Source organism: Nyctereutes procyonoides, unplaced genomic scaffold (genome assembly GCF_905146905.1).
Source record: "Nyctereutes procyonoides isolate TBG_1078 unplaced genomic scaffold, NYPRO_anot_genome, whole genome shotgun sequence".
NCBI lineage: Eukaryota > Metazoa > Chordata > Mammalia > Carnivora > Canidae > Nyctereutes > Nyctereutes procyonoides.
In genome coordinates, this window is record NW_026575131.1 from 57,105,163 (window position 1) to 57,240,239 (window position 135,077).

A 135,077-nucleotide genomic window follows, 5' to 3' on the forward strand; every position below is an offset into this window, starting at 1 on the left:
CGGAGCCCCGCGCGCCTCACGGCGCAGGCGCGTGGCCACCCCGCACGGCCCGAGCGCGCAGCCGCACTCGGCCCCTCCGGCCCTCCGGCCCCGCCCCCGCCGTGCGCGTGTGGGCGGGGCGGGCGGGGGCGGGGCATGCGTTCGGGGCGGGGCTAAGGCCGCCTATAAAGGCGGCGGCGGGGCGGCGCGCCCGGCTCCTCTCGGCGGCGGCGGCGGCCCAGGCGGAGGAGTCCGCGGTGGTGGCGGCGGCGGCGGCGCTGTTCCCCGCGCGGTCCGCGCAGCGGGGTCCGGGCTGCGTGTGTCGGGCGGCGGCGGCGGCGGCACTGCGGCCCCGGCCCGAGCCCGACCCCGGTGAGTGCGGCCCGGCGACCCTGGCCCGGCCCCGACCCGGTCTCGGGGATCGGGCCCCGCGGCGCCTCGGCGGCCCGGGCTCCCGGCGCGTTGGCCGCAGCCGCTCACGCTCTCCTTTGTCTGCTCCCGCCTGCAGGGTCCCCTCCCCGGCCGCCCCCCGCCCACGGGCCGCCCCCCCGGGCCCGCCGTCCCCTCCCCCGCTGGCGGGGCCGGGACAGAAGATGGTGCAGAAGAAAACAGCCGAACTTCAGGGCTTCCACCGTTCGTTCAAGGTGAGGGCCTGGTGGGCTTGGGGCCGCTGGGAGGGGCCGCTCGAGTGGCCGGTGGGGGGCGTGTGGCCCACCCCCAGGACCCTCCCCGGGGCTCGTGCCTGCCCCCGCCCGGCGTCGGGGCCGGCCCCGGCGGGTGTGCGCTGGGGGGGTGGCCAGCGGGCCCTGGGGACTGTGGGGTCTTTCCTCCAAGAGCCCCAAGTGGGCCCGGGGCCCCCAGCTCGTGGGGGCACCTGGCTGTGTGTCCCTTGCTAACCCCAGCCGGGTGTGCACTGGTAGGGAGCTGGGCAGGCCACAGTCCAGTCCTTGTCAGCTTGGGCCTGTGGGTCCGTGGGGGTCTCTCCTCCAGGGCTCCGAGGTAGGGCTGCAGGTCCCCAAAAGCCCTCCCAGGTGGTCTGCGGAACAGGGGAGTGGATTGGACGCCCCCCAGCCCTGCACCTCCTAGACACTCCAGGCCTGAGTGCTATTTCCTGTGGGAGCGGGAAGTTTCTGCGGTGGCCCCACGGCTGCAGCCGAGTGTTGGTCTCAGATGAGCGAGTCTGGGGGGGCGGGCAGGTGCTGGGCTGGGGCCCCACAGGGCTGGCTCAGGGGACGCAGTGATGTCAACGGCCGCCCCACCCCGCCAGCCGAGTTATGTAATGGCTTCCCTGGGCCTCCTTGGGCAGGGACCTGTTGCCCTGCACAGAAGGCAGGACCTGGGTGTGTGTGCAGGCGCGCGCACGCGTGTGTGTGTGTGTGTGTGTGTGTGTGTGTGTGTGTACATGTGTACACAGGCGTGCTCCGCACCGGGGTGGGAGGAGCCAGCTGAGATTGTTTGGGTTAGAATTCCCAGGCCCGTCCAGCCAGCATCTGGGGCCAGCGCGCCCCACCCCTGCCCACACGCCTGTCATCCACACCCCCTCCCTTCTGGGCAGCAACAGCCTTGGCAGGTCCAGGCCTCCAGGGCTGGGCTGGAGGGGGTGGACCCAAGACGTCACTGGCAGTGGTCTGTCTGCTCCTGGGGCTGGGCATGAGCTGAGACGGGGTCAGTGTGAGGGGCCAGCACGGCGGCCAAAGCAAACTCGAACTTTCTGGATGGTTCCAGCCGCCTCCTGCCAAGGCCTGCTGAGTGGAGGCCAGAGGCCAGCCCCAGGCCCAGCCCGCCCACATTGATTGGGACCAGAGGCTGCGCCCAGGTGGGACTGGGGCAGTGCAGGGGGTGGGGGGGACACATGGGCCGGGAGCCTCCGCGCTGACCTGGCCTCCCAGCTGCCCTACCCCTTTCCTCCTCCACGCCGAGCCTGCTCCCTTGGGCCCCGGGCCAGCTCCCTCCTCCCGCCCGGCCGCAGCAGGGACATGCTTCTGCCAGGCGTCTCCCAACATACTTTCCCCATTTTCCGCTGGCAAGTCGGAGGCTCGGAAAGAGCAGGTGTTTGTCCTGGGTCCCCCCTGCACGTGGGGGTGAGGACACTGGAGCTGGCTTTCCCCCGGGGGTGGCGCGGCCACCCTTTCTGTCCCCGAGTCGGAGACTGGGACAGGCGCGTGGGGCGGTGAGGGAACCCAGCAGGCCCGCGGGGGTCCTTGCGCCCTTCCTGGTTGGGACGAGCTGTGGGCAGCTTCCTCCCATCTCACGTGGGGCTGGAGGCCCGGGGCTCAGGTCACTGGACCGAGGCGAGGTAGCCGGTGGGTGGGTGACGGTGCTGGCTGCTGTCAGCGAGCCTCCCTCTACCCGCCCTCCTAATCGCCTCTCCCCTGGGTGCCCTGGAGCCCCTCCTCCCGGGTGGAAGTGGTAACCTGGCACCTGTGGAGGAGCCTTATCGGACGGCTGGTGGGCGGCCCTCCCGAGAGCTGTGTGCCTGAGTCCCCAGGGGGCCGGGACCCCCAGCAGGCAGGGCCAGGGTGAGTCGCGGGCTGGCTGGAGTACTCCCTTCTCCCCGCTCCCCTGCCCCGCCGGCCTCCTAGCAACTATCTGCAGGGTGGGTGGAGAGGCGGGGAGGGCCTGTGCGTGTTTTTCAGCCGCTCCCTGTGACCTCTGCCTGCCCCCCCTGGGCTGCCGGCCTGGCTTCCGGGCCTCCTGTCTGTAGGAATCGGGCCCAGCTCCTTCTGCAGCGGGTCCCTCGGGGTCTCCACGGCGCTCCTGGAGCTCCTCTGGACGGCCCTCCAGCCACAGCCCGGCCCCCGGTGTCCTGCGACCCAGGGAGGGGCGGTGACCCCGGTCGCCCAGCATCAGCAGCACCGCTGTGCCCACGGGTCCCCCACACCCACCCGCGGCCCTGGCCCCCTAGTCTACGAGGGTTCAGGGAGCGAAATTAGAGCTGCCTCCCGAAGGAGCCTGGCTGGCCTCGGCATCCCCACCTCCGAGGCCTCCCACCTCAAGCCCAGGCCCTCGGTCCTCACCCTGGACCGTCTGCCCTGCAGAGAGCGCAGCAGTGCGGTGGGGGGCAAGGAACGGTTTCTCCGCCCCCCCAGCCTCTTCCTTTCCCAGTCGGGGTCTAGTCCCCAGTCCCGGGGGCCGGCGGGCAGCCTCCAATGGGTCCCCGGGTCCACGAGGGACTCCGTCCTGGGGGTGAAACAGGACTGGGCAGGGCCGGGCACAGGGCGGCCCGTGTTCACACCCTCACGCGGAAGGGCCCGGAGGCCCGTCTCCGGAGCCTCTAGAGTCCGGGGGAGACGGCCGGTAACAGTGGGAGCACAGTATGTGGCCAGGAGCGCCGTGGCTTCCCCACTGACAGAGGGACACTGAGGCCAGAAAGGCAGGGGCCCTCCCAGGAGGCCGTGGGAAAGCAGGCAGGGAACCCGCCTGGAAGCCCGTGACTCACCTCCTCCCACTGACCGGCCTGCCGTCCTGCTGCCTTTGATCCCCGGCAGCCCCGGGGACCAGTTGGGCTGCGGCCTCGGCCCCATTCTGCAGGGGTGAGCAGGCGAGGTGTGAGGCATGGCCGGGGCACCGGGGTGAGTCCTGCCCTCCCCTCGCTGCATCCCTTCCTGGCCGCCAGGGGCCCTGGGCTGGGCGGCGGGGGCCCATTTCCTCACAGCCCGCCAAAGCCAGGCTTTGTTCCCCTTGACTTGCCCGGTGTCCGGGCGGGGCCTGAGTGCTCTCCTCTCCTCCCCCTGCAGGGGCAGAACCCTTTCGAGCTGGCCTTCTCCTTAGACCAGACCCCCCGCGGGGACACCGGGGAGACCGGCTTCAGCCTGGAGTGCCCTGCCCGCCCTGGTGAGGGCCTGAGAGGGAGGGGCTCTGGCCCCGAGGGGTGAGGGCTGGGCTGGGCCGAGCAGGACGGGCCTCACCCCCGGTCTCCCAGTGCAGATATGCCCGCGAGCCAGCCCATCGACATCCCAGACGCCAAGAAGAGGGTCAAGAAGAAGAAGCGGTGCCGGGCCACTGACAGCTTCTCGGGCAGGTTCGAAGGTGAGTGAGACCGCGGGGTGGGGGAGCCGGGGAGCTGGGGCTGGCCCGGGGCAGCTCTCACCGCCCCCCCTGCTCCTCAGACGTCTACCAGCTGCAGGAGGATGTGCTCGGGGAGGGCGCCCACGCCCGAGTGCAGACCTGTGTCAACCTCATCACTAACCAGGAGTATGCCGTCAAGGTGAGCGCCGGCGCCCGCGTGGCTCCCCTCACCGCTTCCCGCGGCGCCTGGGATCCGGCCCTGGCCAAGGGTGGCGGGAGGAGGGGAGCTGGCATTCGAGCCCCTGGACCAGCAGCTGGGGAAAACTAGTGTCTAAAAATGGCCCCAGGGCCAGTGACTCAGGCCACCCCTGGGAATCTGGGTCAGGCTGGTCTGAGCCCCTGAGGCTGGGCAGGAGGTGACCGCAAGGACCAGCGCGGCTGAGAACTGGGGCTTCAGTCAGAGTTGGCCCTTATCTCTGCGTCACCTGGTGCCATTTCTCAGGAGTGACCAGCGGTTCTCCATCTTGGTTACAAGCATTTGAAGGCAGTGCCATACCCGGGGCCCGAGGAAGCTTGGCATTTTGGGGAGAGCAGGGCAGGCCCAAAAGAACCTCTGCTTGAGTGTTCCCCTGCGGACCCTGATCCACAGTATAGCCAGGTGGCCTGGCAGCTGTGGCCTCGAAACCTGTTTGTTGGCCAGGCCACGTGGCCCTGTGTTCTTCCCCGGTGACCCTGCGTCCAGGTGGGGTGGGGTCTCAGGAGGCTGGCTGCACCAGAAGGAAGCCCAGGTGCTCCCGGGTGAGAGGGCTGGCCAGGGCCTCGGCCTCGGGGGCAGTCTGAGGATAAAGGAAGCCATGGTCCCTGCCCCGGGGAGTCCCAGGTAGGGTGGGGACACTGTGAGAGAACTGGATGCAGGGCCTCCAGCACTTTTTTGTTCTGGGTGCTTCCCTCCTCAGGACCCTGCTGGGTAGCCTGGCTTCCTGTCACTGTTGGACAGTTAGGAACGAGGCTCAGAGAAGTTAAATAGTCTGAATCAGATGCCATGTGACCCCCCCGTAAGGGCATCCCTCTTCCTGGAGGGACCACATTTTTCTTCATAAAGTGGGGGTCCTAGCCAGATTCCCAAGAGAGAGGACGAGGCTCAGTTTACTCCATCAGAGGGGAGCTCCTGGCATTGTGGCAGAGGCCCTGAAGCCTGGCTGCCCTGCCCCTCTGTGGCACAGGTGTGTTTGTCACCAGACAGGTGGCACAGGGCATAGGCTGGACCGGGCAGCAAAAGGACGCCATGTCTGCCTGCTGCTGGAACAAGCTGGGGGACACACCACGTTCCCCTCTTCCAGGCCATCGCACTGGACAGGGAACCCCCGGGCCAGGGGGTGACCTAGCCTGCCTCATCTCCCAGTTAGAGGGGACCCAAAGATCCAGCATGGGAAGAGGTCCCCAGTGGGTGGCTGGGGCCAGGGCTGCCTTGGGGGAACCACAGGCACCTTCTACCCCCACTTCTGTGAGCAAAGGTGGCTGGGGGGAGGTCTGGACGGGCATGGGCCTAGAGTCCCTGGGTGCCAGAGGGGTTTGGAGGCAGAAGCTGGCTTCCTGAGGCTCTGGAGTCCCAGGAGACTGTGCCTGCTGGTTGGCAGGAGGGCCAACCTGAAACAGGCCTGGGCTGAGGGACCCACGCAACTGCCCAGACTGTCACGAAACTAGAGAGGTGGGACTTGGCACGGAGGCCGGTAGGGACGGCTTGGCTGGCAGCCAGGTGCCCTGAGGCTCCTCCATTCCCTGGGTGGTATGGGGGTCCACGCAGTGGCTGGCAGTCTCCTGGTTGGGGAGGAGAAGCTGTGCAGTCCCTGGGTCCCTGACACCCCCCTGCCCATGGGGTCGGGAGTGGAGAAGGCCTAGCCCCTCTGTTTCTGCCTTTCCTGTCCAGCTGGTCTCTCCCCTGCTGCCACTTGGGAAACATGTTGCACATTCCTCCTGCCCCCTCCCCCCAAGCTTGTGCTGACTCCATAGTTCTAACTTCTGGCAAATTCTGGGCCCAGGAAGGGAGCTCTGCTTCCTAGAACTTAAGATCGTAGGCACGGCACAGGGCAAATTTCTGGGAGGGGCGCCTTGGGCTTTGGAGGGTCTGGCTGACCCAGCTGCTCTGTCTCTTGCCCCACCTCCTTCTAGATCATCGAGAAGCAGCCGGGCCACATTCGGAGTAGGGTTTTCCGGGAGGTGGAGATGCTGTATCAGTGCCAGGGACACAGGTAATGTGACACACCTCGCCACACAACAGCCCTGCTCGGCTTTCCGTGGATGAATGGGCCTGAATCTCGCGTCATCCCCAGCAAGCACTTAGGGAGCACCCCTTGCGAATCCGCCTCTGCGCGGGATACACTGGGTCAGACCTAGAGTCGGGTGGTCCCGAGTGGGCAGGGTGGAAGCACGCCCACGGTGCCCCTCCCAGCCTTTGCCTTCCTGTGGCAGGTGGGGGTGGAAAGGGTGTGCACCTGCTGGGCCGGGGGTGCACAGGGGCCTCAGGAAGCCTCTCTCCTCTTCTGCCTCTCCCAACACCCCCCACCTGTGCCCCAGGAATGTTCTAGAGCTGATAGAGTTCTTTGAGGAGGAGGACCGCTTCTACTTGGTGTTTGAGAAGATGCGGGGCGGTACGTGGGGCCTGGTGTCCAGCTGGGTGTCCATGGGTGGTGGGCTGGGCCACCAGGGAGAGCCTTTCCGTCGTGCAGGAGCACGTGCAGGGTGGGGGCCTCGTGGGGTCTGAGCTGCTGTCCCCGCGGCAGCTCAGGGTTGCAGATTTCAAGGCCCAGGTGGCCAGAGTGGGTGCTTCCCTGTTGGGGGGACGTTGGTGGGGGGCTGGGGACACAGGTGACCCGTCCGTGTTCTCCCTCCACCACCGCCTGCCCCAGGCTCCATCCTGAGCCACATCCACAAGCGGCGGCACTTCAACGAGCTGGAGGCCAGCGTGGTCGTGCAGGACGTGGCCAGCGCCCTGGACTTCCTGCACAACAAAGGTGGGTGGCGGGCGTGGCCCCAGCGGTGCCCAGCCCTGCGCTGGCCGCCTGCCCAGGGCGCCCCCCCACCCCGCGCCCCCGCTGACTGTCCCCCGCTTCCCACGCAGGCATCGCCCACAGGGACCTCAAGCCAGAAAACATCCTCTGTGAGCACCCCAACCAGGTAGGGCGCCGGGGAGCCGCCTTCCCTGGGCCGGCGGGCGCGACCCCGCCTCACCGCCCCTTCCCACCCCTCCCAGGTCTCCCCCGTGAAGATCTGCGACTTCGACCTGGGCAGCGGCATCAAGCTCAACGGGGACTGCTCGCCCATCTCCACGCCGGAGCTGCTCACCCCGGTGAGGCGCGCGGGCGGCGGGCACACCCCGACCCGCTCGGCCCGACCCGCTCCGCTCCGCCCCGCTCCGCCCCGCCGCGGTTGCGTAACCTCGAGGTGCCGCGGCCGCGCGCCGCCGAGCTGGGGCGTTTAGCTTAGCAACAGCCGCTGATTGGCCCCGCGGAGAGGGGCGGGCGGGGCCGCAGGGGGCGGGGCGGGGCCGGCTCCCGGCCGCTGATTGGGCGGCGGGGCGGGGCGGGCACCTGCCACCTGTTGATTGGGCGGGGAGGCGGGGCTGGGCCTTGGCCCGCCTCTGATTGGCCGGGCGGGGCGTCGGGCGAAGCGGGGCCGGTGACCCTGCGATCCGCCCTCACCGGACGCCGGGAAGTCCCGGCCGCGCTGCCCTCCGCCCTCGGGCCCTGACGCCCGGCCCCGCCCGCAGTGCGGCTCGGCGGAGTACATGGCCCCCGAGGTGGTGGAGGCCTTCAGCGAGGAGGCCAGCATCTACGACAAGCGCTGCGACCTTTGGAGCCTGGGCGTCATCCTCTACATCCTGCTCAGCGGCTACCCGCCCTTCGTGGGCCACTGCGGCAGCGACTGCGGCTGGGACCGCGGCGAGGCCTGCCCGGCCTGCCAGGTGCGGGGCGCCCCGCCCCCCCCGCCCCTCCGACCCCCGACCCCCACCCCCGACTCCCCACCCCCGACCGCTGACGCCGACCGGGGGCCTCCGCCCCTGCTGCACAAGGAACCCACACCGCGCCCTGCGGGCCCTTCCACCCTGCACCCCTGGGGCCCCGCACCCCAGAGGCTCCTGCCCCTACATCCCGGGGCCCCTGCGCCCTGCCACACACACAGCCCCCACACCCGCACCCACACCCTGCGGGCCCTTCCGCCCCAGCATCCCAGAGGTCCTGCACCCCTTGGGACCCTGCACCCCAAAGGTCCCCCCACCCCTCATCCCATAGGGCCCCGCATCCCCCAGGCCCCCTGCACCCCGCCCTTCCCCCATCTGGGATGTCCACAAGGCAGTGCTGGCCGGGCTCTTCTCGGGTTACAGGCATTTTGGTTCCAGGGCCCCTGGGAGAAGGCAGTTGGGAGTCAGGGAGCTGCCCTGGGGAGAAGCACGGCTTGTGATGAGCAGCTTCCAGCCTCACGGGCTCTGCCCATCAGCCTGGCTGCGGGGCAGGGCGTCCCGGGCCGGGTCCACTGAGCGCTTGCCTGATGCTCTCCTGTCCAGCCTGCGTCAGTCCCAGTCACCTGGCCCCCCGGAGCCCCCCGTCCTGCCAGAGGTCTCAGGCCCCCTGCCCACCCTGCTGCCGGTGGGGAGGGTTGTGTGCTTTGTCCCGGTTGTGGATCCTGTCGCATGGTTGGGCTTGGGGACCCGGCAGAGCTAGTTATGAAGCGGTGTCCTGAGGTGCCCGGCTCCAGTCCCGGCCAGTGCGGGTACGTCTTGGGTGCACTTGCCTGCAGCTGACCCTTTGCTCCCTTGTGCTCTTGTCCCATAGAACATGCTGTTTGAGAGCATCCAGGAGGGCAAGTATGAGTTTCCCGAGAAGGACTGGGCCCACATCTCCTTTGCTGCCAAAGACCTCATCTCAAAGCTTCTCGTCCGCGACGCCAAGCAGAGGCTGAGCGCCGCACAAGTTCTGCAGCACCCATGGGTGCAGGGGGTGAGTGAGCCCTGCTAAGTCCTGCCTCCATGCAGCCTCCGGTGGGCTAGGGGGCAACTTGGAGCGCGTGTACAAGAAGGGCCAGCATCAACACCTGCAGCGTGGCTCTGGGGCTCCGTCTCGGCCACCTGTGGGGGCACAAGTGCAGCAGGAGTGTCCACCTCCTGTTGCCAGGTAGGGGCTGGGCCTGCAGGAATTGGTTTGCAGTGAACTGTTTGGCCTTGTGCCCTGCAGCCTTCAGGGCCTCATCCTGCTCGGCACACCTGGCTCAGCACACCTGGTTCAGCACAGCAGGCTGAGGTCATCCAGGTGTTGGGTGGGGCCTGCCGAGATGGGTGGATTCACAGCTGCTGGCCCTGTCTGGCTCTCTGTCCCCATCCATCCGGGAAGAGCCTGGCGTTTCTTTGGCCAGCGGTCACCCGAGCCAAGCTCCCGCCCAGGACGAGGCCATAAGGGCAAGGGTCTCAACCAGAATAGAAGTGGCCCCAGGGCTCCGTGGGGAGTTACAACTGGGGCCCTGGTCTGGAAGCAGAGCTGGTGGGGGCTGCCCAATTCCTCTGGGAGCATCAGGAGACGGGCGGGTGGAAATTCTCTTGAGCCCCTGCTGGGCTCCTGCCCTTCAGCCCCGCCCCTCCTTTCTCCTTGCAGTGCGCTCCCGAGAACACGCTGCCCACACCCATGGTCCTGCAGAGGTGAGGCCCGCGTGGGGTCTTGGGCTCAGGGCGCAGGGGGACCCCGAGTCGGGGGATTCACATTAAGATGCTTCAAAAAAAGACTACTCTCTTTAAATTGTTAAACTGGGAGGCCATCTGAGTGTTTGGGCTGTCTTGTGCCAGTGGTGGTGAGGGATTGGGCCTGAGCAGGGGTCCTGGCCCTGCAGGGACGTTTGGGGGGCCTGGGGCCTGCCGCTCCTCCCCCAGGGTACTGCACAGCCCCCGGGGTCCTGGGAGGATCGGGGCCTGCCCGGCAGCCACCCTCCAGCTCCTCGGGGACTGCCCCCTCCCCAGGAACAGCTGTGCCAAAGAGCTCACATCGTTTGCGGCTGAGGCCATCGCCATGAACCGGCAGCTGGCCCAGCGCGAGGAGGACGCAGCCGAGGAGGCGGAGCAGGGCCCGCCCGTGGTCATCCGAGCTACCTCACGCTGCCTGCGGCTGTCCCCGCCCTCTCAGAGCAAGCTGGCCCAGAGGCGGCAGCGAGCCAGCCTGTCTGCGGCCCCCGTGGTCCTGGTGGGAGACCACGCATGACCCCTCCCTCTGTCTGTACATAGGTCACTCCCTCCCCTCCCCCTGCCCCCCACCTCGATCAAATCTAAAGATTTTTTTAAGCTGTTGCCTGCTGGTACCCAGCAGGCTGCCCTCCCCTGGCTGGGCTCCCAGGCGCTAAGCTCAGCTGGGGGGGCTCTTTTTATATGAGGTTTTTGCTGTTGGGTTTTTCTTTTTTCTTCCCCACCCTCATTTCCCCCCTTTAAAGGTGTTAAAAGCAAAGCAGGTGCCCGGGGAGGAGAGTGGAGGGTGTGTGTCGCGGGGCTTGCCCGTCCCGCCGCCCCAGCCCCAGATGCTCACCTGTACTGTGAAAGGTCCCCCTGCCCGCCCCGCCCAGATGTGACTCAGGAGAGGAGGGCGTTTGTCGTCTTCCAGAGCTGGGGGCCAGGAATGCGCCCCCTCCCCAGCCCTCGCAGTATTTTTCAGGGACGGGCCAACCCCCATCTCCCCTCGGTGACACAGCAGCTCCTCATCCCTCACCCCAAAGACACCCTGGTCGCCTGGTGGGGCAGGGGCTTCTCAGGTCTCCCTTGTGGCGGGGGGGTGGGGGGGTGGCCTGCAGCTGCCCGCTGGACTACCCTCTCTGCCTGACAATCGGGGCTCTCTCCAACCTTGAGCTTGGGACCTGGGGTGCAGGGGGTACACCTTCTGCTCCCCGCCCTCTCCAAGGGGGACCCTGCCCACCCAGGAGGGTGGGGCCAGAGGAAGTGGGAGGGGCTGGACCTGCGCCCGTCAGCCAACGTGGGGGTCCCACAGGGCCCCCCCCGCCGGGCACCCAAGTGCCCCTTCTCAGGGCTCAGTCTGACGACCACGGACACGTCCCGCCCCTTGTGGTCACCCCTGGGGTCTGGTGTGGAAGCTCTGTTGGCACCACCACCACCCCCCCCCCCCGCAGAGCCAGGGCCCACCCAGCGGTTCTGCTGAAGCCCCTCACCCCGAGGGCAGCGTCTCTGCCCGCCTTCAGGAAAACCGCCGCAGCTGCCACGGCCTCCCTCCGGGCACCCAGGAATCGCCGTGCCCCGCCTCCGCCAGGCTCGGGGACTCTGACGCCCCCTCGTCCTCGGGTGGGAAACACTATGCAATACGGGCCCCCTTGCTCGCGCACTGGCTTCTGCGGCCGGAGGGCGAGGGCGGGGGCCCGCCAGGGCAGCGTGCCTGGGGTCAGGCCAGGGCCTGGAAAGCCCTCTGGCTTCTAGTTGTTCGTCCTGTTTTGTTAATTTTTTAAAGACATCAGTTGACTTCCCTTCCCTGTTCTTGAATACTTGAATGTTGGGGGGCCTCGTGGGTCGGAGGGCCCAGACGCCGTTTCTGCGGCAGTCCTGCGGCTGGTGGGGACTGGAACCCCCGCCTGTCCCCCCTGCCCGCCTGGATCTGTGGACTGGCCTTTCCAAAGACCCCGGGGGGTGGGGAGGCCACCCTCACCCCCCACCCCCTGCTTCTTGCCCATCGGTGATTCTTCTATGTTTTGCAACTGGGGCTTCTGCCTTTTTGTAAAAAAGAAACCAGTGGACCCCCGCCTGCCCCGGGCGCCTTGGCCGTTCTATTCTGGAAAGCAGAGCTGTGAGGAGCTTTTCTTTTTCCCAAAGGTGGGACAGCCACTGCCTCCCCCGTCACGCGGGCAGTGTGACCCCGTGTGACCCGGAGGACTGTCAGAACCGTTACTGTGAATGAGCGCCCGGCTCCCAGGCTGCCCGGCGCCGGGGGAGGGGAACGGCCACGTTTCAACGTTGAGAAATGTAAAAAAGACAAAAAAAAAAGTTTTTTAAAAGTGGGGGGAGAACACCCGAGCACTTTAACTACCGTACCAGGTGAATCGATACAGCTCATTTCCTTACACCAACTGTCATGCCGGACTTTTGTATTGTTTTGTAAGGATTTAATAAAAGTCAAAAACCCGTGTGTCCTCGTCCTGGTTTTCTGTTCTGTAACAAGCGGCCCCAAAGCAGCTCTCCTCCCCGGTGACGCCCCGAGTCCACGGGTGGGCGGGTGCAGCGGGTGGACTCGCACCCCAAGGCCACGGGCTGGGCCAGGGGCGCTGGGCAGGCCCGCCGGACGCCGGTGGCAAATGTTCCCCGGAACCAAAGCCGGAGCCAGGAGGCTGAGCTGGCCTTGGAAGCCGACGTCCCCTCCCGACCCCCTCCCTGGCCCGAGGCCTCTGGGCTGCCCCAGATCTTGGAGGCGGAAGAGGGCAGCTTGTGCCACTGAAGCCTGCAACCTGGTCACAGGAGCCGCCCACGTGGCCTGCCTCGTGGGGAGGGAGCAGATCCGGGTCGGCTTCCTGGAGGCGGGAGCCATGGGAAGGGGGAGGGGGTCAGCCTGGGCTGCGGGGCTTCAGCTTCCTCTTCTGACCAGCAGGGATCCCAGAGCACCGCAGAGGCTACAGCTGGCAGGTGGCCTGGCAGGTGGCCCTGGCTCTGGGTCAGGTGGGCAGCCCCCGGGCTCACCAGTGCAGGCTCGGCTCCCGCCCCAAGTGTCGTGGGCTCGGGGTCCGTCCCCGGGAGCAGTGTGTGCCGGCGCCTCACTCCTGCTGGCGGCCGGGGGCCGTGTGCGTGCGTGGGGGACACGGCGTGTCTGTCCATCCGTCCGCGGACACTCAGGTTGTTCCCACTTTGTTGGCCACGGGAGTTGTGCTGCTGTGCGTGTAGTGGACACCTGCGGGGATGCGATCGGGCGTCGACCTGGTCAGATGTCATTTCATTTTTGGAAGGACCGCCTTGTCACCGTGTCACCTTGCAGCCAGCCTAGCGAGGGGTGACAGACCCGGTGACAGGGCGGTGGCCGGGAGGCCGCAGAGCCTACGAAGGCCTGGCCGTGTCAGGAGGTCAGCCGGGAGCACCCGCGTCAGCCTGGCCCCAGGACTGGGGAGAGCGAGGCGCCTGGGGGGCCGTGAAGGGCTACCTGCATGGGCAGGGGCGCTGGGCTGTCCTGGGCACCAGGGGCCGCGGGCCACCCCCCGCCCCCGCTCTCCTGAGCCCCCCCGCCCCGCCCTTGTTAAGCGCCCTCCTAGAGCTCTCCTCCGAGACCCCCGAGACCCCGCAGCCACGTGCCCCGGGCGGGGCCCCACCAGCCCCTCCAGGACCGCGCTGCCAAGGCCCCCCGTCAATGCCTCGGGCCACTCCCCTGTCCCTTGCCCAGCCTGGCGCACATGTGGGTGCCCCATGCCAAGCTCCCGCCCTCCCAGGTGGCGCCGAGCCCTGCCGGGCCGTGCCAGGCCTCGCGCTGACCCCTCCCTGCCTCCTCCGCCCTGGGGCACAGCTTGTTGTCACTGCTGCGGTCTCTTCTGGGTGACCCCGCCCCTTCCACAGCTCCCGAGGAGCTGCAGGAAATCCCGGGCAGAGGCACTGGGAGCCGCTCCCAGGCGATGACTGGCGGGAGTCCTGGCCCTGTCTCCACCTGGGCCCAGGGGGATGCGGGCGTGGGGTCCCCAGCCTCCCGGCCGGTGCAGCTACACGGGTGGGACCTGCGCCCCAGGCGCCCTGGAATCACGTCTGTGATGTGGGCTTGCACCCCGCGCGGCCCTGGACATGGCACTGCCCGTGCTGGGGCTGTTGGGTGCTACTGACGGGGAAATGGGCGGGCGTCTGGAAACCGGGTTGTCTTCATGGTTTCTTTCTGTAAAGCTAAAACTTTTTTAGAAATACATTTTTTTAAAGATATTATTTATTTATTTATTTATTCATGAGACACAGAGAGGCAGAGACCCAGGCAGAGGGAGAAGCAGGGTCCCTGCAGGGGGCCCGATGCGGGACTCAATCCCGGGACCCCGGGGTCACACCCTGAGCCGAAGGCAGGTGCCACTAGGGCGTCCCCTAGAAATAACTTTTATTAAAAAAAATTATAGGGATCCCTGAGTGGCGCAGCGGTTTGGCGCCTGCCTTTGGCTCAGGGCGCGATCCTGGAGACCCGGGATCGAATCCCATGTCGGGCTCCCGGTGCATGGAGCCTGCTTCTCCCTCTGCCTGTGTCTCTGCCTCTCTCTCTCTCTGTGTGACTATCATAAATAAATAAATTTAAAAAAAAAAAAAAGAAAATCCTTTAAAAAAAAAAAATTATAAAGTAGGTTGGGGCGCCCGGGTGGCTCAGCTGGTAGAGCATCCGACTCTTGATTTCATTCAGCTCAGGTCACAGTCTGGAGGTCATGGGATTGAGCCCCACACCTTGGGAAGATGCTTCGGGGTTCCTGTCCCATCCAGCATTTCCCCCACAGAGACTCAGTTTCCACACGTGGAATGTGACAGTAATAGCTCCAGCTGTCCCCTGACTCAATTTCCCTTTTGTGACCCCTGCGAGGCAGCAGAAGGCGGGGACGCCGACGAGGACTGGGGGCCGGATGCTTGCCCAGCACTGCGCCCTCGGCTCGGGGAGGGGGGCGCCTTGGAACGCCTGTGCCCAGGCCCCTGGGGATGCAGCAAGTCCCCGGAGCCCTCGCAGGCCCGCGGCAGGAGCGGCAGTGGGTCGGTCAGCACCTTCCAGGTGGCACCTGAAGGCCCGGGGGCCACGTAAAGTGGCAGGTCCAAGCTCCGGTCACTCCGGTCACTCCCGACCCAAGCTCATGGGCTCGGGGACTCAGCCCTGCCCCGGCTCCGGTCTCAGCGTCCCTTCCCTTGAGCCTGGCGCCAGGCACGCGGTGACCGCTGCCAGTGACCGCTGCCGACAGGAGCCAAGCTCCGTTACACTGTGACGTCGTCGCTGCAGCCCAGCCCGGGAGGGGACGCTCCACCCGCCAGCCCCGCCTCCGTGCCCCTTCCCTCTCTTCTGCTTGGCAAGAGAAGTGCATCAGGCTGGACCGGAGACCTGCTGCCCTCTGACAGAACCTTCTGGAACGAGGGACACACAGGCACCGCCACATGTGGCTTCGAGCTGAAATGCGGCCAGTGGAAACGCGGACCAAATTCTTCATGTATTTCTCTCTATTTGATGTAAATGCATCGAGCCTGGGGGACTGGTGGGTCCCCCGTGGAAACACAGGCTCGGGCGGCCGCGTGGTCTGGGGTCGGTCCCCGGGTCCCTCCGTCCTGAGCCTGGGTGCACACTGGGCACCGGACCAAGGCTCCTGGGGGGAGGGGTGGGGGGAGCAGAGCCCCAACCCGCTGACTCCGCGAGGGACGCTCCAGCTCGGCCCGCCCTGTCCCGGTCCACAGGGGGCCGTGGGGGTGTCGGTCATGGGGCGGGCTCCCGGTCCTCCACACCGCCTCCCTTTGCTGGCGCGGCCCCCACCCAGGCCCCCCGCCTGGGGTGAGGGCTGGAGGTGGGGGCCGGTGCGAAAGGAGAGCTCGGAGCCCTGTGCGTGGGCAGGTGGGGCCCCGCAGGCACTGGGGGGGGGCGGTGTCAGTGGGAAGGGGGGCTGCAGGCTCCGAGGGCTCTGCCCCCCTCCCCTCTGCTCCGCCCCCCTCCCCTCTGCGTATCTCCGTGGGAGCAGCGAAGAGCCACCCTCCGACCCGAACTGTTCCCAGAATGCAAACACGTAAGATACACGCGGGGAAACGCTCACGAGAGAACTACATGTTTCCTGGAGCCCGTCTGGGGGGGGAGCTCACGGCCACACTGGGTCCCACAGAGGCGGCGAGGGGGGCACGACGCCCCAGTCCATGCCGCTGCCCGGAGCCGCCCCCCAAGCCCAGGCGGGAAGCGCTCCGGTTCGTGGCTGCGGGTCGGGTGATCCCCAGACTCACTGGCGTAGAACAACCGGCTTGTTTTGTTTTGTTTCAAAAGATTTTATGTATTTGTTTGACAGATGGAGAGAGCACAGCAGGCCGAGGCCGAGGCCGAGGGGGCAGAGGCGGCTTGCTGAGAGTGGGGCTCCCTCCCAGGACCCCGAGCCCCCGACGCTCAGGGAGGGGACCAGACACAGGAGGCCCCGCGGGTGTGGGTCCACGTGTGACACGTCCAGGAGGGGAGGGGACAGGGGGCTGGTGAAGGGGGCAGGGATCATCGATGGCTCTCTGGGGGACAGGGAGGGGTCGGGGGGTCCGTGCTTCCTGGGGACAGGGTCTCCATGTGGGGGGATGGAAGGTTCTGGAGACGGTGGGGTCACTGGGTGCACGGCGGGGTGAGTGCTTCGCGCCCCAAGCTGTCAGCTTCAAAGATATTAACGTGGCCAATTTCGTGTTTTATTTATTTTATCATAATAATTTTTAAAAGGTAAAGCAAAACCCAAACAACAACAGGACACACTTAGATTTGTCTCTGGCTCCGCTTCTGGGCGGCGGGCCTCGGCTCTCTCCGCTGTCCCCGGCAGGCGGCCACCCTGCCCAGTGGGACGGGGGACGGGATCGCAGTGTGTCCCTCTGTCGAGTCTCGGCCCTGATGCTCTGCACCCCGGGCTCCCTGGTCTGGGGCTGGGGGGTGACCCAGGCCACGGGCCCCCAGCACGGGGAGGGACACGGGGGCCCACCCTGCTGTCTCCTTTGTGCCCCCTTGGGTCCCCTTGACCAGGGATTGACAACCGGGTCCCGGGTTTCCTGCTGGGCCGCCCACAGCTGCTCCTCTGGGCCTCGGGGCAGACAGCACGGGGACATGCACCTCTGATGAGCCCGGGACATGCCTGCGGGTCCCCCGAGGTGGCTTCCTGCTTGTCCCCGGAACCCAGGCCGCGGTGACCCCTCACAGATGCCGCCTCCAGAAGAGAGGTCTTACGGCTCTCAGGCCTCGGCCGCCGCCTCCGTGACCCACGGGGAGGGACACAGACTGGACCCCGGGTGTCCGCGATCAGCAGTCCCCTGGTGCAGGCGACTTTGGACTTGCCGGGTCCTGGGAGGGAGATCAGCCTGAGGAGGGGCCGGGGGGATCCCAGTCGCTGTGGTTCCTGAGAGCTGCTCACTGCTTCCGGAGAAGGGCACACGGTGCTCCCGGAACATTCCAGAATATTCCTGCCTTGTGCTGTCCTCGTCCCTGCTCAACATTCACAGGGCCCGGCCGTCGCCTGGAAGCCCGTCAAGCGTTTGGGGGGGGGCCTCGGGAGCACCTCGAGGTGGGAACAGACCCGTCCACGCATCCCCGAACCACAGGGGCTTCTGCTTCTGGGGCCAGTCACCCCGAGGTGAGCTCTCCCCCTGCCAACCGTCCTGGGCCCGGGGCTCCGGCTGCGGGGGGACACCCTGCGGGGCAGCCACCACACCCAGGCACGGGCCACATCCGGGTTGTGACCCTGGGCACCCGCGGCAGGGACTGGGGGCCCAGGGGTGCTGCTCGGCCCCCCACCCCGCGCCCGGGATGCCCCCAGCCTCCAATGCCAGCTGGGCCGAGGCCAGAAGCCCTGTGGGGGGGGGCGCGGAGCCCAAGGGAAGGGCGAGGAGCAAGGCGGGTGGGGGCCCCAGAGGCACGTAAGGCTGGGGGCGCCCCTCCGCTGTCCTACCCGGGCCAGGGGAGCCGGTGGCCACAGGGGCCAAACGCCTGGGAGTGGGAATGTCCATCACGGGGGCCCCCCCTCCATCCCCCAAAGCCGGGCACTCACCCAGACAGTGACCCGGGGGCCCCGTCTCCCCGTGCTCGGCCTGACTGGGAGGAGACCTCGGCCGGAGACCGAATCCGGGTCCGCGTGGGGCCTCCGGGGCCGGGCCTCGAGGGGAAGCCGGGCCGTTTCCACCGTCAGCACCCCCCGCGGATGTCACCGGCAGGCTTCCGGGGCGTGGGGGCCGGAAAGCTTTTCCTCTACCCTCTTAGGTTCCATGCCAGGGACCTGCCGATTAAACTAACGAAAGACATTTTCCTAGGAGCCAGTACACTTTCATTTATTTTTGATTTTACGCGCTCGGGCCTCAGAGGGAAGCGAATGGGCAGAGGGAACCGCGATCTGGGAGCTCGATCAGCGCCGCGGGGGGCAGGCCACAGACGGGAGAGCAGGTGACTCAGGAGCCATCAGTGGGCCCTCAGGAGAACGGACGGGCCATACGACAGTTGGTGACAAAGTCTATCTGGCAGTGGGGCCAGCTCTTCTCCGAGAGGAGACATTGGTCCCCGGAAGGGATCTATGACCACCGAGGTCTTTGGGGCAGATGAGGGATTTCAGGAGCTCAGACGCTCTCGGCTCAAAGGGATTCTCACACCAAAGTGGCTTATGTTGGGGGTAGCGTGCCTCGATCCCCCTCAGCGGCTCCCCCCACATTTTTTGCTGACCTTTGTCCCCCACCCCTGCCCCATGTCAGGCATCTTTGGTGTGAATGGTATCCCAGCTCCCAGAGTCGGGGCGGGGGTGGGGGTGCGATGACACCCCAAGCTGCCCTCTGCCGGCAGGGGAGTCTCCGGAACCAAGCGGAGATCCTGGGATGGGCTGTGTGCGCAGCGCCCTCTAGGGAGCGGTTCAAGGCCCCCCACCCCGGGCCGGAAGATCCAGCGCCTTCCCGGGGACTGGCTGCGATGGACCCCACAGGTGCTGCAGGAAGAGTCCAAGGAGGACGCAACCGGCTGTGGTCACCCCCTGTCACCCCCGGGCCGGGTGTCCTCAACTTTCTGCTTTCACAGCTAATCTCTGCGTCTTCTAAAGGACACCAGACCACCCACGGAAAATGTCGCATTTTAATGTCTGCTGAACTTTTTTTCTTTTTTGAATTTTATTTATTTATTCATGAGAGACACAGACAGAGGCAGAGACCCAGGCAGAGGGAGCAGCAGGCTCCATGTCGGGAGCCCGACGTGGGACTCGATCCAGGGAATCCAGGATCATACTCTGGGCCAAAGGCAGGCGCCGAACCGCTGAGCCACCCAGGGATCCCCGAATAAATAAAATCTTAAAAAAAACAAAAACAAAACAACAACAACAACAAACAAGTTCTCTCATCATGCCAACACAGGATCCCTGTCCTGACTGCGAAGCTCCTCCACCCCCTGGCGACCCTTCCTCCACCACGGTCAGTAACTTGAAATTTATGATTATTATTTTCTCACTTTGTTTATAGTTTGACCACATGAGTATGCAGCCTAAATAAATGTAGTCTTACCTCTTTATTTTATTTTATTTATTTATTTGAGGGAGAGAGAGAGGTGCAGACTCTCCGCTGAGCAGGGAGCCCAATGGGGGGCTCAATCTCAGGACCCCGGGATCATGACCTGAGCCGAAGGCAGATGCTCAACCAACAGAGACACCCAGGCGCCCCGGGAGATGTATATTTAGATGTACAGTATGATGCACACAGTTGTGCCGCACAAAGCTTTTCTGCAGGTACATGTGCTAAGAGGGGCCCTGTGGACAGTGCCCAACACGGTGCAAGGAATAGATGACACATCCCACTGGGACTCACAGGAGGCCTCAGGGTTTAATTGGTTTTCCCCCAGCAATGGGAAAAGAAAATATTTAGGGGATCCCTGGGTGGCTCAGCGGTTTGGTGCCTGCCTTGGGCCCAGGGCGCGATCCTGGAGTCCCGGGATGGAGTCCCACGTCGGGCTCCCAGCATGGAGCCTGCTTCTCATTCCTCCTGTGTCTCTGTCTCTCTCTCTCTCTCTGTCTATTATAAATAAATAAATCAATCTTTTAAAAAAAAGAAAAAAAAGAAAATATCTAGAGAACCATGAGAGTGCAAAATGTGATTCCACATATAAGTCCCTTGTGTGACTTTTCAGCTACTGCTTCCTTACACAGGTTAGGTTAGCTGAGCATTGAGAAGGTGAACAAGATCAGAACATGAAAAATGTCCCTTGTTTTCTCATCAAGGGGATGCCCAAGGATTAGCAGGAGGAGCTTTCTGGTTCCTGTGTCCGCAGAACAGCCAAAGCCCCAGGATCGCTAATGCTGGGGAGGAGGCCAGCGCCGCCTGCAAATCTGCGACCCTCTCTGGAGCCGTCGTTCCTATTACCGGAGGCCGTGGTGAGCGCCGGTGGCTGCTTTTGACAAAACTGGCCAGACAGGTGTCATTTGGGTTAAAAACATCAAAACCTGCAGCAGTTTATATTTCTCTGCATGTCATTTTGAGCACTTGCTCTATTGTTCCAGACAACTTCCAGAAGCTGACCCTGTAGTTCCTGGTTCAGGGCTGAGCAACGACACACAGAACACAGAACAATAAACACGAGTAAGAGAATAATCGTGTTTAAAAAAAAAAATGCACTGCACTGCAGTGACCAGGCCAAGCACCCAGCGGCTGGAAATCAGCCCGGAAAACAAAGGCCCGGCCGCCCATCCAGTCAGCAGCAGCCGGAGCGACGTGTGCAGCAGGTGCAGCGCGCAGGCAGTCCTTGGAGCCCGCGAGGCCCCCGCGCACCATCGTGGGGCCTGTGGTTCCCGCAGACTCAGGTCAACCCGACTCCGGCGGAGGCTTGGGGACAGCCTCCTTGTCCTTGCCTTTGGGGCCTGGGGTGGGCCCCAGCCGTGCACCCTGCGCCCTGCGTGGCTCCAACTGCCCTGGGCCCTGTGGCCACCGCTGCTGGAGCGCGAGCCCAAGCCCCAAAACATGGAAAACGATTAGATTTTTTTCCCTCGTGGGGCAGCCTGGGTGGCTCAGCAGTTTAGCACTGCCTTCGGCCCAGGGTGTGATCCTGGAGACCCTGGATCAAGTCCCACATCGGGCTTCCTGCATGGAGCCTGCTTCTCCCTCTGCCTGTGACTCTGCCTCTCTCTCTCTCTCTGTGTGTGTGTCTCTCATGAATAAATAAATAAAATATTTTTTAAAAAAAGATTTTTTTCCCTCGTCAGCATTTGATTTAGGAGATTTCCAAACATACAGCCAAGTTTAAGTAATTTTGCAGCGAACACCATCCCTAGAACCTGTGCGTCTGTCACTTCACACGGCAGAAGGGACCTTGCAGATGGATTAGGTCAAGGACCCTGAATGAGGGTGACCCTGGATTCCCCAGAGGGCCCAGTCACCTGACAAGGGTCCTTATAAAAGCGTCAGGAGGGTCAGAGTTGGAGGAGATGCTGCAAGGGAAGCAGAGGCCAGGATGCGGCGACCGCAAAGGGCAGGAACAGGATGGCCCTGGGGCCAGCGAGGGGCAGGCGGTGCTGGGACCACCACGGTGTGTGCGCCAAGCCAGTCGTGGGGGGGGCAGCGAGCCGCCAAGCCTGGAGAGGAATTGTCCCCCCCGCAGTCGTCGCCCCGTCCTTCACTGTCTCCTGGCCCGGCCTGTACAGGGGCCCCCCCAACTGGCACGGCGCCTCGATTTCAGCCCCAGGACCCCGCCAGCCCCCGGCCCCCCACACCCGTCGGGGACTAGTGTTTAAAGCCACCGCGCTTGTGATTGTTCTCACACCTCCATTTGCAACCGCGGCCACCGTGGATGCTGTGGGCATCACTGCCAGGGTCCGGGCTGGAGGCTTAGGTTGGCAGGTGAGACGAATATGAAGTTACACGAGTTACAATCGGGATCTTCAGAAACGTACAGGTTCACCAAGCAGTAAAAGAAAATATAAAATTAGGGATCCCTGGGTGGCGCAGCGGTTTGGCGCCTGCCTTTGGCCCAGGGCGCGATCCTGGAGACCCGGGATCGAATCCCATGTGGGGCTCCCGGTGCATGGAGCCTGCTTCTCCCTCTGCCTGTGTCTCTGCCTCTCTCTCTCTTTCTCTCTCTGTGACTATCATAAATAAATAAAAATTAAAAAAAGAAAATATAAAATTATATTTTGGGCGAAGGACTGAACACTCAGCCAGGTGTCTTTGTTTTTTTTTTTTTTAATTTATTTTATTTTATTAAGATTTTATTCATTTATGGGCAGCCCTGGTGGCTCAGCGGTTTGGCGCTACCTTTAGTCCAGGGCGTGATCCTGGAGGCCCGGGATCGAGTCCCACGTCGGGCTCCCTGCATGGGGCCTGCTTCTCCCTCTGCCTGTGTCTCTGCCTCTCTCTCTCTGTGTGTGTGTGTCTGTCATGAATAAATAAATAAATAAATATATAATCTTTAAAAAAATAATTAAAAAATATTCTATTCATTTATTCATGAGAGACGCAGATGCAGAGAGAGACACACCCAGAGAGAGGCAGAGACACAGGCAGACGGAGAAGCAGGCTCCATGCAGGGAGCCTGATGCAGGCCTCGATCCCGGGACTCCAAGACCATGCCCTGGGCTGAAGGCAGGCGCTAAACCGCTGAGCCACCCCGGGATCCCCAGCCAGGTGTCTTTGGAGGAGGTTCTGCACGTGTTTCCGGCCCTTTGGTCTCCACAACAATTACTCAAATCTGCCCCGGAACCTGGGAAGCGGGCATGGACGACATGCAAACGAATGGGCCTGGCTGTGTGCCAATAAAACCTTATTTACAACAACAAGTGAGGGGCTGGGTGTAGCACACAGGCAGGTCATGTTTGCTGAGGACATCCTTTTTTTTTTTTTCTTTTTTTAAAATACTTTATTTATTTATCCATGAGAAACACAGGCAGGGGCAGAAGCTGGTTCCCTGTGGGGAGCCCGACCTGTGACTCGATCCGATGACCCTGGGGTCATGCCCTGAGCCGAAGCCAGACGCTCAACCGCTGAGCCCCCCGGGAGTCCTGGGACACCTGTTGTAGAGTATTGTTAGAGACAAATCGGAAATAGCAATATGAACTCACACTCTTCAGAATTGATCATGTCCAACTGATCACTTAAGTAGCTGTTAAGCAGTTTTGCACCAAATATCAGTGCACAGGAACTGAAGAGGTGTCCCCAGTACCCAGTATCCACAGTCACGGATGCTCCTCTCTGCCCCAGGGAACGTGGGCTCTCTGGAAAATAGTTGGTTTTGCATCTTGAGGCCAGGAGGGCGCACTGCGGGCGTGGACCATCATTGCCAGGAGGCAGGGGTGCTTCTCCACATCCTGGGGGATGGTGAAGGCCCACACGGGAGCCCGCACAGAGGTATCCTTCATCAATAATGATTATAACTAATTATTATTTTTTAATTTTTATTTATTTATGATAGTCACACAGAGAGAGAGAGAGAGAGAGAGAGAGAGAGAGAGGCAGAGACACAGGCAGAGGGAGAAGCAGGCTCCATGCACCGGGAGCCTGACGTGGGATTCGATCCCAGGTCTCCAGGATCGTGCCCTGGGCCAAAGGCAGGCGCCAAACAGCTGCACCACCAGGGATCCCGATTATAACTAATTAAAACTACCTGAGTCTGAATGCCATGAATCCAAAATTATCTTTAAAAGGCAAGAACAAAGTTTATACTGTATCCAGGCCTGATTCATTCAGATGAACCAGTTTTTAGCATCCCCACATAAAAAGTCTGGGATCTTTTTATACCATGAGATAGATTCAGGGTGATCCCAACTATATAAAAAGATTCTATGGGGGTCCCCGGGTGCCTCACTGGCTTAGTGCCTGCCTTCAGCCCAGGGAGTAACCCTGGGGTCCCGGGATCGAGTTCCGCATCGGGCTCCCTGCAAGGAGCCTTCTTCTCCCTCTGCCTGTGTCTCTGCCTCTCTCTGTGTCTCTCATGAATAAATAAATAAAATATTTTTAAAAAAGATTCTACTGTTTGTAAAAAAACAAATGAGGAACAAAAGGCCAATAAAGAAATACACTAAAGCATTAACACTAGTTATTTTCGGAGAGTTAGACCACAGGTGATCGTCATATTCTTTTTTGCATTTTTCTGGTATTTCCATGATTCCTTCCTTTATTTTTCGTACTTTATTTATTTATTTATTTATTTATTTATTTATTTATGAGAGACACAGAGAGGGCAGCCTCGGGGGCGCAGTGGTTTAGTGCCGCCTGCAGCCCAGGGTGTGATCCTGGAGACCCGGGATCGAGTCCTGCGTCGGGCTCCCTACATGGAGCCTGCTGCTCCCTCTGCCTGTGTCTCTGCCCCTCTCTCTCTCTGTATTTCTCATGAATAAGTAAATTAAAAAAAATCCTTAAAAAAAAAAAGAGAGACACACAGAGAGAGAGAGACTCAGGGTTGTCATGAGAAGTGAGGGACAGTGCAAAATTAAACCGTGGAGCCCTTTGTTCCAAAATTATTACCCATGTCAAGATTGTGACAGCAGAGCCTGAAGTCTAGTGCTGGGCCCTGGATGAGCCCTTGGACGGCGCCCAGTGACGCTGGCTGCAGGTGGGATCCACAACAGGGGGGCCCATTCCAGGTCTGCTTTGGGGGTGAAGAGCTGATCAGGGGGTTTGAACTGAGACTGGACACCGAGGTGGGATGCCTGGCCTGGGGCTGCCCTGGGTGTCATTGGGCCGTGCACCCCTGCCCCCAACAAAAATCCCTTCTCCGTGGCAGTGAGCAGGCCTGAGCCCGCGGGTGTGTGTGTGTGTGTGTGTGTGTGTGTGTCTCCCAGACACTTATCAGGTGCTAAGTCGTCGCAGATGTTGTGGGAGCGTGTCCTGGAGTCCTGTGTGCAGGTAAGGGCCCCGGAGAGCCTCAGCCCACCTGCGGGGATGACCCGTCTACCCAGGGGTCGCCTGCCTGTGGCTCCAGACCCCAAGACGCTCTTCCTGACTCCGGCTCGGGTCGCAGCCCCTCCTGCAGGAACCCCTCCGCCTGGCTGCCGCCCTCCCCCCGCCCCCGGGTTTCTGCTCCCCCGCCTCCCGAGTCCCCTGCTGCTGGGGCACCCGGCACCTCGCCCCTGCGCGGGCCCGCGGGCTGCCACCGGCCGCTCCGCCCGGCTGCACCTGCCCCAGGGCTCGCTGGCTCCGCTCCTCCCCCGCCCCCGCGCCTTGGCCACGCCCCCGCGCTCTAGCCCCGCCCCCGCGCAGCTGGCCCCGCCCATCCGCTCCCCCGGCCCCGCCCCGGCCCCGCCCCGGCCCCGCCCGCCCCGCCCACCGCCCCGCCCCGCGGCCGCCGCACCGACAAGATGGCGGCGGGTGGGAGCGGCGGGCGCGCGTCGTGCCCGCCGGGGGTCGGCCCGGGCGCGGGGGGCGGCCCGGGGCCCAGCGCCAACGCCGCCGCGGCCCCCGGCAACGCGGCCGCCGCCGCCGCCCCGGCCCCCGCCGCCCCCGGGCCGCCCCCCGCGCCTGCGCCTGCGCCGGGGCCGGGGCCGGGGCCGGGGCCGGGGCCGGGGTCGGGGCCGGGCGCGCAGGCCGCGGCGGGCGGGGAGCGGGCGGCCGAGGAGCCGGGGGCGGCGGCGCTGCTGCGCGAGCCCGTGTACAACTGGCAGGCCACCAAGCCCACGCTGAAGGAGCGCTTCGCCTTCCTCTTCAACAACGAGGTGCTCTGCGACGTGCACTTCCTGGTGGGCAAGGGGCTCGGCGCGCAGCGCATCCCGGCGCACAGGTGGGCCCCCGCCCCGCAGGCCCCCGCCCCCGCCGCCCGCCCGCTGACCCCCGGGACCCCCCGCCCGCTGACCCCCGGGACCCCCCGCAGGCCCCCGCCCGCTGACCCCCGGGACCCCCCGCCCGCTGACCCCCGGGACCCCCCGCAGGCCCCCGACTGGCGACGCCCCCCCTGCCGCCCCGTCCATGCTCTCCAGGCACCGCCACCCACCCGCTGCCCCGTGACCCGCACCAGGGGCCCATCCTCTCCTCCGCGGGGTGACGCTCAGTGCCCCGAGCCCTGACCCCCCAGCCCCCAGGCCTCTCCGGCTGGCCCAGGCCCCGTCCCCAGGCCGCGGGGCGGGGGGGGGGGGGCTGCTGTCAGACCTGGTCACTCGGGTGTCCCCACTGTCCTCCAGGGAGCTGGGGGTGGGGCCGGCTGCGGGGGCTGCCCCTGGCCTGGAGGTCCGCAGCCTCCCTGCCCCCCCCCCCCACATGTGGCCTTTCTTTCACCTGCGCCGTTTGAGATTTTTCTTTCTGGCTTTTTCTTGGTTATTTATGTGTAACTGGATCTAGATTCCTGTCCGCAGAAGGTTCCAGGCCTGTGGCTGGGTCCCCAGGACCTCCCGTGGCCCCTCCCTCCCTGTGTGTGTGTCCCTGCCGCTCGCCCTCCCGCAATGCCCACGCGGGCCTCACCCGCACCCAAGCCTGCAGTAGGGGGGCTGGTCCGTGTGCCACCTCACCCCCCACTTCCTCCCTCATGCCCGCCCGGCTCCTAAATACTGCTCAGCCTGGCCTTAAAGGCTGTTCCCCTTCTCCACCAGTCTTGAGGGGACACATGGAAACATGAGATGCGTCCGGCGAGGCTGCATGAGCTCAGGTGCCTGTGACCCGAGCCCCTGGGGGATGGGGCCAGGTGGGCGCAGCCGGAAACCCCACAGGGAGCTGGAGAGGGGACCTCAGGGTTCCTTCTTCAGGGGAGCAAGCCCCCCCCCCGCACCTCTAACCTCAGGACCTGTACTCGACTGTGTGCCTATTGGTGAAGTAGGATGAGGGAGGTGGGCCTGGGGACCCCAGGGAAGGGGGGGCGGGTGTGGAGTGGCTGGGAGCAAGCGCTCTGCCGATAAGGTCAGCGGGCATATTTGGTGAGATTTTCTGGGAGCAGGAGGGGGATACAGGCCCCAGCAGGGGATGATGGGGATCCATATCCTGAGCAGGGTGGGGGGCAGGGGCTGGAGACCGGAGGAGCTGGGCCCGCAGGAGCCAGGCAGGGGCAAGGGGCAGGAGCGCCAGAGGGACAGCGTCCGCCCTGAAGGGGGGAGCGGCCACAGGTGGAGCCCACAGGCACCTGGGGGGCGGTAGGAGCAGCAGCGGGGGGCTCAGGCTCCCCTGAGGGGGGTGGCAGCGGCGGACCCCGACCCAGGCTTCAGCATCCTGGGGTGGCCGGCAGTGGCAGGGACACCTGGAGGGCGGAGCCCCCTGGCCGCAAGCAGGCCTTGGCCCTGTGTCCTGGTCTGTGGCAGGCGGGACCCAGCGGTGGGACGGGGGTGGGGCTTAAGAATGAGCCTCCCCGCAGGTGGGGTCTGGGATGAGGCTCCCCTGGGCGCGGGGTGGGGGCTCCACCTGACATTCGCCTGCAGACTGGCCCACCCGCGGACCCGTGCTTCTCAGGCCCCCGCGGCTCCGTGCCGGAGCCTGGCTCCCCGGGAGCACCTTGCGGGTCCCTGCAGCGCCGATCGTCCCCCGGGCCCTTGCTGCCTGCGTGTGCGTGACGTCAGCGGGTCCAGGTCCGGCGGATGGCCCGCTCCTGTCCCGTTGCCCCGGCATGATGCCGCACTCCAGACTCGACTGACAGAAGGTTCTAGTTCTTTTTGTTTTCAGCCTTTGGGATGTTATTTTGTACCCAGTGGTGAAATGTTACCTGTGGGGATGAGGCAGTGACCCTGGGCTTCCCGTGCCTCAGTTTCCCTGCCTGTGAGCCAGGGCTGACCACTCAGATGCCTCCACCCCAGGACCTCTGTGAGGATGGACTTGGTGACCCAGCCAGTGGTTATCAGCTGGGCTGGGGTGAGCTTGAATACAGGGGGGCACCTGCTCCAGGGCTGACGTCAGCGGCCCGGAGGCCGTGGTGGGAGCAGCAGTGGCTGCATCCGGGCGGGGGATGGGGGCTCGGAGCCCCGCTGGTGCAGGGGTGCTCCCCGCCCGGCCCCCGCCCCCCCCTGCTCCTTAGGGCTGGATCTGGGGACTTGCTGGTAGAGAAGTGAGCGGAAAGCGGCGGACGGTAACGCAATGGTGGGGAAGGCAGATGTACCCCCTTAGCCGGGGCTCGAGGTCAACCTGAGAGTCATGTCGGGTGGCTTCAGGGGCCCCTGGTGGGATGGGACCTCAGGGCACCTGGCCTCCGTGTGTTCTTGCCCCAACCCATAACCCCAGGGTAGTGGGTTCAGGGTTCACTGTTGGCCCCACAGATGTGTGTCCCCGTCCGCGTCCCTTAAACCGCGAGTGTGACCTGATTTGGAGAAAGGATCTTGCAGAGGTGATTAAGGGAAGGGTCTGGAGACGAGCTCATCCGGGTTATCCGGTGGGCTCTAAACCCAGTGACACGTGTCCTCCTAAGAGGCACAGGGGACAAGCCCCGTGGTGAGCATGGGGCAGGCACTGGGGTGCTGTGGCCGCTCACCAGGAGCCCCAGACCCGGAGCTGGAAGGGGCAGGGAGGACCCTCGGCGGGGCCCTGCCCACCTCCGTCTGGGACTTGTGCTCCGGGACTGGGAGGGGGTGAAATGCTGTTGTCTCGGGCCGCTCAGCCGTCCCGGGAAACCGAAATACCCAGACCGAAGAGCACCCGACAAACCCACATCGGGGACTTGCAGCGGGACACCTGGCCAGGTGGCTGTCAAGGTCACGAGAAGCCCGGAAAGGTGACTCACGCTAGAGGCACCTGAGGAGGTGACCGGATGTCACGTGGGACCCCAGGTGGTATCCCAGGGTGGAGGGAGGTGACGGGCACCCCCGCTGAGGCTGACCCCAGAAAGCAGAGTGGGGGAGGGGCTGGGGGAACTGCAGGGCAGGCCCTCCCGTCGGGGCCCAGGGCCCGGGTTGGGTGGGCGTGGGCCGGGCTCACAGTGGCTTGGGCGCTGGGTGCAGGCTGGTGGGGGGACAGGGCGCTGGGCCCTCCTAGAGGCTGTGCTTGGCCTCCGCCTTGTACTTGGTCCCCCCTTTGGCTCTGAGCCCGTGATGACGGGCACCCCCGTCGTGGCGCGCAGGGCCGGGAGGAGGCCCCGCGTGTGGCTGGTGCCCCGGGAGGAGCTCTCGGCCTGACCCGGCTGCGCCGAATCGGCGTGTGTGCACGTGTGGGCGGCTCCGAGGACGTCCTGAGCGCCCCGGGGGGGCAGCACTCCTGGGTGAGGGGTCGCAGGGCCGGAGCCGCCCACGGACGGTTCACTCGCGGGCGCTCCACCCAGGTCTTGTTTCACTGATTGCTCCCGCAGGATCGGAGCCTGCTCCGGTGTTGTCAGGACCGCTGAGGCCCGTCCCCAGTTGTGCTTTGTCCCGACTTCGGGCTGGTCCCGGTCGCCCATGGGCATCGTCGCCCCCGCCCCACCTGCGCCACACACGCCGGCCGCCCGGTGGGCGCACACCGCCTCCGGCCGCTTACTTCGTGGTGCCCAGCGGGCCGCAGGGGCGGTGTGTGCGGCAGGGACCCAGCACAGCCGCGTGTGCAAATAAACCTTTATTTGCAGAAACAGTGTCGGGGTCGTCCGGCCCCCAGGCAGGCGGGGCCCCGAGGCCTCTGGAGTCAGCGCGTCAAGTGCTGAAGGAATTTCCTGGGGCGATGGCCCTGGCGTACCAGGCTGGGGAGAGTGGGGCGCGGGGTGGGAGTGGGAGCGCTCTCCGTTTGTTCAGGGCATTTTCTCGTGTTCCTAGGATGGTTTTGCACGTTTATAGCTGAGTTTTGCTCACTTCTTTTTTTTCCTTTTTGTGAATGACGTTCATCGCATATCCAGGTTCTTGCGGGGAAGCTGAGTGGTCCCGACCTGTTTACGTCTACCTGATGTGAATGATTTCTGTGTGAACCCTTGTTCGTGTTCACGGCCGTTCAGTGGGTTCTGTGGTCTGGCGCCGTCCGGTAGACTTTTCTATGATCCTGGGAAGGTTCTAGGTTTATGTCATCCTGCGCTAGCTGCACGTGGCGACTTGAAATATAGCTGTCGGAACTGAGGAGTTGTACTTTTAAATTAATTAATTTTGAAAGATATTATTTATTTATTCATGAGAGACCCAGAGAGAGGCGGAGACAGAGGCAGAGAGAGAAGCAGGCTCCACGCGGGGAGCCTGATGCGGGACTCGATCCCGGGACCCGATCCCAGGACCCGGGGTCACGCCCTGGGCTGAAGGCAGGCTCTCCACCGTGGAGCCCCCTGGGCGTCCACTCCCCTAACCTAATTTAATCTTAATTTGGATTTATTTATTTTTTAATTTTTTTAAAAAATTTTTATTTATGTATGATAGTCACAGAGAGAGAGAGAGAGGCAGAGACACAGGCAGAGGGAGAAGCAGGCTCCATGCACCGGGAGCCCGACGCGGGACTCGATCCCGGGTCTCCAGGATCACACCCTGGGCCAAAGGCAGGCGCCAAACCACTGTGCCACCCAGGGATCCCTTAATTTGGATTTAAATGGCCTGTGTGTCCAGGAGCAACCACGTTGGACGGCGCAGCCCTAGAATTTCAACATTGGGAAACCAGGTCCCGTGCAGCTGGTTCCCCTTCCTCCCTCCTGTTTCTGCCTCCCGGGCTCCTCCTCCGGCGCGGGTGGCTCTGCTCCCCGGGGGGCAGGAGCCCCTGTGCTTTCCCAGACAGGTGTGGCCCGGGTGCTGGTGTGCTCCCTGCTGGCTCAGTGTCCGTGGGGCAGGGTGCAGGGAGCCACCAGGCCCCTTCCGCGGAGTGGCCTGTTGGCCTGACCGTGTCCACACAGAAGGCGGCGAGGGCAGTGTGAGCGGGGCCGCCGCCCCCAGAGCTCGCCTCCTGCGTGCTCGCCGTCCCGACCCGCCGGCCGTTCTCCAGTTCTGCTGACTTAGGAATTCCATGTAATCAGAGTGCGTCATCTTCGGTCTGGCTTCTTTATGGTTTTGGAGATCCATCCACGCGGTGTGCGTATCCCTACGTTCGGCCCTTGAGCGACGCGGGTGGGTGGAGGCGCCTCCCCCGCAGCCAGAAGTCCGGGTGTCGCGTTCCAGGCCTCAGAGCTCACCTGCCGCCGCCTGGGGTGGACGGGGAGCCTGGGGCAACGCGGACCGTGGATTAACACGGGTCCATCTGCGTCCCGGATCGTGTGCTGTGTCCGTGGATTGGAGGGCATCGTCAGGACGAGCGGGACGGTGCTGCCCTCGCCGAGGAGCAGCCGCGCCCTGAAGCCCACGCGGCTCAAGGGCCAGCCAAGCGCGGCTCCTTTTCCTTTATGTTTTAATTTAGTTCCGTCTCCGTGGGGGGAGGGGATCCCAGGCAGGCTCCCCGCTGGGCTGCTCCGCCCTCCCGTCTCGGGGCGAGTCTGCCCAGGTCGCTGTGACTTCTGAAATGGGGGCTTCCCTTTGGGGAGAGGTTTCCCGGGCTGCTGTGTGTCCCCGCCCCTCCGTGCGGCGCGTTGGCGCCCGCGGCCCCGAGGATGTCATCCGGGCGTCCGAGCCGTGTGTCTTCGCCACGGCAGACCGCCTTGCAGACCCTTCACGTCCGTGGGCTCCCCGCGCCCCGGGGCCCTGGCTCGCGGCTTCCTTCTGCCCGGTGGTTGGGCCTGCCCCCCGTTGTCCGGGCCCCTGGGCCGGGAGCCCCCTTCGCCGTCTGCCTTGGGCGTCTGGGGACGCGGCCGGGCGGGCCCGTGACCATCCCTGATGCTGGCGCCCTCGGACTGCCTCGTCCTGCCCTCGGGCCTGTTGGGCTCACCTGTGGCCCTCCCCAGGGCTCAGCTGGGGGAGGACAGTCCCGGTCACGGTGGCTTTCTGTGTCGTCGCTGCCTCCGCGTCTGGTCGCCGAATTCTAGAGGGAGGCGCCGTCCCTTCTCCCTTGTCCCCACTCGCTAATGACATGCTGGTCCATCCTCACGGCCTCCGGGCTCTGCCTCACCATCTGTCTTACCGCGTGGCGCCCCGGATGTGGCCGCCGGGAGCGCTCGGCCTTGGCGCCGCGTCCTCCAGCGCGGGTCCCGCGGCCCTGCGGTCCTGCCCCCGGGCCTTGGCCTCCCCGGTGCGTTGCTGTGGGTCGCGGGTGCGGGGCTTCCCTGGCCCCCAGCCACACAGACCGGCCCGGCCGCCGCCCCTCGGGGCCCCTGTCCCCGCCTCGTTCAGGTGGCTCGTCATTGCTCTGCTCTTAAAGTTTTTAAATCCGGGTGAAATATTCGTAACATGAGATTCACCGCCGTAACCGTCTGCGTGCACAGCCCGGGGCCGGAGCGCGCTCACCCCGCCGCGCACCACCCCCACTGTCTCCAGAACCTTCCATCTCCCTACATGGAGCCCCCGCCCCCCCCCCGCCCCCGGCTCCCACCACGTCCTGTCTCTGTGGATGGGCCTCCTCTGGGGACCTCCTGGGAGTGGGGTCCTGCGGGAGGAGTCCTTCTGGGTCTGGGTCCCCTCCCTGAGCCCGGTGTCCTCGGGGTCCGTCCACGTGGGGGCAGGTGTGGGGCCCCTTCCTGCCCGGGGCTGGGTCACATCCCGGGTGTGGACGGACCGCTCTGCTCCCATGGATGGACACCCGGTGCTGCCTGTTTTGGCCACGGGGACGCCAGCTCTGAACACAGACGTGCCCTGGGTGTGAAACCTCTGAGTCACGTGGTGCTGGTATGTGGCCATCAGAGGAGCCGCAGCCACACCAGGGTCCTGCTGTCTCTGCATCCGTGTCACCTTGTCATGGTCTCTGAGTGTCCTCTGGGCCGCCGTTGGCAGGCTGAGCTGGCGTCTCCCCGGGGCACCTGCACCTGGGAGGAGGGACCGTGACCCGGGGGCCAGCAGGCGGGGGGGCTGAGGTAGGGGTGAGGAGAGGGCCGGGGGGCGGGGGGGTAGTGGTATGGGGCCGATCTGCGGCCCGTGCGGTGGCCTGTCCAGGGCCCTGTGACAGCGTCAGGCGGGGGTTGCACCCCCCCAGGTGCGGGCAGCGGCCTCTCCTGCAGGCGATCAAGGTGCTTGTTTAAATCTGGAAAGAAAGGAACAGGAAGGCACCTGTTTAGGATGGATGGCGGGATGGATGGCCTGTGGGAGAGCAGAGGGGCCGGCCGCCCGCCCCAGTGAGCGCGGGGGGGCGGGGGGAGGCCAGGGTGGAGAGCAAGGAGGCCCGGGTCGCAGGCCGCACTGCCTCCCGGGCTCCGGGGGGGCCCTTCCTGGCCCCGCTCCTGGGGCCTGCGTGTCCCCGGGTGGTGGGCTCGTCCCCCGGTGTCTGCGCCTGTGTCCCGAGGCCCCTCTTACGAGGACGCGGGCATGGGGTCGGCCCCCGTAGGACGGAGACTGTTTCCAAGTGAGACCCTCCTGCGGCTCTCCGGGTGGACGTGACTTTGACTTTGGGGGAGGCCGTTCGCCCCGGTGTCCTCGGTTCCCATCGGGCCGTCTCGGGTCTGGTCCTCGGGCCCGGTCAAGCCCCGCGCGCCCTGCGGCCCCCTTGGGGCTGGGAGATGCGCCCGGGGGGAGGAGATGGTGGGGGCTGGGGCAGGGCGGGGGCCTCCAGCCGGGGTCGCGGGAGCCTTGGGCAGGCTGCTCTGAGCCCTGCGTGTGTCGGGGTGGGGACCCCGGGGTGGGTGTGACGCGGGGCCCGTGGACCTGGGTCCGGCCCTCATGGGCGTCCAAGGTGGGGGGGGGGCAGCGCCAGCCTGGGCTGGGTCAGGAGGCCCCCGACCCCCCAGCCCCGGGCAGGGGTCCAGCGGGGTGCCTCACGGCTTGTCCTCACCCACGGGGTGCCTGTCCTCGAGTGGAGAGGACACGGCCGGTGGGGCCCACATGGTCACCTCGCGGCCACCACCTCGTAACGCTGCCTGGGCTCCTGCCCTTCCCTGGGCCCCCGCCTGCCCGGGGCCCTGCCAAGCCTTCCCCGACTCCCCCCCAGGCCGTGCCCTTGACCGGGTCTGCCCCCTGGGCGAAGGCGGGATGGGCGCTGCGGGGGCGGGGGGTGCGGGGCGGGGATTGCACGTGTCCGCCCGCCCCTCGCCACCTTCCTTCTGGAATCATCTGCCAGCAGTGCTCGCGGCCGGTGTCTGCTCTGTGCTGGGCCCCGGCGCCCCAGACTCGGGGCCGGGAACCGGCGGGCGCGTGGAGGGTCACCGGGCTCCTCTCTGACGCCAGGTTCGTGCTGGCCGTGGGCAGTGCCGTGTTCGACGCCATGTTCAACGGGGGAATGGCCACCACGTCCACGGAGATCGAGCTGCCCGACGTGGAGCCGGCCGCCTTCCTGGCGCTGCTCAAGTAAGACTTTCTAGATCTTTCACCGTGGGGTGGGGCGGGGCAGCCTGTCGCTGTCAGAAAGTAGCCGGAGGTAAGGAGACTCCCAGGGACAGCGCCTGAGCCCCGGCCCCGCGGGATCTCCAGAACCGCCTGTGCAGCGGGGGGGGGGGGGGGGGGGGGGGGGTGCCCTGGAGGCCCCGCCCCACTGTCACGTGTGTGTATCTCGACGTGTGCTGCACACGCGTACGGCTCACCCATTCCCGGTGTGCTCCGCGCTGGTCTCCACTGCGTCCCCAGGGTTGGCGTCTCTCTGCACCTGCTAACGCCACCTCCCGTCACCCCCCAGCCCCCGGCCCCCCAGCGCCCCTCCCCGTCCTGGATGGGTCATACCCGTGGACTCACACCCCGTGGGGCCTCCTGTGTCTGGTCCCTCCAAGAGCGTCGGGGGCGCGGGCGCGTCCCGGGCGAGTCCCCGTTCTCACCCTGTCGTCAGCAGGGGCTTTGGAAGAAGTGAGGTCACCTCCACCTCCAGGTTTTCCTTCTTGAGCCTCAGCAACATTCCCTCCCGGGGCTAGTGGAAGAGCAGCGGCGCGTGGGGCGGGGGCGGGGCGGGGCGGGCTGCGGCGGAGCAGGGCTGAGGGGCCCCGGGGCGGCTGTCCCCAGGGGCTGTCCCCACTCCGCGGGGCGCGGGCTCCAGCTTCCAGAAATGCCGAGGGTAAAGGGCGTGGGGACTGACAGTCTGCCCCACGCAGGTAAAACATCTTTTGAAACGCAGAGTTTTTTTCTCTTATGATTATAAAGATGACGTAGGCTCGCAGAGGGAGAGGAAGGAAGAAGGAAGGAAAAGATAGAGAGGGGAGCTGCCCCCATCCGCCGTGCCCACGCGGGAGGCCTGCCTGTGCGTCTGGGGCGGCCGCCCTCTGCCCTGTGCCCTCCTCCCTCCCCCCTCCCGCCGGCACAGCTCACTGATGGGCAGCAGTTTGGGGAACAGTCTCATGGGTTTGTCGTCCCGTAGCTCCTCAGGTTGCCTACACCTGGGGCACGTGGACTCCGTCTCCACCACTCACCCTGCCGCTGCCATCGTGAAAGCAGCCACGAGGATTTGTAAACGGTGGGGGAGGCCATGTGCCAATAAAACTTCATTTACAAAACAGGTGACAAAACCATGACGAGCTATCGAGCTATCACTTCGTACCCACCAGGGCAACTGTGATGAAAAACAAAAGGAAGGAACAAGGATCAGTGAGGGGTGGGGGTTGGGGCCCTTGTGCACGCGGCCGGGGGGGACGTGAGACGGGCCGCCTCTGCGGGAGTCAGGAGGGCCCTCAGGAGGCTTGCACGCAGGTCACGTGGGACCCAGCAATCCCACTCCTGGATATCTTTTTTTTTTTTTTAAGATTTTATTGGACACCTGGGGGGCTCAGCAGTTGAGTGTCTGCCTTCGGCCCAGGGCGTGACCCCGGGGTCCCGGGACCGAGTCCCACATCCGGTTCCTCGCAGGGACCTGCTTCTCCCTCTGCCTGTGTCTCTGCCTCTCTCTGTGTCTCTCAGGAATAAATACATGAAATCTCCGAGGCGGGACTCAATCCCAGGACCCCGGGGTCACATCCTGAGGCCAAGGCAGACGCTTAACCACTGAGCCACCCAAGTGTCCCCACTCCTGCAGCTCTAGGAGAGTCCTAAAAGCAGGGGCTTGCACACCCGTGTGCACAGTAGCATGATCCACACAGGGGGACACAATTCAAATGTCCATGCACAGATGAAGGCTAAGCACCACGTGTCTGTCCACACGCTAGAATGTTAACGTGGACGGACCTCAAGGACACCGGGCTCAGGGAGGGGACCCAGACCCAGAAGGACGCCTCCTGCAGGACCCCACTCCCAGGAGGTCCCCAGAGGAGGCCTGTGCACAGAGACAGGACGTGGTGGTGGGAGCCGGGGGGGTAGGGGGGTTAGTGCTTCCTGGGGACGGGGTCTCCGTGTGGGGAGATGGAAGGTTCTGGAGACGGTGGTGGGGGTGGGTGCAGGGTGGGGTGAGTGTGCTTCGTGCCCTGAGCTGTGCCCCTACAGGGGGCTACGGTGGTATAATTCACGCTGTGTACATTTTTTTAAGGTTTTAAGTGATTTGTGTCCCCGATGTGGGGCTTGCACTTGTGACCCCGAGATGACACGCTGCATGCTCTTCTGACTGAGCCAGCCAGACGCCCCCACGTTGTGTGTATTTTATTGCTATTTTAAAAATAAATAAAAGAGACGTTCACTAAAAAACACAGACAGGTGACAGGTTACAATTTGCCAAAACCCTGGCTTCCACTGAACTGCAGCGGGCTGCCTGTCTCCGGCCACAGCCTCCCTCTGGCTCCCCGGGGTTCAGGTCCCTACTGCTGAGCTGCCCCCCCAGGGTCGATGCTGTCCTAGCTGGTGTGTGAGGGGCTCCGTCCTGGCACCCGTGCTGGCCGTCCTGGTCACAGGTGTCCCCTGCTGCACTGCTGACCTCGGGGTTGGGGCCTGGGCGCTGTGGGGTGTCGAGCAGCCTCCCCGGTCACCTCGGGTCTGGGGTCTCCCTGACCCCACAGGATTATAGCTGCTGACGTGTGGGGCTGTGTTTGGCTTCTGGCACATTCTCCGGGGGACGGGGGACCCCGGACATGGGCCCACCCTTCCAGGCTTTGCTCCTGCGGCTCCTTCATTCTGCATTCCCGCTGGCTTCGTACGAGGGACCTGATTCCTCCACCACCTTGTTTTTAAAAAATTTACCCCACTGTCCTGCTTCAAGTCCGGAGGTGGCGCTGGTCATGTGTCCAGGACCTGACTCAGGCTGGCGTTTCTGGTCCTGTAACGTCCAGGCCCGGGGATGAGGAGAGCTCCGGGCATCCCGGGGCAGAGGCCTCCGGAGGGGCCGGTGGCCTTGGGCACTGGGGTCCTGGCCTGGGGGGGTCCCGCCGGGAAGGAAGCGGGCCTGCTGGATAGACCCGTGTCCTGGTGGCCGGTGGGTGGGGTCGCCGCCGGCTAGTCTGGCAGATAAGGGTCTTTGCCAGGTCCTATCTGCGGGGCACAGCGACGGGTGCCGGTTCTGGAAGGCTCTCCGGCTGGGCCGGGGGGCGGGGGCTGGAGCGGCGCCTGCCAGCTGCGTCCGCTGGTCCTAGTGTCCTGTCCCCTTAGGTTTCTCTACTCGGATGAGGTTCAGATCGGACCCGAGACCGTCATGACCACGCTGTACACCGCCAAGAAGTACGCGGTGCCCGCGCTCGAGGCCCACTGCGTGGAGTTCCTGAAGAAGAACCTCCGGGCTGACAACGCGTTCATGCTGCTCACGCAGGTGCGGGGGGGGGGGCATGCGGGGGTCCTGGGGGAGGCAGGAGTTCGGGAGGTTGTGGGGCGCAGGTGCACGGGGGTGGGGGACGCGAGGCCGGGTGAGGATGTGCTTGTGCAGGGCAAGGACATAGGTGCGTGGGCTCCGGCGAGGGGGGGATGAGGGGGCGCAGGGCAGGGGCGGAGGGGGCAGGTAGGGACACGGTGCGCAGGACTAGGGGAGGAGGTGGGTGTGCGGGCGCTTCAGGGCGCGATGCTGTGAGAACGCAGGTGCGCGGGGTGGGGGGGCGAGGAGGGACCCAGAGACTGGAGGCAGGTGAGGGCAGGTGAGGACGCTGGGACGGTGCAAGATGTGGGGGGCGGGGACGGGAGCCAGGGAGGCCCCCGAGGGGGGTGGGGGGGCTGGCGAGGAGGCAGGTGGGGGGTTCGGGGAGTGGGTCTCCGTTTAATATCCCTTAGATTCTGCAGCCGAGCGCCTGCCCCCGCGCCGCGCGCTGACCTGGGCCTTCCAGCTGGGCGCCGGGTTTCCCGCAGGCGTTTGGAGGCCCCTCTTCAGGGTCACGGGTGGGGGAAAGGGTTTTCTCATTTCATTATTCGGTTCCTTTGAGAAGGTCGCTTTCAGGCCCCGTGGCGCCGGGTGTTGGGGTGGGGTTGGCGAGGCCTCGGGGGCACAGGCGGGCAGGGGACAGGCCTGCCGGGGCAGGGGGGCTGTCCCGGGGCGGCCCCCGCACTGTCTCCAGACGCGTGGGTCGTCGGGCGTCCAGGTTGCTCTGCGGGCCCTGAGCCAGGCCTGTCGGGAGGCCCGGAGCTGCCCCGGCAGCCAGGCCGAGGGTGACGTGAGCGGCCGTACGGTTGTGCTGGGCAGGAGCTGGAATCTTCGCCGCCGCCCCGCCCGGCCCCCCATCCTGTGCGCAGGTTCCCGACGGAGCCGTCTCCGGCGGTCAGGGCTGCACTGCGTCCTGTCCCCGGGCTTCCTGCCCCCCCGGGGCCTGTCCTGTCGGCCTCGGCCGGTCCCGGGGCTGCTCAGTCTGGGCACCGTGGCCCCCGCGGGACTTGAACTCCACGGAAGGTTTGAGCCAGAGGGCGTCTGGGGCCCCCGCCCGGGCAGCGTGTTGACGTGCTCCCCCTCGCCAGGCACGACTGTTCGACGAACCGCAGCTGGCCAGCCTGTGCCTGGAAAACATCGACAAGAACACCGCCGACGCCATCACTGCCGAGGGCTTCACGGACATCGACCTGGGTGAGGCCCCGGGGCGGGCCCGGGGTGGGGGATGGCGCCCGCCGAGGGCACGCGGGGCGCTGAGGTGTCCCCTCCCTGCAGACACGCTGGTGGCCGTGCTGGAGCGGGACACCCTGGGCATTCGCGAGGTGCGCCTGTTCAGCGCCGTCGTGCGCTGGTCCGAGGCCGAGTGCCAGCGGCAGCAGCTGCCCGTGACGCCCGAGAACAAGCGCAAGGTGCTGGGCAAGGCGCTCGCCCTCATCCGCTTCCCGCTCATGACCATCGAGGAGTTTGCCGCAGGTAACGGTGAGGGAGTGGGGGCCGCTCGGCAGGAGCACGGCCCCCGGGGGCCCCAGGTGTGACTCGGTCGTGGCGCTCCGGCGGCCGTCCCGAGCCAGCTGCGGGACACCGGTGTGCCCGTTTGCCGAGGACGCGCCCGCTGCGCTCGCGTGGACGGCTGGCAGCCCGTCGGTGTGAACACAGAACAGCCCACCGCCGCCCCCGATGGGCGTCTGGGTTTCCTTCCCTCCACGTCTCGAGTGTCCCTGTGTGTGCGCCCACTGAGGGCCCCATCTCGGGTTCGCGTCCTGGGGATGGGCCTGCGAGGGGTGGGAGGGGGCTGGCGAGGGGGCTGCCCGGCCGGGCTTCCTGCCCCGTGTGGACGCAGTGCTGGCAGCGGTGCCTGACTTGGGGCCGTCCCCCACCCGGGGCTGGAGGGTCCCTGACGAGGCCCCGTGTCAGCCTGGTAGCCGGCGCAGACCTAGGGTCTCGTGTCTCCATGCGCCCCGCTTCCCTGCTCGGCGTTGCCAGATTTAGCAACGACGGTAACTAGCTGTTTAGCGTGAGGATCTGCCGTGTGGGACGCACTGACCCTGCAGACGAGTCCTCTGACCTGAAGCTCAGGCTTCCGGGTCCCGCGTCGTAGCTGGCCTCCGCACGTCTCGTCAGCGTGGGGGCAGAGCTGCGTCCGTTCCGGGATCGCCCGTGCACCTAACGCTTAGCGAGGCCGTGTGTGGGCCAGGCCCTGGCTGTACGCGGTGACCTCGGTGGCCTCGGTGGCCTGGTTGTTGGGGGCAGGGCGCTGTCCTGGGCTGGGAGCACCGTTGTGAGGAGGTGGCCCCAGATACGGCTCAGAGGGCCCGAGGGCACCAGGGTGCCGGAGACAGCTGCCCTGTCCCATCCCAACACCCCTGGGAGCCCTGCGGGGCCCCCATCTCCAGCCTGGCTTGCACCCCAAAACCGCTCTCTCGGGGGTCCACCTGCCTACCTGGCTGCTGAGCCCCCGGGGCCCCAAGCGCTGCAGGTGCCATCTGCTCGCCTTTGGCGTGGGCCCGTCCTGTAAGGCCCCCAGGCCGCGGTGGCCCCCTGCTCTGCCCGGGTCCCCGGGAATGGCACTGCGTGTGTCCTCGGGGCCGGGCTGGGCCTTCTGGGCCTGTGCTCCGTGGAGGGCGCCCACGGGGCCTCGGCCCTCGTCACTCGGCCCGTCGTAGAGGCGCCCCTGCTGCTGTGTCCCGCTGGAAACACGACACTAGAGAAGTTGGCACAGACTCCGCCGAGGCTCCCGCCGGCCGCGCCGCGCCCCCTGTACTTTGCTCCTGCATTCCCGACGCAGAGATTAAAAGAACCATATGGTTACCGGCCGCGTTCCACCTTGTACCTTCCTTGCTCTCCGTGGGGCTGGCGCCCCGGCCCCAGCCGCCGTGTCCGCGCGGTGCTGTCACCAGCCTGCAGAGACCCGCTCCCCGGACCCCCTCCGCCCCGGCCCGTCTCGGGGAGTCGCCCCCGCCCCCCGGGAGCCCGGGCGGGGCGGCCTTGCTGGGGGCCCCGCGTCCCCGCGTGCGCGGCCGCCCCGCTGGCGCCCGACCTCCGCCCCCTGTGCCCGCAGGGCCCGCGCAGTCGGGCATCCTCGTGGACCGCGAGGTGGTCAGCCTCTTCCTGCACTTCACCGTCAACCCCAAGCCGCGCGTCGACTTCATCGACCGGCCGCGCTGCTGCCTCCGCGGGAAGGAGTGCAGCATCAACCGCTTCCAGCAGGTGGAGAGCCGCTGGGGCTACAGCGGCACCAGCGACCGCATCAGGTGGGCCGGCGCGCCGGTGGGGGCCGCGGGGCCGTGGGGCCGGCCGCGGCTCAGCGCCCCCTCTGTCCGCCGCCCAGGTTCTCGGTCAACAAGCGCATCTTCGTGGTTGGCTTCGGGCTCTACGGCTCCATCCACGGGCCCACGGACTACCAAGTGAACATCCAGGTGCGCGCCCCCCCGCCCCCCCGCGGGCCTCCGTGGGGTCGGGGGCTGGTGAGCAGCGCCTGCTCCCCCCACAGATCATCCACACGGACAGCAACACCGTCCTGGGCCAGAACGACACGGGCTTCAGCTGTGACGGCTCCGCCAGCACCTTCCGCGTCATGTTCAAGGAGCCGGTGGAGGTGCTGCCCAACGTCAACTACACGGCCTGCGCCACGCTCAAGGTGCCCACCCCGACCCCAGAGCCTAGCGGGCCGGCGACTCCAGCTCTGCTGCCTCCTGGGGTCACGGGGGGCGGGGCCCCTGGGAGGGGCTGTGCGGCTCGCCCCCGCTGGGGCCCTGGTGCCTGACCGCAGGACCCCCCAACAGGGCCCAGACTCCCACTACGGCACCAAGGGCCTGCGCAAGGTGACGCACGAGTCCCCCACGACGGGGGCCAAGACGTGCTTCACGTTCTGCTATGCGGCCGGAAACAACAACGGCACGTCCGTGGAGGACGGCCAGATCCCCGAGGTCATCTTCTACACCTAGGCCACCCGGCCCGAAGCCACCTGATGCAAGTAGGCCGCCCCCACCCACGCCGCGCCCCCGCGGTCCCCATGCTGTGTGCGCTCCCCGCCGCGGTCCCGGGCGTCAGGAGAGGGTCTCTGCTCCGTGCGGCGAGCCTGGCCGCCTGCTGAGGAGCCGGCGGGGGCTGCGAGGCGGTCCCTCAGGACTCGGGGGGCAGGGCTGGCCTGGACCCGGCCCGAGCTGAGGGTCCACGGGCCCCAGTGCTGCCCGCCGCCCGCCTGGCCACAGGATTGATCGATTCCGCGTCACGTTCTCTCACCGCACACGGCAATGCACCCTGGATTCCCATTCCCCGGTAGGCGGGCTGTGGGGGCGCCCCTAGTGCGTTTGCTTGGGGTCTCGTGTTCTGGTCCGTTCAGTGGGGACGCTGAGGCCACGCTGACCCCGGCCCCCGGCACACTGGCCGAAGCCCCCCGACCCCGAGGTCCTGCAGGCTGGCTTTGTGCCAGGCCCAGGCCCACCCGGTGGGCCCCGTGAGCCGCGGGCGTGGACCTCAGGCCGTCTTCCCGGCCAGGCAGCGCCGGGGGTCAGCCATGGTGGCCAGGTCCCCGCCTGCCCCCTGTACATACTGCAGCCCTGCCCCACCCGGCCTCTGAGTGAGCACTGTGGCCAGAGGTGCTGGAGGGCGCAGCCCCTCCCCTGTCCCCCCCCCCACCCCCCCCCCCCGTGTTTCCACCCCAGTGATCTTCCTGGAAAGTCCTCCCCAAAGCCATGGAAGGTGTGCCCTCCTCACACCATACCCTCAAAGGATTTTTTTTAAATAAAGGAAAGAAACATAACCGCCCTGAGTGCTTCTTCCTGTCGGAGGCAATGGGGCAGGACCCTGGCAGCTGAGATCTGGCTCTTCGCTCTGCAGCCGTTTCTCCCACCTTAAGATTGGGGGCGCCCAGGAAGGGCCTGTGACTTCCGTCTGGGTCTAGAATCCGGCTCCTGACAGACGTCCCAGCCTCGGGGCACCCAGAGCCATTGGGCACTCTCCCCATGCCCTGTCCTCTGCACCAACTTCTGGTCTGCCCATCACACCCCTGCTGTCCAGCAAGGGGGGCCCCCAGGGAAGGCTCTGCTGCAGCGCGCCGCGCCTACACCTTGCTGGCTCTGCCCTCTGGCCCTGGGACCGCGCCTGGCACACGGGAGCTCCCTAGGCTGTGCCTGTGCAGCGAGGGTAACCTGACCCGGGCCCCCCACCTGGCTCCGCCCTGCGCGGCAGGGAGTTCCTGACAACAGGCAGAGAACAGGGCCTGACAGCTAAAAATCTACCCAAATGAATAAAGACATCAATCAGCACATTTAAAAATCTCAATGACCCAAAGTGAGATAAATTTAAAAATATTTTTAGAAATTAGGGCAGCCTGGGTGGCTCAGGGTTTAGCGCCTGCCTTCAGCCCAGGGTGTGATCCTGGAGACCCAGGATCAAGTCCCGCATCGGGCTCCCTGCATGGAGCCTGCTTCCCCCTCTGCCTGTGTCTCTGCTCCTCTCTCTCTCTGTCTCTTATGAATAAATAAAACCTTTAAAACAGTATTTTTAGAAATTAAAAAATAAAAATTCACATATGCTCAAACTGCTAAGAAATGGAAAAAAATCTGAAAAACAGGAGAGGAGCACCTGGGTGGCTCAGTTGGTTAAGTATCTGACTCCTGGTTTCGGCTCTGGCCATGATCTTGGGGTCATGAGATCGAGTCCTGCGTTGGGGTCTGCACTCAGTGTGGAGCCTGCTGGAGGCTCTCCCCCTCTGCCCCTCCCCTAACTGGTTATTGTACACGCTCTTTCTCACTCAAAATAAATAAATCTCTTAAAAAAAAAAAAAGAACTACACCACACTACAATTCTGTGCCCTTCAAAAATGAAAATAAATGCAATGGAAGTTAAAAAACACCAAGACAGGACCAAAACACCACGTCAGCTGTTACACACAGATCTAAACACCCCAATTAAAAGACTGTCAGACTGGATACAAAACCAAAACAAAACTACTTCCTAATTATAAGAGTCTCATTTTAATTACAAAGAAATAGAAAAACTGAAGATAAAAGACAGTAAGTTTCACTACACAAACACTACCCTTACGAGAAAGTCGGTGGCCGTCTGTATCTGGCAAAGGCGACTTTATTTTTTTTTAATATTTTATTTATTCATTTATGATGGACATAGAGGGGGGGTGGGGGCAGAGACAGAGGCAGAGGGAGAAGCAGGCTCCATGCTGGGAGCCCACGGTGGGACTTGATCCCGGGGCTCCAGGATCACACCCCGGGCCAAAGGCAGGTGCTAAACCGCTGAGCCACCCAGGGATCCCCCAAAGGCGACTTTAAAGCAGTGAGTGCCACTGGAGGTTAAGGACATCTCACAGCGAAGAGCAGGTCTATTTGACAGGAAGAGAGAACAGCCCTAAGCGTGTGCACCGTAGCATGGGTCTGAAATACCTAAATCCAGGGACGCTGGGGTGGCTCCGCGGTTGAGCATCTGCCTAGGGCTCAGGGCGTGACCCCTGGGGTCCTGGGATTGAGTCCCGCATCAGGCTCCCTGCATCGAGCCTGCTTCTCCCTCCGCCTGTGTCTCTGCCTCTCTCTGTGTCTCATGAACAAATAAAATCTTAAAAAACTAAAAAATATCTAAACCCAGAGTGAGCAGAACAAAACAGAGAAAGCTCTACTCCTAGTTGGGAATGAACAGCATCACACCTCTCCCAACAAAAAAGATTTTGCCCGATCAGCTCTATAGAATGCTACGCGCCGGTGGCGGTGGAGTCAAGCTGGAAATAAATCAGGAAGATAAAAAGAAGCAAGTTTACATGAACGTAGGCTAAAAAACCCTCTGATTATATTATACCCAAATTGTAGGAACCTGTTAAAGCAGAACTGGGGAGCGCAGCCCGGGGGGCTCAGCGGTTTAGCACTGCCTTCAGCCCAGGGCATGATCCTGGGGTTCCGCGATCAAGTCCCACGTTGGGCCCCCTGCATGGAGCCTGCTTCTCCCTCTGCCTGTGTCTCTGCCTCTCTCTCTGTCTCTCATGAATGAATAAATTAAAATTTTTTTTTAAAAGCAGAACTCGGGAAATTTATATTTTATGCATAGATTAGAAAAGAAGAAAGCTTTAAAATCAAAGGCCCTAAGTTTATATCTTAAGAAACTAGAACAGAAACAGCAAATTCAATTCCCAAAATGGGAAAAAAAATGAAACCGAAAATGAAGGAGAAAACAAACCATTAACTGCTTCCCTGATGGAATCCCAGCAAATGAACAAAGAGCAAAAACCGGTGACGTCAAGACTGAAAAGTGGACAGCACTACAGACCCTGCAGATACCGAAGACACAGAGGGGTTCTGGTTGGAGCATAGACAATCACGGCGGACCGTAACTTTAGCCGGTTAAAAAAAGACAGATCCACTGCAGAAATCATGCGTAGGTAGAGCCACTACTGCGAGCAGTCAGTCCTGGAGGTTCCCCAAAGAATTTAAAGTAGAAATACGTAACGCAGCAAATCCAGCTCTCGGTGTACAACGAAAGGAAATGGAGTTGGGATCCCAAACATCTGCACTCCGATGTTCAGTGTGTCATTACTAACAAGACGTGGAAATGAAGTGTCATGGGTGGATGGATGAAGAAAGTGTGGTATGTAGTGTGTATTTGTCACCTTTTATTTATTTTTAATTTTTTAAAAAAGATTTTATTTATTCATTCATGAGAAACACACAGAGAGAAGCACAGACACAGGCAGAGGGAGAAGCAGGCTCCATGCAGGGAGCCCGACGCAGGACTCGATCCCAGAATCCTGGGATCATGCCCTGGGCCGAAAGCAGACGGCTCACTGAGCCACCCAGGCATCCCAGTCACCGTTTTTGTTTTTTTGTTTTTTTTAAAGAAAAGCCCTGCCATCTGCAACAACATGCGTGACATTACACACAGAGACAAATGCTGTGTCATCTCTTACATGTAGAATCTAAAACTAAAGGTGAATTCACAGAACCAGGGAGCACACTGGTGGCCAGGGGTGGGGGGGAAATGGGCAGGGTGTACAGGTTCTGGGGGTGCACTGCACAGCCTGGCACCTATAGTTCGCACAGCCCGTGAACCTGAGAGCTGCTAAGGGGGGACCTGTGTTTTCACCGTATGCACACACGGTCAACTCTGAGTTGATGGGTGTGTTCATCACCCTGGCAGTGGGGGGTCTATGTCCTTTGTGTGTATGACCACAACTGAACATCCCAAATGGAAACAAAAAAAAAATTAAATATTTAATTGTAAACATATCAAAGGGATGTGGATGTTGAGAAATCGAGAGAGGCTGGGCTTTAGGTGAGGAGCCCCTGGCAGGTGAGCAGAGGCCAGCAAGTGCTCCGCAGGAGCGGATGGGGCTGGGCCAAAAGAATGCCCGCTGGGGCTGATGCCCGTGTGGGTTGGCGGAATGAACCACAATCTGGAGCAGCTCAAAAAAAATGACAGGTTTTCTCCCATAGGATTGTGCTTCACGCTTGGCTGGTGATGCAGTGTGGGTGGGGGTGGAAAGGCAGAGTGAAATCTGGTCTCTCCATGCGTGGAAGTCCGACTCCTGCTAGAACTCGGGGCTGGCAACGAAAACAAGGCAGCTCAAGACATGAATAAAGTTCAAGACGTGAAGCAGAGGCGAACTAAAGCTCAAGTGGAGACCCAGCCTGGCCAGTGGGCCCACGTCCCTCATCCAGGCCGGCAGAACAGGAAGGAGTGTGCTCTCACTGGGGCAAGTGTGCCTGGTTTTCGATGTTCAGACACAACGTCTGTGATGCAAAAACAATTCTGAAAAGGGAAGTCGGAAAATGTAACCTACAATCAAGAAGAAAAGAGCCAATAGGAGCAGACCTACGGGGGCCGCAGACGTTGAAATCCGAAGTCGAGGGCAAGTCACTGCTGTACATGTGTCAACCAGCACCGAAGTCACGGCGCAGAGGGGCGAAGAGATGGAGGGTTTCACCAGAGAAATCAAATCTGCAAACACAAGTGTGAACTCTAGAACAGAAAAATATCCAAAAAGAATAGACCGGACAGCTTAAGGGCACAGAAAGCACAACAAAAAAGACGAGTAAATTAAAAGCAGAGGGGGGGAAAGACAAGGAAAAAATATTAAACAAAACCCCCAGAGTATCAGAGGCCTTCGGGTCAGGTAACATGGTCCTACAGATCGGTAGCTGGAGCCCTGGGGGGCGGGCGGGAGAGCCACCAGAGGAACCGTCCAAGGCTGATGAAGGACAGAAGGACACCAGCCCCCAGCTCTGCGGAGCTCCGCGAGTGCCCCAGAGGCGAAGTACAGAGAAAACCACGCGGCACAGCCCGGTAACTTAGAGCCTTACAGGCCGCCAGGCAAAAAGGTACGGGCCTTTGAAGGGAACAAGGGTGACAACTCACCTCACATCAGAATCAACTGAATGATGTCTTTAAAACGCCGGAGGGGAAAAAAACAACAAAAAACCCCACCCCACAGAAAACGAACCCACCGGCGAAACTACAGTTCCGTTCCCGACAAAACACCCATTAACGCAGGCAAAGTATTCTCGGGCAGCCCCAAGTTGTGAGACTTCGTTGCGCGAAACCGCAGGCTACAAAAACACATCCCAGGGGGTCCCTTCAGGCTGAAAGGAGAGGGGCCGAGACGGAATCCCCGGTAGCAAGAAGCCTCGCGGGCGCTGTGGAGTCAGGACACGGTCACGTGTGTATACAGAACACGCACGCATCCAAGTGTATCCAACCATTATACGAAACAAATATAACAGGGAACTGTGGGCTCATAACATGTCAGAAATAAAACAAATGGCAAAAATAGCACAAAAGTGGGGTCAGTGGAGAACAGGAAATATCTGTGCACGCCAACACGCATCCGCACGTCTCTATTTTTGCATTTGTCCATCTGCTTCTATATTGGGAGCCACTGTCCGAGCTGACCCCCCTGGCTCTAAGCCCACCCCCAGGGCTCACGCTGGTCTCCTCTCAGGCTTGGGCTTCCGGTGGGTTATCTGTGCTGCTTCCTTCCCACCTTGGGCGCAGGTGCTCACCTGCAGTCACGGCCCGTCCATCCCCCAGGCGAGCCTGCCAGGGCTGCCGCTGGACGCCGGCTCTCTGAGGCCCGGACAGGAAGGCCTGGCGGCACGTGGACCCCGGCTCACGCCCACTCTATACGGAGCTTTTCCAAAGGCTGCTCGGTCGACACCTGGCGCCGTGGGTGGGTTTGGGAAGTCTCGTTGCTGAATCCCGTCGCCCTGGCAAATTACCTTCTTTCTGCCGCAGTCCCCAAGGGCCGCTGTCGTCTTCAGAACTGAATCGTGTTACTAGGAGATGCCTTGTAGGTGGCGGTCCTCAACATTTCCAAGGTGGCCATTCAGTGTGGTTAGGATTTTTCCTCTATCTGGAAAGTTCTCTCCAACAGTGGCTTTAAACGTTGGCTCCTTCAAAGGCTCTGCTAGCGTGCTGCTCCTCCATGGCCTGCCTCCCGCGCCTCTGCCTTCCTCCCACCACTCTCTCTTCTTGTCCTGCTCCCGTGTCCTTTCATAACCTTCCTTGGAGTCCTGGGCACCCTGCAGGTTCTCCCCCCATGTAGGGGGCGAAAATCGTTTTCCCCCTACAGTGCCTTCCTGAATTCAAGCTGTTACCACTGCTGGTTTTTGCCCATTTCTGTGTTTAGTTTTTGAATTTCTGATCAAGGTGCGTTTCACAAATCTCTCGGATTGCTGCTGGGAGCAAGTCTTACCGTCTTCTTCAGCTACCAAGCTACCTACCCAGGGAGGCTAGGTTTCCACTGGTCATGCTCCTTTCTCTGTCGCGTGCAGGGCCACGTTCTGGTTTTGCTAGGCATCCACATCCCCTTGCTTCTGGCCACATCACGCCAAGACCCCTTACAAGGGCACTGATCCACCACGGGACCCCCGCCCCACCTACATGACCTCACAGAAGCCTCACTGTCTCACAAAGACCCTGTCCCTCACACTGCCCCATCCCACTGGGGCTAGGGTCAACGTGGGAGCGTTGGGGGAGCACATGCAGTCCGAGGCAGCTACCAAGGAGATCACTTTTTCTCTGTGCTGCATTCAAGGCAACTCGTGAGGCTGTGCCGGGGCTCCCCACCGTCAGGTGCACTGGAGACCCAAGCATCCAGCTGCAGCTGCCCCCCGTTTCTCCTGGAAGAACAAACCATTTCGTTACAGTTTCAAATGTGTTTGTGTACAGCCAGGCCCAAGGGGACCTGTCTCTTACCTGTCTGTCCTCTCTCACCTGGACTAGGTCAACAGCTGTGCCCCAGCCCACAAACATAACCAAACCCAGCTCCGACACCGGAGTCCTCTCTTCTCTTGTTCTGACCACTTCTCCTGAGCGTCACCCCCCAAGCCTGCCCCTCCCAGGGACGTAAGCATCTGCGCTGCGGCTGCTTCAGCCAAGCCTCTCGGAAATACCGGACACCACACTCAGGAGTGCTTTCATTTTCCTTTATTTTTTTAAAAAAGCCCCTAAACTCTATGGCTTCCAGGAAGCGTCAGAGAAACCCAAGTGCCATTTCTGTACACCGTGTAAAGCAAGACCTAGACACACACACTGCTGCCAGGCCGTCCCCAGCTGCTCCACCCCGAGTGGCAGCACAGGCCCTCCGGAGGGCCCGAGAGGACCGCACTCCCACCAGGGCTGCCCAGCCCCGGACACACCTGCGGGGCTGGGACAGGGCTTTAAGGCGCTTGTCTCCTGCTGCTCAGCCGGCAGCGTGGAGCACGGACACGACAAGCCCACGAACACCCGGGCACAGACCATGGCCCGAGTGGCCAAGAGGTGGCCGCCCCCGGGGCCCCGGGCCCTGGACACGGCTCCACGAGCAGGTGTGGCAGGAAACCCTGCGGGCTGTGCCCGCTGGCCCAGGCTTTGGTGCAGCATTTTGGTTGGGGGGCCGCCCCCACCCCCGCCTTCCCCTGTGGTGCGGGGAGGCCCAGGGCAGGCTCGCCCCCGGCAGCAACGCCCATAGCGTCCCCTCGAGAAAACGGCCTTTGGATCGAGGGAGACAAGCTGGACTTTATGAGACTAACGGGACGGGCTGGCCGGCACGGGCAGCCCACTACTCACTTCAGCAGGCGGGCAGGAGGGGCGCAGGGCAGGGTGGCCACTGTGTTTCTCTTCTCCTTGTTTCAAATAGTTAATGCTCTTGGAGGGGAGGACTAGACACAGGTGTAGAAATTTCGGCCAAAGTCTCATGTGAAGGACGTGACCCCAAGTGGGGGGCGGGCGGCTGAGGCCGGCCCTGCAGTCTGCGTCCTGGCTGTAGGCCACGCGGCAGGGGCCAGGCTCGCCCCGGGGGCTGCGGCAGAAGGGTTCAGGGCGCCACCGCCCCAGGGTCACTTGTGGCGCTGCACTGCTTTTCTCTTCCTCCTCTTGAAGAAACAGCAGCATCTGCACGGGGGGAGTGAGGGGACAGACATGAGAGCGCTGGGTGCAGAGGGGGCCCGAGGGGTCCCCGCGCCCAGCAGCCACCCGGGGCCTTACTTGGTGTCATCGGCCACCTCCACCTCTGCGGGCGCTGTGATGGGGGCGTTGGAGTGGCCGGCAGTGGGGTCGTCCGCATTCAGCTCCCCATTGGTGGAGTTCAGCGCCTGGGTTTGTGGGGAGGGCAGCAGGGGAGTCAGAGGGGCCCTGCCCCACCCCCCACACTGTCGGGGTCCTTGGACCGGCCCCTCACCTGGTTTTTGCTGTGTAGCTGGGCTTTGTCCCGAGGCTGAGGCTGCGAGGGCAGGTCGGTGTGGACCGTGCCGATGGGTGTCGGCTGCGGGAGGGGGGGCAGGACGCAGCGCTGAGGCCGGGCAGCCTACTCCCACCCCCCGCATCCTGGGGCCCCACCGCTTCAGGAAGCAGGGCTCTGGGGGCACGGGGACCCCCACGTACCAGGGGCTTTCCCGCCCAGTCGTACTCATAGTCGAACACGAAGCCGCTACGGTCAAAGAGGTCGGTAAAGAGCTTGCGCAGGTAGTCGTAGTCCGGCTTCTCGAAGAAGTCCAGGCGCCGCACGTAGCGCAGGTACGTAGCCATCTCCTCTGTGGGGAGCAGGCGGGCGTGCAGGGGTCAGTGGGGCCCGGGGGGTAGTGGGGGCCGGGTGGGGCGGGGGGGCCGCGGGGTAGGGGGTGCCCCTCATGCCTCACCTGGGAAGCTCTCGCAGAGCACCTCAATGGGCGTCGCCCGCTTGGTGTCCCCGATCTTCTGGTACCGCTCCTTGAGCGTGTCGGCCTGCGGGGAGGGTGGTCAGCAGACCGCGACCTGAGGGCTCTCCCCCCGCCCCCCCGGCCCTGCGCCCACCTTGAGCCCCTGCCAGGGCAGGCTGCCACGCAGGAAGTACATGAACATGTGGCCCAGCGCCTCCAGGTCGTCGCGGCGGCTCTGCTCTGCGGGGGGAGAGCAGGTCAGCGCGGCCCCCGCGCCCCCCCGCCCGGCCCGCGCGCGGCTCACCCTTGCCCAGGTGCGTGTTGATGCTCATGTAGCGCGCCGTGCCCGTCAGGCTCTTGTGCTCCCGGTACGGGATGTGCTTCTTGGTCTCGGGGTCGATGTACTCCTTGGCCAGGCCGAAGTCGATGATGTGGATGGCGTGCTGCCGCTTGGTGCCCGGGCGCCCCACCAGGAAGTTCTCGGGCTTCACGTCGCGGTAGATGAGGCTCTTGGTGTGCACGTACTCCATGCGCGTGATCTGCGAGGGTGGGGGTGCTCAGGGCTGCCCGCCCGCCCCCGGCCGCACCCCTCCTCAGCGCAGCCCCCTCCCCGCCCGGCGCCCCGGCCCGCACCAGCTGGATGGCGATCATGAGCACCGTCTTGAGCGTGAACGTGCGGTCACACAGGTCAAACAGGTCCTCCAGGCTCGGCCCGAGCAGCTCCAGCACCATGGCGTTGTACTTCCCGCACGGGCCGAAGTAGTAGACCTGAGGGACGCCCTCTGTGGGGGCAACACAGACTCGTGTGGGGCCGGCGTGGGGCCCCCTGCCCACCACCGCCGCTCCCCCGCCGCCGCGCGGGGCCCGGTACCTGCGGCGCTGAGCTGCTTGTAGAAGCGGTACTCCAGGTGCAGCTGGGGCGCCCGGGACTTGATGGGCTCCTGGGAGGGCGGGGGGACACGCGGTCAGGTGCCCGGGTGCACACACCCCTCCTTCCGCGAGCCACCCCCGCCCCGCCCGCACTCACCAGTTTAATAGCTACGTATTCATTTGTATAGAGATTCTTCCCTGTGGGAGAGAGGAGTAGAGGGGGAGAGGGGGAGAGGGAGGGAGAGGAAGGGAGGGGGGGAGAGAGGGGGAGAGAGGGGGAGAGAGAGGGGGAGAGGGGGGAGAGAGGGGGAGGGAGGGGGAGAGAGGGGGAGGGAGAGGGGGAGAGAGGCGTCACAGGGCAGGGCCCCCGCAGGGCGGACCCCGCACGGCCCACCCCTCCGGGCCCATGGCCTAGGAGGACAGAAAATGCTCCAAGGGCCCCTGCCCCGCTGCGGTGACCCGATGTGCCCGCCTGCCAACCCTCTCCCCCCCACCAACCCAGGCCCGCCCCCTCAAGGGGGCTGCTCCCAACTGCTCTCTAGGGGATCCTTCCCGCCAGCACACCAACTTCTCCAATTTCTAAAAAAACAAAGAGAACAGAGATCCATGGTGACCCTGAGGCCCCTCTTGGGCTCCCAGGGCAGAGAACCCAGGTGGGCCGTGTTCCCGCCCCTAGGCCACCTGACCTGCAGCAGACCCTCTTGGCTCCCCGATATCCCCCCCTTCTCTCCTTTCCTCACTGCTCTTCACTGGGCCTGCCAGGAACTCTGCACTCCAGCAGCTGCTCTGCCATCTAGGCAGGACCTGTAGGCGACGCGGCAGCGGCCCCAGAGCCGTCCACGCCCCCACTCCCACGGGCTTATCTCCTCCGCCAGCCCACCAGCGGACCCGGGCCCTGTGGAGCAAGGCCCTTGCCAAGAAGCCGCAAGGAGAGGCGGTCCAGGTCACGCCTTGCGGAGGACTCCCCCAGGGTGCTCTACTCCTGGCCATCAGCTCAGAAGAGGGAACAGGCCCCAGGTCCCTGCCCCCTGCTGGAAACCGCGGTCAGTGAGACCCTGCCCAGTGGCAGCTGGTAGGCTTCCCAGGCAACAGAGCTCGCCTGGGCCAGGAGTGTTTGCCTCCCAGGTTAGAAACAGCCTGGGCCAGGTCCAGCCAAGGCCCTCACTGACCACCAGGACCTCCAGGAGCCTACACGGAGCCAACAGGCCCAACCTCACAGAACTGCAACAGCAGGAGTTCCAGAACCTGCCGAAGTCCAGATTTCACCTGCTAGAGCCCCTAAGGCTGGCAGTGTCACAGATGGGACTTCTGGCCAGACGGCCCAGCCCCACGGCTTAGGGCTTCCGTGAGGCACCCACCTGGCTTTGAGTGGGGTGACCTGCTGCATAACGGAGGGACTGCCCTAGCCCCTCAGGCCTAAAGGCCCGCCCCCGGCCCCAGCCCCCTTGGGAATTACTGTGCAGAGCACCCTGGTTCCCCACACCACCGTCTAGTAGTGCGGCTCCGTCCAGCACCCTCCTGTCCTAGCCCTTGGACTGCCCTACTGGGACCCTAAGGGCCACGGACATGGCCCCACGCGATATACCTGGTCAAGGACGCCACACTGTCATGGACCTGCTGCGCCGTCTGTCCCCTTGTCCTTGAGTAGGATCTTTGCAGGAAGAGGCCTCGGCTTACCCTCCCCGACACGGTGCAGCTCCACAGTCTGAGGGACCTTCACACTTGGGTCGTTCCTGCCCCCACGTGGCGGTGGAGACCCCCCGCGTACCACCTCACAGGCCAAGGCCACGGCTCCCCACACCTGACAGCCCATCCCGGCCGCTGCCCCGTCCCGGGAGTGCTCCGAGGCACCCGCCCGCAGAGAGGTCCCTGCAAGCCTGCAGGAGAGCCTGGGGCGGGGGCACTGAGCACCGAGCACCCTAGCCGTGAGGCGCAAGCTAATTACCCTCACGGATGTTTTTAGTTTTCGGTGGAGAGAACTTGCACATCCTTTGTTAGATTTACTGTACAGGCCCTGGCAGGTTTGGGCATGCTTACAACTGGTATCGTTTTTACGTTTTTCTTCTCCAACCATTTGTTGCTCAAATTGAAAAATTCATTTCTGACTGTGTCTTGCGAGGTGGCTGCAGCTGCTGTGTGCACCGGTCGTGCCCTCCGGGATGAGCCCTGCTCAGTTCTCTCCAGGTGTGCTTTGCCTTTCCCCCACTTCCCTGCACGGTCTGGAAGGGGCGGGCAGAGGGTCCCCCCCTTCCCACAGACTCACTCGGTTAGACAACTGAGAGGCTTTTCATGAACACTCATTAGCAGGGAAAGAAAACTTGAAGCCCTGCTTCCTTGATTTTGATTTAAAAAAAAAGGTTTTGCCTCTTATGTTTTTCCTTCACCATTTTATCATGAAAGTTTCAAATGCAAAAAAAAAAGTAGAAAACCCATGCAGGGAAGACCCACATCCTCACCACCTCAATGACATCATTAACAATCTGCTCTTTGTCCCGCAACGTATCTGTGCACCCGTCATCCACTCATCTCCCTTATTTTCAATAAAATAAGTGCGTTTCAAAGATGCAAACACCAGCACCCCATCCCCTCAATATTCCACCCAATTAAGACCAAGGATTAAGGTCAGTATGGACTCACGGCTCTTGTTTTCTCCGGGGGGGGGGGGGGGGGAATTAACCTGTGAAACACACACACACACCTTAGCTGTCCCATCTGATGAGCTCTGGCAAACGGGCGATGCTGTACATTGCAGCTCTGTACCCAGACAGAAAACGTGGCCACCACACGCCCCTCCCCGGCCTGCCTCCACCTTCACCTCCTGAGAGGCAGCCACCAAGATGGAATCATCCAGCATGTCTGCTCCTTCCCGGTTCCTTTCACATGACGCGATGCATCTGAGATTTCTCCATGTTGCAGTTTGCCCACCACGGGGACGCGGTCCGGCTGGCTCACCCGGTCACCCTGGGGACACTGGGTTGTTCCCAGTGTTTTTTTACAAGCACAGCTGAAAGGAACATGAGCATACGGGACTTCCTATGGGCGCTCGGGGTCACTCTGCCAGCAAGGTTGCTGGCTGTGCTGCAAATGTGGCGTGTAACTCACGTGGCTGCCTCCACTCGTGGCTGAGGAGGTGGAGTGCCTTCTGTGCTCCCTGGCTGTTCATCTGTCTGCTTTTGTGAAGTCTTTCTTCGTATCTCTTGCCTATTTTTACTTTGTTTTTTTTTTTTTAAGTACTTTCTATAGCCAACATGGGGCTCGAACTCACGACCCCAGGACCAAGAGTCTCACGTTCCTCTGATGGAGCCCACCGGGTGCCCGTCTCGTGCCTATTTTTAATCGGAGTGTCTATCTTATTATTGAGTGTGTGTCCACTTGTCCAGATACCAGAGCTGTGTCAAGTGCTGCTCTGTAAGCACCGGCTCGCCTATCCGTGCTCTTAACAATGTGTTCTCATAAAATAATTTTTTTTTTTAAGATTTGTTTTATTTATTTCAAAAAGAGAGAGGAAACAAGGAAAGGAAGAAGGAGAGAAGCCTCTCTGCAGACTCCCCGCCAAGAGTGGAACCCAATGTGGGGCTCAATCCCACGACCAATGAGATCACAACCTGAGTTGAAACCGAGGGTCAGATGCTCAATCAACTGAGCCACCCAGGTGCCCCTCATAAAAAGAGGTCTTAAGGGATCCCTGGGTGGCGCAGTGGTTGGGCGCCCGCCTTTGGCCCAAGGCGCGATCCTGGAGACCCGGGATCGAATCCCACGTGGGGCTCCCGGTGCATGGAGCCTGCCTGCTTCTCCCTCTGCCTGTGTCTCTGCCTCTCTCACTCTCTCTCTCTGTGTGTGACTATCATAAATAAAAGTTTAAAAAAAAAAAAAAAAAAAGAGGTCTTAAACTCTGATGATGCCTAATGGCTCCCTAATGGTAACTGATAATTGTACCGTGTCTTGAAGAAACTTTTGTGGTTGACTGCTCATGGGAGTTCTGGGAGAGCCAGAGTCCTTGAAGCCCAGAGAGAGTCTAAGGTGAGCGTGTCTAAGTGCCCACACATGCCTCAAGTTTGGTGGAGTTCAGGTGCTTGGGGCTCGGAGGGCCTCCCAATGTTAGCAGTTTTACCTCTGCCTGTACAAGAAGAGCTCCCAAGGGGCTATGAGCAGAAGATTCTGGGGCCACAGCCATCCAGGTTGGAGATCTCCCTGAACTCCCGACACCTGGCTGAGAACGCGGGACAGGGGTGACTCCAGCCCTCAAGTCATGTCTGTTCTCTGCTGCCCTGACGGAGCTGACAACCAGCCCCTGACAATGTCAAGATGAGTCTCCAGGACAGAGCATAATGCAAACGTTCCATATGCGGCCCCCAGAGTTTCCAACATTTAACAGAATGGTACCAGATGTGTGCAAAAGGAGGCAAATGAGACAGTAACAAGGAAAAACAAAGTCAAAAAAGGTGCCAAAGACTGAGCCTGTAAAATAGTCACAAGGACGTGTGAGGATGTCAAGGACAAGATGGGCACAATGAACGAGCAGACGGGAAACCTCAGGAAACAGGGGAGTCAAGTGAAATGAGAAACACTATGTATAAAAAATGAAAAATTCACCTGGACGGCTCCAACAATAGACTGGACACACCAGAAAACAAGAAGAGCAAACTTACAAAAGATCATAAACTAACCAGACTGAGGCAAAGGAACAACAAAAAAGGCTAAAAGGAAACTCAGAAGAAGCTTGAGGAACCTGCAGAAGAGCATCAAACACATCACATGTGTGTAGTCGAGCAGGAGTATGCAATAGAGACAGAGACTAAGGCAGGAAAAAATGTGAAGAAATAATGATTAAAGTTTTTCCAATTTAATGAAAAAGTATTATACAGATCTGTGAAGCTCAACTGGTCCCAAGCAGGATAAACAGAGACAAATACACCTTAAACACCACAGAATCAAAATCTGAAACCAAAGATAAAAAGAGAACCTTTGAAAGGCCAGACACAGACACACGATACACAGGATGCTCGACGTGAGCCACCAGGGAAATGCAAATGAAAATCCCTTGACACCTGTGAGCACGCTCCACATGGAAAAGCCCGGCAGCCCCAGATGTTGACGGGACGTGGGCTGTCCAGGACTCTTGTCTGCCGCCTACAGGAGCTTAGAAATCAGTCTGGCAGTTTCTCAGCAACACACACCTCCTCTGTGACCCGCTGCCTTAACAGAGACATTTGTACGCAAGACGTGGAGAGGGGATCCCTGGGTGGCTCAGCGGTTTGGCACCTGGCTTTGGCCCAGGGCGCGATCCCGGGGTCCCGGGATCGAGTCCCGCGTCAGGCTCCCGGCATGGAGCCTGCTTCTTCCTCCTCCTGTGTCTCTGCCTCTCTCTCTCTCTCTCTCTCTCTCTCTCTCTCTCTCTCTCTCTATCATAAATGAATAAATAAATATTAAAAAAAAAAAAAAGACGTGGAGAGGGATGTGCAGGGCAGGGCATTCACAATACGGTGAAAACCTACAGTCAAATGTCCCTGGGCAGAACAGATGAAGCAAACGGGGGGCAGCCCTAGGGATGGACAGACCAACAAACAGCAAGCCACCACCTACACACGCAACAACAGGGACACTCACAATCGTGCTGCGCAAAAGCCAGGCAGGAGGTAACACGTAGCTCAACTTTTAAAAATGTTTTAAGCCAAAAGCTGCTGCACCCCACGGCCCCAACACACCCTCTCGTTTGTCCATGCAGACCTGCTGCGTGCAGGCTGCTGATCCTGACACCCCCAGGCTGCAGGTCAGGACTGGGCCTGTGTGTGTGCGGCTGTGCACATCCTAACGGGGCAACAGGGTGGGTCAGCTGCAGAACTGCCACTACGCGGCCGGGCCCTGCTGTGCCGGCAGCGCTGGACCCGTCTGCCCCGTGCTCTGGGGAGGGCGCCGATCCCTCCTGTGAATTCGGCAGTCTCGGTGACTGACCAGACACATCTGCTGCTCGGGCCCAACACCTGCCCTCATGGCCCCCTCCAGGCAGCACACAGAGCTTGGAATCCCAGCTCTTCACGGTTTGTTAGTTCAGAAACCCCAATCCCAGGACTTCCTGAAGGAAGCCGAGACAGACCATGAGATCCCACGGCCCAAGCCCAATCCTGGCAGCCTCTGCCGTGGCTGGGTTGTGGCTCAGGCTCAGGACGGGGACCTCAACCCAGCCACAGGACCACTAGTTGAGGCGCACACCAGTGGGGCCGGCCACTGGACAGGGCGCAGGCTTTGCTGCAGTTCCTGACAGCTAAGTGCTTGGCAGGAGCTAAGCTTGCATTTCACCCTCCAAATGCACCCTGGAGCCATCAGACAGAAACTTCCATGCGGGTCTCCCCCGCATGGGCAGGGGGCAAAGGGCACGCAGATCCTCCACAAAAGTGTTCCTCAGAAACACAGGGTGAGGCAGGGGGTGCACCTCTGGTACAATCTCCCCCGTGGGGAGCAGAGACGCACACTTACCTGAATTTCCAGTCCCACAATCTGGAAGCCATCTGGGAGTGGTGGCCACAGCCCCATTGGGCGGCCTCCCCCTCCCCATGTCCCGGAATATAAGCAAGGGGGCTCACCTAGCCGGAGCTCCCCGAAGTTGCCACAGCCTATCTTCTTCCCGACCCGGAAGTTGGGTCCCACCATCAGGACCCCTGAGCTGGTCCCCGAGCTCCGGACGCCATGGCTGGTCCGGCCGCCGGCCTTGGACATCCTCCGACCCTCCTCCGACTCCCCTTTCCCTCCTTTCTTGTCAAAATCCATAAGTTTGTGGTACCCTGGCCTCTCCACGGTGACTCTGCTGCCGTGCAAATCCCGGGTCTGTGCAGACCTGAGGTTGCGGGCGGCTCTTCGGGGCTAGTACACCATGGCGGCCCAGCGGGCTCCCTGCTAGTGAGACGTGGGCGCTTGCCAGGGCCCGGCCGTGGCGCTCATCTCGGTGGCCTTGGGGTCGCATGCAGGGGGAGGACACATTCTGTTGACAGGTCCCGCCGCCTCAAATCTCGTGGCTCCCAGCTGGCGGAGAAACAAAGGCACAGGTTAGAAGGCCACACCTGCCCACAACGCAGCCCCAGATCAGCAGGAGGACCCAAGGGCGACACTTTGGGCAGCCAAGTGGCATTCTGAAAAGATCTTTGAAGGCACAAGTGCGACCCATGACATTCTGGGGAACTGGGGGGAGGGGGACCCAGGCCCTTGTGAATCCCCGTGTTAAGGTGGTGTGGGAGGTACTTGGTTGAGGGCCCCCACCCCATGACCCAAGGACTGCTCCACTGGCAGAGGGGATGGCTAGTCCAGTGATGGAGGCCCCAGAACCCTGAAGCCAGCTGTGTAGCCCCGAGTCTGGCTGCAGAGGTGCAGGAGCTGAGGCAGCTTCTCAGCAGAACAAAAAGCGCCTGAGCTGGGAGACGGGCCCTCACCACCGACCTCCAGGCTGCCCCGGCTGCCCCCATGGCCCGCCACCCCCATGCTGCCCAGGGGATGCCAGGTCCCTGGGTCTAATTCCTGGAATCTGTGACCTGCAGTCAGGCGGGGCTGGAGAGGGCCTTGACCCCGACAAGGCTTCACTTGGTCAGCAGCTGCCAAGGGAAGTCAGGTGAGCTCCAAGGCTGACAGAGCCGCCAAGCTGGGCACAGGTTGTGCCTGCCACTGGGGTGGGACCAGCCTGGGCCCCCCTGGGTATCAAGCTAGGGCCGTGGAGGGCTTGTAGAAGGGTGGGCAGGCACTGAGCAGCCCCCAGGGCGCAGGGAGGAAGGGGCCAGCCACCCAAGCTGGGCGGGGAGAGGGTCAGGTGCCACAGAAACCATCCCGGGTCTGCCCTTGGCCCCGGCCTCCAGCCCACCGTGTCCCCACTCCATCCCTGTGGCTTCTGGTTGCCAGCCAGCCAGACCAGGCCTCTCCGCCACGCTTCCTCCTCCAACCCCCACCAACTGCTTCATTAAAGCCAAAGGATCTCCTCAAAGAGAAACCACCAACATGCCCCTGTACGCGCCCCTCACCAACCCATCCTTTATGTGTGAGGGCCCCCGGGTGGCTCAGTGGGTTGAGCACGGACTCCTGGGCTCAGCTCAGGTCATGATCCTAGGGTCAGTAGATGGAGCCTGCTTGAGATTCTCTCTCTCCCTCTCTCCCTCCATTTTTTCCCTCTTTTCGAAAAATTTTTAAAGATTTTATTTTTTTATTCCTAGGAGACACACAGAGTGAGGCAGAGACACAGGCAGAGGGAGAAGCAGGCTCCCTGCGGGGAGCCCGACGTGGGACTCGATCCCGGGACCCCGGGGTCACACCCTGGCCAAAGGCAGACGTTCAACCACTGAGCCTCCCTGGGGTCCACCACTTTGTTAAAATTAATTAATTGACTGAGTGACTAAATCTGAGGGCGGAGCCAGAGGCCTGGAGGAGGGGTTCTGTCTAGAAGCCCATCGGGCCCAGAGCAGCCGCTGCCCAGCTCCTGCTTGTCCCCGTCCCTGCCCGGTGCTCAATGCCTGCCGACACCCTGCAAAGGCCACGCACGCCCTCAATGTCTGCAAATGATCAACAGGACACGGATGACAGAAGACAGCACCATGGGCACCCAGAGGCTCACCCGAGGGCGGGCGAGTTCCTTCCCTCGGAATCATGACACTCACTGAGGTGGTGAGCGGGGCTGGCAGCCCAGGGAAGCCCCCGAGGGCAGCGGCTCCCCAGCCCCCAGCCCTGCTGCTGGATGTCCCAGGGAGGCAGGGACAGGGTCACTACCCACCCTGGGGCCCCCACTGACCAGGTCAGGACCACGAGTCCTGGGAGTAGCTGGCTCTGAACCTCCTGCCCAGGCCGGTGCCCACGGAGAGGCCGCAGCCAGAGGCGCACACGCACTCACACACGCACACACACGCACTCACACACTGGTGCGCAGCCCCAGCCCCCAGCAAGCTGTGCCTGCCCAGGAAGCCCGGTCGGGCCCTCGCCCAACCCCACCCCGTACCACAGAAGGACCCCAGGCTTGTAGTCAGGAAGGAGCAAGGCCCTGGGGGGTGAGGACGGCGGTGGGCCTGCTGGTCAGGACGGGGCAAACACAAAGAAGGGGGTTTGCAGGGATCTCCAACCTCCCTGGTCCCAGTGGTGCCCAGCCCCCACCCCGGGCACACCTAGAACATGCGAAGGGATGGGGTTTTGGGGACTGGCTGGGCTCCCCAGGAGGGAACAGGTGCGTCTGGGACCCATGAGCCTGCCCTCTTCGCACTGCGCAGGCGTGGAAACCCTGCAGAGCCCCCTGGAGAGCCCCTGCGGCTCCACCTGAGGGTGCCCACCCGGGGCGCTCGCAGCCTCGAGCTTACCGTCGAGCCCGAAGGCCCGCACAGGCTACGCCTCCTCCCGGGCTGCCCGAGCCCTGCGCCCGGGCGCACCGTGCGGGCGGCGGAGCCACGCTCCAAGAAAGGCCGGGGGCGCGTCTCTCCTGGGAGGGTGGGCACCGCGAGCCGTTTCCCGGGCCTCACCGCTACTCGTGTCACGAGCCACGACTCCCGCATCACAGGGCTCCGCGCCCTTCAGTCCGAGTTACCCAGCCAGCGCCGGCACTCCACGGCGTCCCATCACCGCAGAGGGAATCCTGGCCCCACAGGCCCCCTCGCCGTCTGCGTCACACCCGGGACTCACACCCCGTGGGGCCTCCCGTGTCTGGCTCCCCCTGAGCGTGTAGGCTCGGGGTCCGTCCCGGGGCAGGGTGGGGCACCTCGTTCCTGCGAGGCTGGGGGACGCTCGCATGCTTGGTGGACCGTGTGTCCATCTGTGGGTGTGGAGAAGTGAGCGTCTGTGCACACCGGTGCCCACGCTCCCATGTGGACGCGTGCGGTTTCTCTCCGCACACCGGGAGAGCAGCTACTGGCTCCCAGGGAAATTCTTCCGTGACCATCCGAGGAGCTGCAAGCCGCTCTCACGAGTGGTTGCACGATTTTCTGGAGGCCCCCATGCCACGTAGGAGGGCGCGAGCGCTCCTTGTGCTCCGGCCCGGGGGCTGTGCTCCTGGTCTGCATTTCCCCGATCACCTTTTCTTTCTAGGTCCGCGTCTCCTTCCCCAGTGGAGACAAAGGGGTCCATCCACGCCTGCTGACTTGAGAGGACTGTGGCTGAAGTGCAATGCCAGGAACAAGGAACCGCAGAGGGCACGGCGGGAAGCTGCCCGTGGAAGGCTCCCCCGCCACGGGGCCGGGGCCACAGGCTGGCACACACCCGCCCGGGACGGTCATAGGCCGGGGCAGGATCTCTGCAAAATCCACCGGTGTTCGCGCCGCAAAGGCGGAACCCTGACACCGGGCCTCAGCTGCCAGGAAGCCAGTCCGCACGCCCAAGCCGCACGCCCTCGCACACACGGCACGAACCCCTGTTCCCCGGGAAGTCCGCCAGGTTCCGGGAAGGGTCACCAGAACCCACCTACTATCCTGCTGACGATGCCGAGACGTGGTTTCGATCAGCCTCTCTTTTGGGTCAGGAGCGCAAGCACGCGCGAGCACACACGCACGGCACACGGACACCGGCGACCGGGTGCCCCCACACGCCCGGAACACCAAGGCCTGTCACCGTCCTCCACGCGGAAAACCCACAGGAATTTCAAAGATGTAAAGACACGCTGCGGGGCACGGAACATTCTGGCATCTCGTCACCTCCACCGTCCTGACGAGGGGCGCTCCCCGCAGAGGCGCGTGGCGAAGCCAGCAGCAGGACGCCCTCGGAGCCATCACCCAGGGGTCGCGCACACAGCGGGCCGGCCGGGCACGGTGTCCACGCACACCTGGCGTGGGGCTCCTGCTGGGGCCAGGCCCCGGGAAGACCGACCTGGAGCGGAGCCGGGGAGGCCGGGCTGCGGAACCGGTCCCACTAGGCCCCGAGGCTCACGGAGGAGGCCCTCTGGGGGCCTGCACACCCCTGCACCCCCACTCCACCCCTCCGGGGAGGCCCCTCCTCGTCCTCGGGCCCCACAGATGCATGGGGGCACCATCTCCACGTCCACAGGCCTCAGGACCCAGGGCACAAACCGCTCCCGGGCCTGCAGAGCTGCCATCCGAGGCCCAGGAAGCCAGGAGACCCGTGCATCTGTGGGCAGTTCTCAGGGTCCCCCCCGAGAGGTGCATCCTCTCCCCCAGCCGGCTCCCAGGGTCTGACAGTACTCTCCTCCCCAGACACCTTCTTGCTCCCGCCTTCGAGAACCCCAACCATGGTGACGCCACGCTGAGGGCCTGGGGCCACTCTCCACGCACCCTGCACCCCCTCCAGCCCTCCACCGGCGCTTACAGGGGACAACTCCACGTCCCGCTGCTCGCAGGCTGCCCCTGCGTGAGCCTCGCCGTCCAGAGGGGGCCCCCAGCAGCCCAGGCAAGCAACCAGGCATGACGCCGAAGGGATGCTCGTGCACACACTGCCCCACCTCAGGCCCCTGGACCCACAGTGACCCCCCACTGCAGCTCACCCAAGCCTCATGCTGGCCCGGGGCTGGCTGACATCTGCCCCCATCGGTGCCCTTACAACAGGGCAGGTGTACGGTCACTGCATGGGTCACTGCCTGCAGGGACAGCAGGCACCACGGTGGCAGGTGAGAAGCCCTTCCCGGGAAAGCCCCTAGGACACCATCCTATTCAGCCCCACAAAAATCAGCTGCCACCCCCCAACCCGGAGGCAGCACAGACTTGCGAATGTGGAAGGTGGGCAAACCCGACATGCCCTGGGGGGCACCCCACCCAGCATGGGCCACACAGGGGCATTCTGGGTCCTGTCCTGGGACATTCTAAAAGCCGGGGGGGACCCACAGGGGACCAAGGACAGGGCAGCAGAGGGTGAGACAGGCCCCGGACCAGAGCCTAATAATAATAATGCTCACGTGGGACCCAGGAGCAGGCAGGTGCCCAGCCGGGCATACCTGGGTTGAGGCCGGGTAACCTGAGACCTCAGGGCAGCGGAAGTGTCTGCCGTTAGCCCTGGCCTAGGCCCAGGTGCCAGAGCTAAAAATAATTATCCTGGGGAAAGGGGCCTCTTGTCCCTTATTTAAGTCTAAAATAAACCCCGTCTCAACCCAACATAGCCCCCATTCCTGGCACGGGGCAGGCCCCTGGGGTGAGGGCTCCACTCAGGCCCCCGTGGCCAACCAAAATTCCACAGGGATGGTCCCCAGCCCACCCCCTGCCCCCCGTGAGGACCACTGGCCAGCGCCCGGGCAGCCCCCGTGTCCACACGGAACAGGTCTTGCAGAGACTGCTCTAGGTCGGGGCCGTGCTCCTCTGCGAGCACCCACCTCAGGTGAGTTACCTGCCGTGGTTTTTCGGGGGTCCTCCATCTTGTCAGGGCCAGGGGCCAGCTCCCCTGGTGGAGGCCCCAAGAACCCCCTTCTCTGACCTGTCCACTCAGTGATGTCACAGTCCCTGGCTGACATCACCAGCACAGCCCCAGCCCAGAGCCGGGGCGAGTCTGGGAGCAGAGGCAGGCAGGCAGCCTCCCTCCAGGAGAGGAGGGTGGGCCTCCGAGGCTGCCCGGCCCCGGGTGCCGACTCAGAAGGACCCACCTCACAGGGGATCCAGGCTGTGCCCCGTCGGGCACCTCCCGGCCATGCACATCCCTGGTCTGCGCCCGAGCCCTCCGTCCCACGGGGACTTGATGATCTGTAGGCAAGGCCTCCTCCCCAGGATTCACCTGGCCCATGGCCACAAGTACCCCTGGCGCCCTGTCCTGGTGTCTACACAGCACTCCCCAAAGGCGACTGGACCCCGGAGGCATGGCCGGCCTTGTCGTCACAGCCAAGAAGTCGGAAGTCACCTGCAAGGTCATGCTGGGATGGAGGCGGAAGCGGCCCCCGAATGGCAGGCCCCCCGTGACGAGGCCAGTGTTGACATGCATCAAGCAGAAGTGGGTCATAAGTCACGGAGTTACGGATGAAGGACCCCAGCCCCAAAGACACTGGTGGGGAGACCACACCCCCACCGGTGGGGGCTGCCAGGTAACCAGCGGGGATGACACCGGGGAGGAGAGTCACTGGTGGGTGCCAAGCACAGGCCACTTCTCAGTGACCTGGAGGGAAAGGCCGCTGTCCAGGGTGAGCGTACGCCCAGTGGCCCTGAGGCCACACCGAGGGTGGGGACGTCCCAGCCAAGGTGCCAGCCGGGCCACAGCGTGGGAAGACAGGGCCCTCCTGCCACGGCGGGTGCAGGACGGTGGACTGGGGGCACCACGGCTCTGTGAGGGGCACAGGCACCCACCAGTGCTGACGGAGCCGTGCCTACGAGGCCTGGGGCCCTGAGAGCCTGGGAATGCTCGCCTTGCAACTCTCGGACAGACCTGGATTTTCTCAGAACAAATCACGTCACAAAAGAAAGGCAAGGTCCCAATAACAAGCCCACGCCAAGGCCACGCACCCGGCACGCAGCGGAGAATCAGAAGGGGCCATGCCGGCTCTGGGGACCAGCAGCGGGAGAGGACACCTGGGACTGGCTTTGAGATGTTGCCTCCAAGAGCAGGGCCGCGCCCTGAGGCCCCGGGAAGCTGCTCTCCGCCAGGTGGGCTTGGGGATCGCCGTGGCAGCGCTGAGCGGGATCAGGGCAGACAAGCAGGGGGCCCGCAGGTCCTGCCGGGGAGCTGGCGGGGGGGACCCGAGGGCCTTCCCTGCTGGGACGGGGGGTCCAAGCGTGGGCCGTGTGCCGACAGCTTACACGAGACCCTGGATCACTTGGAGGCAGGAGCGTGGCTCAGGCACACAGAGCCCCAGCACACCCGGCACACAGCCCATGCGGGGTGTCTGCCCCCGAGAGTCGCCACTCACGTCCACGGAAGGGGAACTGGGTGCGTGCCGGGGGCTCGGCAGCTGCCCTGCCCAGGACAGATCGGGCCAGGCCATCCTCCCAGGGCGCTGGCCTCTGCCCCGACCCCCCACGGCCACCCAGAAAAGCCCTCCACACCTTTCCACAGAGCTAACTGCCTGTCGAGGGGGCAGGGGTGTCCCAGCCCCACGTGACAGGCCCCGGGGACCCCTCTCCTGTCCTGTCCAGGCCCATCCTGCAGGCAGGCTGGCCCAGTGTAACCACCACGATGATGCACCGCAGCAGGCCTGTGTGGGCAGCTGTGTCCCCTAAAAGGCACGTCCTATGTCCTGGAAATGTGACGCTACGTGACCCAGACAAGGGTCCTCATGAGGAGAAGGCCCAGGTGCACGGAAGGGCAGGCCACAGAGGCAGCCGCAGCCAAGGGGCAGGATGGACCCTTCTTGCAGCCTGCAGAGGGAGTGCAGCCCGGCCACATCCTAATCCTGGACTTCTAGGTGCCCGACCAGCACCCCCAGCCAGGAGACCGGGACCAGCATCCGCAGGGAGAAGCCGCGAGGCGGCAGGGACCCTGACGGGGCGGCACGAGCGGGACTCTTCCCTCAGAGCTGTCATGGGATGAGCCCAGCCTGGGGATGTCCCACAGGACCCAGAGGACAGAGGTACCATGAGGGGTACTGGGCAGAGGGGGATGTGGGCACTGTGGGGACCTCTGGTCAATAATGACATATCAGTGCCTGGCGCGGGTAACACTGCTCCAAAATAAAGGGTATTTAAAAAAATACCAGCTCTCCTCTAGTAAAAAAATAAAATAAAAATATCCAGCTCTCCTCTAGTAGCCTCCTCCCTGTTCCCCTCAATCGTGCCCATGCCCTCCCCCCACTCTGCTCCACACAGTGGAATGCCAGGCATCCTCCCACCTCAGGACCTTTGCACATGCTCTCCGCCTGCCGGGATGCCCCTCCCTCGAGTACAGACACACGCGGCCTACTCAGTGCGGCTCCAGGTCCTTACTCAACACCATACAGCTCGGCTGCCCTCCCGGCCCCCCGCGCACCTCAGCCACCACGCTGGCCACAGCACCTGCACACAAACAGGAGGTCCTCAAAGATACCACGGCCTTTTGTACAGGGCACCTGCTTGTTGATTGGTGAACAAATGAAATAAAGCAACGGATCAAAGAGAAATGGGTAAAGCCACGGAGGAAATACAAATGGCCTAACAGGTGGTCATTGCTCAGCCTCCCCCCTCGTCCCCCAGGGCAGGCCGCGTGCAGCTGCCTCCGGAAGGCACGGGCCCACTTAAGAGGGACTCTCCCAGCAGCACAGCCCAGTGGGCACGTTCTGTCCCCCTCGTGACTCTCAGGGACACCGTCTCCCGACGGCCAACCTCCCGCCCAGCTCCCCATCTGAGCCTCTCCTGGGCCTTCCCATGGGGTCCCTCCCAGATTTCCCCACACGGAGCGCTCTGGCCACCGCGGTCCAGGGCGGGGGAAGGAGCTTTGATTTTCAGGGGCACAGCCTGGCAGGGTCGACTCTCCCTGCCGCGGAGACCACGGCCACTCCTGAGGGGAAAGTGGGTCCCACGCACGTGGCCAGGTCCCACTGACCAGCATGCTCGTGTTTCAGGGATCGGACAGGGTCTCACCGAGGGGTGAACCGTGCCTACATGTTGGCTTCTAGTGACTTCTCAAAAACGTTCTTTAGTGCTTTGCTGTAATGTTTGTTCATTTTATTCCATGTGTGGCTTTTCTGCCAACTAAAAACACCAAAAACAGGGCACCTGAGTGGCCCAGTGGGTTAAGCATCTACCTTCAGCTCAGGTCATGATCTCAGGGCCCGGACCGCACTGGGCTCCCTGCTCAGCGGGCAGTCAGCTTCCTCCCCCTCTCCGCCCCTCCCGCTTGTGTGCGCACAGACGCTCTCACTAAATAAATAAACAAACAGAAATAAGAAGGCACAGCGAGTGGCGCTGGGAGCGACGGCTACAGATCGAAGTCAGACCCGCAAGCCGGCCCACTGCCCAGGCCACACGTCCTGCCCCTGGGCCTGTGCTGGCCCAGAGGAAGCCCCCCAGGAGCCCCGAAATGCTAACCGCGACGTGGGCCCTCAGGAAGTAAGAGGTGCGGGAGCCGTCAGGCCGGCCGCGAGAGCGGGGAGCTGCCCCGCCACTGCCAGGGAGCCCGGCGACCCCAACGCGCGAGCCCCAGCCCCTCTCAGCGGCCCCGGGGAGGATGCCCCGGCCCCCGAGCTCGCACAGCACGCCCAGGCACTCGCCGTCCACGTCCCGCACGGGGCTCGGGCTTCAGGAGGCTCACAGGAGCCACCCTCCCCACAGCAGGGGCCCAGTGGGGTCAGTTAGGGACCTGGAGAAACCCCGGAGCTGCCCAGACCTTGCCTCCGGCCACCCATGTGGCAGAGCAGCCCCCAACTTTGGTCCCCGAGCTCAGCCCAGGATGGAGGAGACCCTGGTGCCCCGAAGACTACCTCAGAATTCATAGGCAGCACTGCTGAAAATCCAGATTCCCAGAGCACCCCGAGTTGCTGATGCAGGGGGCTGGAGTGGGGCCCAGGAGCCATCTCTTAATCCTGGAGGTTCCACTCCACAGGCCTGCCAGCCACCCCCCAACCCAAAACAGCCCTGGCACCAGCTCCCAGACACAGCAGATAAAGATGCCACGCGCCCGACAACGAGCTTCCGACGAGCCACGGGGACCTCTGAGCATGAGGACCGCCCTGCGCCACACGGGACTTACTTGTTCGAAGCAACTGCTGGCTGGCTGCCGGAGACTAAGGTCCTTGGGCGAAGCAGAAATGACAAACCTCCCAGAAGACCCACTGGCCACAAGGGCGCTGTGTTCTATTCAAGTCTGTGTACTTCTTAAAACAAGCATTTCGGGGCGCCTGGGGGGCTCGGTGCTTGGGCATCTGCCTTCGGCCCAGGGCGTGACCCTGGGGTCCCGGGATCGAGTCCTGCATCGGGCTCCCTGCAGGGAGCCTGCTGCTCCCTCTGCCTGTGTCTCTGCTTCTGTCTCTCTCAAGAGTAAGTAAATAAAATCTTAAAAAAAAAAAAATCAAGCATTTCCAATGAAAACTTAGCTTTCAAATGGAGATGAACCATGAGTGTCAAATATATGCCCAAGTATGAAATAACGAAGCTTCTCACCAGCAATCTCTTAAACCCATTACATGTTTAGGGCAGCCCGGGTGGCTCAGCGTTTAGCGCCACCTTCAGCCCAGGGCATGATCCTGGAGACCCGGGATCGAGTACCACGTCGGGCTCCCTGCATGCAGCTTCTCCCTCTGCTTGTGTCTCTGCCTCTCGTTCCGTATCTCATAAATAAATAAGATAAAATAAAAAAAACCCATTACACGTTTAAATGATCCGAGATGCACGGACTGAAAATTAATTTTGCCTGTTGCTCTCTGGCCCAGGCCACAGGCGCCTGTGCCTCAGAAACCCTCGTCACCCACAAGCCGAGGACCAGAGAACACCTCCGACGGGGAAGCCGAGGCCCGAGGTGGGAGGCACCCAGCAGAGCCTGGCCGAGGGCCGCGAGCTGCACTGGGGCCGGCTGAGCTGAGCCCCCACGTCTGCGGGAAGACCGTGGAGTGCCCGCTGTGGCTCTCTGGAAGATGATCTCCTAAAGCGGCTCCCCCTCCCACCTGGCAGCAGAGGAGCTCCACCTGGAGCAAAAGCCAGAAAGCCCTGGGCAGCAGGTGTAACCCCCCCCCCCGCCCCCGCAGCTTGCCGGCGGGGACAAAACTGAGAAAGAGCAAGACACAGCGGAGCAGCAGGGAGGCTGGGCCATCCTCCACAACATGCGTTTGGGGGCCATGGCCGTGGAGCCACAGTGCAGCTGGGAGGACTGGCCCCAGAGCCCTCTCCCGCTGGCTTCCTCCAACTTCCAGCTCCAGGATGCAAGCGAGGGCTGCACTGCACAGGCCCCAGGCCCCATGAGCCGTGGACGCACAGCCACATGCTCAGGGAGGCCCCTCTCAGCTCCAGCTCCCTGCGGCAGCTGCAGGTTGGCAGCAAATCTCCAGGGCGGGGCTCCCACCCAGGGCCATCCTACCCCCAGGAACAGTGGGCGACACCTGGGGACATCTGCGGCTGTCACGACTGGAGTGCTCCTGGCACTGAGTGGGTGGGGCCAGGGAAGCTGCTCAGCGCCCAGGAGCCCCCCCAGAGTGATTCAACCCCGATGTCAGCAGTGCCAGAAGAAAGGGAGCGGGGACAGAAAGTGTCCTCAGCATAAATTTCCAACAGGCCCATCAGGACAGCTTACGGAAAAAGGCAACCCACGCATGGGGGCCAGCAGACTCAGAGGGGGAGCAGTGCGCAGGTCGTGCTCACAGCTCCCACCACCCCCTACTGGTGTGAAAGTAGAGGCAGAAGGGAAGGCGCTAGCAGGACAGACAGGTGCACACAGGTGTGCCAGAGGGTCCCGGGAGCTGTCAGCACCACCCTGGCCCCCCCCCCCCCCCCCCCCCGCCTGTTAGGATCAGCTCCTGGCCCCACTTTCACATGCTGAACTACTAGGGAGGTTGACAGTGTGTATTGTGAGACCCAGCACAGCCTCAGGCATGGGTGGTAAAGGTTCTGTGAAGACGTCCTATCCAGGCACAGCCCCCGGAATTACACCCAAGACCATTTCTAAAAGCAGTGACGGGATCCCTGGGGGGCTCAGCGGTTTGGTGCCTGCCTTCGGCCCAGGGCGTGATCCTGGAGTCCCGCATTCAAGTTCTGCATCGGGCTCCCTGCATGGAGCCTGCTTCTCCCTCTGCCTGTGACTCTGCTTCTTGCTCTGTCTCATGAATAAATAAATAAAATCTTTTTTTTTTTTTTTTTAAAGAGGGGCGCCTGGGGGCCTCAGTCAGTGAAGCATCTGCCTTGGCTCAGCTCACGAGCTCAAGGTCCTGGGATCGAGCCCTGCATCAGGTTCCCTACTCAGTGGAGAGTCTGCTTCTCTCTCAGTCCCTCACAGGGATCCCTGGGTGGCTCAGTAGTTTAGCGCCTGCCTTCGGCCCAGGGTGTGATCCTGGGGTTCCGGGATGGAGTTCCGCATTGGGCTCCCTGCATGGAGCCTGCTTCTCCCTCTGCCTGTGTCTCTGCCTCTCTTTTTGTGTCTCTCGTGAATAAATAAAATCTTAAAAAATAATAAAAATAAAAAAATAAAAGCACTGAGAGAGCCCTCGGGTGTCTGGGTCCTGATGAGCCACACCTATCTCTCCCAGAAGCCCGTAGCCTTTCTGGAAGTCTCTGTCTGATTTTTCTAATCCCTGAGGCAAACAGGTGAACCTGGGGAGACTAAAATGCCCCCAGGCCCAGTGCTGGGAAGCCTGTGGAGGCACCGACCCACCGAGGGGTGCTGCCTGGAGCTCCCACAGCCACAGGCCGGCAGAAGGGCTCCGCCGGGCCCACTCCCTGCCTGTGCAGCCAAGGCTTGCTCCTCGGGGTGGCCACCCTGCTTATTACTCAGAGCCCACTGGCCCTGTCCCGGGACCACTGCACGCAGAGACCGCAATGACAGGCACAGCCACGCGTAAAGGGCAACTGCAACCCTTGCTTGGGGAGGCTGTGTGCTGGACAGAAACACTGCCCTCGACCCCATGTCCACAGAGGGGAGTCACCTGGTCTCTAAGATGGGGGACTCAGTCCAGACCCCAAACCAGATGAGGCACCGCCTCACTTTGGAAGGTGGAGATTTCCCGGTAACTGAAGTTTATTTTTTTTTTAAAGATTTATTTATTTATTTATTAAGGACATAGAGAGAGAGAAAGAGAGGCAGAGACACAGGCAGAGGGAGAAGCAGGCTCCATGCCAGGAGCCCAATGCGGGACTTGATCCCGGGACTCCAGGATCGCACCCTGGGCCAAAGGCAGGTGCTAAACCGCTGAGCCACCCAGGGATCCCCCTGAAGTTTACCTTTAAATACAATTCTCTCAAAAACTCTAAGATGTAACAAACCAACATGAAAGCAAGTAACAACCTATTAAGTCCAGTTCTACCTCTGAAACAGAGAATGCCTACCCCAGGGCCACCTTGGATCCTGCCGTGGCCTAGGATGGCCCAGGACCCACCAGGAGCTACCCGGTTCTGGAAGGACACTTTGACCAGCGTGAAAAACGCCGGCACCTTGTCCATCCGCCAAGAAGGCTCTGCAGGACTCGCGCTTCTCAGGGAAGCTGCTGATGCGTGAGAAGCCCTGCCCTGCAAGGGACCGATGTCCCCTGGGTTGGCTCCTCTGTGCCCACCAGCTGTAGCAAGGAGTCCCTGCCCCCACCCGCACACGCCCTGCCCATGCTGTGCCCATGCTGGTGCTCACAGCCACCCTCCACGGCAACGCGGCTCTCTGGAACCTCAGTAGAGACAACCCAAGAGCCGGCTTTGCATCCCAGGTCTGGAGTTAGTCTGACTTCTGACACACGCCAGAGGGAACTTACAGGAATAAAGCTGTTTTGTAGCCTGACGTTTAACGTTGCTGAGCTCCCAGAAGTGAGGCCTCCAGCTGCCCTGCGAGGGTGAGCGAGCCTGCCGGAGGCCCGCTAGGGCAGGGGACCCCAGACAGGGCCTGGACAGGGGCGGCGGGCCAGCAGCGCCCACAACCATGGCTGGTTCTTGTGTGCAGAAGACTTGTGGCTTCCGAGCAAGGCAAAGATGTGCTATCACTTACCACCCTGCAACAGCGCCTCCCACCCGGTGGTGGACCCCCACGCCACAGGGGCCCTGCGTGAGCACGGCCTGGACCAGAAGCTTCTGGGGAAGATCGGGCAAGAGGGAGACACCAAGGCAGGCCAACAGCCAGGGGATGGGGAGGACAGACGAAAGCTCGCAACCAGCAGGAGCCCCAGAAACTCCCGCCACACCAACTTCTGCTCAAGCCAGTCCCGGCTGCCCTGTCAGGGCCAGGCCTCTGTGATCAGCAGGTCACTCAGCAGGTCACTTGGGACTCTGCCTCCTTACCCACATAATGGGGACTCGGGAGGCCACCCAGCAGGGCCCCCCAAAGGGGGAGGGGGCAGACTTGAAGCCACCCAAGGTGGGGGCCGTCCAAACCAAGCAGGCCTTGGCTCGGCGGTCTGCTTCTCCAAAGGCCCACTGAGTGCACACGGAGACACCACCTGTGGGAACACGACCAGCGAGTGCCACAGCTCTTCCCAGCATGCCCTGCTGCCTAGCTTGACACAGCAGGGCATCCATCAGGAGTAAGAGGGACCACTGGACACGGACGTGGATCACAGCCCCAACTAGCATGCCCACGATCCTCCGCACGGCCTGTCTCACCATCAAAGGTGGCCGCTACACCCACGCTGACCTGCCCAAGGCCACCAGAGTCCTAACACTGGTGGCCCCCAGCACCCAGTGCCCCATGGTCCCACCTCTCCTGCTCCTTCCCCAGCCCTCTGCCCACCTGACCTTTGGCCCTGATGGACCTCGAGCTCCTCCTAGGAGGACACAAGGCCCCAGCAGCTCACCCCTGGGTTTTCAGGGCCCACCTGGGAAGAACCGACCAAGACAGAGACCTAACCCCACCACAACCAGGACGAGTGACCCCGCTGCCTGTGAGGTGGCCTGGGAAGGAGGAAACACCACAAAGTCAACTATAGGGCAAGGGGTTACTGGCCTCTCGGGGGGAAATGCCATTGTCCTATAGTACACCTTCTCAGGAACCAGGCCAGAGGAGCCCCAGGCCTGTCCCAGTAAATCCCCGTGGACACAAGTGACCCCGTGGGTGTCTGCAATGCCTACAGGCTGGCATGCTGGCTTCCCCAGACCTGAGATGAGCAGATAGCAAGGCTTTCAACTTCAAAAAACAAAACAAAACAAAACAAAACCTCACCTACTTCCTCTTGCAACCCAGAAGTAATTACCATGTAATTAAAAGGAGAAGAAGGAAAATCAACTGGAACCAGAACCAGCAGTTCAAAGAGTTCTGCCTTCACAGGGGCTGTCACCAGAGCAGACACGCCCAAAGCCAGGTAACGAGACACTCATCCCCAACCCACCTGAGAGGAACGAGAAGTAACCAAGATCAGACACGAAGCCCCTTTACACGAGAAGATCCGAGCGCCAACTTGAGGCAGAAAAGCAAGACCTGTGCCTTGAGCCCTGCAGAGCCCCTGGGGTTTTGCCCACCCTGGGGGGGGGGGGCGGCAGGCGTGTGCCATCAGCTCCTCCCAGACCTCCGTCCCCACCCCAGCACGCAGCACACTCAGCAGCACACTCAGCGGGCCCAGGGGGCCTGCCCCCCCCCCCGCCCCGCCACCCAGCACAAGCAAGCACTCCCCCACTTTCAGCTTCTCTGAGGCAGGGCCCCAAACACCACAGGGTGGGGGGAGCCCGTGTGCACTCCCGCCAGTCCCCACCCGTCGGCCTGCCCTCTGCCTGCAGAGCCAGTTGGTCCCTTTCGTGGGGCACAATTTGATGGAGGCTCAAGCGAAAAACAAACTACCAGCCAGACCGCAAACTTCCCCCTTTGAAACCCGTGGGCCTGGCTTCCAATCTGTTCTTCTCACACAGCCCGTCTTGCTGGGGGACCAGATCAAGGCCCCGCGGACACTGCCCCACCGTACTGGAGCCTTTGTGCTCCCACTCATCCCTCGCACCCACGAGCCAAAGGGGCCTGCGGGGCCGGGAACGCCAACTGAGCGTGGCCATGTCCCGCGGGGCGAGGACCCACGGGGCTGCAGACGCATGGGATGGAGCCCCAGCGGGTGGGCGGCGGGCGGACACCCACGGGGCCGAGGCACCGGCCAGGCAGGGTCCTCGGTGCAGGGGCGAGGACGAGGTGCTGCGGCCTCCCAAGGCCAAGGGCCCCAAGCCTACCTGGGACGACGGCCCACGGGCCTGGAGGAGCTTCCCAGAGGGAGCTGGGGCGCCGGGGGGCACGGAGGTCAGCGTGGCCGCCGCCCGGGGCGCCCAGACATCGCACCCCCTCCCCGATCCAAAGTGTTTCCGGAAAACAAAACCGGTGGCGCGGGCGGAAGGGGGCGGGCACAGGCGCACCGAGGCCGCCGATCGGCGCAGGGCCTGCAACAGGTCACCCCGCCGGGCCTCCCGCCGCGGCCCCCGAGCGCCCGGAGCCCGGCACGGCAGGCTGGGGCAGGGTCCCGGGCACGGGGGGCGCGGGAGGGCGCGGAGGGGGCCCTGGGCTGAGCGCGGGCGGCAGGCGCGGGACGAGCGGCGCGGGCAGCTCGCGGGCGCCTCGGGCCGGGGGCGGGGGGCGGGGGGCGGCGGGGCCCGAGGGCGCAGCGTGGGCGGCGGCGGGGCTGGGAGCCGCGGGCCCGAGCCTGCGGGAAGGGGACCCGGGGCGGGAGGACGAGGCTGAGGCGGCGGCGCCGGGGACGTGGGCGTCGGGGGCCGGGGCGGGGGGCGGGGGCCGGGGGCGCGGCGCGGCGCGGCGGGCGCGTGGCCGGGGCGGGGGCGGGGGCGGGGCGCGCGTCCTTACCTCGGGGCCTCCGCCGTGGCCGTGGCCGTGGCCCCGCGGCCGGCCGGGCAGCGCGGCCCGGGCTCCCTCAGCAGCGCGGCGCGGGCCCCCGCTCCGGGCCCCGCTCGCGCCGCGGCTCCGGCTCCAGCGCCCGCTCGGGCCCCCGCTCCCGCTGCCGCTCCCGCGCCGCCGCCGCCGCCGCCGCCGGCCTCCGCATGTTGGCGCGGGCCGTCCCCGCCGCGCGGGCGCCCGGCTCGCCCCGGTCTCGCAGCGTCGCTCGCGGCCCGCGCTTACGCCCCGGCGTCGGGGGAGGGCGCGCGCCCACTGCGCAGCCGCGGTCGGCCCGGGGCGCACGGCGCCTCGGCGCGGGGCGGGGCTTGGCGGCCGCGGACGCCGCCGCACGACGGTCGCCGCGCTTTGCGGCCGCTCCGGGACGGCCGGGCCGCGGCCCGCGGGGGGTGTCCGGAGGCGCGCGACCCGCGCGGGGGAGGGCGGGGGGCGGCGGGCGGAGGGGGGTGCGACCCGCGAGTGCGGGGACCGAGCCGGGCCGCGTGTCCGCCCTCCCGGGGGCGGGGCTCCCGCCGCTCGCCCGGGCCCGCCCGCCGTTGCCATGGCGACGCGTGCCCGGCCGCCCGCCCGCCGCGCTTCTGTGACGTCACGGTCTCGCCACCTGACGTCACGGCCGGGCGGTGGCGCGGGGAGGGGAGGGGCGGGGCCGCGGGGCGGGGCGGGGCGGGGAGCCCGCGGGGAGCCCGCGGGGGCGCAGCTGCCTGCGAGGGCGGACGCGGGTCGGGCCTCCCCGGGAGCGGGGTCCAGATGCTGGAGGGCCCCCGGCTCTGACGGCCGCCCCGCTGCTCGTCCAGCCCAGCGCCTGCGGCTCCTCTCCGAGCTGAGAAGGCCCCGCGGGCCAAGCATCCCCGTGGGGGCCGAGGCCGCCCCCCCAGGGAGGACTGCCCGAGCCGGCCGCCCGCACCGCTGACCCCGGGCCAGCGGCCTTGACCTCGCCGCCCACCTGCGCGACCCACTGGGCTTCCTCCCACCTGGCTGCCTTCTCCCCACTCGGGGGCCACTCTTGACACTAGTCCCCTCGTCCCGGCGCCGACCTCCCTGAAATACAGTCGTTTCAGCACCGCTCTTTGCCTGCGGGTGCCGCCCGCAGCCAGTGCCCGAGCCTGGCCTGTGGGACTCGGGGGCGCCAGGTGCTCCGGGGCCCTGTGCCCCTGCGACCTTAGGGCTCGTCCTGCCCCATCCTGCCCCAGTCCCTGCAAAGGCACCACCTCCAAAGCCCAAGGCACATCCCCAGGTGTCCTCCCTCACGGCACCCTGGCCCTCTCCAACCTGAGCCTCCCATGAAATCAGCCTCCTCCAAAGTACAAGCTCTTGACAGCTCCTCAGTGGATGAGTGGGAAAGAGGAGGGGGGAGAGGGCTGGGAGGGAGGGGAGGGGAGGGGAGGGGGGAGAGGGCTGGGCGGGAAGGGAGGGGAGGGGAGAGGAGGAGGGAGAGGGCTGAGAGGGGGGGAAGGGAGGGGAGGGGGGAGAGGGCTGGGAGGGGGGAGGAGGGAGGGGAGGGGAGGGGGGAGAGGGCTGGGAGGGGGGAGGAGGGAGGGGAGGGGAGGGGGGAGAGGGCTGGGAGGGAGGGGAGGGGAGGGGAGGGGGGAGAGGGCTGGGAGGGAAGGGAGGGGAGGGGAGAGGAGGGGGGAGAGGGCTGAGAGGGGGGGAGGGGAGGGGAGAGGAGGGGGGAGAGGGCTGGGAGGGGGGAGGAGGGAGGGGAGGGGAGGGGGGAGAGGGCTGGGAGGGAGGGGAGGGGAGGGGAGGGGGGAGAGGGCTGGGAGGGAAGGGAGGGGAGGGGAGAGGAGGGGGGAGAGGGCTGAGAGGGGGGAGGGGAGGGGAGAGGAGGGGGGAGAGGGCTGGGAGGGAAGGGAGGGGAGGGGAGAGGAGGAGGGAGAGGGCTGAGAGGGGGGGAAGGGAGGGGAGGGGGGAGAGGGCTGGGAGGGGGGAGGAGGGAGGGGAGGGGAGGGGGGAGAGGGCTGGGAGGGGGGAGGAGGGAGGGGAGGGGAGGGGGGAGAGGGCTGGGAGGGAGGGGAGGGGAGGGGAGGGGGGAGAGGGCTGGGAGGGAAGGGAGGGGAGGGGAGAGGAGGGGGGAGAGGGCTGAGAGGGGGGAGGGGAGGGGAGAGGAGGGGGGAGAGGGCTGGGAGGGGGGGAGGAGGGAGGGGAGGGGCAATCCACTTGTTCACCAGCTATGCCAGGCCGGGGACTGCATCTGCTCAGCTCACCGGTGTGTCTGCCCCCGGGGCACCCAGTCTCTGTGTGTTCACTGTGTGGTGAACGAATGAATGAATGCATGAACGAACGAATGAACAAACGAACAAATTTCACAGTCCTCCCAGATCCTGGAGAAGTCGGGGTTTTATTTCGTCCTACCTCCTGGGCCGAGTGTCCTCTTGTCTCTCTCCTTAGGGAAATCCGCTGAGGCGCCCGACACCCAGGGGCCAGGGGGCCTGCCGGCCTCTCCTCTGGGGGGGCTCGAGGTGTACTCGCGAGCTGCAGCCTCGCCCCCACAGGAAGCAGCAGGGCCAGGCCGCGGAAAGAACATGGAACGTGAGGCCGGGGCTGGGCGGCCGTGGAAGGCCGTGGAAGGCCATGGGACCGCGGCGGGTGGCCCTCTCTGGTCTCTGTCCCATGAACTCACGGTTCGTGGCTGGGCCCGCGTCGCGCAGGTGAACGGCGCTCGCTCTGACATCACCCGCGAGTCTGAAGCAGCACACGGGCTCATGTGCTTCCTCCTCTCCGACCCACTCTGAACGCAGTCCGCACGCGCCCGCCTCCTGTCAGCGTTGGTCGGGGGGACCCCGTCTGGAGAGCCGCTGTGGTAAAGGGCCCCCGGGAGCTCTGAGTGCGGCAAGATCATCGTTAAGGGGCTGGGGGGGGGGGGGGCAGGTGGCTCGGCGGTTTGGCGCCACCTTCAGTCGGGGCGAGATTCTAGGGACTCGGGGTCGAGTCCCACGTCGGGCTCCCTGCCTGGGGCCTGCTTCTCCCTCTGCCTGGGTCTCTGCCTCTCTCTCTCTCTCTCTCTCTCTCTCTCTGTCTCTCATGAATAAATAAAATATTTTTTAAAAAGGGGGCCGTGCGGGGACTCCATTGCTCTCCCCACCCCGACCTGGGAAAGGCCAACAAAACCCCAGCCAACCCATAACCCCCAAACAGCTGTGGGTTTCAGGGAGGAGATGGGCGGGAAGCGTCCCCGAGTCCCCTTACCCCTAGGGGAGGCAGGCCCATCTCCCGGGAGAGACCCCAGGTCAGAGCAGGGCTGCCCCCTGGTGCCCCACGCCAGCCCACAGGCACAGGCAGGCACCCCGGTTCACTTTGTGCAACTGGGGTCCTGGTCCCCGCAGCCAGGCCTCCCCCGGGGGAGCGGGGACGCAGACACTCCCATCTTTGAAGTGGAGGCTGAGGTTTAGGACGCAGCGACTTGCCCGGGGTCCCCTGGCTTCTAAATCTGCAATGCTGCATCTCCCACTGCTGCTGGGGGGGGCATCCCCGCGTCAGGGGCCGCAATGGGAGATGTCGCCTGGTGCCACAGACAAGTCAGAGTTCTCTCCCTCTCTGGGTGGTGTGAGCTCTGGAGGGGAAACAGAAGACGCTGGGGCGGCGGGGGGGGGGGGGGGGGGGTGTAGCCCGGAGCGGAAACCAGCAGTTTCATCCTCTGGGAACAGGGCCGTACCATGTGACCATGCGACACACACCCCCAGCCACCTCTGATTGGCCCAGAGCAAGGTCCTCCTCGCGGTTGCTGAGCAGGTGTCTGCTTGTGTCAGTGTGACCCAGATAGGGGTCTTTCACTCTCGCGTGGCTCCTCAGGCGCCGAGACACACAGGAGGCGAACAAGGGCCCGGTGCACGCAGGCCTCCTGGGCCCCTATGTGGCTAAAACCCTGGAAGTCCCAGCAAGCCTGAGCAGGGGACATGCAGTGAGCCACCTGTCACCAGAGATGCCAGGTGAGGAGCTCCCTCACCCCACGCCCAGGGGCCCAAGGCCAGGGTGAGGTAGAGAGCTGAGTAGTGTCGCCCCCAAAACTCGCATACACCCAGAACCTCAACACCAGAGCTTATTTGGAAATAGGGTCTTTGCAGACGTGTTTTTTATTCTTTTTTTAAAAATATTTTATTTATTTATTCAGGAGAGACACACAGAGAGAGGCAGAGACACAGGCAGAGGGAGAAGCAGGCTCCATGCAGGGAGCCCGACGTGGGACTCGATCCTGGGACTCCAGGATCATGCCCTGGGCTGAAGGCAGACACAACCCCTGAGCCACCCGGGCGTCCCGTTTTTTATTCTTTTTAAAGATTTTATTTATTTATTCATGAGAGACGCAGAGAGAGGCAGAGACACAGGCCGAGGGAGAAGCAGGCTCCGTGCGGGGAGCCCAACGCAGACTCGAACCCAGGACCCCGGGGTCACGCCCTGGGCCCAAGGCAGACGCTCAACCGCTGAGCCCCCGGGCATCCCTGCAGCCGTGTTAGACCTCAGACGAGGTCGCACGGGGTCGGGTTGGGCCGTGACTCCACGGCTGGTGTCGTTGGAAGACGACGGCACACAGGGCACCTGGGCGGCTCAGTCGGTGAAGCGTCCGACCCGGTTTCAGCTCAGGTTGTGATCTCGGAGTCCTGCGTTCGAGCCCTGCGTGGGGCTCTGCCCTCAGCATGGAGTCAGCTGGAGATTGTCACCCTCTGCGTCCCTCTGCTCGTGCCCCTCGCTCCTGTGAGCTCTCCCCTAAGTGAACAAACAACCTAACACGCCCGCACAGGCACCCACACGGAGGGCAGAGCTCGGCCACAGGCCCCGGGAGCCAGCCGGGAGCAGCGGGGCGGACCCTCCCCTGGGGCCTGCCGAGGGAGCGCGGCCCGCCACGGCCGGATGTCAGGCTGCGGGCTCCAGAATGTAGGAGGATCAGTGGCCTCGGGGCACCCCGCTCGCGGTTCTTGCACACGGTGGCCGAGGACTCCCGGAGATGTGCACCCGTCACGGGTTGAACTGTGAGCCCCGAAGAGACCTGTGGAAATTGCAGCCCCTGGTACGTGTCGGAGAACGAGGTGTTGCCGGACCTATTCCTGCAGGGGGGAGAACCCGTCCCAGGCCCCCCAGCCTCACGGGGGCATGTTGGGGTCACCAGCGCCCCCGGCATTCCAGGGCCTGCAGGAGCATTGCCCCCATCTCAGCCCCATCTTCACGGGCTTCCCCCGGCCTGACCCGGTCCACGTGTTCCAGTCTGTCACGTTGGATGAGGCCTCACTTGACCTTGAAAAATGTCTCCTTTGGTGACCCTATTTCCAGAGAAGGTCCCTCGTGGGGCCCTGGGGGCTAGGACCCGAAAGGATCAACGGAGGTGAACGCAGTTCACTGGTCACACAGCTCGCACGCAGGTGTGCGCCCACCCAGGGCACAGTCACGGCCCTCCAGCCCCCGATGGGGCCGGCAGCCTGACACCCAGTCCCCGCGCGTTCCACAGGGTCCCAGGGGGCTGCGGCCGCCCGCAGGGGGGACCCGCTCGCTCCCGCCTCCCTAGGCTCCTGCCCTCTTGCCCCCAATCTTCCCATGGGGCCAAGACGGGTCACGACAGCGGAGTCCACGCAGCCGCCACGGGAGAACCCGGCAGCCCTCTCTGCAAAAATGAAAACAATGCCACTCATCTCTTTTCTTAAAAAAGTTATTTTTTTAATGTTGAAGTGTAGCGAACACATCCTTAGATGACGTTAACACACGTTTCTAGATGTCGTCTTAGGTTCTACGCCAGCGTTAGCATTGTTAGGCGCGCAGGGAGGCCCCGCCCGGGCCTTGCAGGGCGGTCAGGCCCCGCGGACGCCCGCCCCAGCCCCACCATCCCGCGGTGGCCGTTCCCACCCGGATCCCGGGCTCTGCCCTCCAGAAGGTGGGAGGGGAGACCCCGGCGGCTTACGCCCCGACCCCGTGGTTCCTGGACGCGGCCGCCCACGCACACTTCTCACTTGGGCCTCAGTCTCTCAACTCCAGCCACATCCTGCGTCCTGACGGGTCACCCGGAGGCGGAGGCAGCCCACATCCCTTCCTCCCTCCAGGCCTGGGTGCTGCTCCTCCTCCTCTTCCTGCTGTCACCAACCCCGCCCATCCCAGGGACAGCCCCTCGTTCCACTCCCCTCGCCTCTGCTGGGTGCCTTCCTGGGGCGGCCTCAACCCTGACCCCCGGGGGGGGGCATCACCCCTGTCTCTGCGGGGCTTCCTCCGGCCTGTCTGGATCCACGCGTCCCTTTATAAGGATGCCCGTCGTTGCTCTGGGGCCCCTCTGGTCCGGTGGGACCTCACCCCAACTAAGTACCCCTGCAGCGACCCCGACCCAAACACAGTCCTGGCCTGAGGTCTGGTGTCAGGACGTCCACATGTGCACCTGTGGGGAGGGGAACACACCACCAGCCACGCCACCCGCTCGGGGCTGGGCCTGGTCCTCTTAGTTTCCGAACTGTGGACTAAGACTCACGCCCTCCCTCCCGTGTCCACGTGGGGTGTCCGCTCCGCCACCAACAGGACCCCTCCAGCTGGGCTGCTGAGACCTTCCTGTTTCTACTCCGGCCACCTCTACTGTTACTTTTCCTTCATGGCAAGGGATGCTGGTTTCTCGTTTTCTGCACTTCCTTTTCAAATTAAAACAGTGAAACGTAAAAAAAAAAAAAAAAAAAAAGACAAAAACTAGTTGTTTTAAAACAAAAGCACAAAGGAAATGCACCGTGGTGGATCGTGGACACGGCTGAGAGCAAGGCAGTGTGAGGGCAGGGGCAGCCGGGGGGCCAGGCCCACTGCAGGGCGCGTGGGCAGGGGTCGGGCCACGGGGGCGACATGCACGCAGGCGCCACTCACAGCCCCGCAGAGGCTCCGAGATGCAGAAAGGACTGGAGTCTTTATTTCCAGGATCGGGTCCGCCCCGCCACGGAGTAACCAAGGTGCCCGGGGCCACGGGGGCTCAGGGTGAGTGTGGGTGAACGTGCGGGCGAATGTGCGGGCAGGGAGCCTCCCACACCTGCTCCATGGCCCTGCAGCCGGGTGGCGTCAGTGCTGGGGCCGCACACCAGGGGCCTCGGGATGTGAAGGGACACCCGGGAGACCCAGGGCTCGGGGCTCCCATCCAGGAGGCTGCGACCTGCAGGGGCCGTGGCTACCCTTGGACGCCACACGGTGTTCAGTGCAAGTAGCCAAAGCAAGCAAGCGTGGCCACAGTCGTGCCCAGGCTTCTGGTGGGGCTGGCGGAAGGCGTGGCAGTGTGACGGGGACGGCCAGCCAGGAGCCGGGGGGCAGTGTTCGGAGTCCTGGGAAGCCCGGCCAGCAAGGGCTCAGGGGCCACCAGGTGGTGTCCCCCGCTCGTCCACTCACAGGGCGCTGCCGAGGTGCCCGGGGACACTCCGGTCCTTCTGGCGTCTTGCTTAGGTTCCTCGTTAAGGCACAGATTTGTCACATCTTCGTTCCTTCTACAAGGCCATTCTCTGGAGAAACTCAGGCTCCTGCTTCGTGCAGCTCGAACAACAGTGGGGTCAGAGGCTCCGAGGCGCGGCTGGGCCGTGGAGGCGCAGTCACACCCACTCTGCAGGTGCCGCTGGTGTCCCGCGGTCTGCACAGCAGGGAGGCCAGCAGCTCCGTCCTCCCCACGGGATCCGTCCCAGTGCTGGGATCTCCACAGAGGTCCACTCGAAGTTCCCAGGAGAGCCGCTGCGGGTGGGCAGGCTGGAGGCAGGCTGGCCAACGGCCCTGCGCAGTGGCCACGGAACCCAGCAGAGCACGTGGGGCGGACAGACAGATGGACAGGGGCTCAGATCATGGTGCCCCGGCAGCTAAATGCCTCTGGCTGACCCCGTAGGCTGTTCACAAGGGCCCTCTAGCCCCAGGTGGGCAGAGACACAGGAGGAGGAGGTCATGAGGGACCCAGCCAAGACCCCATCGCCCACAGGGACAGGAACGGGGGAGAAGGGCCGAGGGCCACACCCCGGCACAGAACACGCGGGTGGACACGAGGCCAGTCGTCCTCAGCGCCATCAGCTCTGGAAGGCAGGCGGCTGGCCTGCTGCCACCTTCTCCCTGGGGAGGCCTGTGTCGGCCCTCAGAGGCCCGGGCAGGAGAGGGTGTGGATAGCATGACGACCGAACGTGACGTGTGGCAGGGGCATCCTCCTGCCAGGCAGCAGAGGCTGGACGGTTTCTGGGCGGCGCTCGCGAGGACCTCCCTCCCGAAGGTGAGATGAACACAAACACGGGTCCCCGAGTGCTCCTGGACTCCGCCGCCCTGGCCGGGGGAGGAGAGGATGGCGACGGGGCCAGGCGGGCAGGCCGTGGGGTCACGCAGCCCCCCTACGGCCACTGGCTGCCAGAAGCCGGGTAGCTGGGCACGGTGGGGTACTCGGGCAGGCTATTCCCCGAGAAGTTGTTGTACTGAGCCTCTCTGGACGGTGGGTTCCGCCAAACGCCCGTGTTCCACTCGGTCTGTGCCTTCTGGAAGCTTCCGCCCGCCCCCCGGTAGATCCTGTGTACCTGGAGGGGCAGAGGATGGGGAGGCAGAGAAGGAAGAAGACAAACTGAGCCAGAGTGCGTGTTGGGGAGGCCTCCTCGGGTTTGAGGCAGGGCCTCAGATGATTTACAGAAGCAAGAGAAACACCTCAGGGGACACGGAAAATGCCCAGACACTGACAGGGCGGACGCGGGAGGCCCCGCCCTCATCTACGGCCACGGTCCCCGCTGCTGACCTGTGCGGCCACCGCCTGCCTGACGCTCCCGCCCTGCACCCCGCGCGTGGTCCTGTCTCCTGGGCAGAGACCGCCGGGGGAAACGACTGCCCCCTGCACCTGGGGACCACAGGCCAGTGCCGGAGATTCTAGAAAACTCAGCAAGTGAAAAACGGCCTTTAACTCAACACTCCTGATGACCAGCGAGGCTGCACACGGTCCCCGTGGCTCCACGGTCTTTCTTCTCCCGCGCGACTACTTATGAAGTCTCCGTGTCTGCCCTCCCTCGGGGGGGGGGGGGGCACAAGCGCTGGCACAGCTCGTGTAGGGGGAACTGAGCGTGTCCTGTGGGTCACCCGGGGGGAGGACCCTGGGAGCTCGAGCCTGGTGTCCCCGCCCCGCCCCCCCGGCCTCCGCCCTGAGCTCATGTGCTTCACGTCCTCCCCATGGAAGGCAGGGCCGCGGGGCTGAGCGTGTGCTGAGCCCTGGGCCCCCCGCACGTCCCGCACCCGGGGCCGGTCCCGGGGTCCACTCTCTGTTTTGAAAGCACACACCCTACTTGAATCCGCAAACCTTCCTACCTCCCGAGGGTTTGAGGGCGCGTCTGTTCTCTAACTTAGAACGCTTGCCGCTCAACGGAAGTCCCTGTTGGAAAGAGCCGGCCCCTGCGTGGACTTCACCCTGGAGCTGTGTTTAGACTCACTCCCCCAGGTCTCCGCGCACACGCGTGGTTAATGCCGGCCCCCGCCCCGCCCTCCAGCTGTCTACATGGCTGAAAGCATCACGGGCGCACATGCAGGGGGGCGGATGCTTCCATCTTCCCAGATCGCCAGGTGCAGCGGGGAGAAAGCCCATGTGAGGCAGGAAACGTGCTCTAACAGCCAGACTGTTGTGGCAAAAAAGGCTAGAGACACTCGAGTCACGGCCGACCACAGCCCGTGTGGGGGCACAGCGCTGGATCGATGCCTGCGTCCCCTCCCTTGCCCGTGGGGACCCCAGGCACGTCCACAGTGTCCACCTCCAGGGGGGGTCATGGCCATGCGCCAGCTTCTCACAACGGCTGGACGAGCATTCCTGCTGCTGCCGTCTCCAAGCACCCAGAGCGGTGCCACCCACGGGAACTTTCTATGACAGGGGAGCCGGCCCACCAGCCCCACGCAGCCGGCAAGGACGTGAGTGGAGGCGGGTGCCCAGTGTAACTGCCCGTGGTAGCAGGCGTCCAGCGGCGGGCCCAGCCGGGCAGCACAGAGCACACCCTGGGACACACACGTCCTCGGGGCCGGGGCGGGGGTGCCCCCTAAGGCAGGTGTGCTCAGCAGCGGCCCACGCTACACGCTTCCCCGAGTCCACCTTGTACAGATGAGCTCGTTCCCATTCGGTCTCTTGCTCCTGAAATGTGGATGAGACCAGCCCCCAGAACCTGGGAGGATCAGGTGACAGGCTGCCTGCGAACAGGCTAGAAGTCGCAGGATGCAGAGGACTCACCTTCACGATCACAATGGCCATCATGGCAGCGGACACGGAGAACAGGATGGCTGGAAAGAGCATGACCACGGCGGCCCCGACGCTGGTCTGGAAGAACCCGATTGCTGACAGCCAACCACTGCAAGGGCCGAGAAAGAGCGTGGGTGCCAGCCGAGGGCCAGCACGTTCATATGTAAAGTGCTCCGACAAACGGACAAGAAAAAAATAAACCAGCAGCGGAAAATCAGCAATTCGTACGAAGACTTGCAGGGGCCAGCAAATACACAAAGCTCAAACCCAGCAACGAGGGAGAACGGGGGCCTAGGGGGCTCGGGGCCCCCCAGGAGCACCTGCCTTCCGCCCAGGGCATGACCCTGGGGTCCCGGGATTGAGTCCTGCCTTGGGCTCCCTGCATGGAGCCTGCTTCTCCCTCTGCCTGCGAGTCTCTCATGAATACATAAAACCTTTAAAAGATGAAAGAACAGGGTCTCCGCGTTCCACTGTCACGCAGGCGAGCGCAGCGCGTGTGAGGGGCCGAGAGCAGCCCTGCGCCGGCGGGCGTGTGCCCCTCCCGGTCAGGAGCAGTGGCCGTTACCTACAAAACCGCCAGGTGCTCATTTCTTGCTCCCAGGCCACCGCCTCCTGAGAACGAACGCCGCAGGATCACACGTAACCACGAGGACGTTCACCGGCTGGAGACCACACGGGAGACCACACGGACGTGCAGCGTGCCGCGGCCCCTCAGGGGAACGCTGACGTGGTGTCGGGGAAGCGACGGGAGAGAGCGGGCACGGCAAGGCCCTGCGACACCACACTCGGGCTAACACCCACACTTGCCTCTTACAGTGAGAGATGGGGAGCAACCCTGCTGGAGATTTTATTTATTTATTTATTCATTTATTTATTTGTTTGTTTGTTTGTTTATTTATTCATTCATTCATTCATTTATTTATTTCTTATTTATGATAGGCACACAGTGAGAGAGAGAGAGAGAGAGGAAGAGACACAGGCAGAGGGAGAAGCAGGCTCCATGCAGGGAGCCCGACGTGGGACTTGATCCCGGGTCTCCAGGATCACGCCCTGGGCCAAAGGCAGGCGCCAAACCACTGCGCCACCCAGGGATCCCTATTTATTTATTTTTAAGATTTTATTTATTTATTAGAGACACAGGCAGAGGGAGAAGCAGGCTCCATGCAGGGAGCCGACGTGGGACTCGATCCTGGGTCTCCAGGATCATGCCCTGGGCTGAGGGCGGCGCTAAACTGCTGAGCCACCCGGGCTGCCCTGGAGATTTTATTTTTCTGGACGGATAACCCCCCCTCCACACACACACAGGGCTGGAGCCTCGGGAACAGAGAAGCACATAAAGCGACCAGGATGGACGCTGGCTCACTACCTTAACTGAACCACGCGCGGTGTTCAGGTTTCACCGTGGTCCCCTGGCGTCCCCGTGTCCCACTGGCCACATCCACTGGCCACACGCGCGCTGCCCCTGCAGCCCTGCTCCCAGGAGCATCACCCCCGAGGAGCCGAAGGCCGCATCCAGCCACCCCCAGCACCCACGAGGCAGGGCCCCGCCTCTCTGGAGGCTGCCTGTGCTGGTCTGCGAGCTGCTCGAGCCTCCGGGACCAGCGCGACTGGCGTGCAGTCAGCACACGTGGGTTCCCCGCAGGCACGTTCAGGAGACCACGCGCCACGCTCCGAACGAGGCAGGCTGCGTGGCCCCGTCATCCACGTGCACAACATAGGGGCAGCCAGAGGAGCCCCTGGGCCCCAGGCTCACACTGTGCTGGCCGCTGGGGACACACGTGCTGCCCGTCCCCACTCAGCCCGGGGCAGCTGGAAGAGCTGCTGGGAGGGAGCCTTAGCCAGGCCAGGAGAGTGTGTGCGAGCCCGGCCGGGGAAGCAGGTGCAAGCAAGGGGAGCACCTGCAGGCAGGGCCGGGCTGGGGGAGCAGGTGCGGGCAGGGCGGGGAATCAGGTGCTGGCAGAGCTGGGCGGCTGGAGGGCTCAGGCGGGGCTGGGTGGTCAGAGGCTCCTGGGAGGGGAGGAAGCGCTGGCTCTGCTGGGGAGCGTCACTCCCGGGACTACTATCCTCCCAAAAGGTCTGGAGCACTGAGAAGAGGGGCCAAGCGGGCAGGGGCCCTAGCCTGAGGTTTGAGGTCTCTGGGGAGGGTGCATGCACCCACAGGCAGGGGTGGGGGCTGGGGAGCCTGCTCCATAGCACCAGCCTCCCAGCAGGACCAGGACCGAGAAGAGTGTCCTTCACCACCCAGCATGACCACACTCAGGCTCTAGGGATGACCAACCGGCCTCCGTCAGCTACAGCTGCCTGAGTGACCGGGCTTGCTGCGTACCAGCCGTGTCACCAAGAGGCCAAGGCGTCAGCGGTGGGGAGCAAGGAGGATGGAGAGAGACCTGGAGATGAAGGGCAGGGGTGAGGAGGGGGTGGGTTTGCCAGGTGCTCCCCTGAGCTGCTCAGGCAGGAGCTTGTGGGCTGGAACCACACAGAGGACAACAGGGCATGTGAAAGGGCAGCACAGACACGGGATGTGGGGAGTCCAGCAACCCCCAGGTCAGCACAGCTGTTGCGTCACCAAGCAATTCCATAGCCGGGCGCACACTCAAGATGCGGACATACGTGTCACAGCTGCCCTGCTGATGGGAGCAACACCTATAGATACCCCAAAGCCCATCGGCAAGTGGACAGAAGCACACAGTGTGTCCCCCGCACACAGGCATGTCCCTGGGCCACATGAGCAGGAGTGAGGCACCCACATGCCACCCCTGGGACAGACACCCAGCCCCCAACGTTCGAGGAGGGCCCACAAGGTGTGAGTCCATGTGTGTGACACGTCCAGGATGGGCTCGTCCATGCACGGGGAGGGGGCTGGGGGGGGGGCTGGGCAGGGGTGTGTGTGACGGCTGATGGGGGTAGATCGTTCTGGTGGGGACAGAACATTCCTGAACTAAACAAAAGTAATGTCTGCACGACCTTCGGGATGTACTAAGACCACTGAACTGTTCACTTCAGAAGAGGGACGATCTGGGGCGCCCGGGGGACTCTGTTAGTGAGGCATCTGCCTTCTGCTCAGGCCGTCGTGATCCCGGGGTCCTGGGATCGAGTCCTGCACTGGGCTCCCTGCTCAGGGGAGGGCCTGCTTCTCCCTCAGACTGTCCCTTTCGCTCGTGCTTGCACGCGCTCCCTCTCTCAAATAAGCAAACCAATGAATCTTTAAGAGAAATAAAACGAAGGAGTGAACTTCTGGTCTGTGGTACACATCTCACGGAAATCATCATCCTAAAAACTGACCTGCGGGAGAGCACAGGACCATGAAACCTCCTCCTTCGATAAACCAACTGGAAAGGAGGGAGGAGCGCAAAGACTGGCGAGAGCTTCACAGAGAATCCAACGCACAGAAGCACGCACACCCACCTGGGGCCGCATCTGGACAAACCGCTAAAGCAAAATGTCCTGTGTGCACCTTCCTGAAAACCGGGGCACCCCACCCCAGGCTCACCCCAGGGCTAAGCCCAGGCCCCAGAGCCTCCTGTTCTCTGCCCCTCCCTCCAGGGTCCTGCCCTCGAGGCTCAAGGAGCAATCAGAGCATTTGCTGGAGGGTCAGGAAGAGGGGTGGAGGCAGCGCAGTGGTCCATCCTGCTGGAAGAACTGGACACGCTCCAAGTAAGCAAGTCTTGGTGGGCACAGATGCCTGGTGCGCAGACCCAAGAGCCCCAAAGAAAGGGGGTGCCAGAGCGTACCTTAGCCTCTACCAAGAAACCCTCTTTCAGCTTCCCCTGCTCCTTCGGGGAGCTGGTTCCACTTCCCCCAACCTCTGGCAGGTAACATCGAAGAAGATGCACCTGCTGCCCCCGGAGGGATTGTCCGCAGGCTGCACAGCTATCATCATAAACCACTCAAAAAAGATCACTTCAAAGCAAATTATAATTTTATGACTTTTTAAAAAGTTCTTTAAAACTTGAAGTAGGCCCCATGCCCAACGTGGGGCTGGAACTCATGGCCCTGAGATGAAGAGCTGCATGCTCCCCCCGCTGACCAGCCAGGTGCCCCTGAAGAGCCCACTTAAAAAGCCAGAATTTAAGCAAGCGGAGAGTACCAAGGGGTGGAGCTCGGGTTCTCGGGTGTGACGCAGCATCAGACTCATAGATACACACGCAAAAGTAGGATTCTTTCCTGTGTCTGGAAGGTTCTCTCCCTTTTACGGGCTCACAGGGAAGCATTTACAGAGCGGATGCGCATCTGGAGTGTGCGGGGAGTGAGAGGGCCTCAGGATTCAGGGCTGGCTGGGTGCCAGGGATGGCGCACACGGGCCCCCGAGAGCATCCCCTCGGAGGATGAGCCTGTGCCCCAGGAAGAAGGCCGAGGACAGGGACGAGGCACAGCAGCCGCCGTCTATGCAGCCCCGGGTAGGGGGCCTCGAGCCCGGCAGCCCCCAGGATTCAGGAGGGCGGGAGACTCGGGCCTGGGCTTCCAAAAGGATGTGGTCTGGCAGAGCAGCGCCCTGGGGGCCGCCCCCTGCACCCGCTCCCTGCACCGGACCCCCTGCACCCGCCTGGGTGGCCCTGGGACAGGGAGGAATCTCTTCCAACCGTGGGAACAAGCCAGAGGCGGCAGGGGCCGCCCCCACGCTGCCCCGCCCCGCCCCCAGCGACAGACTGGGAGCACCAGGAGCCTGTGCGCGACCAGATGGGCCTGGAGCCGCCACCGCAGGGTCTGTGTCCTTGTGTCCTCCTCCTTTCTCAGAACCGGAAGACACTTCGGAGCAGCTCTCTGCCCAAGCTCACCAGCCGGGTGGTCATCTGTCACCTGCCCCGTGTGGCCCGCACTGAGGCAGGGAAGGGAAACTCTGGCCCCTTTCTACGGGCCTTCGTGCCTGCCCAGGGTGGAAACCAGGGTGGGGGGGCACTGAGCACGAGCGCTGGCACCGCAGGCCTGAAACCCCTCCCCAGACGCCCTCTGCCGCGTCTGGAACCGGACGCCCAGCTCCCGCCACCTCGCAGGCTGAGCCGTCTGTGCAGACACGGGGTTCGTGCTGAGCACCTGCTGCCCTCCTGAGCCTGGGGTCCCGGGCGAGCCGGGCAGAGGGCCCCACGAGACCGACCCCAGTGGAGAAGCTGGGCACTGGGTCTCTATCAGCCCCGAGACCACGCCTCACGCGCGTGGTCATGGCTCGTGTAGGGGGAACTGAGCGTGTCCTGTGGGTCACCCGGGGGAGGACCCTGGGAGTTGGAGCCTGGTGTCCCCGCCCCGCCCCCCCGGCCTCTGCCCTGAGCTCATGTGCTTCACGTCCTCTCCGTGTAAGGCAGGGCCACGGGGCTGAGTGTGTGCTGAGCCCTGGGCCCCCGGCACGTCCCGCACCTGGGATCCCAAAACTGCCCCTCCCTGGCTCTCCAGACCCAGATGTGGGAGGGCATCAACCGAGAACCCCAACACCGAGGGTCCACACAGAGCTCATCTGCTCACCAGGAAGACTTGGGGGAGGCTCTTCTGGAAACAATCCCAGATTAGAGCAGAAGGTGACCTCTAGATCTTCTAAGGGGTCATAAGACACAGGAGCAGGTGGACGACAGGAAGGAGCTGAGGAGCAGGCTCGGGAGGCCATCAAAACCCCACAAGATGCCAACTGAGAGGCCACACAGGGCCCACCTGAGCACACACAGAGGACTCCGCACCAAAGCAGGGGACACCCTCAGACGGCCTCAGGTGTCACCCACGGGACACTCGACGCCAATGACGACCTGCAGCCAGCCAGGAGCCCCGCAAGCACCCACATCCTCATCCTGGGACCTGGGAGGTGTCCCCTCCCGCAGCAGAGGGAACCTCGTTCAAGACCCCAGAGTGGAGATGACTCTGGGTTCCCAGGGGGTCCCCCCGAGAGGGAGGCAGAGGAGGGCAGCCCCACAGATGGGCAGACCCCATGCTGATGGCGAGGATGGAGGAGGGGCCGCAGGCCGGGGAGGGGGCGCCTCTGGAAGGTGAGAGACAGGAGGAGCTCTCCCTGGGTCCCCGGGGGGACCAGCCCTGCGCACACCCAAGTTTTAGCTTCATGAAGGTCACATCAGATTCCTAAGCCCCGAAGCAAGAAATAAGTGTTTGTTGTAACTTGTGACAACAGCCACACCACTGGGTACGACACCTTCCGCACAGACAGAAGACTGGCTCGCTGCGGGGTCACTGTCCTGGGGAGGCCTCCCGCCGCCCGCTGACCGCTCCTCCCGGACACACCGCAGGGGCACACCACCCAGCCTCCTGGGGGCCCGTGAGCATGTCCCAGGCAGGACCCAGCCCCAGCCCTGCCCATGCCCATGCCGCCCCGAGTGCTCAGAGGCTGGGGCAGCACACGCGCCGCGTCTCACGCCCCAGGCGGCTCGGGCTCTTCCCGCCCCACAGCGAACACGCGGCACGCCCGGGCTCCGCGGCCTGGCTCACCATGCGCCCCATCCCGAGAAGCCGATCGCCTGGATGACGGTCAGGACAAACTGCGCTCCGAAGATGAAGAAGAACGCCATGAAGTTGAAGGAGCTGTCGGCTCTGGAGAGGAGAGGGGACGGCCGTCACCGCCGCCGTCACCGCCACCCTCGCACACGGCAGGGCCCACGGGGGTCTGCGCCCTCCCCAGCCGCACCCCATGTGTGCTTGGACGGGGCCTGGGCTCTGCGGGGCCGAGATGCTGGAAACCCGCTGCACCCTGACACGCTCCTGGTTGCAGAGGGACCGGAGGGATCTCAGTACGAGCGGCTGACGCTCCCGTGGTTGCGGGGGCTTAACCAGGGAGAAGGTGCGTCGGCAGACCGAGGACGCTCTGCACACTCCCGGAGGACGGGGACCGCTCCTCTGCCCAGGCGGCCTCCAGCTCACTGAAGGACGGCAGGGTCCTGGGAGGTGGAGGCGGAAGGGGCAGGGCCGCTCCCAGGCAGTCAGCACACCCCTGCGTTCCTGCCGAGGCGGCCTGAGCCGGCCCGCGGCCCGGAGAACAGCCCCTCCCGGCCTCCGCACACACGCGGGTTTCCAGCTCTCGTCAAGGAGGGCCCCTCAGGGACGCTTCCCACGGACTCAGAGCCTGGGACTCGGACCACGTAGGGGCAAGCACGGCAGCTCCGGAGCAACGGGCCCAGGGGGGCCAGTGTCCACAGAAGCCACGGGCTGCCAACAACCCAGGGTGGGTACACGCAGCGTGTCCACCACACATGGGAGCATCGCTTGACCGGGAATAGGAGTGAGGAGCCCAGGACGCTCAGGGAGGGAACCAGACACAGGAAGCCCCACGGGGTGCGAGTCCACGTGTGTGACATGTCCAGGACGGGCTCGTCCACGCACAGGGAGGGGGATGGGGGGGCCGGGAGAGGGGGAGTGACAGCTGATGGGGACGGGGTTGCCTCAGTGGGGAGAGAATGTTCTGGAACTACATGGAAGCGATAGCTCCACGACGCCGTGAAAGCACCGAACACTGAAACGGGAAGTCAGCTAACACGTGAAGCGTCCCTCAGTTTAGTCACCAGAAGGCAACACAGGCCACAGCTGGCTGCAGTCTGCGGACCCAGGGCAGAAGCCGTCCCGCAAACAGGACGGGAGAAAGGTTCCTGTACCCGTGCCAGGCGACAGGCTCGTGGCCCAAGCACAAGGTCAGGCGTCCTGGCTCGCCCCGGAGCACCAGCCGCTCCCCGAGGCCCCGCAGACGCACAGCCCCACGCCGACTCACCTGAAGGCCTTGTACGCGGGCCGGAACCAGCACACGTAGCCACAGGGAGAGAAGAGCAGCAGCCAGACCAAGGCCAGGCCAAAGTTGGCTCCCGAGCCGCCGCCGATCCACCAGGCCAGGCAGGCAATGAGGTTGACCCCCAGGGTGGCACAGTAGACTGGGGAGGGGGGCGAGGAGGGTGAGGGGGCGCCGGGCAGCAGGCCAGGACCCCCCACCCATGGAGAGCCGGGCCGCGGCTCTGGTCAGCACGAGCATCTCGGGGCCGGGGGAGCTCAGGGGACATCACTTGGTTAGAAAGGCAAAGTTGGGCCCAAAATTTGGGTTCACGGGGGCCGGGGCCGGCTCCGCGGTCTGGGGTCAGAGAGACGGGAGGCCCCGCCCGCCCCGCCCGCGGGCTCACACAGCCACAGCCGGTAGATCCTCTTCACCAGGAGCTGGTGCTCGATGGGTATCTCGTCGGAGAAGTTCTGGTAGAAGCAGGGCTTCAGGGGGATGAACTTGGGCAGCGGCGGGAAGTTGTTCTCCTTTTCTGCAGGGACAGAAAACACCAGGGACGAGACCAGGCGGGGGGCCTCAGCGACAGCCCCAAACGCGTCCCTCCTCAGAACCTGCGGACGCGTCACCTCCCGCAGCACATGGGACCTCGTCCAAGGCCCCGCGGTGAGGGTGACCCTGGGTTCCCGGCGTCCTCACCAGGTCCTCCCGAGGAAGCCCCAGAGACAGGCCCCAGGCTGCTGGCAGTGAGGACGGAGGAGGGGCCGCGGGCCAGGAGGGGGCGCCTCTGGCCTCTGGACGGGACAAGGCTGGAGGGGTCTCCCTAGGGCCCGGGGGGGGGGGGGGGAGGGCGGAACCAGCCCTGCCTGCACCTGGGTTTGAGGACCCCTGACTTCACAACGCGGAATGATAGACGTGGTTTAAATTTTTTTTTTTTTTATGATAGTCACACACAGAGAGAGAGAGAGAGAGGCAGAGACACAGGCAGAGGGAGAAGCAGGCTCCATGCACCGGGAGCCCGACGTGGGATTCGATCCCGGGTCTCCAGGATCGCGCCCTGGGCCAAAGGCAGGTGCCAAACCGCTGCGCCACCCAGGGATCCCATAAACGTGGTTTAAATCATGACACTGTGCTGACTCCTAAGAACAGGCAGGGAGGTCACACAGACTCGCACAGCGCCCAGACACCGTTAAGTCCGCCTCCAGGGAAGGTTCCGCACTCTGGGCACACGACCTTCCTGGGGCAGCTCTACGGCACGGCCACCAACCACAGAGATTTATTCTCTCCCCGTCCCAGAGCCCAGAAGTCTGAGGTCGAGGTGTGGCGGGGCCGCGCGTCCTCCGGGGCTCGGTGGAGGGTCCTTCCTGCCTCTCCCAGCTTCCTGGGGCCTGGGGGACCCTCGGCCTGCGGCCGCCTCGCTCTGATGCCTGCCTTGGTGGCACGAGGCCACCTCCCCTGTGCGTCTAAGAATACCTATCGCTGGGTCCTAGGCTCCACTGTGGCCTCCTGTCTACTAATCACACACACGACTCTGCTTCCAACTAAGACCCCATTTCACAGGCCCAGGGGTCAGGACTGGAGACCTGATTCGGCCTGTAACACGGTCACTGGTCAGCGCCGCCCCTCAGCCTTTCAACATCACCCTGTGGCTGGGCACGTCTCGGGAGCACCTCGGGGGCTCATTCATGAACAAAAGCAGCCAGCCGTGGCCTCGAGGGGCTGCCCTTCTGGCCGGGGGAGATCGACAATCCCAGCGAATGAGTGTGTGTGCAGACGCTGCGGCGGGTGGGGGCTGACAGGGATGTGTGTGCTGGGGTGCTGGCCGGCTGCCCTCTAAGAGGAGGGGCAGGGTGCCTGGGTGGCTCGGGTGGGTAAGCACCGGACTTTCCATCTCAGCTCAGGTCTCGATCTCACAGTCGTGAGGTTGTGAGACTGAGCCCTGCACTGGGGCTCCGTGCCGGGTGTGCCGCCTACTTAAAAAATTAAGGCAGGGACGCTCGGGTGGCTCAGCAGTTGAGCGTCTACCTTCAGCCCAGTGAAGGTGATCCTGGGGTCCTGGGATTGAGTCCACACTGGGCTCCCTGCAGGGGGCCTGCTTCTCCTCCTCTGCCTGGGACTCTCCTTCTCATAAATAAATAAATGAAACACTTAAAAAAGCACATACGTATAAGAGTAGCCCAGTTAGGCCTCGCTGAAAAAGATGGTCTTTGAATAAAGACTCCAGAAAGTGAAGGAGAGCCCAGTGGGTTCTGGGGGAGGGCAGTGGTGCGAATGGCAGCTGACCGAGAGGGGGCCGGAGGGGTGGCCAGATGGACACAGACCTCCCCTTACTGACCCCGGAGAGGCCTCAGGCATTTACCAAGTGACGCAGGAAGCCACGGCCTGTCCCGAGCATGAGCAGAGAGGGGCTTCGATCCCACCCTGAGCCTCTGCAGTCAGACGGGGGAGCAGGGCCTCCCCACACGGAATCACAGTCCACGCCCCGGTCACTGGCTCCCGTCCAAGGTCCCAAGAGAGATCCCACCTGGCCACCAGCACCCCCTCCAGGGCCCACGTCATTTTACCTGCAGCCTCCACCCCTCATTCTGAGCGGTACGAGGCAGGCAAACCTGAGAGTGAGTGGCGCCTGACGCGTGTAGGTGTGAACCCAGGTGCCCAAACCTCACACCCTCGGAAGTCCACGACCAGATGGGCCTGAGGCAGAAGGCCTGGCCGTGGAACCTGGCATCGCCCCGTCATCTGGCTCAGAACTAGGAAGCGACCCAACACCCCTCGTGGGGAGAGTGGTGTGCACCCCCGGGGAGGGGCAGGGCATTATAGCCCGGCCACCAGGGGACACTCCCGGGGGAACCGAGAAGCCGGGTCCCCCGCCGCAGGGCCTCTGGGCGAGACTCACCAGACATTTCCGCTTGACAGCTGGGCAGGGCAGAAGGCTGCAGCCACCTGGAGGGGAGACAGCCACAGTCAGGAGGTCCCCAAGGCCGCTGCGGGGCCCCGATACCACAGCCACAGTCCTCACCTCCAGGCCACCCCCGGAGGTGTGTGTGCCCTGCTCCCAAGCTATCGCCACCCCCCCCAGCCCCGGGCAGCTCCTGTGCCAGCAGGAGAGCCTCAGGCCGTTGCCCCCTCACACGCTGGGCCACAACCAAAATTCTCCGGGGACCCCCCCACCTCCTCGTCCCACTCCTTGGCCTCCCCCACGGCCCCCAGCTTCCTGTCTATCCCTGAGCGGCTCTGAGCACCTCCTCAGGGCCACGGAGAGCTGGACCCCTGGCGCCGCCACTGCGAGACGTTACCCAAGTCACGCGCCCTCCGCGGTCTGCGGCGCTGCCTGCCAGCCTCACGGAGCTCAGGACCTCGCCACAGCCCAAGCGAAGCCCCTGGGGACGCGCCTGGCTCCCAGTGGCCCTTCCCACACGGAACCAGGTGAGCGGCTGTCACCGAGCGGCCCCAGACAGCCGGCTGCCACCAACGCGCGCGGCTGCGGGGAATTTGCTGGTTCCCTGTGGGTGCGCGCTGCCACCTCCAGGACGGAAGCCAGAGTCACGAGGCCACGCCCAGCACCCACCGGGCACCACGGCACCCCAGCACGGGCGCTGGTGGGGGCCGGGGCCGCGTCCCTGGAGGTGGGCACCCAACAGGAACTGCAGGCCTCTTTCCCGCGCTTGTCTAGGTGACGAGGTTCCAGTGGCAGAGTTCCCAGGGCCCACACCACCCTCAGGAGACCCTCGGCGGCCGCACGCCCGGTGGGCTCACAGCCCCGCCCCACGGCCCGCCCCGCGCCCACGGCTGGAGCAGACCCCAGGGCTCGAGGGGAGGCTCAGAGCAGAGATGAGCTGAGCCACACGGGCCACGGACAGACAGACATACCTGGGCTCTGGCGCTGAGGCCTAGCAGACCCTGGCCCGCCCCGTGGGGTCCCCCTGCCAGCCGTGAAGGGCAGGAGGTAGGACGACCGGGAGGCTTTCGGTGAGTGGAGGCCAGGCTGGCAGGCTACACACTAGTGTAAACAGCCCTGGCCGGCCACACCCTTGAGGCCTAGGACACGGCAGGGAGGTGCCGCGGGGGGCTGCGCTCCTCCCCCTGCGCTCAGAGCTCCACTTCCCTATACGAGCGCCAAATCTTGAAGTAGCCATCACCCCGACCCATGTACCCTTGGCCACCATGGCCCCCTGCCTCTGCCAACAGACACCAACCTGGTTTGGGGTTGTTTATTTTCACAAGCAGGGCCGTTTTCCGACACCTGGGACAAAGGGGACACTGTCCCAGGGGACCCTCGGGCTCGGGCCTGAAGGTGGTTGGAGCAAGGAAGAGCACGTGCCCAGGTTCCGGGCCAGGCTGGACCCGCGCTAAGCTCAGGCCCAGGGATGAGCTCAGTCTGGGCACAAACGCATCCCCACACACCAGTGGGAACAGCATGGGGTCCGGCTTCAGGGAGGGAGACGCAAGCTGTCCCGAAAACTGCCCAATGGGACCACAGCCCCTAGGCGACAGCGAGACAGGCAAAGGCCTGCGGGTGCAGTCTGACAGGAGGCCGAGCCGTCGGAGCAGAGCAAGGTCCGGAAGCCCGCGGGCCCCGCTGTCTACGCGCCAGGGTCCAGGCGGCGGCACTGGGCCTCCAGGACACCACGGAACACCTGGAAGCGGTGGTTGAGGTCAGGCCGTGCGTGGATGCGGAAGCGGGTCCCCAGGGCACCGTCGGGCGAGGGTGCCCCGTAGAAAACGCGCTGCACGCGGGAGTGTACCAGGGCCATGGCGCACATGGCACAGGGCTCGCGGGTGACGTAGAGGTCGTAGCCCGTGCACACATAGGGGACGCTGTCGTCACGCATGTCCCCATCCTCGTCCAGCTTGCGCACGGAGCCCACCCGGACGCTCTGGGGAGTAACGGCTGGGACGAAGGAGCAGGCGGGGTAGGGGCCGAGGTCATAGGCGCCACGGCCCTGGCCCTGGGCCACCAGGTCAATGCACACCATGGTGGCGTGCAGCAGGGGGCTGGCCGCGTTGCTGCAGTCGTGACCCGTGGCCAGCACTCGGCCTGAGGACGGGTCCACCACCACGGCCCCCACCGCCCTCAGGCCCCTGGCAGCCGCCTGCCGAGCGGCCCACACGGCCTGCTCCATGTGGCCCTGCATCGCTGTCCGCTCCTGCGCCGAGAAGAGCCGCCCGGCCAAGGCACGAGTCACCTGCCGATCCTCGTGGAAGGATGTGGGCCAGTGGGCCCGCGCCTCCTCAAACTGGCCTCTGGTCAGGGGCGGCCGGGCAGGCACGGGCACCAGGAAGGGCTGGCCCAGGCCCCGAGGGTCCACGGCCGGCTGCGGGAGCAGCTCGGCGAGCGACCTGGTGCCCGCGGCCGGCCCCGCCAGGCACAGCAGCATCTCTAGCGCATGCGGGCGGCTGGCATCGCGGCTCGGCCGCACCCTCTTGAGGTGAGGCTGGGCGGGCAGTGGGTGGACGGCCGACACCTCCTTGAGGAGGCGCGAGGTCTGGCGCTTGTCGAGGACGGGTGCGGCGTAGGCCAGCACCAGCTCCACGTCCTGGGACTGCTGCTCGGACAGGACCGGGAGGGCTTGCCAGCGCTCGGGCTCCTGCTCGGGGCTCCCGGTCTTCTCGTCCCCACGCTGCTCCACGGGGCCCGGGGCGGGGTCCATCCTTGGCACGGCTCCGACTGTGGGAGATAGAGATCGGAGCAGAGCATCATCCGTCAGCGCAGGAGGCGGGGAAGCCGCAGGAGTCCGTCCCAGGTCCGTCCCAGGTCCCGGAGCGTGGCGAGCGCGGCGGCTGAAGGCTCCTCGGAGAGCTCCGCCCACACACACTGCAGCCCTGGCCACGCTCGGGCTCACGTCCTCCCAACTCCGGGTCGGCACAGCTTAAACCGTCATCGACAGTCCCGTGTCCCTTTGACACGAACCGCCAGCGAACACGCGCCCTGGGTGGCGGAGACTTAGCGAGAAAAAGAACGGGAATCGTCTCCTTTAATCGTCTTCACGTTGGCCTCGGGCTCAGGTGATCACGCTCCGTGTTTTAGCTTAAACAGACGCGTTAATAACTTCACCTGTTCCTTTGAGCAGTTTTTGGAACCGGGGCTGCCAGGGCACTAAATGTTACGCACGACCCTCGCATCTTGACCCTGTGGGTCGGGACCGGCTCAGATAACGTCAGGCCTCAATTACCCGCCATCTCGACCTGATGCTGGAGGACCCAAGGTGCCACCGTGCACCCGGAGCACGCGGCCCGCCGGCATCCTGGAGTGGACGGGCCCCCATCTGACAACCGTGCGCTTCTACCTCTTGCGACACGTCTCCCAGCACACGCATCAGCTGCACAGAACCCCCCGTATTCATCGGCCAGACCTGCTGGAGGATGACCTGCCCGTGACATCCTGGCCCACCATGCTACGTCCCGAGCTCACGACGCAAGTCTGGCAAACGTGCAGAACCAGGGGTGCTGGGGGCAGCTCCGAGGAGTGGAATGTGTACACGGCCCCCCGGCACTTGCAGCACTTCCCACGGAGGGAAGGTCCGCGGCGCCGACTCCGCACCGACCCCCAGCACACACCACGCCCAGCACCCCGCAGCCCGCACCGGCCACGACAGCTCATCTGTATGGCAAGACACAGAGTCTTGCTTGTTCCTCTGAAAGTACAGCTGTCTCGTTAGAACAGGTGGCAAGCAAAGGAGCCTGCCACTGGGACACTGTGGGCTCCGGTGCCAGCTCCCGGGCAGGATGGGTGGAAACCACAGCAGTCACTGTCTGACCAGTGGCTGCTCCAGTCCATGCCCAGGTATGTGCCCGGGAGCACCGGGAACACGCGTCCAAGGCAGCCTGTGCACGTGTGTTCATAGCACAGGATTCGCAGCGCCGGGAGGTGGGCACGGCCCGTGTCCTTCAGTGGAGAGGCGGATACACGCAACGTGTCCATCCACACACCGGCACAGTACTCAGCCACAAACGGGGGAAGCCCCCCTCCATGCCGCCCCAGGGACGGACCCCAGCTCATGACGCTCAGGAACCAGACACAGGAGGCCCCACAGGGTGGGAGCCCATAGGTGTGACACGTCCAGGACGGGCTCGTCCACGCACGGGCAGGGGGCTCGGGGGGTGATGGGGAGTGACTACTTTGGAGCCGATGGAATGTTCTGGAATAATACCACGATGACAACTTGTGATGACCCCACAAATACCCTAAAAACCACAGATACTTCTGTTTTAAACGGCCGAACTTCCCCTCGGCGAGCCTGCTGAAGAAAGCGGGCGGGGTGGGACATGGGCAGCTGCCCGGTCAGCAGACGCGCACACGAGGCCTGGCCGACAGCTGCCGGGGCTGTAGCGGCCACACGTCCTCCCAGCGACCCAGGAGGGAGCTCGGGGAACAAACCCTTCCTACAAGCCCCGACGAGGCTCCGAGGGCTGGAAGGGCTTTGGGGGCCGAGGCAGGAAGGCAGAGTCGGGACTGACCAGGCACAGGCCCTGCACCCGGGGGGGGGGGGGGGGGGGGGGGGGGGGTGAGAAAGCAGCAGCGTCCGGAGTCGGTGACCTGCTGAGCCCGGCCCGCTGCACCCGGCGACGGCGCACACGTGCTCACGCCCAGGAGCGGGCTCCAGGCACCCGGCTGCCCCCTCGGCCGCCCCCTCGGCCGCCCTCCAAGCCTCCGCTGCTCCTGCCCAGTGTGGCCCGGGCCGGGCATCTCCGCGGCTGCTCACAAGCCCTTGGTTCATGGTCGGTGCCCGGCCTCCAGCGCGCGGGCCCCGGCGGGGGTCCGGTGCACAGGCAGCCCCAGGGACACAGGTCGCTACAGCCCCCCACGGCATCCCACCGCCATCGGGGGTGCCCTGGAACTGCCCACGACCCCCGGCAGGCCTGGCGGGGCGGACTCGGGCTCTGCAGGCAGCCCCCGTGGGGCTCAGGCCTGCGGCTGCTCTAGCCCCGGAGGAGACAGGGAGGCCAGAAGCTGGGCCCCGGGGTCACCCCCCCCCCAGGGACGGCGGCGCGAGGGACCCCACAGTCTCGAGAGCGGGCAGTCCCGGAGGGCTCCTCGGAGGCAGTGTGCCCCGTCGCTTACACGGACCACGCGGCCTCCTGCGCATGGAAGTTCCAGAACGTGGGGGCACGCGGGGTGCGGGGGACCCCTCTGCCGGGGGGCGGGGGGAGGGAAGGCCCCGGCCACTCACGCCTTCCGCAATCTTTACGACGCCTGCAAGCGGGGACACCAGTAAACCGGCGGCGCGGCGGCGGGGGGCCGGCCGGGATGACCCCAGGCTCGCGCGCGGGGGGAGGGGCCGAGCGAGCCGCTGGCGCACGGGGTCTCCACCGCCGGCCGCAGGGGCGCGCGCACGCGCACCCGGGCGCGGGGAGCGGCGGCCCTCGGTCCGGCCGCCCCGCGCGCACGCGCACACGCGCCGATGCCTCCGGCTGCCTCCTCGCCCCCGGCGCGGCCGGCGGCCTCGCCGGCCGAGAATCCACCCCCACCCCCGCCCAAGCCGCCACCCCGACTTGCCGTCCGTGGAGCCCGGGCCGCGAGAACCGAGCCCCCCGGAGCCCCGCGCTTACCTGAAGCGCCACACGCGAGCGCTGCGCCTGCCAAGTCCTAGCAACCAACCGCCTGCCCCGCCTCCGCCCGCGCCGCGGGGCACGACGGGAGCGTAGTTCCAGGGGCGGGGTCGGCGCGGGACCAGGGGCGGGGCCGGGACTACAATCCCCACAAGGCTGCGCGCCGGGCCGCGAAGCGCCGTCCGTCCCCCGAGCGCCGCTCCCGAGACCCGCTGGAGCGCGGGGGAGCGCGGAGTTGAGGGTTCGAGACCCCCCTCGGCGGCCGCGGGGAAAAGAGGACCCTGGGCGCCGTTCCGGAAATCAGACTAGGGGGACTGAGGCAGAGGCGCACACGGCACCCACTGCAGCGCGCCCCGAGCCCAGCTAGCTGCTGCCACGTGGCTCCACCGGGGCCGTCCGCAGAGAGTTGGGGGCTCAGGTTCTCCTACGGGTCTCGGACTGGGCGATTCTTGGCTTCAGTTTTCCTGACTGTACAGTAGCCGGAGAGGACCTCCTGACTCTGCCGGGCAGTGCATGGTAATTTGATGAGCAACTCCAGTTATTCATTCGAGTCCAACAGGTTTGACCCAGCGGTTCTCAGCCAGGGTCAGGGGGACGGTGGGAGAGGTCGGGCACATTTGTGGTGGTTGTGATGGGGGGCGGTGCACTTGGCATCAAATGGCATCAAAACCTGCAGGCCTGGGATGTCACTCGACACCCTGCGGTGCACAGGACACCCCCAGCCCAACCAACCCCCAGTGTCCGCAAGTGCACAGGTTGGAAGATCCCGGTCTAACCCCATTGCTGAGTGTGGAGGAGAATTCAGATCCACAGGGGCCCTGACAGGGTAATTTTCATTTTTCCATTTCCTCCCTGTTTCCTTCCTGCAAGAACCAAGGAATTTCCTCCCAGAAGATGGGTTAAATGTCTATCCTGGGAGGGGGCGGCTGGAGGGGTGAAGGGATCCTCCTGGTGATCCTGCTGCCACCAGCCTCCTCACCCCTGCAGGGCCCTGAGAATCCACCCCTGTGTGTTTCTTGTAGTTTGCAAAGCATCGCCTCATGCCCCCATTTATGCCCTAAAACAACACTCCAGGAAACAAATTTGTTCGCAGCTGGTCACTTTCCTTTTTCTCTTCCAAACAGAGAGTCAGATCAATGTGTGCTTTCATTTTCTATTTTACACATCTCTCCACTCCTGGATGTGCCACTCAAGGTAGCCTAGAGCCCCTATTTGGTTGCTTCTTTTTTTTTTTTTTTTTTTTTTTAATTTTCATGATGTTTGGCATGTTGTCAAAAGCAAAGACTAGATTTTCTGCAAATGAAAAATGAATCTCCTCAATGTATTTTTATGCCTGTTTTTTTTTTTTTTTTAAGTTAGCTTTATGCCCAACATGGGCTCAGACTCACGAACCCAAGAGCAAGAGTCACATGCTCCACCGACCGAACCAGCCAGGTGCCCCTTTTTCTGCCTGTTTTTATTTTTATTTATTTTTTTAAAGATTTTATTTATTTATTCATAGACACAGAGAGAGAGGCAGAGACATAGGCAGAGGGAGAAGCAGGCTCCACGCAGGGAGCCCGATGTGGGACTCGATCCCAGGTCTCCAGGATCACACCCCAGGCTGCAGGCAGCGCCAAACCGCTGCACCACCGGGGCTGCCCTTCTGCCTGTTTTTAAACTCTCAATATACAAAAAGACATAGAGGTAGGGATATAAAGTGGTGCAGCCACCATGGGAAACAGTATGGCAGTTCTTCGAAAATAATTACCCTCGGACGCAAAGACTCCCCTCCTAGGTATGTACACAAGAGAATTGAAAGCAGGGACCCAAACAGATTCTGGCCCAGCCATGTTCACAGCAGCATTACCCACAACAGACAAAGGGTGGGAGTTAAAGTATCAACGGGTGAATGGGCCCTCCATATACCGGAATGCGACCCAGCCTCAGGAAGGAAGGGACCGGACCCCAACGCCTGCCCCCACGTGGACAGACCCCAAGGACACCGGGCTCAAGGAGGGAACCCAGACCCAGAAGGACACGTCCTACAGGACCCCACTCCCAGGAGGTCCCCAGAGGAGGCCCATCCACAGAGACAGAGAGGAGGTGGTGGGAGCCAGGGAGGGGCGAGGAAGAGGAGGAGTAACTGGGAACAGGTATGGGATTTCCTTCTGGGGTGATAAACATGTCCCACAATTAGATGGGGTTGATGGTTATGCAACATTGTGCATGCATTCACACCAATGAAGGGCGCTCTCTAAAACAGTTAATTTTATGTTATGTGAAATTTGCCTCAAAAAAATGTAAAAAGGGGCAGCCCCGGTGGCGCAGCGGTTTAGCGCCGCCTGCAGCCCAGGGCGTGATCCTGGAGACCTGGGATCGAGTCCCACGTCAGGCTCCCTGCATGGAGCCTGCTTCTCCCTCTGCCTCTCTCTCTCTCTCTCTCTGCGTCTCTATGAATAAATAAATAAAAAATCTTAAAAAAAACCTTCAAAAAAAAGAATCAGAATAAACATAACTGATATTGTTAAAAAAAATGTAAAAAGAAAAAAAATGTAAAAAGGGGATCCCTGGGAGGCTCAGCGGTTTAGCGCCTGCCTTCGGCCCAGCGCATGACCCTGGAGTCCCGGTCGAGTCCCACATCGGGCTCCCTGCATGGAGCCTGCTTCTCCCTCTGCCCGTGTCTCTGCCTCTCTCTCTGTGTGTCTCTCATGAATAAATAAGTAAAATAATAAATAAATTTTAAAATAAAAAAAAAAAGTAAAAACACACAGGAAGAAAAGATCTTTGCCTTCCGGTGTCCTGTCTGCGTGCCACCTTCATCTCCTTGTAGGACAGGAATGGACCAGTTCTCTGAAAATACTCTCTCTGCAACCAGACAGAGGTTGGCTGGCCCCCAACCCACCTGTCTGCCCTGTGAGGCCCCTCCTCCAGGGACGCTGCTGTCAGGCTGTCCAAGCAGACACATGACCTATAAAATGCACCCCTGGGCAGCCAGGGTGGCTCAGCGGTTGAGCATCTGCCTTCAGCCCGGGCATCGTCCTGGGGTCCTGGGATCGAGTCCCACATCGGGTTCCCTGCATGGAGCCTGCTTCTCCCTCTGCCTGTGTCTCTCCCTCTCTCTGTGTCTCTCATGAAATTTATAAAATAATAAAAATAAAATGCATCCCTGCATTAATGCAAAGAACTCCACTCTAGTGAAGAAAACCAAAGGAGACCTCCCCCACCCCAAATCTTTCTGACAAAAGTCAGCACGGAGTCCAGGACGGGAAGGCAGTGTGGTCGAGTGAGCAGGGCCAGGCAGTGACAGTAGCCCAGAGCTGGAACCACCCCCAGTGAACGGATAAGCACTTGCATGTCATTCAACACTGGTGCTGGATCAGTTAGAGGGGAGGAAACCACCTGTGCCTTTGTTTCCAGGACGTGGAGTGGGGTAGGAACGGAAGTGGATGGGCATCTCCTCTGTGGGAGCCCCACACGTGCTGGGGCCCTGTAAGAGTGGTGCTTTGCCTGCTGGGCACTGAGCTCCTCTTCTGGACATGGCAACCCAGTTCTTGTGTCCATATAGATCCCGGGACTGCACTGCCACCTTAGCCCATGAATCAGAGCATTTACCTCCCCTACCCCTGCCCCCAGCCTCACTGATTGGTTCAGAAATGGACTCGTGACTCAGTGGGACTCAGTGGGAGAGTCAGCCTTGGGATTTTGTTTGGAATGTAGGTGGAGTCCTTCTCATCGTGCTCTGGGGTTAAGCCCTGGAGCTTCCAAGGGTGATTTTTACTACCCAATAGTGGAGCTTGTCTGAGAATTAAGTCCAAACAGAAGAGAGCATATCCCAAAGAGAGAGAGGGGTCCCGGGCCTTAATAACATTGTTTAAAGCACCTGGATCTAGCCCTGCCTGAATCAGGAAGTCCTTGGGCTGTCCTGTGATCCATGCTGTTTGCTGTGTTTTTTTTATGACTTAAGCTAACGGGAGTTATGATTTCGCCCTTTATGAACCAAGAGCTTCAATCAATAGGGTCGCTTCTGTTTTGACATTGCTCATCATTTCACACCTTTCACAAGTCACGTGATCCTCACGACAGTGTTGGGTTAGTAGGTTAGTAGTGTCCAGAACCAACAGGTAGGAAAAAGCTTGGCATTCATTCCCCAACTGTAAGTTGAGTAGCAGCAGAAAGCGCCCCGGAGTGTCCGGCGCCCCGGGGTCAGCTGCTCCCAGGCCACAAGCTCTTCCATTTCCACGAGGCCGTCACCAAATGACTCCCCCGGGGAGGAGGAGGACTTCCCTGCAAGCCTGCCCCCACCTTCACGGGGCTGGGGGGGACAAGCCGCGTTCCTCCCAACCGCTTTGTTTATCTGCTCGCCATCCTGTTGACGTCTGAGGTTGCTCCGCCAGGTGTTTCCCACGCTGTGGGGATCCTCAGGGCCCTCTTCCTGGAAATGCGGGGGTGGGGGCGGGGGTGGGGCGGGGGCACTTCCTCCAAGGCCCCGGGAAGGCCGCCCAAAGCCAGCAGAGCAGCGACGCCGGCTCCCTGGAGGTTGTCGCCCGCCTTACTGCCCCGGCAGGTGGCTCAGCTGTCTCGGCAGGTGGCTCAGGTGTCTCGGGAGCCAGCCTGGCCAGCTTATGCAGGCGGCCAGCGCGCCTCGGCCCTGGGACCCTGGGACCAGGGCGCACACACAACTGGTCACGTGCCAACCATCTGTCACTTCCCCGGGCCAGAAAACGGTAGTTTCTGAAAAACAAACTGAGCTGTCCTCGGGTTCTAGAACCCAGCCTCTTCGCTCACATCCCTCCAACCCTCACTTTGCGCAGAATTCATAACCGAGCCGGCTCTCTGCCTTCCCAGGCCTCCGCGCCGAGACTCCCAACCATTAGTAATGTTGCCTGCGTGCTCGTTTGCACCCCGACAGGGTTCAAAGCATTGACATGATCTTATTTGTCCTCAGGACAATCGTAAATAGCGGAGCAGCAAGTATCCTCATTTTATTTTATCTTATTTTTTTTAATTATTTATTTATTCATGACAGACACACACGCAGAGAGGCAGAGGGAGAAGCAGGCTCCACGCAGGGAGCCCGACGTGGGACTCGATCCCAGGTCCCCAGGATCATGCCCTGGCCAGAAGGCAGGTGCTAAACCCTTGAGCCACCCAGGGATCCCCCAAGTATCCTCATTTTAAAGATAAGGAAACATTGTATCCACCATCCTTTCCATCATTTTACCCTTAGGGGTGGGTTTATGCTGTGCTTTCCCCACTCACCCCCCAAGTCAGGGTTTGCTTGCGTCCAGGTGCCCTGTCCAAACAGGGCCTGAGGGCCACAGCCTCGGAATGACCTCTCCACGTCCCAGGGGGCACACAGGTCCAACGGACCTGGCCATGTGGGACTGGGGTGTGGGGAGGAGCCCCGTTTCTTTCTTTCTTTTTTTAAAGATTTTATTTATTTATTCATGAGAGACACAGAGAGGAGAGAGGCAGACACACAGGCAGAGGGAGAAGCAGGCTCCAAGCAGGAAACCGGACGTCGGACTTGATCCCGGAACTCCAGGATCACGCCCTGGGCTGAAGGCGGCGCTAAACTGCTGAGCCACCTGGGCTGCCCAGGAGCCCCGTTTCGAATAGTCCTTATCCTGCCCTGCCCTACCCTTTTATTTTAGTCTTCCCAGCACTTGTTATTTATGTATCCAGAATGCTCCACCAGAGATGGCAGTTCCGTTCCCTGTGGTGTCCACATTAGCCGGCCCAGTGCGAGTGCCCAGTATACGCGACCAGCTAATGTTAAATAATAATGTTAAAATAATAATAACAATAAAGCTAATGTTAAAATGATAACAATATTATTATTGTTATTATTATTTTAACAAGACGGATGGGATCGCCCACACGTCCCTTGAGGCGCCCTGTGCACCCTACCCAACCGCTAAGGATCAAGCAGGCACTGTTGTCACTTACCTACCAAAGGCAGCAGGTCCCAATCCCTGGCTTCAGGCCTGATCAGCAGGTGCAGTGATTTGGGTGCTTCCCAAAACATCCACATCCACAGCCTTGCTGTGCCCTCCCCCACCATCCGAGGGACCCAGCACCTGCTCCAGGTCACTCAGCGAAGCAGGGGTGGCTTGTGGGTAGTGGGCCTCAGAGCGGGACCCCCCCCATTCAGCAGCACCACTACAATATACACTCCTTTAAAAATGCAGATTCTTGGGCCCCACCCCAGACCTGCTGAATCAGAAACTCTGGGCTGGTCCCCAGCCATCTGTGTTTCAACAGGCCTCGCCTGGGGCCTCCAGTACCCCTCTCAACTCAGAGAGCCAGGCCCCTTGCTCTCCCACATTTGCAAAGTCTTGAGATGTCTCTGGTCTGATGTCATGACCCGGGGCGCTCCTGGCACAGAGTGAGTGGGGGCCAGGGATGCTTCTGACCCCCCACAGAGCCTGGGATGCCCTTAGTGTCAGCAGGGCCAAGGACGACACACCCTGCATTCATTATTTGAAAAAAATATTGAGTCTGACCCCTGCTCATACTGGACACCAGAGTAAACCCCCAGGGGTCAGAGGATTCAAACCCGAGCAACCCCAGCATCTGTGAGTCACCCCCACTCAGGGTGTGTTATTAAGCGTGTGCAGCATCCCAGGACCTCAGGGGTCAGATGGTCACAGAGGGCAGTCTGCTGGGGGTCAGGGGAATCCCCTGACCCAGGCGGTCCCACCTAGGGACATTCAGCTCCCCAGGGACATTGATGATGTCTGGGGACATTTTTGGTTGTTTCAAGCCCAGTGGGTGCTCCTGGCGTGGAGTAGTTGGGAGCCAGGGATGCTGCCCAATACCCCACAGCGCTCAGGACGCCCCAAAACCGAGAATCATCCACACCAAGTGTCAGTGGTGCCTGAGACAACCTGCCCAAGGGCCAAGCGGGTACACTAGCCATGGTCAGTAGCCCTGGACAAACGTCTTGGGGCCCGAGCCTCAGTTTCCCCACCTGTAAGTTGAGAAGATGACAGGACCTATTCGCCTTCGGTTGTTGCAGAGACAGGGACGAGCGCGGCCCAGGGGACACCCAACCCCTGGGCCTGGGGTGGGGGGATCGATCTGGCCGCAGACCCCGCCCCGAAACACGGAGGCCCTTCTCGGACGCGGCGATGTCTACCTGGGGAAATAAGGGCCCTTCTTCAGGACAAGAGGCCCTGCGTCAGGGGCTGGAGGAACCCCGGCGTCCTCCGGGCCCCCCGCTCGGTCCTCTAGGTGCCGCCGCCGCCGCCGCCGGGGGCCCCGGAGCCGCGGGGAGGCACCTGCAGCACGTCCCGCCCCAGGTCGGGAAGAGCAATTTCTATTGGCTACGGCGCAGCGACGGCGAGCTCCGATTGGCCGAGAGGAGCGTAGAGGCGAGAGATGGGCGGGCGGGGGCGGAGCCTCCGGGGCGGGGCGGGGCCGGGGGCAGAGTGCCCCGCCCCCGCCGGGGGGGCCGCAGGTTGGCGCGATGGCTCGTCCTCCTCTGCCCCCTCTTTCCCTTTTTCAGCTGGAGACACTGAGTCTCTGCTTCTTGCCTTTATTCAAATTGTTATGTCCAATACCGTGGGGGTGGGGGGGTGGGGGGGTTTTCTTGCACTACTTTTGATTTTTAAATATATTTCAATGAAATAGTATTTATCTCTACACTGAAGTGTTTGTTGTTTCTTGGGGTATTTAGGTGTTGTTGGTTGTGTTGTTTGTTTGTTTGTTTTTTGCCTGTCGTGAATTTTGGGTCCAACGTGAGCACCTCGCTCTCTTGATGCAAGTCGCAGCTCTACACGAAAGAACCTGGGCAAGTGAGCTGGGGCGGTGCATGGTGTTGGGCCTCCGATCTAACCATCAAGGAATGGAGAGGGCCGTGACCTGCCTCCCTTGACCTTACATTCATTCATTCATTCATTCATGCCTTACATTTAAAAATCAAGCCACCTTGGTGGCTCTGACGATGAAGCATCTGCCTTTGGCTCAGGTCATGATCCCAGGGTCCTGAGATCAAGCTCTACCTAGGGCTCTCCCCTTGGAGTGGGGGTTCTGCTTCTCCCTGTCCCTCTGCCCCTGCTTGTGCTCTCTCTGTCTCGAAAACCAAGTCCTCTAAAAAAAATAGAAATTGAGGGGGATTCCTGGGTGGCGCAGCGGTTTAGTGCCTGCCTTTGGCCCAGGGCGCGATCCTGGAGACCTGGGATCGAATCCCACGCCGGGCTCCCAGTGCATGGAGCCTGCTTCTCCCTCTGCCTGTGTCTCTGCCTCTCTCTGTGTGTGTGTGTGACTATCATAAATAAATAAAAATTTAAAAAAAAAGGAAAAAAAAAGAAATTGAGGACTTGGGGATCCCTGGGTGGCTCAGAGGTTTAGCGCCTGCCTTTGGCCCAGGGCACAATCCCGGAGTCCTGGGATCGAGTCCCGCATCGGGCTCCCAGCATGGAGCCTGCTTCTCCCTCTGCCTGCGTCTCTGCCTCTCTCTCCTCTCTCTGTGACTATCATGAATTAATAAATAAAAAATCTTTAAAAAAAAGAAATTGAGGACTCAATCAGCCAAAATTGTCAATTTTTGTAATATCTATATAGGGCTAGAATTCACATATGAGGCAATTCACTCACTTAGAGCATACGGTTCGATGTTTTTTTGTAAATTCATAGAGCCGTGCATCCATGACCACAAACTATTTTAGAACATCTTAATCATCCCTAAGGAAACCCCATAGGCCTTAGCAGTCACTCCCCCACAAGCCCCTGGCACCCACTATGGATTTGCTTACTCTATTTCGTGTGAGTGGGTCACACAGCGTTTGTCCCTTGGCATCTCCTTCCTCTTTCACTGAGGGTGATGATTTCAAGCTTCACCCACACAGTGTGGGTGCCAGCACTTCACTCCTGTTTACAGCCGAATAATATTCCAAGCGATGGGCCACATTTGCTTTCCCTTCGTCACACAGTGGATGTTTGGGTTGTTTCCACATTTGGCGATTATAAGTGATGCTGCTTTGAACACGTGTGCACAGGTGTGCATGGGGAAAAATGCTTTCATTCGCCAGATCTCGTGGTAAGTCAGCGTGTCACCTTGGGCGGAGCTGCAGCCTGTTTCCCAGGGCGGCTGCACCCCCCCCCCCGCTTCCCCCCCCCCCGGGGGTGTGCGGGCTCTGACTTTTCCCTGCACTCCCCACATTGGTTATCGCCTGTCTTTTTTTTTTTTTTTTTTTTTTTTTTTTAAATTTTTATTTATTTATGATAGTCACACAGAATGAGAGAGAGAGGCAGAGACACAGGCAGAGGGAGAAGCAGGCTCCATGCACCGGGAGCCCGACGTGGGATTCGATCCCGGGTCTCCAGGATCGTGCCCCGGGCCAAAGGCAGGCGCTAAACCGCTGCGCCACCCAGGGATCCCTCGCCTGTCTTTTTAAGGTAGCTGCCTGAGCAGGTGTGAAGTACCATCTCACGGTGGTGTGGTTGGCATTTCCCTGATGGCTCAAGATGTTGAGGTGACCATAATTGTTGGATTATGTTCTACTATGTCAGAGCCTTTCCTGGGAACACAGACTCGATCTTTACCCCGCAGATCGGGGCACCGGAAGGAGGCAGATGACAGCCAAATAAAGCAGACCAAGGGGGAGATCCCGCTCACGGAGTGAGTGCTCTTCAGAGGCTTGGAGCCAAGTGTGGCCTTCACAGGGACTGAATGGCTAAGGTGAATGAAGTGGCCAGGGAGGGGTTCTCCAGGGGGTGACACTCGCCCCCAGCCCTGAGCAGTGACATGATCTCTGTGGGGACAACATTCCAAGCAGAGGGAGCAGCCAGCGCCGGGGGTCCTGGGGCAGCCTCTGGCCAGTGTGTTCAAGACAGGCACGAGATCCCGCAGGTTGAAGTGTGGTGAACACGGGGGCTCACGGAGGAGAAGCCAAGGGAGCCAGAGAGGGCTGCCACTTTGCATAGCCATTGGGCAGTTTATTTTCTTTTTTAAAAAGATTTATTTATTTGCGGGACACTTGGGTGGCTCAGTGGTTTAGCCTTCACCCCAGGGCATGATCCTGGAGTCCTGGGATCGAGTCCCGCATCGGGCTCCCTGCGTGGAGCCTGCTTTTCCCTCTGCCTATATAGGTCTTTACCTCTGTGTGTGTGTGTCTCTCATGAGTGAATAAATAAAATGTTAAAAAAAAAAGTGATTAAGTTAAAATGAGATCACGAAGATGTCCTTGATCCAGTGTGACTGCTGTCCTCACAAGAAGAGGAGATCAGGACAGAGACACATACTCCTGCGAGGACACGGGGAGATGACAGTGTTGACAAACCCTGGAGGAACCGGCTAACACCCTGATCTCAGACCGCCTCCCTTTAGCGGGGAGTAGAGGGGGGGGCTTGTCATTTAGGCCAAACCCCTGCTCCGTGTCACCGTGCTATGGCAGCCCCAGCAAACTCATACAGCGCCCAATAAAATGAGCACGTATGGCCAGGAAAAGACTTATATGAACCTTCATAGCAGCTTTATTCATAATAACCCCAAACTGGAAACAACCCAAGGGTCCACCTGCCGGGGAATGGGTCGAGAAATTGTGCTGCATCTGCACAATGGAATACTATGCAGCAGTGGAAAGGTGCAGACCTGCTACATGCGCCTCCCGCCTCCGCGGACTCGGGCCTGGCGAGCAGTGGAGGAGCACGCCCTGGGGTTCTGTCCACGGGAAGAACAAAACCAAGTGAAACAAATTAATGGTGAGGGAAGTCAAGCTGTGGTACCGCTGGGAGGGGAGGGCCAGGCCCAGGGAGGGAGGGACGCTCCGACTCCATCCCAGGATTCCGGGATCACACCCTGAGCCAAAGGCAGATGCTCCACCGCTGAGCCCCCCAGGTCCCCCTATAAGCAACTTCTTTTTTTAAGATTTTATTTATTCATGAGAGACACAGAGAGAGGCAGAGACACAGGTTCCATGCAGGGAGCCTGACGTGGGACTCGATCCCAGGTCTCCAGGATCACACCCTGGGCCGAAGGCGGTGCTAAACCGCTGAGCCACCTGGGCTGCCCTATAAGCAACTTTTTTTTTTTTTTTTTTTTTTTTTTTTTTTTTTATGATAGTCACAGAGAGAGAGAGAGAGAGGCAGAGACACAGGCAGAGGGAGAAGCAGGCTCCATGCACCGGAAGCCTGACGTGGGATTCGATCCCGGGTCTCCAGGATTGCGCCCTGGGCCAAAGGCAGGCGCCAAACCGCTGCGCCACCAAGGGATCCCCTATAAGCAACTTTTTAACAAGGTTTTCTTTTTGAAAATCCTTATACCTACCCCTGGCCCCACCCATGCATGGCCTTCCCCATTATCAACGTCCCTCACCAGAGTGGGACATGTGACAAGGACAAACCTACACTGCCTGTCATCATCACCCGAAGCCCACAGTTGACACTAGGGTCACTCTTCGTGTCGTAGCTTCTGTGGGTTTGGCCACGCGTGTGAGGATGTGGACCCACCATCACGGTATCACACGGACCTGTTCCCTGCCAGAAACTTCTGCTCCCAGTTCCCCCTGCACCCCACACCCCACAAGCACGGATCTTCATCCGCCTCCACAGCTTCACTCCCCTGAGCGGGGGTGGGGGGTGTCAGATGTTCACACCCTGCGGTGAGTGAGTGGGATTTGCATTTTTAACTATTATTTTTGGGTGCGTCTGGATGCCATTAGGATACGACTTGAAGAGCAGGTGCACCTCCCCCACGTGAGCCGGCGTCATGCAGGCCTCGGTCACTTGCAGTTTGGCAGGAGGCGCGCCTCCGCCTGAGCCCTGGGGCTGGGCCCGCCCGGACCCTGTCAGCTGCAGGTGGCGGATAGGAACGCTCAGCCTCCGCAGCTGCAGGGGCCAATTCCTCATAAGAAATCTGTCCGTCCGTTTACCCGTCCTCCTGTCTTAGGTGTCCTGTGGTCCTGTTGCTTCAAGAGCCCGAGGGACACAAGCCCGCTGGGGCCCCAGGCTCCCTCCTCAGGTCCTCCCTGCCCCCCACCCCATCAGCTGGGCCAGTGGTGCTATTTTCATGTCAAGTGCCCCCCACTTCCTTCCTCAGGCTCTCAGGAGCCCACTTCCTGACTGCGTGTCACTCTCTCCGCTCAGGGTGGGGTCCAGACAGACTGGCAAGTTCTCTGTTCTCAGCAACCCCAGTGCCCTGGACCCTGAACTTGGCGTTTCCCTGTCCATTCCGCGAACCACGAGTGGCCATGCAATTTGCAGATCCCAGTTTAAATGGAAAATACGCAAATACGGTGCCCCTTGTTCAAAAAGTATTAGGAGTTCAGGACGACTGCCCCCCCCCAGCAATAAACCATGGGGGGGCTCTTCGGAGCCTGAGGCTCTGGGTGACTGCACAGGTCTCATCCCCGAAGCCCGTGCTGTCCCCAACCCTTATGGCTTCATAAACTTGCATTTATCTATTTTATTGTGGTAAAGTACACATCACATAAAATTTACCACTTAGCTGTTTCTAAGCGCACAGTTCAGAGCACGAAGCACACTCACCCCGCCGTGCACACCCCGCCACCGTCTCCAGAACCTTCCATCTCTCCCCAGGGACCACCCCCTGCCCCACCCCTGGCTCCCACCACCTCCTCTCTGTCTCTGTGGATGGGCCTCCTCTGGGGACCTCCTGGGAGCAGGGTTCTGCAGGAAGCGTCCTTCTGGGTCTGGGTCTCCTCCCTGAGCCCGGCGTTCTCGGTGTCTGTCCACGTGGGGGCAGGTGTCGGGCAGGTGCAGGTGCACCTGTTAATTAAACATTAATTTTTAGGTCTTCCTGAAGCCACTTGGTTTTATTTCAGCCTCTTCATGATCCTGACAGAAGCACATCCTCTGCGAAACAAGCCCCAAACGAACTCAGAAGACACATCAAAGGGTAAAGGAAGAAAACAGTCGCCGACAATCTCACCGCCCTGGGCTGCTGCCCATTCTCACCGGGGCGTGTTTTTCTCACAGGGGGACCCCCGGGTCCTTCATTTCCTGGACGCAGCAGTGTAGACCCTTTCTTTAGAATCCTCTGCTTCCGGATCCCTGGGTGGTCAGCGGTTTAGCGCCGCCTTCCACCCAGGGTGTGATCCTGGAGTCCCGGGATTGAGTCCCACATCCCACATCGGGCTCCCTGCATGGAGCCTGCTTCTCCCTCTGCCTGGGTCTCTGCCTCTCTCTCTCTCTGTGTCTCTCATGAATAAACAAATAAAATCTTAAAAAAAGAAAAAAAGAATCGTCTGCTTCCAGGAACCTTCCTGCGGGTCCCTGCCCATGAGCATGAAATGCCCCAGATGCAGGCTGTAGCCAGAACCAACCGAAGTGTCCATCAAGAGGGAATGGAGTCTGTAAGTGGTGGACCAGCCTGGGGGTTCCGTGAGAGGATTACCACTGGGCCCATGCAGAAGTGAGCACCTGTGCAGTGTTTGTTAAAAGCTGCTGTGTGTTTAAACATCTTTAAAAGGTGGGGGGACTTCTTTGCACCTGTTCACAGGTGCACACAGATGCATGGATTTCTCAGCATAGAAACAGGAGCAACTGGGAATCGTGGCTGCCTTGGGATGGGCTCTTCCATTTCCTGGGGAACAGGACTGGAAGCAGGTTATGCACTCTTTCAGACCCTTTGAATTTTGAGCCATGCAAGTATATTTCCTATAAAAACAGAAATAAAAGTAACAAACAAACAGGGGTGCCTGGCCAGCTCAGTCTGTAGAATGTGTGACTCTTGATCTTGGGGTCATGAGTTCGAGCCCCACGTCGAGTATAGAGATGACTTAAAACAAAACAAAACAAAACCCAAGCTCTTTAAAAAAAAAATAGAAAAGCAAACAAACAGGAACCAAAACCCAAAGGGCCTTGTACTGGTCTCCTACCACCGAGCTGTGTTTTGTTTTTTGTCAGGAGTCTCTTTATTTGGTCTCCTGTTGAGGATCATGCACCGAATCGAAGGCAGACAATCAACCGCTGAGCCACTCAGGCGTCCCTAAAGAAGTGAATTAAAAAAAAAATATATATATATATATATATATGTATTTATCTGAGAGAGCAGAGTGAGCTAGAACACGAAGGGGGGAGGGGCAGAGGGAGAAGGCTCCCTGCTGAGCAGGGAGCCTGAGGATCCTAAGGCTCCATCCCAGGATCCCAGGATCATGACCTAAGTTGAAGGCAGACACTTAACCAACTGAGCCACCCAGGTGCCCCTAAAAAACTGAATTTTAAATTTTATTTGCTCTTAATTCATTTAAATTTAAGTAGCCATGCGGGCCTTATGGTTTCCATAATGGACAACACGTGGCTAAAATTCACTGCTCCAAGGTGGGAGCATCTTTAAGACTGTTGACTCCCCAGGCATGTTATCTTGCGCTGAGGCTGAGTGTCTCAAGTCAGGGGAGGGAGAAGAATAGGGTCAGGACCACCTGAGATCATGGAGCCATCATCCACCATCACAAAAGCTGCCCTGTGGTTTGGGGAATCATCCTCATCCCATGTGTCATGCATCCAGCCATTTGTCAGACGTCATGGGGGCTGTTTGTGAACATGGTGGATGAAAGCCTGGGTCCCAGCCCTAAGGAGCTCATGGGACATGGGGAAGACAGATGATAAACAAGGAAACAACCTCATACAATGATTAGAGTTGGAGAGTCCTATGATGGCAATAAATAGGGGTGATGGGATGGGGGTGCATGTGGCAGGGACTCTGGCTGGGGGTGGTCGTGAGGTGGGGCTCTCTGAAGAGGTGATGTTTGAGGAGGGGCCTGACAAGAGAAGGCGCTGGCCGTTGGGGCTATCTGGAGACAGGGCACTGCAAACTGGAGGTGTGGTGGGCGCAAAGGCCCTGGTTGGGAGGCCAGCATGGATGGGGCGGAGAAAGCAAGGGGAGAAGGAGTAGGAAACATGGGCCAGTGGCTGGACCCCCCCCAGGACCTTTGGAAAGGGAGGAAAATGCAAGTGACTGTCCTGAAACATTGGGAGTTTCACAGTAGTGCTTTTATCTTGGTGGAGTTCGCTCTGGTCAGTGCGGGGAGCTCAGTGTGGGCAGGGTGGACGGCACCTGGGTGGGGAGCAAGCCTCATCCCCAACCTCCTGGGCCTACCCCCCCCCCTTGTTTCACTGGTATCTGCCAGTGTTCCCCTGGGGGCAGAGCGGGTACCGCCCCAAGGGTGACCGCTGGAGGGGAAGGAAGGCTGGGGAAGGAGCCTGTGGACAGGCCTCTTCCTGCTCAAAAAAGTCACCAGGAAATCAAGGACACTGGCAGGAGCCTGTCATGGTTGTGACCTTTGGAGCTCAGAAGCACTTCAGCTGACACTGGGAGCTTTGAGGGACGCAGCTGGGCAGAGGGGCTCTGGAGCACCCCCCTGGGCAGCCCCCGGGGAAGGAAGCTGGGGGAGCGGGTAGGAGGAAACCACCCGGAAAGCACCACCCCTGGGCAGCCTCCACTCCTGAGCCCAGGACCTCTCCTGGCCCCTGCCGTTGGAGGGACTGGGGCCCTGGGGCAGGGCTGGCTGGGAAACCCAGAGCTTCAGGCTTATCTCTGTAAATAAAACTGAAGATCAGAGTCCCCAGGGCAGGAGAGGGGGCAGGGGCCGCTGGCAAGGGGTGGGAGCAGTTCTGAACTGGAAAAGCCTTGCAGGGTGGAGGCCTGGAAGGGCAAGGCTGTCCAACTATTTCCAGGCTGGGCCCTGTGTCCTCTGCAGACTCTCTGCCCGTCACCTCTTCTGAAGGCCTGTCCTGACCACCGTCCCAACAGAGGATCATCGGCAAATTTCAAGTCCCATTGGGCTGCCAACCCTCATCCTTATCTGTCTCCTGTTCCTTCCTTGTGTGATCGGCTCCCTCCCAGCAGTGGGAGCTGAGAGAGAGAGAGAGAGAGAGAGACAGAGGACAAGGGTGAGGAGTGTGGGGCACTCCCCAAAGGCACAAAACATACGTAAGGGACACCGAAAAGCTCAGCTGCACAGATTTATAGAATTTTAATGCAACATTTAAAAAGCTGAGATGAATGCAAAATCATCCACGATGAACAGCATATCAAGATTTTGAAAAAGGTAGGATCCGACCCTGCACTGCTATGACCTTGCCTCACTCTCATCACCCTGTCAGCACCCCCCCTGCCCGTTCCAGTAAAATTTTGTTTTTTTGATGGTGCATTAACATTTTTATCCGGATGACTGAGTTTTGCGGCGCCTCTGTAAATTCCGCTTCCGAAGCGAGTGCCCCACTCGCCTCCCCCAAGCTCCGGCCCCGGAATGAGCGGAAGAACGAATGAATGGCCCTGTCTCTGCGGAAAACCAGGGCTGAGGCTGAGACCCGGAGCTCGGGCCCGCTCACCTCGCCACGCCCACCACGGCAACAGGCCCCGCCCACCCCCGCTACGCCCCGCCCCGCCAGAGATTCGGCTCCTCCCCCAAGCCCGGCTCCGCCAACCACAGACAGGCCCCGCCCACCGCGCCCCAGGCCCCGCCCATAACCCCGCCCCGGGGCCGCGGGCGCACGCCGCGCCAGCGCCTGTCCGCAGCCCTCGGCCCCCGCGCGCGTCTCGCGTCACTTCCGGGGCGGCGGCGGGATCGAGGCTCATTTCCGCCCGTGGGGGTGCGGCGGCGGCGGCGGCGGCGGCGGCGGCGCAGGAGGCCGGGCCGGGGCGCCGAGGGACCGACGGACGCACGGGCGGGCGGCCGGGAGCCATGGAGCGCGGCCCCGGGGCCGGGGGGCGCGGGCCGCGGCGGTGAGTGCCGAGCAGGGGCGAGCGCGGCGGCGGGGGCGCCCTCGCTGCCGCCCGCGGCCGTTTGGGGAGCTGGGCCCGCCCGCGAGGCCGGGACGCCCCCGAGACCCCGCACCCCCGGGAGGCCGCGTCCGGGCTGTGGGGCCCCGCGGGGCAGTGCCGACCCCGCAGAGCCCCGTCCCCGCTCCTCTGAGCTCCCCGGCGTGGGGCGGGCGCCCACCCTGCTGGGGACGCGGCCCCCGGACCCTGCCCACCCCCGGAGCACCCGCCTCCCCGCCCCAGCGCGACACCCGGACCCGCCGCAGCGTCCCCTGGCCGAGCCCTGCTTCCTGAACGTCTCCCGGACGCCTCTGCCCCTTCGCGGGCGCCCTGCGGCCGCCTGGGACCCTGGGACGCCCCGGGGGGGGGTCCCCCATGTCCGCGCCCGCTGCATCTCCAGGTTACAGCGGGGGACGTGCCGCAGCCCCTGACCCGTGGTGTGCATGCTCGGCCCAGGACTCCTCCAGCATGGAGTCCAGACTCTGCAGCAGGGCCCTGGGGCGGCTGACCCACCCCTGGCGCCCTCTGGGACCCCTGTGTCCGCCCAAACGGGAGACCTGTAGTTCCTGGAACCCGCCGTCACCCCTGCGGTTTTGCTCTGCCCTGACCCCTGACCTCTGTCCCCCGGACACTTTGCACGTTTCAGACTGCAACTTCTGCAGGCGGCTTTCCCACCTGGACTGGCTGGGTGAGGTGCTGTCACAGTCCTTCGTATTTAGGTCATCCTAGAGTATTGCAGTTGCTTGCTTCCTCCTTGGTCCTGAGAACTCCAGCAGCCTTCATGGGGCCTGGCGGGGGTGGGGGTGGTGGCGGCGGAGTGTCCACGGTGCGGGTGTGGACGGCACTGCGGGGGCTCCGGGTGCCAGGGGTTTGTGTCCAGCGAGTGAAGCGGTGGGGTGTGCACGGCCCCGTCCGAGGCCCCGCTCTCAAGGCTCCCTCAGTGACACTCCCAGATGACACGCAGGAGGTCCCAGGTGTGTGTGGCCCGAGGAAAGGCTGTCCTCCTTCCCTGTCAACGTGGCGAACTCTAGCTTCCCTCTTTTCTCTTTACTTCCTGTCATTTGCTCCGTTGTTCCGCCCGCGTTTATTGGGCAAGAGCAGACAGAGCTGTCCTGCCCTCATGGAGTTTCTCTTTGGTTGCCGTGGGGGTAGGAGGTGGTTAAACAGGTAAAGGCAAGCTGTGGTGAGTGCGGTGGAGACGGACGTGGAACTGTCAGCTTGGGGTGTTTCGACCTGGTTTGGGAGGCCTTTCCGGGGCGCTGGAAGGGAGATCCAAAGGGTGGACAGGACGGGGCAAGGGCCATCTGGTGAGATTGGGGGAGGGGGTCCCTGGCAGGGCTCTGGCTTGTCCGGGGAGAGCAAGGGGTGGGGTACGTGGTGAGTGAGGCTGCAGGGGTTGACCTTTGGCAGGCTGTGGCAAGGGTCCAGTTTCTAGCCTGACAGTAGCGGGAGGCCAGGGGCATCCAGAGGAAAGGTAGTCTGCTCGGGTTTGTGCTGAGAGACGAGTGTGGCTGCAGGGGGGAGTGGGGTGGGGGTGGGGGTGGGCAGCACAGAGCTAGGCGAGAAGTGGTATGGATCAGGTGCTGGTGGGGGAAGACGCATCAGACCCCCATGGAGAGAGGAGTCAAGGATGACATCCGTGTTTCTGGCTTGGGCAGTAGGGCTTGTCCACCTGGGTGTGCCCCTTCACTTCCCCGGGGCTGGGGGGCTCCTACCTGCCCCCTTGGCTCTCAGCCAGGACTTGGTCCGGGAACCAGTCTTCACCGAGCTGTGCAGACTCCAGCCCCTCTAAGCGTCCCTGGCACCAGCGCAGGGTTCCTGTTTGGGTCTGGGTCTCGGAGAGTATGCTGAAGCAGCCTGGGCTTGGTTGACTGACACTTGGGGTCCGAGAATTCTGTTTTGGGCAAAGGGAGGGCATCCTGTGCTCTGTAGAGTGTCCCATCAGCACGGCCCATTCAGTGCCAGGAGCATCCTTCCCCATTTGTCACAACTGAAAATGTCCCCGCATGTCGGCAAGTGTAACGGGGCGGATAGACCCCGTCCTCTGGAAACTACCTGCGGGTACAGTGCGCAGCCCACCTGGGGTTCAGGGATGCCTTGGCTTTCACACTCCCTCCTACTCCCCCCGGGTGCCCTGAATCTGGGCAGATGCTGGCTGTGGCCCCTCTCCAGCCCTCAGTGGCACACGGCGGGTCCACCGGAGCAGGTGTGTCCCCGGGCCTCAGCCTGCTGTCTGCGCGGACTGTGTGGCCGTGGCCCAGAGCTGCCTGCGCCAAGGTGCTCCGCGGCTGAAACTGAGCTGCGAGTGCGTGTCCCTCGTCCCAGCCTGTCAGGAAGAGCCTCCTAAGTTAAGTGCTTGGGTCTTTCCCAGACCGGGGGCTTCGTTCAGAGCCTGCCTTGGCAGCTCCGTGGGGGATGGTAGCTGCCCTGGCGCTTTAGCTGTAGTCTGACTTCCTGGGCGCGTCTCGGAGCCACGCCCCCGTCCACTACCTGGCCGGGCTTACTCCCGGGTAGGTGAGGAGCCAGGTGAGGAGCCGGAGGGCACAGAGCCCGAGTCGGGGGAGTCGGGGGAGCGGGGAGCGGGCGCAGGAGCTCCTCCGGCGCCAGGCCCCCTCCCCCAGCCTGGCCCCAAGCACAGGGGAGAGCCATTGTCCCGGCAGCGGCAGCGGCCTGCCTTCCAAGCCTCTAGATGTATCCTGCTTTTGTTACCAGAGCCTTTGTTTGTTGTATGTCCCCTGCCTCTGGACGCTGCAGCGCTGGCCCCGGGAGCCCGCTCAGGTCCCTCCAGGCAGCAGTCTGTCCTGGCCTTGGCTGCTCTGTGGCCCCTAGGGGTGGCAGATGAATCCTAGACAGATGGCATGGAGATGGGCTGGGGGGAGAGTCTGGGCCAGCCGTATGGACAGGGGCCTGGGGAGGGTGACAGGGTATGTGTGGGCACAGAGCAGGGGGCTGTGTGGGGGATTGCTGGGGTGAGCCAGGGGTCTCATCGCCCAGCACAGCCTGCAGGCCGAGGCTGGGCTGACAGGTGGTAGACGTGGCAAGAGTTGGTGACCGCATGCCGAGGGAGGGTGCAGCAGGTGCTGGTCTGGTAGCTTTGGGTCCACCCACAGAGGGACCCATCCTGTGGATGACGAACTGGGCCCACAGGTCCGTGGGGTGGAGGGGGAGCAGTTCGGGCAAGAGTGGACTGGGCCGTGACAAGAGCCAAGAGGCCTCCCCGTGGAACCCCGAGGGAACCCCACCTCTCCCTCTTCCCCTGCAGGGTTTCCCTCTGCACGACATGGAGACGCAAGGCTGCGAGGCTCCCGAGGGCTCGGCTTGGACCACGATGGGGCTGGGCTGCGGCCTCCTAAGGGGGCTCCTGTCTGGGGCGGTGGCTGGGGGTTGCCCTCCCCCCTGCCCGCGTCTCAGAGCACCCCCACCCCTCCCCTGCCAAGCGAGGCCCACCCTGGGGCCCGGCGCCCGCCATGAACGGCCTGTCAGTGAGCGAGCTCTGCTGCCTTTTCTGCTGCCCACCCTGCCCCGGCCGCATTGCTGCCAAGCTCGCCTTCCTGCCGCCGGAGCCTACCTACTCGCTGGTGCCGGAGCCCGAGCCGGGGCCTGGTGGAGCTGGGGCCGCCCCTTCGGGGACCCTGCGGGCCTCTGCTGGCACCCCCGGGCGCTGGAAGCTGCACCTGATGGAGCGTGCTGATTTCCAGTACAGCCAGCGTGAGCTGGACACCATCGAGGTCTTCCTGACCAAGAGCAGCCGGGGCAACCGCATCTCCTGCATGTACGTGCGCTGTGTGCCCGGCGCCAGGTGAGCCCACGGAACCGGGGCGGGACCCAGACGCGCGTGGAGGGGTGGACGGACCTAGTCAGGGTGGGGGGTGCCCGGTACGGGACATGCTCCATGCTCGGGCCTTTCGTTTCCTGCCAGAGGCAGCTCCCAGATGGCCAGGGCCCGGGTGAAGGCCCATCTGGCGGCGCAGGTACCCTGGGGGTTCTTGCCAAAGAGGGTGGCTGATGAGATTCTCCAAGAGCAGGCCCCACTCCACCCATGGCCCCGTGGGACCGCCCCGGGCCCCTCATGCCGGTGCCCTTCCAGGCGCAGCCCCGTCACACGGATGAGTACCGAAGCTCAGGGAGGCCGTTCGCAGTGGCCGTCACCCCTGCCTGCTGAGGAGCGGCCTGCTTCAGGGTCTCCGCACTCACCTGCCCTGAGAAGGGCTTCTGGGTGCTGGGTGCTCAGTGAGGCCTCGCCATTCATTTTGGGGCCAGGGCACTCGAGGCCTGGCAGGTGGCTCGGGCCAAGTCTGACTCCTCATTAACAGGGTGTCCTTGGGGCTCTCCCTTGAGCACCAGAGCAGGAAAGAGGTGGGGCCTTCTAGGTGTTTCTGCCTTTAGACCAGGCAGGGTTCTGACTCCACATCTGAGTTCAAAGGGCAAGTTTTTGCCTTTTAGCCAGGCTGGGGCCCAGGGGTGCTGGAGGAAGAAGCCACTTGGAGTCCATTGGCCAGGATCCAGCCTGTTGGTGTGACCTGGGGGCGGGTCCTGATCTGCCAGCAGCCTTGCAGGGCAGAAACGAGTGCTGGGGTTGGGGTCTGTAGGAGTGGGAAGAGACGCTGCGAACAGGGATTGGTCTTACTGTGGGGCAAGGGTGGGTGCCGGCTATCAAGAGGAGAAGCCGCTGTCTCATTCTCTGGAAGGTTCCAAGCAGCGGGCATACGTGTGTGCCATCCTTGAGCTCTCAGAGTCCCTCTAAAAGGAGTGATTCCAGAGGACAGCCACGGCCCAGAGGGAACGAACGTGGCGGTCACTGTGCTTGCTGAGCTCACACTGTGGGTCCACCCTGCGCTGAGACCCTGCCCAGTGGTCCCAGGGTTCCCTTCCTCTCACAGAGGGGACATCTAAGGCTCTGCTGCTGTCCCCTGCCCAAGACCTCACAGCCAGGAGGGAGTCTCCCTCATTAATATTCTCGTCTGTGGTGGTTGGGGGCCCGGGGGGTGTCCTATCCCCATGCTTTCTGACCTGTCCTCCCTCCGTCCCTGCCCCAGGTACACGGTTCTCTTCTCCCACGGCAACGCGGTGGACCTGGGCCAGATGAGCAGCTTCTACATTGGCCTGGGCACGCGCATCAACTGCAACATCTTCTCCTACGACTACTCTGGCTACGGCGTCAGCTCTGGCAAGCCCTCTGAGAAGAACCTCTATGCTGACATCGATGCTGCCTGGCAGGCGCTGCGCACCAGGTGGGCTTCATGTTGGGGTGGGGGTGACCAGCCTCCCTGGGCAAGGGGGAAGCCCAGGCTACGTCCGGGTGGGGCGGGCACCTCTCCCCTCCTGGGAACCCCTTGCCTGGCAGGGCTGTGGATGGGCCGGGGCTGTCCCTAGGGGAGTAGAGGTTCTGTCTGGAGGTGGGTGGTTGGAGGATGCGGACTGTGTAAAAAGACTCTGAGAGTCTTGGCAGTGAGGGAGCATTTGGTGTGCACGGTAGAGTGGGGCTGCTTTGTCATAGTCTCAGAGCTGGCCTGCGAGGCATGAGTGGCCACTCACTGTGGTCTCCTCTTGAGGTAGGGCTCCTTTGGGCCCTGGAGGGTTCTGGAAGGTTCTAGAGGGCTCTGTCAGGAAGCTTGGTGTCTAGCACAGCCTTGGGGGCCAGTGGGAGGCTAGGAGCAGAGGCTAGGTCCTCTTTGGGTTAGGGTCCCCAGGACATACCTGTGTGCTTGCCTTAGGGCCACCAGGGTCTGGGCCCGCCTCCCTCCCTGGAGCCCCCATCATGCTCTTCATCCAGTTCCTGGGCAGCCCCCTCCCCACCTTATTGCTTATTCACTGAAGCGCACTAACTTGGCGTCTGAGCCCACAGAATCCTCTGGAAGGAGGCCACCCTGACTCTAACTCTCCTAGAGGTAGTGGGGCCCTGCCCACTGCCTCCTTGGGGCTGCCCCATCTCAGCCCTGCCTGGCTGACCTGCCCCACCCGTGCCTATAGGGACCAAAGTCAGCTTGCCCTGGGGAGGTGGGGACCCTGGTTGCCGAAGTGATGCACCAGGCAGTCCCTGCTGCAGGCCCCAGGAGTGGGGTCCCCTGGCACCACCCTGGCACTGGGGACCCATCCTGGGCGGCACGGTGCAGGTACGTGCTGCTCTTGGCTTCCTCAGCCCTTCCTTTTTATTTTTTAAAAGATTTTATTTATTTATTCATGAGAAGCAGAGAGACAGAAAGGCAGAGACACAGGCAGAGGGAGAAGCAGGCTCCATGCAGGGAGCCCAATGGGGGACTCGATCCCGATCCCGGGACTCCAGGATCACGCCCTGGCTGAAGGCTAACCGCTGAGCCCCCGGGGCATCCCTAGCCCTTCCTGCTGTTCCTGCTGGCTGGGGGTGGCTGGCAGACTGGCACCCCACTCTAGGGTAAGGGGTCTGAGCTCTGTCCATCCAACCATCTGTCCTGCTGCCCACGCTGTGTTCCAGAGACCTGATCCCTTAGGGAAGATCAGTGGGAGGACAGGAGGCAGGAGGCTTGGGCCCAAGTGGTGACCAGGGGCTGGGGAGGTCTGGGGAAGGATTGCCATGTGGTACCTATTGTGTTTTTCCAGTCGGAGATGTTCAAGTGTTAGGGCTGGACTGGTGCTCGGTGCCGTGGTGGCTGCCCTGGTTCAGGGAGCAGGCTGAGGAGTGGCCAGGGTGGTAGACCAAGGCCAGGTGGTGTCCCTGAAGCCCCAGGCCAGGCAGTTGTTAATCTGGAATGCTGCCAGGGCAGAGACAGGTGTGGGTGGCCCCTCGGTAGACAGGGAGGTGGAATCTTGCCGCCTGGGTAGGCTGCACAGGTGAGATGCAGGAGGGTGTCTTCTTGGTGTATCAGGGTCCAGGTTTGTGGGAGGAGAATCATGGAGGCCTTTTCCGTGGGGAAGGTGGCTAGTGGGTCCCCATGCAGATGGGATTGGGCGCCTGTAGGCTGTGAAGCTGGCTTGGGGCTGGATCAACTGTGCTGGGGGTAGGGTGGGGTGCTAGGGGAGGTGTGCGGGGACGTAGAGGGTGAGGGAAAGGGCTAGGGCCTGGATGTGGGAGTTGGTGTCGAGGAGGCAGCTCAGGACATGGCCACCATGTAGAGAAGGTGCCCAAGAAGGAGGTGGCGTCCACCATGCAGGAGCCCGCATTCCTGCTCACCTGTGTTGTACTAAGCGCTTACCTGGGCATGCCAGACACCGAGGGGCTGCAAACTGGCTGATCAGATCCGGGACACAGCTACCGTGGTTTCCCATGGCCAAGGGGATGGGTGAGGGACACTGGGAGGAAGACAAGCCCCCCTGTGTGTGGTACCAGGAGCTGGGTGTGTCCCTGGTCAAGTGTGTGTAGGGGGACGGGTTGGGGGGGGAGAGGGAGAGGCCTCAGGGCCTGCCCTGCCCCCCAGAAGCCTGAGCATGGTCTTGGGGCCCTCAGCAGGGCCATTGCATGTGTGATCCACGTTGGTACTGTTGGTGAAACAGGGTTAGGGCCAGGTGGGGCTGCAGCTGGTGCAGCTGTCTGCACATCTGCCCAGGCTCTGCCTCCCTACTGAGCCGACTTGTGAGTTGTTGGGGGACAGGGGTGGGGAGTAGGGAGGATTGTCTCTGGGCTCCACCCTGCTGCCTGGAGGCAGTGCAGGGATGGTGGGGGACTGCCCTAGGAGGGCAGGGGGTAGGAGGGGTGTGTGCGCAGCTTGCCATGGCTGCTGCTGGCTGTGGCTGATCCTGCTCCACTACCAGGTACGGCATCAGCCCGGACAGCATCGTCCTGTATGGGCAGAGCATCGGCACGGTGCCCACCGTGGACCTGGCCTCTCGCTATGAGTGCGCTGCCGTGGTGCTGCACTCTCCGCTCACCTCAGGCATGCGCGTTGCCTTCCCTGACACCAAGAAGACCTACTGCTTCGATGCGTTCCCCAAGTGAGAGAGGGGTGCATGGGGGCGGGGTGGGAGGTCAGGGCGGGGCTTCAGCAGGGCGGGGCGCTGCTCTGAGCCTTGCCGTGCCCTGCCCTACAGCATCGAGAAGGTGTCCAAGATCACGTCACCGGTGCTCATCATTCACGGCACGGAGGACGAAGTCATCGACTTCTCCCACGGGTTGGCGCTCTATGAGCGCTGCCCCAAGGCCGTGGAGCCGCTGTGGGTGGAGGGCGCCGGGCACAACGACATCGAGCTCTACAGCCAGTACTTGGAGCGCCTGCGCCGCTTCATCTCCCAGGAGCTGCCCAGCCAGCGCGCCTAGCCTAGCCCTGAGCCGTGCCGGGACTTCAGCAATAAGGCGGCGCCTGGACCTCGCCCCCGCCCCGCCCCGGGGCTGCATGTGAACCCCCGGGCACCCCAGTCCTCCGAGGCAGCTGGAGGGTAGGGGGTCGGGACCTGCCCCAGCCCAGGGGCCGTGGACGATGTACAGGCGCGGAGCTATGCTCTCCTTTCCTTTTGGAAGCAAAAAGAAGGAAAAACCTGAAAACGAATTAAAGATTTAAAATTTTAGGGTTCCTCTCCCTTTTGTGGCTCATGCACACTCTCCCAGGGCACAACGAGTTGGATGAAGAGGCTGGGCTTCACCCTCAAACTCCCAGGACCCTGTGGCAGAAATGAAGAGGTCAAGTCACTGTCCCTGTGGCAGAGGGGATGGGGTCAGGGCCCCATTCGGAGTACCCCTCGAGACTACTGGTAGTGTGGGTGGTGATGGAGCGGTAGGCAGCATTCAGACCCAGGACCCTCGCCTGCCTGGTGCCATGTGCGTCCTGGGAGGGTGGTGGGCTCCCTCTGCTCTGGGGTGGCCAGGGCCCCTTCCCCTCCCGCGTGGTAGGCAAGGATGCAGAGGTCTGGGTGGCGCAGTGCGTGCCGTGTGGTTGCCAGGTTGCCCTAGCTGCCCCTCCTGCCCCCCGCCCCCCGCCTCCCGGCACGCGAGCCAAGAGAGCCCACCCTGGACCAGACAGGTTCAGGGGCCCAGCGGGGCCTCCCCAGGAAAGGGGGCTGGGGCTGGGATTCGGGGAGCGCCGTGGGGGTCACCCGACAGCGCGTCCTCCGGGGATGCCATTGAAGGCAGGGCTGAGCCGGGGCCTCCCTGGACTTCCCCCAGCGCCCGGGGAGCCCTCTGCGCCGCTCCAGGGTGAGAAGTGGCCTGTCCTCCGAGGCGACTCTGCGTGTGTTGCGGGAGCAGGCGGTGGCCAGGCGGCCACCCAGAGGGGCTGCTTCCACCCGCCCCGCCCCAGGCTTCCTGGGGGCCGCGGCCCCCTTAAGAGGGGGCGGGGCTTCGTTCCGGGGGCGGGGCCGCCGCCGAGGGGGCGCGGCCAGGGCGGAAGCGGAAGTGGCGGGCTCCGCGCGCCGCGGCGGCTGAGGCGACCGACCCGACCCGGGAGGAGGTGGCGGCCGCGGCGGTAAGTGGCGGCGGCTCGGACCCCGCAGCGCGGCCCGCGTGCCCCTGCGCGCCTCGGCCTCCCGTGGGGCGGCGCGGCCGGGGCGTGCGGCCGCTCTCGGGCCCGGGGCGCCGCCTGCTCGCACGGGGCCTCGCCCGCCGCCTCCGAGCCCCACGGGCCGGTCCCGGCAATACGCGGCGCCGCGGGCCCGAGTGGGGCCGAGAAGTGGACTCGCCGGAGAGGGGGCCGTGGGCCCCGCGCTCCTCTGCCCTCCCGCCACAGGGCCTTTGCACAGCTTGGCTTGGCGGCCGACGCGCCGACGGTGCCCCGTGCTGGTGTTTCCCGGCCGCTCTGCCTCCAGCATTTCCTCCCCGGAGGCCGCCCCGCCCCTTGCCGCGGAGCGCGTCGTCCTGGCCCCTCCAGACCCCAAGCCCCGAGATCAAGCGCTCCGCAGGCGCATTACGTTGAAAGCACCTGGTCTAGAATCGGAACAAACGTGTTTTCAGACACACAGAGCGAGCCCTGGCGCGTCGGGAGGGGTGTTGGGCGAACACTGGCGTCCCCGCCCGCCCGACCCCGGGCGGGCCTCACCTGGCCCAGGTGCGCGGGGACCTCGAGTGTGCACGCGACGGAGGCAGTGGCGCCTTCTCGCCGCGCAGGTGCGGGCCCGTCTCCTGTCGGTGGGAAGTCAGGTTCTCTCCATGTTTCTGTAGCACGCGATGCCCCGCGGACGGCCCTCGCACAGGGACAGCCTTGTCCCCTCGACGCCCAAGGACACCCAAGGAGGAATGTCCCCGGACACCGAATCCCTCAGTGCGGGCTGCTAGGTCAAAGGGCCCTTTCCCCAGGTCCCTAGCACAGGCCCTACCCACGAGCCCGCCCGGACGAGGAGGGGCCCGTGTCCCCCAGCCCCGACGACGCTTGATTTTGCAGACCCGGTAGGCGTGGAATAACATTTCATTGTAGCTTTGCTCGAGTTTCCTACAAGTGAAATCAAACACATCAGTAGTTTTGTCGGATTCACCTCTACATCGGTCATTTTTGCCACTCATACAGCCCTTTGGAGACGGGGCAAGTCTGTATTTGCTGGAAACACGCACAGGCTCAAAAGCCATTTGCCACTCGTATCCTTCAGCCGGTTTTCCAGTGAGTTGCTGGGAGTTATCGTTTTCTAGGAGCGCTTGACATATTAAGGAAATTAGCCCAATTCCCGTTAAAGGCGTTTTCCCTCCTACCCCTGGATCTATAATTTGGTTTTTGACTTGGACTGTGTTTTTTTTCCCTTTGGTCTCTAAGAAAGTCATATTATTTCTCCTAAGCGTTTAAGATCATTATTAGTCACTATTAGTTTTTGTTTTGTTTTGTTTTGTTTTTTCACTTACGGCTTCTGCATTTTGTGTCACGCTCAGGAATATTTTCTCTATTTCAAGACTATGAAAACATTTGATGTATTTTCCTGGAAACGTAATGGTTTCTTTTTAAAATACATATTTAAAGTTTTTTGGTCTAAATCTGGAAAGTGCTTCTGGGAAGCAGTGCGGAGGGAACCCAAGCTGCTTTTCTTCCCAAATCGGTTGCCCCCCCGGCGACCCCATTTCCCTTTCCCTTTGCTGACGCGCTGTCTTTAGCACCTGCTGGGCTCCCGAGTGCGAGTGCGAGTGCGTGTGACTCCGTGTTGTCCCGGCCCGCCGGAAGTCCACTGCCTTCTTTCCTGACCCTGCTCAGACCCCATCTCCCTCGTTAAAGTCGGGAATGTTGTCCCCTCAGAACCCACAGCTGACGGGTCGCGTGTCATCCTAGTTCCACACGACACTGCGTGACAGAGGATTCTGAAAGCTCCTGTACTTGTCCCTCCCCTGCCCCTGGGGGGTCACCCGGGCTGGGGCTGCCATGTCCGTGGTGCCCGCCCATTGCACGTAAGGGATAAACTAAGGCCGGCAGCTGCAGCCCCTGGGGCCCGCGTAGGGGGCTCACCTGCTTCCTGGGGGCTGCCTCCAGGGCTCACCCTCAGCCTCTGGGGTGGGGGTCAGGCCACGAGGGAGCTGTGACGGGGGAAGCCAGTGGTACGTTCCAGGATGCGCCCCCCTTCCTCTCTGCTTGGTATGGCCCATGGGCCAGGCTGCCTGGGAGAAGGGCCAACTTTCGGTTCTCCATTTTGTGGATTTTCCACAACACATGTGTTCGCACCCGGCAGCAGCATTGTCCTGCTGCCCAGCAGGCGCCTGAGCACACGCACCGGGCAGGGCGCCCCCGGCCCCCGGACGCCTGACCCGGCTCAGCGGAGACCAGGCCCCCACAGGGCCCCGAAGCACCCGGAGACCCTGGGGGGACACAGCCTGCGTGGGGGGGACACGTGCACCTGCCTCAGCCCCGCCTGGCCCCCCGAGGGTCAGGTCTGGACCATGTGGACGCTGCTCCCCCCGGGGCCCGGGAGCCCACACTGGACATCCCCAGGCTCCCCATCCCCCCAGAGCCAGGCCGTCCATGCGCCTCTCCCTGCCCCTGACGACCCTGCTTCCCCCATCGCCCCGGCCCCCTGGGCTGGTGGGACCCACTCCGCGGTCTGTGCGCGTGTCCGCCTGAACTGCAGGCCCCCGAGGTTCCGGAGGGGCCAGATGTGAGACGGGGCCTCTGGTGGGAGCCTCCCCCGGCGGCCCTGGGCACCCTGATCCAAGGCCCGGGCGCTCCCCCAGGGCCGGGTAACGGGGTGCGGAACCGACCTGGGGGCTGTGGGGCTTGGCAGGTGGGGGTGCCAGCCCAGCATCAGGATTCCCTCCCCTACATCTCCGAGCTCCCGTCTCAAGCACAATCTCCATGATGACACGGGGCCCCAGGGCTTGCTGTCCCCATGGTCCCGTCCCCACTTACAAGAGGGGTCCTGGGCTCCCATGGTGCTCACACCACCTCTGGACACAGCTGTGCCCTGCGGGACCGCGAGCTCTGTGCTGCCAGACCCCAGTGCCTGGCACCAGGCCGAATGCAGACCGAGCCACGTGAGTGCGCGCCGCAGTGCTGGTGAGGCCTGGGGGGTCGGGGGTGAGCCTGGGGCCACCCACTGCCCGCACCTCCCCACCCTGTGAGAGGAAAGGGGTGGAAGGAAGGTCTTCCTCTCCCTCGGCAGGTCAGGTCAGGAGGCCACCAGGGGAGCGGGCCTGCCAGACCCAGACGCTCTGCACCCTGGTTCTCCCACAGCCCCCACCTCCCACCCTAGTAACTGTCCTCGGGTGACTTCCTCTTCCCATTAGAAACAGTTGCCACAAGGGGCGCCTGAGTGGGTGGGTCCATGAGGCACTGGCCTTCAGCCAGGTCGTGACCCCACAGGGTCCTCAGATGGAACCCCAAGTGTCGGGCTCCCTGCTCAGCAATCAGCTGCTGCCTCTGCCTGGCTTTCCCCCTGCTTGTGCGCACCCCCCCGCCCCCCCCCCCCAGTGCTTTCCGTGTCAAATAAATAAAATAAAAAAAACAAAACCCTGCAACAATATACAGACATGCTTGATCCCCTTGGAGTATTTTTGGGGTTCCTTCTTAGTGGAATCGGTGGGTCACAAGGCACAACAATGACAGTTCGACAGGACAGAGGGGTTAAAAAAAACCTTCCGAGGTGCCTCCAAAGCGAGCTAAGACCTCAGCGCAGCTCTCACGACTAAATAGGACCAACCCCTGTGCCCACTCTTCACGTTTGTTTTAAACATTTTTTTTTTTAAAGTAGGCTCCACACCCAGCACAGAGCCCGACGTGGGGCTCGATCTCACGACCCCTGGATCAGACCAAGTCCTGAGCTGAGATCAAGGATCAGACACTCCTCCCACTGAGCCACCCAGGCAGCCGCCTTCATGTTTGCTTTAAAATTTTTATCTTGCGGGTGCCCAGCCGGCTCAGTCCAGGGAGCGTGCGACTCTTGATCTCGGGGTTGTGAGTGCGAGTCCCGCGTTGGGCACAGGGATTATTTAAAATTAACATTTTCATCTTGCAGTACTTTGGGGTTTACAGGAAAGAGTCCAGGGTCCAGCCACGTTCACTCACTGCCCTTCTGGTCAACTTCGTGTCAGAAGCAAGAAACGCCAGGTTCCTCGCGTGCATCCAGGTTAAGTGCACCCCAGCCCCTCATCCAATCACCTGGGCTCTTCCACGAATGTCCTTCTCTGTCCCAGCAGCCCGCGCACACGTCACCATTTTATCTCCTTAGTCTCTCAAAATCTAGGACACTTGTTCAGTTATTCCGTGTTTTTCATGACCTTGACAGTTTTGGGGAGTGGTCAGGTATCCTGTAAGATGTCCCCTACCCCGGCGGAGCTAGACAGGGGTTATGGGTGTTGGGGAAGAATGTGGAGTTGAGCTGAGTCTCGTCACCTGCCATCAAGGGTCCCTGATGCTCCCTGGTGTCACCCTAAGGTTGACCTTGGTCTTGACCACTTTGCTAAGGTGGGGTCAGCTGGGCCTCCCCCTGGCTGCTCTGTTGTTTGTTTTTGTTTAATATATTATTTATTTATTCCCAAAACACACAGAGAGGCAGAGACACAGGCAGAGGGAGAAGCAGGCTCCCTGCAGGGAGCCCGATGTGGGACCCAATCTCCTTGACCCGGGATCACGCCCTGAGCCGAAGGCAGATGCCCAACCCCTGAGCTCCCCAGGTGCCCCTGCTGCTCTGTTCTTTAGAAGCGAGTCCCTGAGTCCAACTTACATTTAAGGGGGGTGGGATTTATTCAGAAAATAATTTTTCATATAGAAAAGCCTAGAAAAGGACACATGGCCTGTAATTACACTGCTTTGAATCTGCTGGTATTTAAAAAGAACAAAAGGTATGGAGGGGGTTGCCTGGCTGGCTTAGTCCATTAAGCCTCCTACTGCATCTCCACTCAGCTCTCGATCTCAGGGTCCTGAGTTAAAACCCTGCCTTGGGCTTCGTGCTGGGTATGGGGCCTACTTTTAAAAATTAAAAAAAAAAAAGGGCAGCCCAGGTGGCTCAGTGGTTTAGTGCCTGCTGTTGGCTCAGGGCGTGATCCTGGGGTCCTGGGATCGATGGAGCCTGCTTCTCCCTCTGCCTGTGTCTCTGCCTCTCTCTCTCTCTCTCTGTGTTTCTCATAAATAAATAAAATCTTTAAAAAATTTTTTTAAAAAAGGAATAAAAGGGGATCCCTGGGTGGCGCAGCAGTTTGGCGCCTGCCTTTGGCCCAGAGCGCGATCCTGGAGACCCGGGATCGAATCCCACGTCGGGCTCCCGGTGCATGGGGCCTGCTACTCCCTCTGCCTGTGTCTCTGCCTCTCTCTCTCTCTCTCTCTCTCTGTGACTATCATAAATAAATAAAATAAAAAAATAAAAAAGGAATAAAATAAATATGCGTGGATTCAAAAAAGAGTTGAATGGCAAAGAAAGTATTATTAAAAGTACTAAAACAAAAAGTAAAAGTCTTTACTGTCTTAAGACAGGGCTAGCCCGGCGAGTTTACAGGCATACGCACGTTCACATACGTTCACATACATACACACACGCTGCAGCCTGGCTTCTGACCCTGCCCGGTGTGGGGCACCTTCCCTGTGGGCACAGAGGCTGGGGCATCCCTGGGCCACTGGTACCTCCACTCACCTGTGTGTTCCCTCCGTAGCCAGCCACTGCCCCTGCTCTGCCCTGGCCTTGCAGCTGGGTGAGTGCCCTCTGAGACCCCGCCGGTGCCACCAGGGCAGGTTAGGGGTGGGAAGAAGGGATTGGCTTCGGGGGGGGGGGGGGGGCCCTGCGTACTTTCCTCAGACCCTCCGCTGCCTCAGCTCTGGCTTCTTCCAGCCCTGGTCCCTTGAAGCGTCTTGGCGGGAACGGAGTAACACAGCAGGGCAGAGCGTGGAGTCCAAGTGGGTGAGGATCCTGGGGCACCAGGGCTGTTACACAGGCTGGCTGCCCGGGGTGCTGCCCAGGGTGCGAGCGCACGGGCCCTGGCTGGAGCATGGGCCCCCGACGGGGACTGCTGCCTGCAGAGGGGCCCGCATGGCCCACACGTCTGAGATGTCTGAGATCCTGGTTATCGCCGGAGTGAAGCCTTGTCCCGGGCCACACAGCCTGCCGGGGACGCCCAGGCCGGCAGCCCTGACCTGTCTCCACACCCACGGGTGGGAAGGCACCGCCTCAGCCATCACCCCACTTCCCCGCGGCCCTCTGCCCGCCTGCTGGAGGTTCCTTGCGCTTCAGCCCCTTCCTGCGCCCACCCGGGCCCTGTCCTGACTCCCCGCTGCCCTGCTCTACGCCTTGGCCCCTGGGAGCACAGTAAACATCCCTGGAAGGGAACGAATGGGTCCTGGCCTCCTTCCTGGCTCGCTGCTTGCCCCGCGCCTGGTGCCTGGTGCCAGGTGCGGGCTGTGGGCAGGGGAGGGGGAGCCTCTGCTGCGTGGACTGGGCAGGGCTGCTGGGGACTGGCCCCAGGGGCTCACCTAGCCCTTCAAAGGCACAGGGGGTGCCCCCCACCCCAGGCCGGCAGGAAGGACGGCTACCAGTGCCCACCTAGTAAGTCCACCGCCTGGAAAAAGGGACTGGTCTGCCCAAGAGGCTGTTCCTGCCCTGGGCAGCCTCTAGACACTGCGGGTCTCCTCCGCAGCCACGTGCGGGGCGGGGGGGGGGGGGCGGGGGCACGCGGGGGCAGAGCCGGGGATGGGGGCGGGGGGCGGCGCGCGGGGCAGAGCCGGCCGGGAGTCCGGGATGGGGCCAAGGTCCCGGCGCCGTCCGCACGCACGCAGAGGCAGCTCCGCTCCCGCTCCCGCCCGGCCACCGCCCGGCCCCCACCGGCGGCCTAGGAAGGGGCGGGGCCGTGGTCGCCGCGGAGAGGGCCACCCTGTCGTCCCACTTCCGCGTGACCCCCGCCCCCCGCGGCGGGCTTGGCCGCCCCGGCCGTCGGCGCCCTCGCCACTGAACCACCCGGCCCGGACGTCCCCGGGGCCTCCCGAGTCCAGGCGGCGGGGCGCGATGTCCCCTGCGCCGGGTCCTGGGCAGGGCCCGAACGCTCCGCCTCGCCGAGGCGCCCCGACCCCACCCGCTCCTCGCCCCGACCCCGGGCCCCGCTCCGCCTCCGGCCGACACCGGCCCCCCTACTCCTCGGGGGGTGCGCACAAATGACCCCCAAGGGGGCGCAGGAAGAGGAACGAGCGCAGGTTCTCCCGCGCCGGCTGGGCGGGGCGCCCCAGTCCTCCCGGGCCCAGCCGCGGGCTCCGGGGGAGGCGCACGGGGCTCCCGCAGACGGGGGCGAGGGGGCGAGGGGGCAGGGGGCGCGCGGCCAGGCAGGGCCCGGGGCCGGGGAGAGGAGAGGGGGAAGGGTCGCGCACGTGGCCGGGGGGCGGGGCTGGCCGCTTCCGCACCCCCACCCGGCCACGTGGGGCGCGGAGCCCTCCCCCATCCAGAGCGGGGGCGCGCCCCGGGCCAGGGTGGAAGCGTCCGGGGAAGGGGCGGGCTCCCGCCGGCCGCGCGCCCCGGCGTGGGGTGGGCGCGCCCGCGAGGGGGCGGGGCGGCGCCGAGAAGGGAGGGCCGCGCCGGGAGGGCGGGAGGGGCGTGCCGGGAGGGGCGGGGCGCGCCCGGGAGGGAGGGGCGCACCGGGCACGGGCGGGGCTTGCCGGCGTGGGGAGGGGGTGCTCCGCGGAGCCCACGGGGGCGCGCGCCGCAGGCACCGGAGGCGGGGTCTCGGGCGGGGGCCCCGCGTGGGGAGGGCGCGCTCCGGGAAGCAGGCGGGGACGCGCTGCGGGCGGAGTGGGCGCGACGGGGGCGGCTCCTGCGGCCCAGACCCCGCCCCCGGCGGCCGCGCGCGGCGGGCCGGGCGGCGGAGGGCGCGCCGGGCGGGGGGCGTGGCCGTGCGCCCCGAGGGGGCGTCCTCCGGGCGGGGCGGGCCGCGGCCGCCCCCGCGGGCTCCGGTGCGTCAGGGCGCGTCAGGCGGGGCGGGGCGGGCCGAGCGCGGGCGGCGGCGGCGGCGGCGCGCGCCGGCCTCCTCCTCCTCCTCCTCCTCCTCCTCCTCCTCCGCCTCCCGCACTCGAGCAGCCGCCGCCGGCCGGACGGGCACCGCTCCCGCCGCCTCCGCTCTGCCCGCTCGCCCGCGCCGCGCGCCCTTGCCCGGCATGTCGGCGGCCGTGGCGTGCGTGGATTACTTCGCTGCCGACGTGCTCATGGCCATCTCCTCGGGCGCCGTGGTGCACCGCGGGCGGCCGGGCCCCGAGGGCGCGGGCCCCGCCGCCGGCTTGGAGGTGCGCGCGCCGCGCCGCGAGGCCGCCCCG

The 135,077-nt window shown here is 62.9% G+C and overlaps 7 protein-coding genes and 1 pseudogene across 11 annotated transcripts in view; 4 read left to right on the plus strand and 4 right to left on the minus strand.

The window, feature by feature from the left end:
• The first annotated feature begins 207 nt into the window (after nucleotides 1-207).
• On the plus strand, nucleotides 208-12,143 carry MKNK2 (MAPK interacting serine/threonine kinase 2). Its single transcript, XM_055343515.1, has 14 exons — nucleotides 208-351; nucleotides 488-623; nucleotides 3,717-3,813; nucleotides 3,907-4,008; nucleotides 4,089-4,186; nucleotides 6,157-6,236; nucleotides 6,562-6,635; nucleotides 6,894-6,998; nucleotides 7,106-7,161; nucleotides 7,238-7,333; nucleotides 7,754-7,948; nucleotides 8,817-8,981; nucleotides 9,630-9,673; nucleotides 9,989-12,143. Exons 2-14 carry the CDS (start codon nucleotides 573-575, stop codon nucleotides 10,224-10,226), a joined length of 1,401 nt encoding a protein of 466 aa, XP_055199490.1. The 5' UTR covers nucleotides 208-351; nucleotides 488-572; the 3' UTR covers nucleotides 10,227-12,143.
• A 7,742-nt stretch (nucleotides 12,144-19,885) lies between these two features.
• On the minus strand, nucleotides 19,886-20,440 carry LOC129522248 (tetraspanin-13-like; annotated as a pseudogene).
• A 4,490-nt stretch (nucleotides 20,441-24,930) lies between these two features.
• BTBD2 (BTB domain containing 2) lies at nucleotides 24,931-42,572 on the plus strand. The gene is made up of 9 exons (XM_055343524.1): nucleotides 24,931-25,373; nucleotides 33,670-33,789; nucleotides 36,931-37,087; nucleotides 38,215-38,320; nucleotides 38,402-38,599; nucleotides 40,185-40,377; nucleotides 40,455-40,542; nucleotides 40,617-40,763; nucleotides 40,909-42,572. The coding sequence occupies exons 1-9, from the start codon at nucleotides 24,955-24,957 to the stop codon at nucleotides 41,068-41,070; spliced, it is 1,590 nt and encodes a 529-aa protein (XP_055199499.1). The 5' UTR covers nucleotides 24,931-24,954; the 3' UTR covers nucleotides 41,071-42,572.
• A 5,966-nt stretch (nucleotides 42,573-48,538) lies between these two features.
• CSNK1G2 (casein kinase 1 gamma 2) lies at nucleotides 48,539-74,461 on the minus strand. The gene is made up of 12 exons (XM_055343522.1): nucleotides 74,341-74,461; nucleotides 57,693-58,128; nucleotides 51,269-51,309; nucleotides 51,113-51,182; nucleotides 50,875-51,023; nucleotides 50,546-50,780; nucleotides 50,396-50,481; nucleotides 50,242-50,326; nucleotides 49,988-50,136; nucleotides 49,785-49,868; nucleotides 49,592-49,698; nucleotides 48,539-49,498 (listed from the first exon to the last, which is right to left on the minus strand). Exons 2-12 carry the CDS (start codon nucleotides 57,874-57,876, stop codon nucleotides 49,444-49,446), a joined length of 1,245 nt encoding a protein of 414 aa, XP_055199497.1. The 5' UTR covers nucleotides 57,877-58,128; nucleotides 74,341-74,461; the 3' UTR covers nucleotides 48,539-49,443.
• Nucleotides 74,462-80,007: 5,546 nt separating this feature from the next.
• SCAMP4 (secretory carrier membrane protein 4) lies at nucleotides 80,008-100,888 on the minus strand. 5 transcript variants are annotated; one of them, XR_008666858.1, is made up of 8 exons: nucleotides 100,782-100,888; nucleotides 95,128-95,174; nucleotides 92,638-92,766; nucleotides 92,238-92,394; nucleotides 90,968-91,069; nucleotides 84,539-84,656; nucleotides 81,715-82,862; nucleotides 80,008-80,981 (listed from the first exon to the last, which is right to left on the minus strand). XR_008666858.1 is itself a non-coding variant. In XM_055343530.1 (7 exons), exons 2-7 carry the CDS (start codon nucleotides 95,132-95,134, stop codon nucleotides 82,683-82,685), a joined length of 693 nt encoding a protein of 230 aa, XP_055199505.1. In that variant the 5' UTR covers nucleotides 95,135-95,174; nucleotides 100,782-100,888; the 3' UTR covers nucleotides 80,008-82,682. The 5 variants fall into 5 exon arrangements, 4 of the variants coding, with proteins under 4 accessions (XP_055199505.1, XP_055199507.1, XP_055199506.1 ...); XM_055343530.1 differs by having other exon boundaries at nucleotides 80,008-82,862; XM_055343532.1 differs by lacking the exon at nucleotides 100,782-100,888 and adding an exon at nucleotides 100,294-100,516 and having other exon boundaries at nucleotides 80,008-82,862.
• ADAT3 (adenosine deaminase tRNA specific 3) lies at nucleotides 96,813-99,677 on the minus strand. Its single transcript, XM_055343523.1, is given in 2 exon segments — nucleotides 96,813-97,894; nucleotides 97,897-99,677. Coding segments are annotated over 2 exon segments (1,116 nt in total). The 5' UTR covers nucleotides 97,933-99,677; the 3' UTR covers nucleotides 96,813-96,814.
• A 16,430-nt stretch (nucleotides 100,889-117,318) lies between the features above and the next one.
• ABHD17A (abhydrolase domain containing 17A, depalmitoylase) lies at nucleotides 117,319-125,967 on the plus strand. Its single transcript, XM_055343525.1, has 5 exons — nucleotides 117,319-117,456; nucleotides 120,755-121,291; nucleotides 122,529-122,723; nucleotides 125,218-125,397; nucleotides 125,494-125,967. Exons 2-5 carry the CDS (start codon nucleotides 120,960-120,962, stop codon nucleotides 125,717-125,719), a joined length of 933 nt encoding a protein of 310 aa, XP_055199500.1. The 5' UTR covers nucleotides 117,319-117,456; nucleotides 120,755-120,959; the 3' UTR covers nucleotides 125,720-125,967.
• An 8,792-nt stretch (nucleotides 125,968-134,759) lies between these two features.
• KLF16 (KLF transcription factor 16) overlaps nucleotides 134,760-135,077 on the plus strand; it is an 8,726-nt gene continuing 8,408 nt past the window's right edge. Inside the window, exon 1 of the mRNA XM_055343529.1 lies at nucleotides 134,760-135,077. This exon is cut by the window's right edge and continues 304 nt beyond it. Coding sequence (XP_055199504.1) covers nucleotides 134,922-135,077 — 156 coding nt within the window. The 5' untranslated portion in view covers nucleotides 134,760-134,921.

Excerpts from the sequence above, each read along its gene's own strand:
- MKNK2 (XM_055343515.1), top strand. The coding sequence starts at position 573 with ATGGTGCAGAAGAAAACAGCCGAACTTCAGGGCTTCCACCGTTCGTTC. Across the intron at positions 6,636-6,893 it reads GTTTGAGAAGATGCGGGGCG|GCTCCATCCTGAGCCACATC; the intron begins GTACGTGGGGCC and ends CGCCTGCCCCAG. Across the intron at positions 9,674-9,988 it reads ACACCCATGGTCCTGCAGAG|GAACAGCTGTGCCAAAGAGC; the intron begins GTGAGGCCCGCG and ends CCCCCTCCCCAG.
- BTBD2 (XM_055343524.1), top strand. The coding sequence starts at position 24,955 with ATGGCGGCGGGTGGGAGCGGCGGGCGCGCGTCGTGCCCGCCGGGGGTC. Across the intron at positions 25,374-33,669 it reads CAGCGCATCCCGGCGCACAG|GTTCGTGCTGGCCGTGGGCA; the intron begins GTGGGCCCCCGC and ends CTCTGACGCCAG. Across the intron at positions 38,600-40,184 it reads CATCGAGGAGTTTGCCGCAG|GGCCCGCGCAGTCGGGCATC; the intron begins GTAACGGTGAGG and ends CTGTGCCCGCAG.
- CSNK1G2 (XM_055343522.1), bottom strand. The coding sequence starts at position 57,876 with ATGGATTTTGACAAGAAAGGAGGGAAAGGGGAGTCGGAGGAGGGTCGG. Across the intron at positions 49,699-49,784 it reads AGCTACACAGCAAAAACCAG|GCGCTGAACTCCACCAATGG; the intron begins GTGAGGGGCCGG and ends CCACAAACCCAG. Across the intron at positions 49,499-49,591 it reads GAGGTGGCCGATGACACCAA|ATGCTGCTGTTTCTTCAAGA; the intron begins GTAAGGCCCCGG and ends CCCCCCGTGCAG.
- SCAMP4 (XM_055343530.1), bottom strand. Across the intron at positions 92,395-92,637 it reads GATCTACCGGCTGTGGCTGT|TCTACTGTGCCACCCTGGGG; the intron begins GTGAGCCCGCGG and ends CCCCCTCCCCAG. Across the intron at positions 84,657-90,967 it reads TTCTCGGGATGGGGCGCATG|TGGTTGGCTGTCAGCAATCG; the intron begins GTGAGCCAGGCC and ends CGGCCCTTGCAG.
- ABHD17A (XM_055343525.1), top strand. The coding sequence starts at position 120,960 with ATGAACGGCCTGTCAGTGAGCGAGCTCTGCTGCCTTTTCTGCTGCCCA. Across the intron at positions 122,724-125,217 it reads TGGCAGGCGCTGCGCACCAG|GTACGGCATCAGCCCGGACA; the intron begins GTGGGCTTCATG and ends CTCCACTACCAG. Across the intron at positions 125,398-125,493 it reads TGCTTCGATGCGTTCCCCAA|CATCGAGAAGGTGTCCAAGA; the intron begins GTGAGAGAGGGG and ends CCTGCCCTACAG.